The following is a 144,179-nucleotide window of genomic DNA, read 5'->3' on the forward strand; positions in this document are numbered from 1 at the left end:
TGCTTTGTTAAAAAACAAACTTTCATGGCAAGCTCCTTAAAGTATATTTGATGCAAACAACATGGCTATTTGGATGAGTGTTAGAAAGATGCTATTTTAAAGAATTGATGTGCTTACCAGATCTTCTATGTACAGGGTCCCAGGTCCTTCCATGTCACTACAATAAAACTGCAAAAGCTGAACAGCTTCACCAGCCTTTTGATTTTTGGGCTAACCAGACAACCTGAGTGCACACGAAGGCTTCTTTGGATAAAGACAACAGTTATTGCAGCAATATTCCTGACTCCTCCTCTACATTTAACAAGCTGCTGTCTTTCCAATTTACTGGAATAATCTTTCCCAGTAAAGATTAATCAGCCAGTAATTGGCATCTAATAATAGACCAAACCACAGAGGTTTCTTGCTGCTCAGGCTTGCATTCTCCTCCCCATCCCACCAAGTGTGTCAGGGAGGGGAAGTGAGCCCGTGGCTGCATGATATTCAGCTGCCAGCTGGGGTTAAACCATAACAGCATTGTATTACTATATTATTTCTGGGAACTGAATTATTAAAAAGAATCTAAAATTCAAAGAGTCAAAATTAAGGTTAGTTTTTTTGGGAGGGAGGGGGCTTGTTTGGGGTTGCTTTGTTGGGTTTTTTTGCTGGGTTTTTGGGGGTTTTTTTAGTTGTTGCTGTTGTTGTTTGGGTTTTTTTTTTGTTTTTCTTTTTGTCCAGGCATAATTAACACCCTTTTGTATACCTTTGTTGAGTGTGTTTCTATAGAAACATTAATAAATACCATAATCATATATTTCTAAAGTCAGAGAAAATATCATTGCAAAGACTTGGATAATTAAAGGACATGCTTCACATGACAGCTTGGATTGGCTTCTTAGTTGAAGGTCAGAGCTATCATCTTAAACTTCCTCCTGCATGTCCTGATCAATCTGTCAGAACTCCTGTATGTGCCCTTCAGTGCTGAACAGAAGCTGAATTTAACAGAGAGCAGGTAATCAATAGCAGTTATGTACTGTAGCAAGGTGAGAAGGCACATTATTTGTGAAGGATGTTTAAGGAAAAAGAGTGAATTATCTCCAACAACCAGCTATCTTAGGTTAAAGATCAATTAATGAAACATTGTAGTTCATCTGAAATTAAATTCTGATGGGAAAATACCTTTATTTTTTTCTATTTTATTTTTTATTGGTAATGCATTACCTGTATACTTCCTATATTTTATGTAAAGACTAAGACAATTTATCCTAAAGATTTAAAGATTTTACAGATTTTTCAAATTAAAATTAATATTGCTCTTATAAGAAAACAAAAATGACTTAATAGATGAGTACATCAATAACACAGCTGACTGCTAAAGACTTATTGTCACATAGACAAATACCTACTGTTTCAGAAATAATTTTCTTAGACAATCTTTAAATTTTTGAGTTTCCTGATTCAAGTGACCTCATAATTTACCTTACTGAGATGCAAGTGAAAAACTGGGGTACAGGTTAAAAACCTCTACAGGAAAGTAGAAGATTTTTGTGTGCCAAATGAGTCGCATTGTGGTCATACTACAAATTAGAGACATAAAGTATTGGAGTATGGTTTTGATGTTCCATGTGCATATGTAATGGACATTCTACAAACTTATTCTGTGAATTTGTGAACTGTTTTCCTTTTAATAAAAAGCCATGAAGAAGTAGTAGCTGGGTGGAAATGAGATTTGTTCAAGTTTGCAGTCAATTCCAAATTCCAGGGACAGTGCTTGAGAGGTGAACGATAAATGTTTACATAAAAAAACTGACATAATTTTGATTGGAAAAAGTGAATAGACAACGAGGGAGATGGGGAAAAAACCAATCCAAACAAAATCCCACTAAACATCCAGAGAGGGGCTCCCTCATGCCAGTGTTGTTGCAGTATTCTGTTTGCAAACCAGTAAAGATGTAATTTATTAGAAATTGAAAGCAACTGCTGTGCCTGCAAAGGCTAATGATCCAGTGCATGCATTGCCATGTCTAACTCTATTGTGACCCAAAGCCATGTTGACCAAGACATTTAATTTTTAATTCCTCTGATTTTAAGTGGACATTGGAATTCTAACTTTAACAACCATTGCAGTTAAGAAAGTAGATTTCTTCATATTTCTTCCTTGGAAAGTCTTGCAAGCCCCTTTTTATTTCTTATAACTATTACAGTTTGGAAACCCCTCACTTTTCAGATCTTAATCCTAGAATAGAACAGAAAGACCTGCTTTTATTCTTTTTTTTTTTCTTTATTCTTCCTTGCATTCCTTGCCTTTGCTTCACAAACCATCCTATGGTGATCTCAGAAGTAATCTATTTCTCGGGTTCTACTTCCTGTAATTCACATTTTGGAAACATAAACAATTTTTTTTTGTTTTCAAAGAAGTTTTAAATAAAACAATTTATCATTTTGGGCAGGGTAGTCTCAATCTCTCTGCTTTGTCAACACTGAAGAAAAATTTGCTGTGCCACTTATCCCATTTGCTGCTTTCCTTGGGCATCTCAAAAGGCTCAGTGCCATCCTGTGTGGCCAGGTTCCATTCTTTCAAAGGGAAACAAAAGGAAGGCAAAAGAGGAGAAGGACCATTTGTTACCTAACTCAAGGATTGTATCCAGGCTAAAGTTCCACTCCAAAAACTGAAATCTCAAATCCAGAGATGTCCAAGCCTATCCTTGACCACAAGCCAATTTTAACTATCATGCTAATAACACCTACAGCAATAATAAATTTTATTATAGAATCTGTACTGTATTTGTATTTTGCAACATTTAAGAGGCCAAATCAATAAATTGAAAGTTTTTTTTTATATCATTGAATGCGCTTGCAACACTACCAAAAAACCATCATAAAATTCCATGTGCTTCAGCAGAATAGTCCTTCAAAGCAGACATAATGTTAAATGCACCACATTTATGTCTTAATTACTAAGGCATACAGGGAAGATTGATAAAATATGCTTAATACACAAAGAAGAGCAGCAGCAAAACCAACCAATTAAGCCCACACTGCAACAAATAAAAACAATTTCTTAGACTTTCTCTCTAAATGAGTGTGACTGCATAAAAAGACACTGTATTTGCATGTCTTTGTTTTAGACGTATTATATGAAATCCTAGAAAGTTTTTCTGGACAGCATGCTGTTTTCTGTACATCCTATTCAGAAGTGCCTTGATGTATTGTGCTGCAATGCACAAAGATTTCAGAGCTGAAGCTGGGGCACAGAAATTGCTTAGGGATTTATGACTATACAAACAACCCTTACCTATCATCACCTCCTAGAAAGCCCTGCCCTGTGCTCTCCAGGGATTCCAGCCAGCCCTTCTCTTCAATTCAAAAAAATAAAAGACCTTATTACTACCATTCCCTAAGCATCTATCATTGTTTTGCATTGATTTAGCAAGAAAACTCCTGAAGCTATTTTATTTGGAGAGATTCCTAGGTTCCCCTGGCACTAGTAGCTGCATTTGCAGTCTGACTTAGGGAATCACTGACTATCTGGCAAAATGCTACTCTGTTGATTTAAAATCCTTGGAATGTCAAAAGTATGACAGATTTTAATACAAGTTCCAGTAAAAGAGGGATTAATATTTACCAATATAAAGGGTTTAATTAGAACTTAGAATTACATAGGTTTGACAAGTCATTGCCATTCACAGTAGAAGCTGTCAGTCACTCAATCCACGATGGTGTATTTCAGATAGAAACTATGCTATACAATAATAAAATTGAGACACAGACTTTGTGTCATTCCAGTAATAATATTAAAAAAGAAATCTCAGAACTGAACAATTCCTTATGTGAAGACAGCAGATACCAGAAGCTTTCATTTAACCCCACTACAGGACAAGGAATCTTAGCAGAACTGGTGAAACACTAAACTGTCAACCAACCTGGCAAAGACCTTTCATGTGGAAGCGATGACCAAGTAACAGCTTCTTGTATTTTCTCACTATTTAGAAGGAAAATTGTTTGCTTTTCAGTTGGGTTAAACTAAGATCTATTACATTAGCATTTGATTAGGAATGGAAATGTTGCTTACTGCTTTGAGCATTACACTTGAAAATGGTCGAGTTAAAGCCATTATGAGCAGATCTTAAAATGAAGGTACCTATGCTGGTAATTAGACACAGCTAAACTGGTGTTAAGAAACAGTCTCCCTACTTTTCTATTCATAACTTCTCTGAAATTCTATAAGATCATGAATTCTACATGAATGCATTGATCATCCCCTTCATGACAGCCACAAATGACATTTTTCACATCCTGAATTGCCGAGGTCTGTTGCTCATTTAGGTTCAAGGTGGCCCAGTCTATCCTCATTTCTTTAGCATGACTGGTGTTTCTCTTGCCTCCAGTGTTCACCACATGACTCCCCTATGGGTCACATCCATGGGTAATGGTCAGTTTAGATTTTATGAGTACTCTCGTCCTATTTGTACCACATTGTTCTTTTGTAATATACCTTTCAACTTCAATTCAATCCCAATGCTTGATTTCTAAATTCAAAATGAAGGGACAGAAAATACTGTGAAGAATTTTTTAATTTCATTCTGCTGAGATGAGAAAACTGCTCAAGTTTGGCTACCTGAAATAATTTTTTGCAGTATAAACTTCTATAGCAAATACCATTGTAGAATATATGTGTTTCTGATGCTTTATTTGGATGTATTTTCTTTTCCTTTAATTAACTTTCCCATGCTTTTAGGAGTGAGGGTTTGTGTTTCAAAATGGCAGTTTAATGGAAGCTGACACTGACTAAGCCCTGTGTGTCTCTGACACAAAGATCCTTTTGTCCTTAGACCAAATCAGAGAATGTCAGAGAACTGTTTGAGCACATGGCAACAGACATTTTTTCCTCACAGCTGCTGAAGCCTGTGAGAAGAGGCATACAGACACAGCATTCCCTGAAATACCTTAAACTGGGTTCTTTCATTGATACAAAGGCATTCAGCCTCAAAGCTGTTTGCTCTTGCAGTGCAAAATCCAAGTAGAGCAGCAATGAGATTTTATTGCTGCTTTTTCTCAGCTTTCCTTTGGTGCCTCCCTTTCTCCAGATATGTTTTGCAACAACAGATTGATCCTCACAAGTAGCATAATTGGCATGCCATGAAAAATACTATATTGCTAGAGCAGGTGGAAAAAATGTCTGTGAGTGTGTTGGCTTTGGCTGGGGTAGAGTTGTTTTCCTTGACAATGGGTAGTATACAGCTGTGCTTGTATTTGTGCTAAACACAGGGTTGATAATTTAGAGGTGGCTTTTTATTGCTGAGCAGGGCTTAGAGCCAAGGCCTTTGCTGCTTCCTATACTGCCAGGCTGGTGAGGGGACTGGGGGTGCATGGGAGGTTGAGAAGTGACACAGCTGGGACAGGTGACCCGAGCTGACCACAGGGACTTTCCAGAACATATAGTACCACACTCAGCATATAATGCTGGGGGAAGAAGGAGGAGGCAGGGACATTTGGAGTGACAGTGTATTAATTCCTTGTCTTGCTTTGCTTGTGTGCGTGGTTTTTCATCTATTAAACTGCCTCTATCTCAACCCACAGTTTTCTAACTTTTGTTCTTCAGGTTCTCTCCCAGTCTCACTGGAGGAGGATTGAGTGGCTGCACAGTGCTTGGTTGCTAAGAGGGGTTAAAGCAAGACACAGAGAAGCACACTTTTGTATCTGATTTTTTTAACAAATCCAGAAACTAGAAGTATTTCCATTATAATCCTGAAATTTTCAATTAGGACTGGAGAAACTGGGGTTTATATTCTCAGATATCAATTCTATTCTGATCCATTAATTTATTGTATATTACATACTTCCAAGGGTTATTTTATATGAAATGAATTTGATATTTCTTTTTGAAATCTTGTAGGGTGAAACCTGCTACATTTAAGAGAAATACCATGTATCATTTATTACAGCTTCATCATAGGGTGAAACCCACTACATTTAAGAGAAATACCATGTATCATTTATTACAGCTTCATCACAGACTTTGGAAAAAAAGCCTTTCACAAGAATAAGGAAGAAACACTTCAGCTGGTCATCCAGCACTCTGAATTTCTGAGTGTGAAATCTTATCCTAAATTTTTCAGACATGTTGAAACACCTTCACTACAAATTTGCCCTTGTGAAGTATCCTCATTTCATGTGCAGTACATGCCTGCATCTTCATCTACAAACAGCAACAATCTGCAGTTAATAAATAATGCAAGAGGAGCTATTCAAACACCAAAGAGCAAACACTAAAGATTGTACTTCATGTTGTTCCTGATAGTTCAGCTGTGGAGGCACCCCTTAGGACGAGATACTTTCAAGTGAGCAACATGACAAAACCACAACACTGAATATTGAAGACTATTCAAAAGTGGGAACTAGGAAGGACAGCTGGGGTACTAAAGGAAGCCGTAAATAACCTTGCACATGTACTGTGCTAGGCAGAGGAACAGATGCTATGAAGCCTACCCAGTCAATGAATATAAACACATAACCTCTTTCTCCTCACCTCCCTTTCATTTTTCAGCACCATTGCAGAGATTGCCACCTAGAGTAGACTTGAAAAAAAAAATCAAAAAAACCAAAAGGATTTTAACTTAACATCTTCTAAGTTTTGGTGATTAGCAAATAGCTAACCCATTAATGATGCTTTTGACAAGAATGGATGCCAAAAATTGTGAAACCTTGCCTGGTAGATAAATGGTACCTTTCTTAGCCATCTGTCTTACAAATGATCCTATAAATATATACAGCTATTATTTCACTCAGACACTGGAAGCTCTGCAATTGTTCATGGCCTCAGTGAAGAATAATACCTGTCATGCAGTTTCATTGCTCTGACTTTTAACAGACCTGTTTTCAGCTTGTCTCAAATACTGAACAAGTGCACATGGGGAAACACCAGAAAATAACAGGTAAGATAAAAGACCAAGGGCACTCACATTTCTCTCTATGTAGGTTTGAAACACCTCAGAACTGTCCTGAAGAAGACTGCTGCTAAAATTGCAAATGGTTCTTTACCCATTTGTGAGAAAACACTAAACAGTCTGCTGCTTTTGGCTGGTATAATTTTCTTCATAGTAGCAAGTAAGGGGCTGTGTTTTAAATCTGTGCTGGAAAGAGTGCTGATAATTGAGGGATGTTTCAGTTATTGCTGAGCAGGCCTTGTACATTGTCAAGGCCTTTTCCGCTTCTTGTACCACCCTCAAAGAGGTTGAGGTTAAACAATGAACTGGGAGGGGACGCAAGCAGGACACCTGACCCCAGCTGACCAGAGAGATAATCCTACACCCTGCAGTTTTGTGCTCAGCATATAAAGTTGGGGCAAGAAGAAGTGGGGGGAAGACACACACTGGGAGCGATGGCAGTGTCTTCCCAAGTAAGGGGCACGTTTCTCCTCTTCCCTGGGACTCTCTCAGAAGAAACCTCAGCACCAACCTCAGCACCTCCTCTGACTTGCTTACCTGGTGATGCAGAAGTCTCCAATCTGTCCCTCATCTTGCACAACCTCTCTTTAGGTTCAGGAAGACTGGCAGCATGAACAACGCTTACACTTCCTTATTCTAAAAAGTAATAGCGTGATGTTTTTGACTAGTCTCTTACAATCCTCAAAGAAATGCAGCAACCTACTGTTAAATCTAATAGCGTTCTCTTATGTTTCTTTATTCGATGTTTTCTCATAGAAACAAATAAGTGTTTCCAATGCTATTTTTCATAAAACCAGTGAAAGTTTTGGAAAGGATTCTCATTAAAATCTTAATACTTCTGACAAATAAAGGTGCTTTCTGCAGAACTCCTAGATCCAGATCATGCTAAAGCAAAGAAAGCTTTCCTATGTCTATTCTTTCTGAAATAGGAAAACACCCCAACTGGTATGGCTGCAAACCAGCAGCCATGGTTGCACATGTTGAAGAATTTATTTTCAATACAGTACGAAGCACTATCAATGTTTTCTCATTTATTTTTTACCATGTTTTCTTTTTCTTCTCTCCAGGAAAAAACACTTGACACAAATGAAAACTGTTTCCCCCTCTTTAGCACCAACAGAATTTCAACGCAAGACAGGCTTGAAGTCCTCTGCATAAGTTAGCACCTTTTAGCTACCAGAAACCTCTGAAACTGTTTGAAATATCAATTAGTATTTTTTTAGATATCTATTTTCTACACTTCTAAAGCCACCTGACTTGCCTAGTTAACGAGGTCACTTTTCTACTCTGGATACTGGGCCTGAACATTGATGATTAACATAATACTCTGCCTCCACGTAACAGACCTTTACATTCAGCTTACTTTTGTTCAGTCACAGTGAAAATAAATAGTGAAATACTTTATGGGCCATACCAACCCTGGCCAAAGCTAGCCACCACCATTAAAAAATGTTGCCACAATTTAGACTGCATGAGGTGACAGCAGACAAAAAGACAGCAACAGCTCAAATAGAAAAAGTATAAATGAAAGAGACATTAAATACCATTCAGCGCTTCCAGATGATGCACAAAACAGGCTGTAATGATCTGCTATGAAGTAGAAGCTGATGCTTTGAAATTATTAGGGAAGTTACTGTTTATATAAATTCATGTCATTACCCCAGTGACAGCTGACCACTTCCATGGGGGACTAACTTCAAAACAAGAGAAAGTCATTTTTAATCTGAGACATTGCAATCCTTTGTGAGCAGTGGGCAGCACTCCTGCTCACAACCTGAAGTAGTGTGTATCTGAACCTTCATAGATGCCACGACTTGCAGCTGAAGGACAATTTTCTCAGTCAAATATTATCCCTTCAGGAAGATACTAACATATATTTTACTTAAGAAACCTAACATACTGAATCAGCAAACATCCATGCTTGAGCTTCTTCCATGAATCAAAGATGGCAAAGCAAGCCCTATAATCTTTTCTTTAATTTATACACAGCAATAAATAAGGCTGATAAGTTATGAAAGTCGTAACATCAATTTAAAAAGTCACATGGTGAAATTGATCTAAAAGAATGTTCAAAAATGAACTGAACATTTTATCTTTCTATCCTATAAGATAAACATACAATAACAATAGAAAAGAACTGACAAACAGTTATGTGCAATCTACAGCAAAATGCTGTCCGGATCAAATTAGCTTCTGATCCACCAGAGATCTATTTCTTTTACTAAAAGGTTCATACAGGTTAGGCATTAGGGATGTATGGTATTCAACATCTATGGATAAAATGAATTCAAGAAAAACTTACCTAGTAAGCAGAGTAATTTAACAGTTGACAGTACTTGCCAACAAGAAATTTTTGAGATTACGATCACAGGGATCACATTTAAGCCTGAAAAGAAAGATGGCAGAAAAGGCAGTTCATACTGGATATGGTTCTGCTGCAATTTGAATCCAAGGGATTGCTTCTCTGTGTGTAGAAGAATTCTACCTTTATAGCTTTATTCTTATAGGGTAATTAAAATTGCTTGTGCTTTGATTAAAAAAAAAAAAATCAATAAAATTAGATAGCCAAAAGAAGATATTAACAACTTGAGAATAAGCATTTCATAGGAATGCAAAGTAAATTACCAGGATTCTTTTTAACCTACACAGCCTTTAGGTAGGGCGCTAATTTCAAGCGATAGCAATTATTTTTTGGAATTTGCTTAGACAGGAAATGCTTTAACCTAGTTTCCACTACTTCTCTTTTAATTACAGTACTCTAGAGAAAATTTTTATCACTATAGAAGAAAATAATTTTTATTCAGTTTTGCTAAGATTTAATATAATTTTACTAGAGTGAAATATAAAAACCTAACTCAAGAACAATTCATATTTCGAATAGAGAACTCAAATAATCCAAACACAGTTTTCATCACAGTAAAGTATTTAATGACAAAAATCAGGGTTTCCAGTAGTGAGTCAAGAGAGCAGGTCCCACTTTTTTTTTTCTCTCCCCAGAATGGCACAAAATAATTTCTACATCTTTGAGAACTTCCAAGGAATTGGTTACAATAGATATCAGCAAGTATTACAATTCTGGCAAATCATGGCAAAACCTACCTACCTTTAAGATCAGTTTTAAGAGCACACATTTTTGCTAATATTTCACATAATACACAACTTTTGCTAGACACAAAAGTAACCTTTTAAGACAGTTTGCAGTACAGCAGTCAAGTCTAACAATACATTAGTTTTATTCTGTTCAGAACTTTAAAAAGATAAAGAAACTAATGATATTGTTACAATTTACAAATACATTCTTTCATATGAAACATTAACCTGAATCATAGTATATGTTATGTACATGACTATCTAATAATACTAGGTTCTATACACTACAAGCTAAGTTCCAGAAGGAAACAGCAATGCTCTAAGATTTACCTTTGGATAAACATTTATACACCTTGATTTTTCTTCCTAAAAACTACCAAACCTTGTAGTTTAATGAACAGAAAGAAAAAAGTAAACAGACAAACCATTTTTCCTTCATTCAGAAGACTTAGGTTACCTAAAGTTCCCTCAGTAAATGGCTTTTGATGGTTGGATTAAAGTCCTGAGTTATGATAAAAACCATACACCTAACTAGAAGATAAGGAACAAGCCAAAATGCTGAAAAACTCAGGTGGGACTAAAACAATGTTTTAGTACACTTCAGCTCACAAGAGGTCTGGAACTTAGCAGTGCAATTATGATCATGTCCTGTCCAGCTGATATTGATGTAAACACTTGAAAATATGTCTTTTAATCTAAATTTAGACAATTATTTTGAGGTTTATCTGACCTGGGTTTTAGGTATTTCTTCTAACTATTTGCAAGTGTAGAGGACTGGCTTGATGACAGCAGCTCAGAATCTACTTCCTTCTCTCAAGAGAAAGACTTGTGAGGTTAGCAAAAGAATATAGTTTTAAAAGAATGGAAAATATGACAAGAAGATAGCTATGTGGTAAAAAATGTTCTCCCTGACTGACCTATAATCCATCTTAAAAAAAAAAAAATAGCCTAACATTTTGTATCTAGCAGAAGTTTAATTTTGGTTTGAAAAACAGAGACTTTTTCCCTGGGTAACTGCAGAAATACCCAGTCATTACAATAGCATTCAGACATTCCCAGGGCAAGCATTACTTACACATAGCTCAACAGAGTGTTCAGAACTTGTGTTAACAATGAACTTGTTCTGATTTATAACAGAAGTGGCCAAATTCCCTTTCAGTAGGTGCTAGATTTGGTAAGTGTAGGAGCTGGTGCTAAATAGAGCTAAATGATCCTCTGGTACTACACAAATGACCCATGCTCTCAACTCCCAGTGTGAAATTAAATAATAAGCTTCATACAAAACTGTTTAAATTACAGAAAAAAAGAAGCCAAACCAAAACAGATGTTAAGTTTGAATGCAATCAGCTAACTAGACAGTGTCCTTAGTTCAAATGAGAATACTTTCCTAAAGGCGAGCAAATTTTTACGAAATGGGCATTTCCATTAAATTTTCAGTTATTTCAGCTTGCAGTAAGTAAAATATTCTCAATTACTACTGTAGCTTTTATCTCTCTTACAAGCACTGCTCTGAGGATTTTAGACTGTTGTGTCATTAATAATTCAAAAATCATATTCTACAATGAATACAGTACATTCACATAATGCCAGCTTTTCTCTGGTAAGATGAGGGCAAAAATGAAGAGCAGGCATTTTCAGAAGATGAAGGCTGTACCTTCTGCAAGAATTTATCTTCTAGTTTACTGGCTTAAAAAAGAAAAAAAACAACATATTTTTCGCCTTTTTTTTTTCCTTTTCATTCTTGTAGCAGATTAGATCATCTTAAAAATGTTAAGGAAACAGCTGTGAAGGAAAAAGGTAACCTACTTATTTTTGTAAGAGAAATACGGTGCATATATTGCATATAATGAATACAGATGAAGTAGAGTCATCCTTCCAGGGATAACATATTGAAAGCTGAGACTCAAACTAGAAATTGATTCTAGTGTACCAAGACATGCTTTTCTGAAAGCCTCTACATTAAAAAAAATCAGACAACTTGCTAACAGAGAAGTCATTAAAATCAGACACATTTCTGAAGTGTTCCAAAAACTGTAGAATTTATGAAAAACAGATGTCTTGAAAATAGTGCACTCTCATCTTCCCGGGCCTTTGCATTCTCATTTTCAGGGGCCTTTAGGAACACAATCACAGGTAGAAAGAAATGCTATTTTATACCAAGATTGCTGAATTGTAGATTGTGTTTGAGGCACAGCTATGTGCGTATAGATGTAAAAATTATTTTTTTCCTCTATTTTGAAACCTCAAGCATACATTCTCTAGGTTTCAGCATACTATTCAAATAATCAGTCTGAAAGTGAAAATAGGAACATGTAAAATGCTGATATGAATGAAATTCAGATATGCACTTCTGAATGCTGGTGCACATGCAACGCTTCCTACATTAGAAGAAAATTTTTTTCTGTTTCCCAGGACAAAGCAGTTTGTCCTCCACTATAGCTACAACCCCAGATGTTTAATTCTAACATTCATTCACATTCTCCTGATGCTACATTAAATAAAGAAAATTATACCCCTTCTTTGGATTTTATTTCCACACACATGTCCACGATCAGTTCCATCTTTCTTTTTGGGCAAGAATATTACTATTTTAATCCTGATCAGCTTGTCATTTGGTCCTTTTTCAATGTCTGCTTTCACTCCTGTAACAACTGAAATACAGGTAGAAAGTACCGCAGGACTGTGTAGCAATATTAAAAAAGAGGAACAGAAGGAAGTCAGAAAAGTAGAAACGCAACACTTTTTCCTGCACAGAAACTGAAAGAATGCATCTCCACTGAACGGGAAGGAAAAAGCACACAGAAGACTGACTCTCCTGTAAAAGTTGCTGATTGTAGCCTTTTCAGCTTCTCTTGAGAAGATTTCAACTTTGGGCAGTATCTCAGCATTTGTGCTTCATGGCAAGCTGAAAAAAGAAAGAAAAATATTTAATTAAAGAGATATTGCTGAGAATGACAGCTGTATCAACCTAATGTGGCTAGTCTGGATAAGAAGAGTTTGTGAGACAAATTCTTCAAAAGATGCCTGAAATCCATTAACTTCTTTGCATAGACATATACAGTCATTCCCCTTCCTGGGACACACAGGCAAAGCCTCTCTCTGCCATGCTGAGGAGGCAGGATTTATCTGCTTTCCCAGCTCTGTTTCCCAATGTTCCATTATTTTGCTATCTGTGAGGAAGGCTAGAGCAAGACACCAGAAACAAAGACATGCTCAGAAGAATAGTAATTTTGACCCAATGATTTTGATTATTAACTACAATCAGAAATTCCAGACAAGTAATTTAAGACACCTATTCAGGAGCTCTGCCACTACAAAATGATGAAAAATAAAGGACTGATTGCCTTTCCACCTCTGTGATTACCAATTATTTCCATTTCAAATAATTCAAAAATGCACTTAACTGGGAATGAGAGGGAGAAGAAAGAGATGAAGCAAGTTAAAACCTGTATAAAATGCACAGAGAAATGGACTTTGCAAACCAAGCAGAGAGCTTAGGGTTAGGTTCTGTTTAATAAAAAAATGCTATCTGTAGGTAATAGCATGCTAACAAAGCTGAGATGAGTGAACTGTCTGGGAAATCACCTAGAAAACAGAACTGGTAGCAGCAGTTAAAATTCACTCACTTGCTAATGGTGAAATGATGACCAATAAATGGCTCAAACTAAACTGACATAAACCTTTGATACTCAAGGATATGGTTACAAATACGCTTTTAAAAGAAATTAATATTTGTAATGATATACTAGAATTGCATTTAAGCACAAAAGAATTTAAACCAACACTCTTGCTTCCTTCCCCAAACAGAATTTTTTTTTAAATGTGTCTTTTGCAGGAAGCTCTGAGAAGTTTTTATTTTATAGAATTTATAACTTTGAGATCCTGTGCAGTCACCAACAAATGGAAGGGATTTTTTAGAGGCAAAGAAGGTGAAGAAGGTGTCACAGAGAGGATTTGATACCTACCCTGAGCTAAGTTCAAGCCTTTATACAACAAAGTATAGATACATACTTTCATTCAACAAACTCTGACAGCCAAATATCTGACTTTATCCTATTGAAATCTTACCTTATGTGCAGTTTCTGCAAACTGCTGAGCACTGTTTTTCAGCTCCTCTGTCTTTTCTTCCGCACGACCTAGCCTTTCCCCACGCTCATTCAAGGCCTGACTTGCCTTCTGTACTGCACTTGTCACACTGTCTGCTGCTGAATGGAGTATGCTGTTCCCTGCAACACCAAAAGAAGTCATTAGAGTACTCAAGTATATATATGCTTTGAAATAAATACAATTAAGCTAATTTATAATGTTCTAGAGCTGGTTTGCCATCTGGACTGGCCTCACTTCACTATAATCTCTCTTAAGGTGTTTGTAGAGAACAATGAAATCTCCCCTGAGCCTCCTTGAGACTAAACAAGCCCAGCTCCCTCAGCTGTTCCTCAAAAGACAAGTTCCCTAGACCTCTCAGAGCCTTGCTGCCCTTCACTGGACACACTCCAGTACTTGAATGTCCTTTTTTCAGTGAGGGGCCCAAGACCGAATTTGGTACTCGAGGTGTGGCCTCACCAGTGCTGAGTGCAGAGCAATGGTCACTTCCCTGGTCCTGCTGGCCACACGATTGCTGATACAGCCAAGATGCCACTGGCCTTCTTGGCCACCCGGGCCCAGAGCTGGCTCACACTCAGCCTGCTCTTGACCAGCACCCCCAGGCCCCTTTCTGCTGGACAGCCACTCTTGCCCAGCCTGTAACACTGCCTGGGATTGCTGCGACCCAAGAGCAGGACCTGGCACTTGGCCGCAGTGAACCTCATGCTGCTGTCCTCAGCCCAACGACTGAGTCTGTCCAGGTCCCTCTGCAGAGCCTTCCTTCCCTCCAGAGATCAACACTCCCACCCATCTTGGTATCACCTGTAAATCTACTGAGGGTGCCCTCAATCCCCACATCCAGATCATCAATAAAGAGGTTAAACAGAACTGGCACCAAGACTGAGCCCTGGAGAACACTGCTAGCGACGGGTCACCAACTGGATTTACACCAGTAAATTCACCCCAACTCTCTGGGCCTGGACATCCACCCACATTTTTATCCACCAAGGAGTTCACCCATCCAAGCTGCAAGCAGCCAGCTGATCTAGAAGAATGCTGTGGTAGATGGTGTCAAGCACTTTACTGAGTCTAGAGAAACAACATCCACAGCTTTCCCCTTATCTACTGAACAGGTCACTTTGTCATAGAAGGACGTCAGCAGAGTTAAGCAGCACCTTCCTCTCATAAATCCATGTTGGTTGGGCTTGATCCCCTAGTTGTCCTGGCTGTCCTCATTTTTTCCACAGCATTAAAACCAAATATAATGCTCTTAAATGAATTATTCTGGTAAAGGTATGAAACAAATTCAACACAGTAAAAGTGAGCACTACAGCAAATCTGCTGTTAAACTCTGTTGTTCTTACTAGCATACAGAGACAAGTGAAAACAGACAAACACACTACTTTTATCATTTATCTGAGGAAGTGTACTTACTTCAAAAATATTCTCAGGTTGAAAAATCAAACCCAAACATTAATTTAAAGGACAACTTTGCTACTAGTTTGTTGTAGTTTAGCCCCAGCCAGCAACCAAGCACCATACAGCCCCTTGCTCACTCTCCCACCAGCAGGACCAGGGAGAGAACTAGAAAGGTAAAAATTAGAAAACTGATGGGGTGAGATAGAGACAGTTTAATAGAGAAAGCCAAAGCTAAGCACTAAAGTAAACCAAAACAAGGAATTAATTCACTCCTTCCCATGGGCAGGTAGGGGTTCAGCCATCTCCAGGAGAGCAGGCACCCATCACACAGTAACAGTTCCTCATGAAAACAAATGTGATTACCCCAAACTTCCTCCCCTTCCTCCTTCTTCCTCTCACTTTATGTAATGAGTGTGATGTCATATCATCTGGAATATCCCTTTGGTCAGTTGTCCAAGCTGTGTCTCCCCCTACCTCCTCCCATGCAGGCCCAACTTCCATGCCAGCATGGCCAGTATGAAAGCAGAAAAGGCCTTGGTTCTGTGCAAGCCCAGCTCAGCAATAACAAAAATATCTCCATATTATCAACCCCATGTGTCGTGGTTTGAGGGGAAATGGTTTTTTTTGGGATGGTGTGGTCACGCCAATCGGTGTCCAGATTTTAACCCCCTGTGTTCTCAGAGGCGTATCCATGCCCTCAGTGGACAAACCAGGTGCCAATATTAAAATCTGGACACCGATTGGCGTGACCACACCATCCCAAAAAAAAACCATTTCAAACCACGACACCATGTTCAGCACAAATCTATCATATTGCCCTGTACCAGCCACTGCGAAAAAAATTAACACAGCTGAAACTAGAATACAGTTTCATTAGTAAAAAGACGAACAAACAATCCTTTCAGACTCAGGTTTCAAATAATAATCCTTTCTTTAGAAAGGCCAAACAAACAATGAATAGTGAAGCTAAAGGCTGCCCTGAGTAGCCTGTGAAGCACAGTACAAGCTGCATGTGCAGGAATTCCTGACATAAAGAAAACTGCCTTACAGTTTTAAGCTAAAACTCAACTAGTATTAAACTATGGAGGTGAGGGAGAGACTTAAGAACCTACACAAAGTGACTCACAGCTGATGAGTCAATATGAGAAATAGCTGTAAAAGAACTTCCTGGCCTCCTAAATATCAATATTGTTATTTTTTGCACATCAGGAGTTAAAAAAAAAAAAAAGGTAGATGTGGAACTGCTACAGGTTTGGGTTTTTTTCCTATTGTTGCATTTAGAATAGGAATATAATTGCTGGCACTCTTGTTGAAGAGATTAATATCTAACAATACTGTGAGCTGGAACTTTGCAGAGACAGAAATTAATCTTTGCAAGTGATCTCCCTTCAGAAACTGAGGAGTTTGATTGTAAAACCAAACAACTTCACATCCTGCACACTTTCTTACTTTAAAACTTTTCAGTCAATTGCTATTTTGTTCATAATTTTTTTAAGGAGATTATTATTTTGGCTTCTGTTAAGGAAGCTTTTCAAATAAACACACGTACTGAGCAACACCGCACTGGAAATAGTTTTCCTTTTTTGGTGGTGTGATCTAATGGCTTTGGCCTCTTGTAGAGTGTTAGTTTTCTAGGACAAGAGTTTTAAAAGCTTCCAACACTGAATTAAATCTGTTTTTTACAAGATCACAAAGCCTCTGCTGGGTTCAAGAAAAGCAGGTTACATGGATAAACTTATAAAACTAAGCATCTTCCAAAGTCTTAAAATGTGCTGGGGAGCAGACTTTAACACATTGCTGACCTTTTGTCATGCCAATAAGAAACTACAGAACAAAAATATTTTTCATTTTCTATGCTCCTAAAAATATTCCTTATTTTCTATACTCCTAAAACTATTTGTAGATTTGTGGCCAAAGATTGCTATCTATTACTCTACATTATTTTCAGCAAAGAAGAATGAACTTGAAAGTTTGGCACAGTGACAGTAACTGTTTTTCCCTCTAGCTAACACAATATTGTGTTCTCTCCAGGTAAGATCTGCTGTATTTTCTCATGGGCAGTGACTTGCAGAGAAGTTGCTATTCTGAGACTGTTCCTAAGAACTACTTCTGGAGTATCCTTACCAATGGAATGTCAGTAAAACAATAAAAAAAAAAATCTGCTCTCATCTATGAGCAACTCAGAAACCCACATGTCAGTAGTCTATGGAATTTCATCAGTGTATTTCTAGAACATGTGTAGGTGGTTGCTGGTATGACTGACTATGCCTCATCCCTGTATTAGTATCACTGCAGGAATAGCAACACTTGCATAGGACATATTGGAAAATCATTCATATGAATAAATAATCTACAACTTGCAAAACTTTTAAGCTGTTCTTCAGGAGGTAACTACTCTGATTCAAAACATCCTGAGAGATGTTTTCCATGTTGATGGATTCCTACTGGATCATCTGTTCTCCACGTCAGTTTCAGTGTGGTGAGTGCCGCAGTGACTTCCTTTAGGATTTCAGTAAAGCTTCTCATACTGTCTTTCACAGTATCCTTCTAGAAAAATGTCCAGCACACAGCTGGATAAAAACATCATATGATGGAGGAGCAACTGGCTCATGGCTCAGGTGCAAAGGTTTACAGTGAATCAGGTGACATCAGGCTGGTGATCTGTCACTAGTGGGGTTCTGCAGGGCCCAATTTTCAACATCTTCAAAAAGGACTTGGAAGCAGAATCAGATGTATACTAAGTTTTCAGACAATACTAAATTGGGAGGAGTTGTTGACTCCCATCACGGCAGAGAGGCCCTGCAGAAAGACCTTGACAAACTAGAAGGCCATGTAATCACCAGCCATGAAATTCAACAAAGGAAAGTGCTGGATTCTGCACTTGGGATGAAGCAACCCCGGATTCATGTACAGACTGAGGAACAAGATGCTGGAGAGCAGTGCCATGGTCAATGTCAAGTTGAATTTGAGTCAGCAGTGCCCTGGCAGCCAGGAGGGCCAACCCTGTCCTGGTGGGCATCAGGCACAGCACCACCAGCCGAGCAAGGGAGGGGATTGTCCCACTCTGCTTACCTCGAGTCCTGTGTGCAGTTTTTGGCACCACAACACTCAAAGGATGTAAAGCTATTGGAGAGTGTCCAAAGAAAGACTACAAAGGTGGTGAAGGATCTAGAGGAGAAGCCATACGAGGAGTGGCTGAGGTCACCTGTCTTGTTCACCCTGAAGGAGACTGAGGGCAGAACTCACAGCACTCTACAACTTCTCCTGAGGGGAGGAGGAGGTGCAGGCACTGACTTCTTCAGTTTATTTTGGATATTAGAAAAAGGTTTTTTACCCAGAGGGTGGTTGGGCAGGCTCCCTGGGCAGTGGTCACAGCACCAGCCAGACAGAGCTCAAGCAGCATTTGGACAATGCTCTCAGGCACATGGTGTGACTCCTGGGGTGTCCTGTGCAGAGCCAGGAGCTAAACTTTGATGACCCTTGTAGGTCCCTTCCAACTCAGGATATTCTACAATTCAAGCTGTATCAAAAGGCTCTTACACCCCAAGAAGTCAGCTTTAGCACTTTTATCGTGCACAATGAAAAATACTTTTTTTAGCCACCATAACCAATACCTGAAAGATACAGGAACACTGTCATAATCAAGCAGGCAAAGAAACTAATTGGTCTCTAGAGATACCATTATTTAGATTGCATCATTTGTTTTATCACACATTCATAAAAGGTTCATCACATTCTCTATTAGCCATATCAAATATATTTCAGCTCAATGCAGAGATTTATCTTTAGATTAGTGATCAGACTCTACAGTGACTGATTTGCTAACACCAGTATTCAATTTTAATTGGACATGCATTAATAAAACATTTAGCAACTACCTACTTCTGAGAAGGAAATAAATGCAGTTAGCTTTGATTATTTGTAATTAGTATTCTTGCTGTTACTGTTCATTTTCTAATTGTTGTTTTCAGTAAATTTTTCTTAACTCAACCCCTAATCTTTGCCTTTTGTGCTTTCTGCTGGAGGGGGAGGGAAAGTGAATGCTGTCACAGTTTTGGTTAGAGCACTAGAGAGAGGAATACCATTCCTAAACCACAATGTTGCTGTAACAGACAAAATACAAGACTAATTACATCTTGCACTGATCTGATCTGAATGCTGTTTATGTTTCAAGAAAACTTCTGAAGATGTTAACAAAAATCAATGGACATTTATGAAAATTACAAAAATGCAAGAATCAGAAGAAGTTTCCAATAAAATTTTTAGAGCAACATAAATATACAGTGATACTTAACTAGTATATTTTCCAAGTCTACAATACCATTTGTGGCTTTGGGGTTTTCTTGAGTCAAAGAGTATCTTTGCACGTATCCTGACTAAATTATTTCCATAAACTTCTCTAAAAAAAGAACCAGCCCTACTTTTAGCTCAAACAGTATCATCTCCAACATATCAAATATATCTGGATAATTTCTGCTGTTTCAACTCCCATATTTAAATATATGCAAACCAGAAACACAGAAATGAAAGAAAATCAACACAGCCTGAAACACAGCAGACAATTAGCTGACAAAAAGGTGACAGCAGCAAAGGAACAGAATGACTTCTGCAGACCATAGGAAATAAAATTTAATTAAGTAAGTTGTGAAAATGAGGTCTTAAAAAAAAACCAAACAAAAAAATCCCCCCAAAACATGACAAAATAAATTACCTGAATAACCTTAAGGGTTCAACAGTTCAGTATTTTTATTGCTTAGCAAACACAGTGTATTCTCATTTCTCAGTGTGGCTTGCAAAATCTTAGATCTAGAAACAGCTGTATTACAAAAAAACCAACCCTTGTTATGGTTCTGCAAGGCACTAGAAAAATTTCTGCTGTTGGCAGTTAAGCAGGACAAGCTTTCCTGCTACAGTCATAAGAAAAAGAAGTTTTATTTCTGATGCTCGTGTCTTTTTATGTTAAGCAGTGATATAGGGGTCATCAGAGTAAAACAAAAAAGATTTTTTTCATTGATGCGGTATCTTGATAACTAAAATACCTCCTGCTCTCTTGAGATTTTCTTTTATTCAGTACTCCACAGCAACGATATCATGTAAACTATTCATACTTTTGAACAGCTCACTAATTAGAGTCAAATTTCAAGCAGTAGAATCTGAAAAATTACTTTAGCATTATCTTTGCATCATTCTATTATAGGAATTTGTCTCTGATCATTACTCTGGTTGAAATGTTGTTAATCTTGGGGTGGGGGCAAGGTATGTGGATCATGCTGTTTCTTTTACTGCATTTTCAGCAAATTTATTATTTTCAAGCAAAAATCTTCTTATAGATATATCCCAACAAATTAAAATCAGTATTAAAATACATTCCATCATGACGATTAATATTAAATGAGGGGATTGGGCTTCTAGCCCAATAAGGGACCTCTGATCTCCAGAGGGAAGATAATGGGAAAAACTCCACCTGTGAAGATCCAAATGTGAAAAAACTTTGTATGTAATAACTTTGAAAACCCTGATGCGAGAAAGTCTGATTTGTTCTCTAGAAAGGGTAATTTTCTTGGGGAGTATAAAGTCAACAATGTCCAAAAATCTTACTGTGCAGTGACATTTACCCATTATGACAGTTCTGTGTTAAAGAGGCTTACTCTGGAAAAGTTCTGGAATTCAGCAGGATCTCATATTACAGCCAAGAAGCAGAATGTGTAATTAAAACAAAGACCAGCTATGCACCATGGCAAGCTTCTGTTTGTGAATGAGCTGACAAATTTAAATATTCATCTTAAATGCTGCTTCCCTGGGGTCACAAGTGAGAGCTGTGAGAGCTGTGAACACTGAAAAAACTTGCAAACTTTGCTGATTTTGATCAGCTTATAGGTAAAATAACTGGAAATGGGACAACTCCCATGTCAATTTTTACTGACATTGATGTCATTCTATAAAGAAAAAATGTGAGGGTTTTTTTGGTTAAATCCTTCCGGCCATTTCTGCCACAAGCAAAATGCTGTACTTACTACATTTCTTCATGACCACAAGCTGAAATATTCAAACAAGTTTGATTAAAAATCTGAATATTTTCCATAGGGAATATTCAGAATGATGAAACAGATTTCATATAGAACAAGAAAATTCCCCAACCAGTGACTACTATGAAGATTTATACTTAATATTTAAAAGGAAAAAAATTTGTTTTTAATGAAAGCTTATGGTACAAATGATGGAAAAAGAATCAGTCACCACCCAACACTCACCATTGGCATAATGCTCAGCTAGTCCCTGAGCAATATCTACCTTGGAAAAGGCAGCTTCCCTACCAGTTTTATTGCTGAGCGTGCTGTTACATGGCGTGGAGCATCTCCTTGGTCAGTTGGGGTAAGCTTCCTTGTTTGTGTCCCCTCCCAGGCCATTTGCTGGGGGACAAGGCAGAAGGAAGAGACCATGAAGGTCTTGACACTGTGTAAGCACACCTCACCTAAAACACTGGTGTGTTACCAACACAGTTTTGGTCAGAAATTTAAAATACAACACTGTGTCGGCTGTTATGCAGAAAAATGAGCTCCATCCCAGCCAAAACCAAAAGAAAGCCTAACACACTTTTCCCTGTCAAGGCAGTCCAAAGTGTCAACACATCTCCTGATGCAATTTTGTTGTTTTGTTTCAAATTGAATTCACCGAAGTACTGACATTTCTTTTAGGGTGGGTAGGAGATTTAGACAGCAACACGCCCTGAAAATGAACCACAGGATTCTTCTAAACAAAGGTAGTTCCTGCAGACATTGTGTCAATACTATTGATTGAGCTTCTGCCTAAGTAGTGTTAATTATTACTGAGAAACATAATGCATTAACCTGCTACAATGGAGGCATGGAACAGAGTGTATTTGTCAACAGATTCATATTCCTTCATCAGGTAAGTGACTTTGAAAATTCTGTGTTTGCTACTCAAGCAGCCTATTCAAAATCACCAACTTCTATTACCACATACACTGAAAATAAAGTTATGGTTCATGAGTAAGAAGGAAGACTGAGTAAGAACTGGTCAAGGTCAGGATGAAATCAGTCAAGAGCAATGGCTACAAAACATCAAATGAAAAATGCAGCAGCATCTGACCTGAGAGCGACTGGCTGTGCCAGCCTTTCCTCAGGGTAATCCAGGAGCTATATGTTTACAAGCAATATTTCAGCACCATCCCAATCACCTAAGATTGGTATGACTGACATATGTTTATGCCTGAATAGTTTTGCTGCTAATTATGCACATTGCTCTCATCTGTTTCAATAAAAACCAGCTTGAACATTGCTCTTATAGACAGCATTTTACAAAAACCCAATCTCTTCTTCCATCTCCAAACTGTACTGAATCACTGAAAACAACACTTTAGAATGAAGCAAGTGACCACAGAAAGCTCAAGGGGCAATTACAGGTTTTGGTGATCTGAAAGTTTCTCCTGGTCTGTGTCAAGGTTCAGGTGACTCCCATGTATTAGCCATATTCACCAATCAAAATCATACATTTTGTTGGAAGAATGTATTATGCCATAAAAAAATAAGTTAAGAACTGCTCATTACTGCTACACAGCACTGAAGACATGAAGGCAAACCTCTTCTACTACTAAGACTGTCATGAAACTGCTCACAATAACAAACAACTTAGTTTGGAATGATACCCAAGAAACACCACAGTAATTATAAAGGATTAAGTGTAATACTAAGCATCTAACTCAGGATGCCACAGTATTTCAACATCCACATATTTAGATGGATGAAGTTTCAACCGATGGTGGCACTTGACACATCCATTAGCTGCCTCTCCTTGCTGAGCACATTTGTTTTGTTGAAATCATCATTACAAGAGCATTAAATTTCCTAGACTAACATTAAGCCAAGGCTTTCCATCACATCTGTAACACAACAGCTGATTATAAAGGTCCACAGCACGAACATGTTATTCCCCTCCTTCTTCATCCCTGTTACCTCCCTGCCAACTGTTACACATCCTTTCATGCCTATTAGTGCTGTGCTGACAGCCTTGGTCAAAAGCTCTCTTGAATAAAAGAGGGAGAGCTACTAAAAAGACTCAAAGAGAAAAAACCATCTCTCTCTGATGTCTCTTAAACACCCATGTGAAAGCCTTATTAAACAGCTTGAGATAATACATAGAAGATTATAGAAACAGTAATTCTGTGATTGAAATCCTGTAAGATTATACACTCTTACAACTTAATGAATTCCACACAAATGGAATGTTTTCTAGGTATAATTTCAATATTTAAATGATGATCCAGAAAGGACACCTAAGTGATTTGAAAGACAGAACATTTATAAAAAGTACAATCTTCACTGTATTTCCAGCTTTGAAAGCTTGAATCTGAACTTAAATCTAAACATCAACTTTTCAACTTATCTTTCAAAGATAACTTACTTCCCAACTTATATTTGATCCATAAAATCTAGAAGTCTCACAGCCTGGACAGCATGATTGACATGGACTTCCACTTTCTTTGAAAGTAAACAAAACACTTCTCTAAGTCTTTGCACCTGAATCTAGAAAGTTTATGGCCTTCAAAAAGCATTAGTTATCAAGTCTGGGAACTATTTTGATGTAAGTGGTACATATTCTGTACTTAATTTAGTCTTTACCAATCATGCAACATTAAGAGTCATTGTACTCCCAGGGGACACAATCAATGGCTCCACCTTGGTAAAAATCTTATTCTACCCTGAAAAGTAATCCAGGTTTCAGAGTAAGAAGCGATCTCAAATTTAAACTGGTTACAGTATATTCCCCTATTCCCATGTAAGCTAGGCAATTTCTTCTGACACATCTGAATCTTTTAATACCCATCAATACCAAAAGGGGCCAGAAACAGATGTAATATAAAAAGGTGGGCAAATATTGCATATTATGTTGATGGAAAGAGACTTGGAAATTCATCTAATCCGGTATTTTGTCCAAAGCATGTAAGACAGAAAAAGGAAGAAAAAACCCAAACCCAGTATATTACAATCACTTTTTAAACCTTGGTAAAACTATTCAGATTTTGACCCCATACTTTTCAGTCTTCCTGATTTGCAACATAGTAACATAGAATATTTTATATTGTAGCATGTTCTAATACAATCCTAGTTTGTAACTTCATTGCTTCTGAACATTCTCCACATAGGCACACGATTTATTTTTGTGTATCTGAAATCTTGTACTTTTAGCTCCAAAGGAGAGCAAATTTATCTCAACTCTTACATGAAGAAAAAGCAGATTTTATTCCTGATAGCAGTTAAATTATACCTATAACACTGGGAGTTAAACAGAGGCTTGCAAGTTATTTCTAACAATAACAAAGAACACCTTGTGCATCACAACATTATACTTTTAAAAAGGTCCTACCAATTACAGAGGATGTACGAGGCAAAATGATCATCCTGACTGTTCAGCATCTTCATTAGCAAGAAACAAAACAAGATAAGCCTTATTGACAACAGAGAAAAATTTCTTCCTCTGCTCTCATTAGCCATGTCAGCTCCTTAGATTTGCAAGGTACATTTTAAGATGGGGAAAAAAAAAACTGTAGAGCAATCACAGTATCCAGGTACTCAACAGCAAACTAATAGAGAGCTGAAGTTCACAGTGAATGAAGAGAAGTCTGCTATGGTCCCAGAAGGGGGATAAGGGAGTCTGAAAGACTTTAATTTGTCTAAAGTGAAAGCATATGCTACTAAAAACCTGTCCAGGCCAGCAATGATTCTCCAAAGGGGCAGCCTTAAGTCAACACTGTAGGGAACTTCAGACTCTGTAGCTTCCTGACCAAATCAATAACTAGTTTTAAAGCACCACATTAGCACCAGTCTTAAAGGAGAAGGAAGGAGGGGAAAAGGAAACAGAAAGAACAGTGTTTATATAGGTGTGCAAACTGAGGGCATGTACTGATTAGCAGAAACAGCACCTGGCCAAGGTGGTCATTTTGTATCTCTGCCAAACCTAAATAAAAGCAAACATGGAAAAAACCCATTTGACGTTAGTGGTCTGGAAGTGGAGAGAGAACAGAAAATGTTATACAGATCCATCAACTATATATTATTTTAATGAAGAAAAATATGTAATGCAATAAAGTCCACAGTGAGTGAAGGTGATGTACATCCAATCTGTTTTGCATTTTATGAGTGAGTTTAAATACTGTGAAGAGAGAGACAGAAAAACCAATAAATTACCTACTTAGAAAATTACTATCATGCCACAGTGGGCCTTCTGAAACAATCCTTTTGCAAATAATTCTGAAAAATCCAACACTTAGAACTAAGTCATCATCAAGACAACATATTCTGTTCCATTTCTTAATATTTTATATTAAACAATAATGCTAATCCTTAAATATCAAGTCATTGCAACTAAATTCTGTGAGATATTTTTCAAATGGCTTAAGTAGCCTGGAAGACATTTTCCCCTGCTACCTAGACAGATGGTCTATAGTTCTATATTTTATATTTACCTCTTCAATGCCAGAAATCTAAAGAGCTAGAAAGCTGGGTTAGGAACAAGAAATAGAAAAGCAATTCGATTTTACATTTCCAATAGTTCTGAAGTCATTATGAACATGCATAATCACCTTTCCACATCAGAGGTCAGCTAGATGAAAGGAAGTTTTATATAGGATGAAAAAACTCTGGTCTTGCTTGGTTACACACAAAGGCGACGAGAAAATAGCCTTCACCAATCAAGTAATGTTCAGCAGCACCAAACAGAACTGGCACCCATCTCATTTTAGGCAAAAACTGATGAATTCCAAAATGCTGTAAAATATATATTCAAACCTAGCCTATGTTTTATCCATACAAAAAATGCATCTGTGTAAGTATAAATACAGTGAGTATGTGTAAATTGGACTTGTACCTTCAAAATGTATCAAAACCACTAAACTAATGAAGCTAGGTGAGGTGAAACAGTGAAAGATATCTTAGTAAAAGAAATCAGGGTAAAACTGGCAGGGAACAGCTCTGCCACTATGATCATAAATTACATTCAAGATAAATTCCACCTCTGGGTAAAAAGTGCCTCAAGAAGTCCTTGAGGTGGGCTGACAGGACTGACAAACCGAGTGTGTCATAACTCAGGTGTGCTAAGACCAATCCTGAGTAAAGAAGAAAAACATCAACCTTCAGCCTACCTATCATCAACTTTCTACGGGAAAGCACAGAAAATACCAGCTACCTGCAGAGAGCATTTGAAACATGTTGCAAGCTTTTTATCAATACCATCATTAGTTTATGAGTCCAGGTGTGGGAACTCAGTACATATTTCAGATAACTGACTTTTGTTGTTAGTGGGGTTTTTTTGTTTGTTCTTTAATTTTTTGGGGGACAAATTCATTTCTATCTGAATGTGAATGTCTGCAAGAGTAGTATGTTCAAATACACACTTTTTTCAGTGCCTGCCAGGTGAGAACTGAAAGGAACAACCAACTACCAGGAATTTGACAGGAGGGAGGGCAACAATTGTCTTTTTTCTTATCCTAATTCACAGAATCATATAATGGCCTGGGTTGGAAGAAACCTTAAAGATGATCTATTTCCAAACCCCCACCATGGACAGGGATGCCACCCACTAGATCAGGATGCTCGGGACAAATTCTAGCACAAGTTTTCGTTGGTCTCCTTTGGTCAGTCTTTAACCTTGCTGTGTATGGTAAAGACCACTATATGCTTAGCAGGTCTCAAATGTGGTAAGCCAAAATGAGTAATACTGGATGGAAAAAACACTCAAATACTGTATGGAAAAAGTACTCACTACCATTCTCACATTGGCATTTTATTCTTGGAGGAAAAATAGCGATTCATTAATAACTCCTGCAGGGTGTCCTACAGAAAAGATCACAAAGATAAAGATGCCATCATTTCCAAGAATATTTTGATTAATTCAGCAGAACAATTGTTAAATATCAATATGTAGAGGTAGGACAAAGCTTAAAACCAAATGCATTTCTAATATGCATCTAAAGGTGGCAGCAAATGTTTGTTCTTTATTCTAGGGCCAGAGTTAATCCCTAAAGAGCTTCAGTCGCTGTATCTCAAGGTTCTATTCAGAAAGGAAAGTCAAATGCATCCTCAATGTCAGTTTAGTGCTATGTCACGAATCAAGCTGTTCCAATGAACACAACCTCTAAGGGATGAAATTTCTGCACACCAGCCATCTCCAACTTTGCTTTGCAAAAGCAATACAAACTGACTAACATGGCCACCAAATAACATAACACAAAGATACTCCAAATTAAACACATTCCAGTATCAGAACCTGTATGTTATAAATTTACACAAGGGGAAATAACAGTCAAAAAAAGGCCTCTAGCCCCAAAGCCTGCCTTTCTTCTCCACCATAACATCCAGAAAGCATGTAAGCTACGGAGAGGGCTCACCTAAATTCTAAACAAAAGACAAACCTGAAATATTTAGTTTTAGACACTAGTAGGAGGAATCTTGTTAGAGTCTGCCTAAACTTGAATTTTTTCTTTGTTCTCAGAATTAGCATCCACACCTCCAGTCAGTTCTCATTTTTGCTGCAAGTACTGATGTCATTAATCAAGTTACAGAAAATAGTTTAGCCTATTTAACTCTGCAAACTATAATTACAAGACACACAAATGAAAATAAGGCAAAAAATGATTCTGCAGAAGGAGAGTCAGTGGCAGAGCTCTGGTCTATAGGGAGAAGTGTGTGTGTCTGTGTCTGTGTGTGAGAGGGAAAGGAGGTAAAAGGAAGAAGGCCATGAAGAGGGTCTGGAGTTCCACAGGAACACCCTTATTTACTTAAAGCTAAGCTCCTAAGCACTTCCTGCAGAAACAGGAGCAGTGCAAGTTTCACTTTCTCCACTCTTATTGTTTAGGAAGGAATAAGGTTCAATTAGATAAGTGGGTTTGTAAACAAGCCCTTCAAGTTCTTTCATCCGTAGTTCCACTTAGGAAAAACTGTTCTTGGTGGCAATTTTTATTTTTGAAAAAATGCTTTAGCTACAAGATACACATTACACATATGATGGGCATATATATATATATAAAAAAATTACTTAAAAAATCATGTGGGTGCATGCATATATATTCTAATAATTTATTTTTTTTAAAAATTGTAGAGTATTAGAAGTTAAACTGTCAAAACATCAAAAAGAAAAAGTATTAATTTCACATGCCCAGAAAGTTCACAAGAATATCACTTTATCACTTATGCTGCCTTGGCTGAGGGGATGAAGTGACAAGCCTCATCTCGAAATCTGACTGTACTAAGATCTAAGTATGATTTGAATATACTGCTTTGATTAGTTAGCAAAGAACACCAACATGTTAGCAACAACAAAAAACCCAAGTTGTAAATTCTCAACTGGATGTAATATAGTTCAAACTATATTCTCAGGTCTATGTTCTTTGATTTGTTTAGCTACATTTGGACCTTACTTTCAGTAGTCAGGATGAATTTGAGCTTGACAACACATTTCAGCATATATTCCAGAAAATATCTCTTGGTATTTCAGGTTTTGGACTAAATGGGTTTTGATACAAACAGCTGGCTCAGTAAAGCTGACACACAGCAAGTCACTGAAATTTAGGGTCAACTATTACTTGGTTTACAGTTTGTACAGGTTCTGTCAAATTTAAACCTACCCACAGGGAGTTTATCACCCAGTGTGAGGAACAAGCTGATAGTGTGAAGAACAGCAGAAGCATTGCATCCACGAGCAGATTTATTAGTTCCTATGTCTATATGCAGCACTATGTGTGTACATACACAGACCAGACTTGTGCCCAGTCAGAATGATGTGCAAGGAATATGGAAATGGTCACCATCTGCTGTCAGAGGATTACTGAACACTCCCACTTTATCTAGGAAGTTATGAAAGGGAGAATGTGGGTGTGCTTCATGGGACATGGTAGGGTCTAGTGTGTGTTGAAAAAGTAAAAGTTAAGCATATATTTATGAACCTCAGTAGCAATTTTTTTCCACTCCGATGACGCTTGTTCAGGATAAGGTTAATACTGGGTCAGTTAAATCAGGAACTCAATTTTGGACAGGTCAAGCTTAGAAGAAGAATACAAGTTCAAAGGCAAAATATGTTGTGCTTTATTAATAACAACTTATTTGCAGGAAGGAAGGAAGTGAGAAAAATCAGCAAACAGATACCCAACATGAGACTTTACATATGAAATAGAAAAATTTTAGAGTATATCTTCACCACTAATGCAGCTCCCTCCTCACCACCACACGAAGAAGAAAACAAAGAAATTCTATTCACATGGAAAAGAGAAGAATGAGAAAAGACACAAGAAATTTTGCACATTTTTTCTTAGTTTGAGAAGACACTAAAAGAAAACTATTGATTGACAAAGTTATCTGCATCTGTTATCAGTTTCAGTAGCTAAAACAAAAGGAATGAAACGGTAACAGAAGAGTGTGAAGTGGTGCTTGGTGGAGAAATGCTGAAGCCTAGAAGTTTACTGCTAAGTTAGAATGTTCAGACCCATGATTTCAAGATGTCATTAGGCTGCAAGCTTATCTAAACACAGAATAAATCACATGCAAACAATTTCATGTCCAACTCCAAAGCATTAAGCTTTGATTCACTTACCTCCCATAATTTTAGACTGGCAGTTGATAAATTCCGGCTTCTTGTCTGTAAGGTATCGCTGACAAGTGTGATGCAAAACCTGAAAGAATGTGCATTTTTCTGAAGCTGTGTTTGCTACCCATTGGTCAAATGCATTTTCAAATAGTAAATCGAATTCTGGGGAATCCTAGAAGAAAAAAAATAGACTGTTATTATTTCTGTTTTAAAAATTATTTGGAGAAAGATATTTTTTAAAACTCACTGTGTTGCAAAAAGCAGAAAGGTCATGCAACCAATAACCATCCTGGTATTACTGCATATTTTTGAATGAAAAAGACCAAACAGGCAGGAAGGTTTTTTTACTGTTATTTTTAATGAGGAATAGTCAGCTATGACAAAAATATTAAAAAAAAATTAGATAAAAAAATTAAAAGCCAAATTCTCGTAAGAAATCATTGCTATCTTCAGATATATAGTTATTTGTGTTCTCTATATTATGCAAGCATTTGTGTCTCTCAACAAAAAATCTATGGTCACATTATGTTATAGAAAACGTAGATCTGCTCTCCATGCTCAACCAAACAAATAAGCTAAGTCCTAAGCAAACAACAAGTCCAAGTTATTGTATTTAATGCATTTTCATGAAGAGTTGGAAAGGACTCAGAATAACATGAGCAAAAGGCCACTCCCAGAACAAATCACAGTGCAGCCTAAGACCAGATGCGACTGCCAAAATAAAATGATTTTGTGCAAGAAGTCATGCTATACATTTAGTATTTGTGAAACATTGTTTTGCAATCTAATCTAGTAAATGTCGTTTACCAAGTGATAACACTGAGAATTCACAGTGAGATGAGTTTGAAGGAAACATTTCTAAGCTTAAGAGCTTGGTAGGACTTTCAATCTGTTATGTACATAGCTGCATAGCAGATGCTGTAAAAGGACCTAAAACTCTTATCCATTATCTCTTTGTCATTTCACTTGCTTTCACAGTTCCTTTACCCACAGAAAATATAATTCCACTCCTTACATTTCATAGGGCAGTGGCCAAGGGCTTCTTTTTGTACCAAGTCGTTAGGTAGTAACTAGACTTGGCACTAAGGACTTAGGTACTAACCAAGACTTGGGTAGTGACAGAATTTGGTGCACCATACTTAAGATGCTTATCAGAGCACAACTTTGAAGAAACAAGGGAGCTAGTCACAAAAATATTTTGCTATAAAAACAATACAAAATCACTTGAGCCACATTTTTAACTTCTAATTATGTTGTTTTAGTACTGGGGAATTGCATTCATAGCTCAAGGTGAGCTGCACAGCCCAAACAAAAGGAATAATTCCACAGCTATTCAAGATAGGGTTAATTTGTTTTATTTTATTTTTGGTATTTTTTAATTTAAATCAGTGTTCACTTGCCATTTGCAGATAAAGGACACTACCACATTTTCTAGCACAAGATAAGGAATGCCGAAATATCTGAGGAAAGGACTGTCCTAGGAAAAAATGCAGGATTCACAAGATTTTACAAACTTGAATCTCAGCAACCTCCTCTGTACACACTTCTACCTATTTCTCTATCTCACAGCACAGCTGCATGTCAAAGTACACCCCAAGAGGCTTAAAGCTGAAGCAAACAAGGCTCTTACTCTGCTCTTTACAAAGAAAAGAAAAAGCAGTAAGGAAAGTATGGAAAGACAAGAAGAAAAAATCCATACGGCTGAGTTTTAGCCTCCTCCCATGTTTCCCATTAAAATTTACTTCACATATTCCACTTAACTACTTTTTTTAAGAATTTGCACTTAAACCTGTATCTTGTATTTTCAGATACCCTTTGAATAGAAAGAATGCCTGGTTCCCAAATCAGTTACATAACAGCTCCATTTCCATTTTCTAGGAAACTGTTCAAACTCACCCGATTAGGGTCTATACCATTGACCTGGCGAAGCTGCTCGAGCATCCACTGCGTTCTCCTGACAAACGACGTGGAGCCTTCAAATTGCTTCACCTTTGTAATAGATGCTTGAGCTGGTTTCTTGTTTGTCACTGAACATATAGAAAAACATATAACTGAAATGGGCTTTGTGATTCCGGAACATGCTGTTTATTTCACTTATCAGTAGCTGTTTTGCTGGTGTATTTTCTACAGTGTCTCACGAAGCAAATACATGTCACTGATTCTGACAGCAGAATGCATTATCTTTCCAGGATAACATACTGAAAAGCATATTCCTTATTGCCAGAATGGTGGTATGATGCCAAACAAGCTGTTTAGTACTCAAAATTGGATATATTTTAGCCATTATCGACTTAAGTTACCAACATCCTGTAAAAAACCCCAGCACTACAACAAAGGTCTTTGCATTTCATTCTTACAATCACAGAATCACAGAATGGCCTGGATTTGAAGGGGCCTTAAAGATCATTCAGTTCCTATCTCCCTGCCATGGTCAGGGACACCTGTCACTAGACCAGGTTGCTCAGAGTTCCATCCAGTCTGTTCTAAACCACCTTTCCACCTTTCCAGGCAACCTCTCCCAGCGCCTTACCACCCTCCCAAGTAAAGACCTTTTAACCTAAATCTACTCTCCTACAGTGTGAAGCCATTTCCCTTTGTCCTATCATGACATGCTCTTGTAAAAAGTCCCTTTCCAGATTTCTTGTAGGCTCTCAGGTACTGGAAGGCTGCAATTAGGTCATTTCAAAAAACCCAATTCTCTCAGACTTTCCTCACAGGAGAGGTGCACCATCAATTACCTTACTATTCCCTTTCCCCATGCTAATTTGCTTAAGTTTCTAGTATTCAGCACTGAGTATCAATAATTTCTCTCTCATCTTCTCAATTTAGGAAAACAGAGAAGGAAAACAAACCCCAACCATATGACCATGCAAGTATATGCACCTTATTAAAAAAACCTGTTAATTTAGACTGAATTTCATATTGCTGATTGAAAAAAAACAAAGTGTTTCTCCAGTCTTTTCACAACATGGTACATGTAGGTCATGCCTGCATAACACCAGAAACATTAGTGACATTTGATTGCCAGCCAAGAGGAACAGGTATATGTACTTACTACATAGTAAATCCATTAAGTCAGACAATAGTCTGTGAAAAACACAGGTACAAGAATTAAGGAACTAAAGTTTGTTTGACACCTTCCCTTCCAAATTTTAGGTACCACAAACAACAACCATGAATAAGAATTATATTACTTATTATAAACAAAATGTATGTTAAAAACCACACAAAAGAAGACAGGTCTGATTTTGGAAAAGAATAAAAAAGGCAATACAATGCTCAAATTACTGTATCATTAAGTCAGAATCATGTTTTCAAAGAGTACTTAAGGCTAACTTTTCAACAGCAGGAAAACTGACTTCCTGCATTAGATATTTTCTCTAAACAAATATTCGTTTAATCAGTGTAACTCCATGAAAGTTCTATGAGCAGCTTTGGACATTTTCTGTAGTCAAATGTATTTTATTTACATGTCACTTATCTGTTGCTGTATGTTAAGCCGCTCCCAAACACATTTCCACCTTCTGTGAAGAAATAATTTATAATCATTGTATTGCATAATCTACTAAAGCTGGTGTGTCATCTATTTTTTTCCTACCTAAACTCTTTCCAAAAATAATTTTACCCATATGGTCCACCAAATAAGAGTATTATTGGAAAAGTTGCTTTTCTCTGCTTTTAGATGCTGGCAGTCAAAGAGAGCATCTAAAATAATTAAGACTTACACAGCAAGATTGCTTATTTTTATATATCCATTTGCCCAGATAACCAGGAAAACTAAAAGGCTTCCCACTCTGAAAAAGTATGCTGCAAGCACTTCTGCACCCAGGGATACAGTTGAACACTAAGTAAATACTGATGTAATACCTTATCATTCCATGAAGTTAAAAAGTTAATTTTGATTCTTAGGATGAAAATTTAAAAATGCACAGATCAGTGTCTTGTTGTTAAATGTACTTTGAAATACATTAGCAAAAGCAGATTAATATGAAAAGCTCTCTTCAGTATCTCAGATTGAGATGTTTTCAGTTCTGAGTGTGTCTGTGAAAGTCCAAACATCCTTATGAGAACTAAATGTGATAAACAGAAAATTCATTCCAAGGAATTTTTAGTGGGGAAAAAGAAAAAAAAGAGATATAAGCATTCCACAAGGGAGATAATTGTTTTTAAGAAGCTACCTTGGAATAGAAAGCATAGCTAGACTCAGTATATTGATCAGCCTATTGACAAGAATGTAGTAAACAAATTGCCAGAAATCTCATTGACAGTGGAAGCACTGAGAGCCAAACTGGTGCATGGTGAAGTAGGTGATTTAGAACCTTACATCAAATGGTACAGAACACAGAAGATCAATGTAGTATCAGAAAGGTAGCAGCAAAATTAGACCAGAACGACTACTGAAATGCAAAGCCTGCTATAACTAAGAAGCGAGCTTAGTATTAAAGATTCATTGTTTGCTCCATGGCCCATGCATCCAGGTGTAACAAACCAAATAAAGCAGGGGTGTCAGGAAATGTATCTATACTTACAGGGTATATAGGTTGTATTTCTACTTGAACCTACACAATAGTGAGTGCGAAACAAACTAAAACTGTACAAGTTTATGTGCCTATCTTCCCTAAATTTACACTCTGTATGTATTCAAACACTTGACAGCATTCTACTAGACCAAGTTTCACATATCTTCTACAAATCAGTACTAACTGAAGGCTATTTAATAGTGGCTCAACTTTTATAGCCTGTGGATTATTCTCTTTCCATGCAAAATGGGCAATGACCTACTACTAAATGAGCTATGTATTAAAAAGAAAAAAATGTGCCTACTATATGTAAGTCACAGATATAATTAACACTAGCAGCTCTGCAAAACAAAGGGTTTGACACCAGGAAGGACTAGATGTTTTTCTCCCTCAGAGTCTCACGGCTAACCAATCACGAAATGTATAGCCTTAAACTTTAATAAAAGGACTTTCCTATTGTTCTGAAGGCTTCCACATGACATACATTCAAGTGCTCTTGAAAACAGGGCATTATTCTTTCAAGGTGAGAATATAAAATTTTACAGATGATATTTAAACACTAAATGTCTATTCTCAGCATCTCCAGAAACTGGTTCGTTTGACATATGAAAAATCTACTTCTCCAAACTTCTTTATATAGCACTTTTAATAATCAATAAACAGCAGCTCCAAATATGCATTTGGAGCCTTTAGTGCTCTGTACTACAGTGAAAGATTTACATTACATTTCCAAACTTCATCCCCTCCCAAAAGTGCCTATTGGTGATGAATTATAAAAGCATCTTGATTAGATGATTGTTTCTGTATCATCCACCACATAACTCCAGGTGAGGCCAAGAGGGCTACTCCTTTATGGAGGAACCTACAAGGACCTTGGGTATGTTATCACCTAAGGCAGAAATTCAATCTTAAACTTAATAGTGCAATCCTCTTGGGAAAACAGCAGCTCCTCCTTTACATCTCACACTCAGGATTACTGTGCACAGCCAAACAGATCTAGTTGCATTTTACCTTTCATGTGGCAGCATTTTAGGAAACAGCTAGCATTTCTATAGCATTCAAAAAACCAGCTACTCACGAACCCACCAAACATGCCTTAAAACCATCACTTAGTCCATGACAGCTTGACAGTAATATGGCAGTCACTGTAACTACTGAGAAACCCTTTGGCAGCCGGGAAAACCATCCTCACTAGCTGCTCATTATATTGCTTAAAAAACTAGAGCACTTCCCCAGCCACTGAGTGGGAGTTATCTTGAAAACACATAAAAAGTATTTTCTAAAAGAATGAAAAAATGTGGAAGCAATTACATAGACCCAGACACATTCCCTCTCTGTGACAAATCATTTAGGTATTCTTGCTTAGATCTTACATAACCATCATCTATCTTAATAAAAGACAATATTTAAGTTATGCTTCTATTTTAAGTGGGTTTTTTGTTTGCTTTGCTTTTTTTTTACAGCTGTTAACACTGTGCCTTCAAAATAACAAGCTGTAGCAGTGTGGACAAAATACATTTATTTGGAACCCATCAATGAATGGTAGGTTCATATGGCATTTCTGCATGTCACAGATGGAAATAAGATTTCTTCTTTTTAAGCAACATACAGATATCAGTGAAGTAAGAAAATGTGAGAAATCAGCTACAGCAATTTATGGTGGACGACATTGTGAGGTTGGTGACTTTTATGTATCTTTGTCCAGTTGCTACTCAATTCTGAAATGTTGTCTCAGAGGACTAAGCACAAGTAACTTGTGGAAATGCCCCAGAAGTTTGAGAAAGAAATATTTCTTGGGTTTTCTTTCAAATGTCAAAGTAAAAAGGTTCAAAGAAAAGACATTAAGATATCTATGAGGGCTGGCCCCTATTTGCTATTCTTACCTATATAACTCCAAAGGAAAAGGAAAGAAAAGATGATCTATCTCTATTCCTTCAGCATAAGAAGGTCTTCCTTCTTTCACTAAGACAACCTTACAATTGCTTCCCCTACCCTTGCAAAATCTTTTTCTTCCCAAAGCAAGGAAATGAAGACTAGGCAGGAGAAAGGGCACTGACACATTCCCTTAACCCTTATGATAATAGAAGTCTGTATTGCTCTGTTCTGCAAGGCTAGTCCAAGCTACTACTGTTCAGGTCACATGATCCCCAAAGTATGGTCCTGGCAAGCAACTTCCAGATTTTCCCACAATCAGAAAAACCTTTCCGACAATCAGAAAAATGAAGCTGAGAATTAAGATGGAACAAACAGGTGCATTCTGACTTACTTAGGTCATGAGGAGTAAGAACCAGATATACATGAAACTGTGAATTTTAGGAAAACTGTTTCCAGTCTGCTTTACATGATGGTTGTGAGCTTTGCTACCTATCATTTCCAGCTCTGAGTTTGAGCACCAAAACTTGTAGTGTTTCATGTTTTCTCATAACAGTTTCAACTAATGCTGATTTAATGTGTAGTCTGAATTAATTCTAGAACTTTGAGCCTTCCCACTGTGATTGTCCAACTATTACCTCTTGCACACCTGCCATACTTCTTAGACCTCAATGATCTATATACTATACAAAGGGATGCTCTGAGAAGACTGGCAAAAAGAATTCACACTTATGTTGCCACTTCCAGGAATATTTTTTTTTAGGTACAGAGAAAAGAAAGGATATGTTTGCAGCAAAAGACAGCTAGCCTCACTAAAAATAAACAAAACCAGCTGAAACTGGGGCAAGTTTAAACTCCCGCTTGCTGGTCAAGTGTTGCCAGGTGTCAAAATGTTCATAAGTTGAAGCCTGACTTCTCAGAATGGCATCTCCTATTTTTGCCCATATTTCCTCTTTCCTTCATTTGACAGTGCTGCTTTCTCACCATCTGGGATCTAAGGAGCTGAAAGCAGGGACAAGCAGCACAGTCCCACCTTCTCCATTTGCCAAATAGGACATGAGGATGTAAATGGCCCTAAATACACAGCAGTGTAACCAAACATTAATTCCTTCTGTTTCTTTAGGCACAGCATAATGTTTTGACATCAAATTGGAAGAAAGAGAAGCTTTCAGATATAAAAGAGGCAAACTACTCCTAAGTCTAAACACATCCTGGTTTTCCCACAGCCCCTCCCAGTAGTTCAGACAACAATAAGCATCATCTGCCTGCTTAAATCAGCTCTATTGCATCATTGCCCATAACAAGCTGCCAGCCTCATACTTCAGGATAAAAAAGTATGAAACACCTTTCTCTTAATTAATGTATATTCATACATTGTTTGAGATGAAGTTTTATGTAGGTAATAAATCTTCTTTCTACATGCAAGTTATCTTTATCTGTTAACTAGTAAAAGAAAAATCAAGTGCTAAGAAAATTTGTTAACCTGGAAATTCAGGTTAAGATATGTATTCCCAAGATAAAGGACTAGATAAGAAAGTGTTCTGGTGACTTAAAATGGAAAAAAAAAAAAAAAGCTTTGAGTTGCAGTGAAAAAATACTTTTTTTTGTTAATGTGTATGACACCATAAAGTGTTATAAGGCTGAAGTGAGAGTCTTCCAACATGGCTGTATTAATAAAAAACTGCTGCTTTGAGGCAGAATGCCTTGCCTTTGGTTTCCTCCCCTGGAAACATTTATTTTTCACAGAACCATGTAAACAATTATCCTTAAAAACAGATTTTATGACTATTCAAACACCTGAACCCCCCATCATCCATATCCATTGCAGAAGACTCATACTTCATTTCTATCAAAATTTTAAAGCTATAAGTATCAAAATTTTTAAGTTTTAAATTAATAATTTGCTTGAGTTATTCTTCAAATACTACAGCAATATAGTTTAAATTACTGATATCAAGGCAGCTACTTTTCATAGTGGCAGTTATAAAGACAATTGTAGGTAACAGTGGCAAGAATAGCAGACTTCATTTTGTCGTCAGAGAGAAAGCTTCTGCTTAACTGCAAATATCTGCAAAGGAATCTTATTAAACACATTTTCACTTCCAGAATGATGACTGAACTTCCAGGTTTTGTTTGAATTGCCTTTTACTACTTTATATTGCAAAGCAGCCAACTTTCAAACTTTTCCCACCTCCTTTTTCCTGAACACAGTCAGCTGCATTTGAGGACTCAAAACATTTCTAGTCAAAACCAGCAGATTTATTGTGTATGTTTTTAGTTAAAACCTAGTTGAGAGGACAGCATGGTGCTCAGGCAGATCTACCAAAGCAGGGACACTGTAGGGAAGATAACAGATATTCCAGCCATGTCCCAGGGAAGAATGATAAATTTCTTACAACCCAGACACCGAAATCTTTATCAGGGACCTCTCAATTAGAATAGAGCTCTGGCTGATCCTGACCTAGAGCATTTTATTTTAGTAGTTCGCCTTGTACTGGCATGATAGAGCCTCATCTCTTAATTGGAGAATATCTGGTGATTGAGAATTTCAGTTCACTCTATTTTTCTGGTCACTTATACTTTCAATCTTCTTTGCTCTCCTTTCCTCAAAAGGAAGGCAGCATTCTACACACACTTTGCTGAACAGCAAGCATACTTTAAAATCACCTTTAAGCATGTATGCACACTGCAGAAAATCTCACTTAAATTTAGCTGAGGAATCAATGCTCAAGACACAGACCATAGTGAATATATGGGTGGGTTGTCCTTTTAACACAAAATGGTTATTTCAGCACCTGAAACTGTGAGGAACCAATTAAAATCAATACCACAAAAGTACTTGTCAACTTAAGTGGAATTTGGCATCATTCCCGTGCAAGTTAACAGATGTGCATCCTTAGCAGAGAGTACACTAGGAACTACCTCACCAGCGCGAAAACAATGTTTGAATTTGTTTGCAAGTGTCCTGAGAGGCAGGAAGAGGCTCTGGAAAATTAAAGCATGAATTTGTTACTCAGTAACTCATACAAGGAGCATGGCATTTAACAAACAGTGCTCCATTTTTAAGCTTGCTCAGGTAACTTGAGAGGCTTCAGGTTCTGAAACAAACTGGCCAACAACTTTTAAGATCCTACATTCTAAGAGAATCCTGTTGTAACAGGGTAGAGGGTTTACTGGAGCTTTTAAAATTACTTAGAAAACTGTGTTTTTCTTGATTTTGCACTTAATCAATGACCTAAAATACAGCAGATGAGACTGCCACTAAAATAAATAGCTTCCCTGAGCAGATGTAAGAAAGGACTATTACAGCCATCCAAGCCAAAATCCCCAGCTTTTGCTATACAATGGCCTCAGTCAGAACAGCAGGGGGCAAATTCCATACACTTGTAACTCAGACTGTCTGAGAGAATTCTAGAGAACCCTTCACATTCACATGTGGTATGAAAACATCTAAATCTCAATATAAGCACCTAAAAAAGTCTGTCAGCCTTCAACCACTTAAAGCTATGAAGAAATTGAAGCACACACATATGCACATCCCCAAAGCAATAAACACCCCAGAAATATATCAGTGGGGAGGTACCTAAAGGTACAGCTGAAATGTGGTATAAAGCCAAAAGAGAAAATAAATTTCAGTTTGGAAACATTTTGGAGTTTTATTTTGGGCTCCAGGTTAATATTGAAGAGTTATTCAACAAGTCTACATGGACTGAACTAATTCTGTCCATCATCTGTAAAGGCCAACAATAGAAGCTACTACTACAGATGTACATTCCAATTTTGCTCTACCAAATAACAATTATCAAAAAAACCCAATCTGAAACAAAAAACTAACATGAGGCCAGAAATAAACTCATGTCTATTAAAAGCACTACTGCTTGTTTGGTTTTTCTTTAGTTTTCAAGTACGCGAACAATAGGATTTTATCTGCCCAAGTAGATAAGTATGAATTATTTGAAAGTATGTGTTTTCCCTGACTGTATTAGACCAATTTCCTACCAGAACACAGCCAGTGAAAGTATAAATTAGTTGACAGTACACAAAGGATAAGGTAAAGGAAACTTACACTGAGGGATGTATACTTTCTGTAAAGCAATATCCATAGCGTTCCTAGACACAGTACACTAATAACAGCCATTGAGAGGGGAAAATCCAATTATTCTCTTTAGCAGATTTTGTGTATTAGTAATACATTTATATTTATAGCCAAATTAAAAACAGGTGGAAGGAAAGAAGAATTGCTCTTCAGATCCGGATTTCTGCTACATTCAAAAGGTTAAGACTAAAGATATTCTGAAGCACATAAATGCAACAGTTTGAAAGACTGTGAAAAGAGAAAAAAATGCCCAAAGAACAGGCTTGAAACATATAAAAAGTCTGGATCAGAGAGATCTATAATCTCAAATATTTAAAGTAGTTTCACTATCTAGGACACTCAGCAGTTTGAACTTGAGACACCAGACATGCCCCCTTAGCTTCCAGCCAAGCTGTGAATGTTGGTAGAAGATCTATAATGGATGGAGCTGCCTGCTGTCTTGGTGGGTGGTTCTACAGAGAACTTTGTAGTACTACAGTCAAATTTAAAAAAAGGCTCCTCCATATATCAGGAGACGAAAAATACAATGTTACAACAGTAACGCCCTAAACCATATTAGCATCTGGAGGACAGAAAATTCTCCAATCTAGGAGAAATACAGTAGAATCACTTTAAAGAGGGGAGGGGCGTGTGAAAAAAAAAAAAAAAAAAAAAAAAAAGAACAGCCATAAGAACAAACTCTGGGTATGAAGAAATGCTGAAAAATTGTCAACAATCTGAACATAGAGAGAACTGATACTACAAGCAACACTTTAATGTCTTGAAGGTTTGTTCCTACTTTTGTCACTATGTATTCATGCAAAATGCAACAAGAGGGGTCTATTTTACAGCGGATGAACTGCTCATTACATCTCCCTGTACTTAACCCTTCTAACTCCTTTTCAGACTTCCTAAAGTAGAAATTGAGATGCAGACCAGCATATGATAAGGCAAATTTGGTACCTGGGCAAGACGGTGAAAATGTGAAAAAACCCACAAAAATATTGGCAGGTTTTCTAAAACCATATATTTGAATTTATGAATTCTAAACACAAGCAGACTGAAAGACATATACAACCTGAAAAATGAAATCTGACATTGCAGCTTTTTTGCCTCATGACATTTTAGCATCTCGTGAACGACTTTTTTCAGTCCTTTGCAATGCATTGGAGGTAACAGAGTGGATCACATATACCATGCTAAATGTTTCACAAGAAACTCTGGAAACACACTTGAAATGGAAAATGCATTTGATTTCTTCCAGCCAGACACTAGAAGGCTCAAACTAGACCATATGAAAATAATTTTTCGGATTTGTTTAAAATGGAAGACCCTAAATGAGGCTACTTCTCTACTGTAATCTGTTGAGAAGGCTAGGACCTACTTGTTGCCTGAATCTTGAGAAAATGTGTAATTTGTGTTCACTTTCATGTCTTTTGTTGCACTTAACCTAAAACGGAACACATCAGGGCCACCCATTCTACAGCAGGACACAGAAACATACCAAATAAAACCATGTCCATCCAATAGTTCCAGAATTAACATGTAACATCCACCACTGAAAAGCAAAGTAAAATTCAAATACCAACTTTAATAAGTAGGACTTGACTGTGGGATTTCCTCACAAGGGAAATTACTCTGGAAAATTAAAATCAAACGCAACTTCTTTCAGAGCATAATATTGTTCCAATCTTGCCATAACTCACTGCTAAATTCTGGAAAAGATAACCAACTCATTAATGATTGAGCAGAGATACGTTTGGCAATACTTATCAGGAGCAAGTATAAAACAAAGTTAGGTTTTTTTATAATAGAACCTTTCATCTCTCACTAGATGTTTTGCATTTACCAGCATCCCAGAACTTAATTATTGTACTTGTCATTCAAAAAAAAGTAAATTCAGGACTAACAGAGATATCCAAATTCAATCTTCAGGAAAAAAATGTCCACTGGTATGTGACAGTCTTAGAAAGCATCCAGCTTGTTGACAGCAATTTAATCTGAATCTAATACTCTGCTTTTTCTGCAGAAAAGTTTATGCTTCTTGAACCAATTCCATCATGAAACTTTAAGAAGCCTGTACACAGCACCCAGACTACCAAAACATTCCTGATTTCATTACAGACTGGAATTACTTTGTCAAAACATGCTAGAGTTTCTTCAAAGCTGCCTGCTCATTTTACAATTTAGGATCCAAAAGTGAATCTGAACTCTCAAGGTCACCACCTAGTCAAACCCCTGCTCAAAGTGGCACAACCATTATCATTCAGTGAAGTTACTTAATTGCCAAAGATAATAAACCAAATGAAGAACTTCATTTTCTTATGGTGTTTAATTTCCTCTCCTCTCCAGACTTGACAGGCAGTCCTCCACCCCAGGCAGTGGATTGTTCCAGCCCAGGTGCAGGATTTCACTCTTGTCTTGGCCAAACATCAGAAGTCCCTTTCTGTGTCCCCATTCTCACATCTAGAGCCACGTTACTGAAAGTCCTACCTCCCCCCCTCGAATTTAATACCACCTGCAAACCTGAGGGACACAGCACATCTGTTATCCTAGTAATGGAAAAGGAAATGAACCAGGACTGGCTGCAGGATCAGCTTCCACACCCACCATGCCACCAGCAGCCAACCCATTATGACACTGAGCCACTGTGTGGACACAGAATCACACCTCCGAGCCCCGTGCTCCTCTCAGCCCTTCCTCCCACCTCATAGTTCCACCTCTGCTACACAAATTACCCCATCTGCCTAAAAGGACAATGAAAGCTGTGCTACACAACTCTATTCCCACCTAAGTGAGTGATATTAGGTCTACACAGGTATTCATAAATTCCTTTACAAGCATCAATTTACTGCTGTAATGCAGAACATTAATGTAATGAGCTATAGATATTTTGTCTTTTAGTGTCAGTTTTATGTAACACAATTTTTACCTGCACCAATATTTTACTTTAGCTTTACTTAATTATTGAAAGCTTAGGGTCTGACACTTAAAATCAGACCAAACATAGTGTTTAAGAGCCTAGCACTGAGTAGATTGGCAAACTAAATTTGATTTGCAATTTTCAATTTAAGTAATTTTTCCATAAGCTTATAGTGAGAGCTTGAATGAACTCTAAAAATACACAGAAATGACACACTACCCAGAAATAATTCTGTTATTCAACTTAACTGCCCTCTTGCGGTCAGCATTTACTTCTGATCAAGTTCTATATTCTTAACATTTATGTCAGTCATTTTAACTGTGCTGACCACTCTGTAAAAACTGCAAGCACTTTAAGGTAGGGGAATAAAGTAAAAGAAAAAACCTACAGTATTTCTATCAGACTATAATTTTTTTCTCTCTTCCCTCCATTCAAAATTAAACATATAAAGAAACAGAAGAATCTCCAAACACCAGGACTAACAACTGGATTTTCAACATATACAAAACAATTGCTATTTTTCTTGAATGAAATTTATTAGTATGTAACTTACATGCATTTTTGTATTGTATTTTTGCAGTTGTCTTTGTAAAAAGTGGGGTTTTGCCAGTTGGTTATGACTTCTTGGGAGGTTTTTTTTTATTCTCTGCTTCATATACCTCTAATACAGAAAATTCCCATCCTGAAAGAAAAGGTCCTCTGTCTCTTCTGAAGTTTTATGTATAGTAGAGCATTTGCTTGATTTTTCTGCCCTCTAATACACAGTATTAATATAATCTATTATTTTAAGCCTCCTAGCTTGTAAATTTGCTGCTAATAGCTTCTTCCCACTGCACAGTTACAGACAAGAATCACCATGACTGTTGGCTTGTCTGCTGCCTAGTCCATGAAGGCTGTCCCGTAATTAACCTGTTAGAGTCATCCATAAATACTCTTTGATAAAACCAGGCAAATGGTGCAGCAAAGAAGAAAATCTGTCATCTTGACTGTAAATTGCTTAGTTTAAATGGATCAATGTGTTTTTCATGGGCTAGGAACTACACTAAAATTTGCTGTTTAAGACACGAACAAAATGGCTTTAACTTGAGCTACAGTAGTAGCAATAATACCTCCACAGGTTTTTCAGTTTCCTTAAGCCATTACTCTTTGTGAATAAAATTATTTCTAAGCTTGCAAAAGTCATGAACATAAAAAACCTTTAGAGTGGTAGATACTGAGAAAAGCATTTAGCCATGTTCTCCTCAAAAAACAATAATTGGCCTTTCTAAAATAAAAAAGTCCAATATAAAATTTTACTATACAAATTTAAATGAAAACACAGTTGCATTACTGAAATTATTAATAGCTGCAGACAAAAACATGAGACTGTGTCCTGAGTAATACCTTCACAAAGCAAATCAGTATCCCTGCAACACATGCACTCATATTCAGCTATGGCAATTCAGAAAGTAAATTCTGAACACTGATCAGTAGGAACATCAAAGCACTTTCCCTAAGATATTCCATTAACAATTTCTGCTTATTCTACATGAATTAAGGACATATTTTAGAAAATACTTCAAAATTTTACTGCATCCTATGCCTCTTTGTTTTCAGTCTCCATAATAGAGCAATATTTGCAAGGGTACAAATGTATAAAGTTAATTATCGCCCCAGATTTTTATATTCTTCCAATAGGCTAAAAAAGCCTTTCCAATGACACCATGATAAAGTGAATTAACACTTCTTTCTTCACCTCCTATTAGTAATGCCATGTACTTTCACTGCAGACTAGTAATTTCCTGGTAAATCAATTAATGATACAGAAATTAAGTTGATTTAAAAAAAAGTTTACTGCCTAATGTCCTTTGAAATTAAATTTGCCATGTGATCAAACAATCAACCAAGAACTCATAAGTCTACTCATAACAATCAACTAAGAAGTCATAACATTAAGAACGTAATTTACATGTATTGACTTCTGAGCTTAAAAGCATTAAGAAAGAGAAAGGTATACTTATAGATCCACCTAGCTACTTTTTAAACTTAAAATTCAAAAACCATATGATGAGAGCTGACCAACAAAAAAGGGTGAAAACTTCCTGAAGAAAATAATTTTCCTTTAAAGTTGCAGGTTTTGTCAATTAGGTTAAGCTTCAACAACTTTGCCCAGAGATTTAAATTACAAAATTGATCCCTCAAAAGTATTCACTTTAGTGAATAACGCTTTCATAATTCCACAGAAAAAATATGTCAGGGTTGACTCATATTTAAAAAATTTAAACACTGTGAAATTGTAAGTTTCTGGTGTATACTATCAATATATTAAAAGGAAAACTGATTTAACTAAAGGTACCCTATTTTACTGAGAACTTTAGCATTTACTGAAGACAGAACACATGAAGTCCCTCTCAACACACTAGAGAATAATATGCGATCTGTTCAGCTGGTCGACAGGCTGTCAAGAGGTGTAAGTCCCAGTCCAATCCTAATTTACACACATGGCCTTTATACCCACCATCAACTGATGCAATCAATACCTATCCTTTCAAGACTGTCTATACTGAGGACTTAAGATTGGGTGCTTTATGGATTAAAGAAGCAAAAGAAGAACAAAGTTCAGCCAAAGCAAGAAGAGAAGTAACTCCAGCATCATAAACAGCTCCAGTGAATGTTGTTTAAGATTTATTAAGAACCCTCAAATTTACAAAAAATAATTCCTGGAGAACAGTGTAACAGGACAGCTAGTAAATAAATGTAAGCATTACAAGCAATCTATTTCTAGTTTTTAATACCTAAATGCCATTTAAAGAGTTGAACCAGGACTTACTTCAGAGAATAGTGACTTATGTAAAAGCCAAAGAATGGCTATTTCTAGTAAACAGGTTTTAGATGGGGTAAGGGGCAGAGGAGAGCAGTCTCTCTCGATTTAGATAAGTTTGATTATTTTTGGCCAGGATACATATTTTTGAAGTTATGCCAGAAATTAAGAAAAATGCGTATCTTATCTTGAAACACATCATATTCTATACCCTAACACTCTTTTACATTCTTTCTGAATATAGAGAACTTAACACTGAATTATCTGTGCTTCCTTTGCCCCGTGCTCCTCTCCTACCCTTGCCATGGTTAAAGAACTTACTAGGACTGCACAGCCACAATCAGAGGCTTCTTTTCTCAGTGCAACTCTATTAAGACCATTCCCATCTACATAAGAAAAAAAAGCCTTTAACCAATATTCCTGTATAATACCTTTTACACATGCAGAGACAATTATACATATTCAAGAGTGACTATTCTAGCCTGGAAGCCAGCTATACTGCTGAATCTTTTATGAACAAGGCATTATTGGTACCACAGCAACAAATCCATATAATTCCACTTAAAAAGTTCAAGCTTAGAAGCAAAACCAGAAATACTAAACCCAATAGATGAATCAAAAGGTTTGTAAAGACTGTGCTATCACCCATTTAAAAAGGAATCATTTCAACAAAATACATTATTCAGTATTAAAAAGGAAAGAAATATAAAATTGAGAGAAGATTAAATAATCATTATCTGACAAAGGCAGACTCAAGGTGGCTAAAGGAAAATGCTGAGCAGCGAAAAGAACACTGTGAAAGTCTAAAGCATGGTATGAGCTAGTGAAAGTCTCATTTCAAATCAAAGGTTATTTACTTTACTTGGTTCAGCTCTACACAGTTTCAGGAAGTGGGGCTGGGAGATCCAGGACTGCAGCCCATCTATCACTATTTCTCATTGCTTAGAGCCACACATTTGTATTACACACCACTACTGTCTGCACAGTTCAAACTCGTAACACTTCCCTTTCCTATCAGAGCACTGTGACAACGGTATGACAATCTTCCTAAGTCAAGATAAAAGGAGAACAGACAAGGAGCTTTGTCACAATCTATTTTCTCCTAATGGTTCTCTTCTGCACCATTTCCCAGCCAGCCAGGCCCAGACATCAAGAGAGAACTGGATCAGAGCTTCATGCCTCTGCCCAATGTTTCAGGAGAAAACAGCTCCAGACCACTGTCTTATTCACATGGCCTAAGGCTAATATTTTTTGTTTGTATAAATTCAGGACAATTTCATCCATGCAGTGCCAAACTGTGTCCTGCTTCAGTAATAAATAAGTGCTTTGATTTGTTCAGCCTGGAAGAACTCACTACATTGCATCAAGATCTGTTTTATTATTAAGATCTACGCTTTGTGGTTGGCTCTCTCAATACCAGGAATCAATTTTTTCTACAAATAAGCTCTAAACAATTAATCACTTTAATGTTTTGTTTCTTTCAGATAAGCATTCACCTTAAGGAGACAGAGGTAATTCAAATCAAGCCAAATGTGGTGCATGTGGAAACAGCTGGTTTCTCTGTTTTCTACCCACCAAGAAAATACAGTGCACTTCCAGACCTTTTCCTTCTAGAAAACTCAGAGAATTTATTGAATTCCTTAGAAACTAAAAAACTTAAACAGAATGGTTGCTGAAGAATTACTATTTGAGAGGGGAAAAGCATTTACTATTTTTCCATAGGGGCAATAAAAATCACAAATTAGTCCTTGCAAAGACAAACCTATTCAACAAACCTTTATTTTGCTGTCTTTTGCATACTAGCACCTTACTGAATAAGTATTTTTCAGATTAGAGGTATAAGCCAGAAATAGAATTGAAATTCAAAAAATGCTTGAAACAAAAATGCAAAAATCTGTGTACTTAAAAAAACACACAGGGTTTCTTCACACTCTAAAGACTTGCTTTCACAGCTTTGAAGAATTTACAATATGAGCATATTGTCAACAGCTGTCATAATTTCTGCAGGTCTGACCCTGTCTCCCAGTGAAGGTCATAAAATCAGCTGGATATTTCCAAATTCCAAGACTTTAGCAATAAAGTTATCATATCATGTAAGTTGCTCCGGAGTGAAATTAAGGAGAAATTTCCTAGAAACACAAGTTTTTAAAAATTATCAGCACTCAATAGCTTACTTACCTAAGTATACATTAATAGCAGCAGTTAGGCATAGCACCTTAAAAAGGGGGGGGGGGGGGGGGGCAGAGGGAGAAAAAAACCCCACAGCCCACCCTACAGGCTAATTCTCCTAATGATAAATTAAATTGTTCTAGTAATAATAATTTCCACTACCTTTTCCATCTGGTAGTTATTCCCAGTTAGTGACCCATTGCAAATACAGCTGTTTCAGCTTACACTCAGAACAGCTTTCTGCTGATAGGTAAGATGCTCTACTAAAACCAAAGTTGTTATGCTTTACCTTAAAATACATAAACAAAAGATCAAGAATAGGACCCCTCACTATAAGGGGTTTAATTCCCCATTCCATCTTTTTGCATGATAATTTGAGAACTCAAAAAAATTAATTAAAATTTTGTATAGAAATTACACCATTCCTATTTGAGTTCTTCCTTACTTGACATTTTTTCTGTCACTGCCTTGTCAAGAAGCAACAACTTGTCTTTCAAAACTTCAGTCTCTGTTAATGAAACAGTAAATGGGACATGAGAATACCTGAGAACCACTGGGACACAGTATTTAGCACCTATCATTTGATCTGCCTAACTACTGCAAGAGCTGTTTGCTCATAACGCTTGCTGCAAAATCTCCTGCGGCATCAGCAAGAGAAGCCCACTGAACCCTTCTGTACTCTGGAGCTTGAGAAAACTGAAAGGGTTTTCTTTTACATGAACTAAAATCTTAAATCCACAAGATTACCTATGAATCTAAAAAAGGTTTTGTCTGTTGGAGACAGCTATGTACAAGCAGTACATTGCAGCATCAGCTGGTTTAACAGTTCTTAAGGGAACACATCTGCATCCCAGTTCTTGGTTTCCCACAGACTGACTATCACAGCTATACAGAATATGTTACTTGATACTAAAAGAAATGAGCACTACCCTAGAAAATTTAGATGCTATAGGGACAGGTATACAAGTACTTAATAATTTGGCACTGCTAAAAGTGCAGGGGTGTGTACCTATTAGCATGTCAGGACAAAAAATTATGGTAATGAGGCCTTCAAAAGGCTCTTTAGAAGTCAATTTAGCCTTTTCAGAGATTTACTGAATGTGGTATAATTGCAAAGACTGCCAACACAAGAAGTTGAATGTGATCCAGAATATAGCTATAGAAACCACATCATGGAAAGAAAGCAAAGGCATTTGGACTAAAAGGATACAAGGACTAAAATTACAGGGGAAGGGAGCAGAGCAGCCTTATCCCATTTGCAGGTTTCCATCTTAATGTCTTGCTCTCCCGAGTAAAACTCTGCAGCACGATGCCAAGAAATACAGTAATGATGAACAGACTTTTAAAAGAAGCATGCAAGAGCTTAAAAATGCTCAAGGATTACTGGACAATATCATGGGAATAGTAAGGCCTCTAGGTTTTAATTATATTTTAAAGGGACGTCTGCTTCAGTTGTATTTTATGTGTCAAGTTATGCTGGAACATTCCCTGATAACAGGTATTGAATATGACTAGCAAAAGTATAAGAATACAACCAGGATCAGATTACTTTAAAGCAAATAATTAAAGCACAATAATTTATCTTAAGGAGAGCTGAAGTGCATAATCAGCCAAGTGATGTTTCACAGCTACAACACCCCTACACACCAGGCATTTAGAAAGGGATCTAAAAAAGTGGCAGAAACATTTCCACACTTCTGTGTTGGTCAAATTATCCAGACATAGGTTATCAATTTAATTTTAAAAAGACCTTGCAGAAAGGTCATCTGTGCATCTGCCCACCCATGGGAACACACCCATTAGTATTGTACTCCTATGAAAAAGAGTGCTATCTGATGCAATAGTTCTGCTTTAAAGAGAAGCAGTCCTTTACTGATATCCCACCATAGGATACTCACAAGCTATTTCTGCAACACATGACATGTTAATTAATTGCAATGCATATAAAAATGAATTTTTGAGACTATCAACAATGTTGATACCTAGTAAGTCTTCATTCAGTGACAAATTACAATAGTTTGAGGAAATAAACCAAGTATTTCACATAAATCTGGTAGAAATAAATGCTTTAAGACAGATATCCTCTTTACAATGGGCTAGTCATCTGTGAGGCTTAGGTGACAGAATAAGAACACTTATTTGAGTTGTGAACTGTTAATTCTGTTGCTGAGAATGCTCTGCTCCTTGTGAACATATTCTTTCATGTTATGTCTGTTCTATGTATGGCTGTTATGTCACTCAGTTCCTCTAAATGTATATCCTAGTATATATAACTGATTCATCAAGGGGAGCCTACGGAAATTACTATTTTAGTATAAGGGGAGAAGCACATTTGAAGTAAACAGTGGGGTAACACCACTTGTTGCTGCTTAGGAAAGCCCTTGCATAGTAAATCAGCCTTGTGAATTTCACTTTGTTCCTGTTTTGATTATTAACACATAATATTTTTATTTTTTACTTTTAATAAATTCATAGCTTGTTTATGAAGACACATTTGGTCTCAATAAATTCAAATACAGCTTTGGACAACTGCATGGAATAAATTTCTTCAGGATTTGTACCAGAACTAAACAAGAGCGACAGTGCAGAGGCAGCAGAGGTCATGGTCAGAAGTTTGGTACCTCTATGGCATAAATCAGGTACTGCTGTCAGGTGCCTCCTCCCATTGCCTTGGCTTTCACTCTGTCCCATGCCATGGCTTTCAGTCACAGGTGGAACCAGACTGCAGAGTGAGCAGGATGAAAAAGAACACAGGAAAAGAAAAATATTTTTCAGTTGAATCAGTTCCTGACCTGGATCAGTAATATGACTGCACAAACTGCAGTGCCATTGGAGAGGGAGAGAATGGCAACTCCCTAAAGAGCCACCAAGAAATAAAAGTAAAGAGTTATGCTCAAGTACTTGCTTTACAGATTCCTTTCAGACCTGTATTTCTTGTTCTGTTCTTTTTGTGGTTTTTTTTTCCTTTTTGTTCAGTTTTTTTTTGTTTGTTTGTTTGTTTGTTTTGTTTTGTTTTTTTTGGTAATTTTTTTCATTCTGACATCCCCTGGTACACTACTGAACTAATTCCTTGTCTTTCATGACTTGGACTGTATCAATCCCCACTAGGTTGGATAAGAGCTGACTAAATATCAGTTAAACATCAATTTGGTGGACAGACTTTTTTCTAATCTAATGTTCTGTAAATTCTGATTCAAGCTGTCATCTACCTGTTGATTTAACACTTGCTAAAAACTATTTCAAGAGTCAAAAAGTAAAAACAACCAACACTTAGCAGTTTAAGTGAGAAGCTATGAAGTTGTCACAAGTTATGCCACATTAAGTCACTTTCATAAAGAAAACAGTTTGTACTAATTGAAAACAGTTTCGTGACCCGTGTTTTTTATAATACTTTTCAAGATACTACATATGACTTGAACTCTATCTTCTGACATTTAATTATTTACCTAATAACTTTATCTGAAATTATGACAGCTTAACATATGAGATTAAAAGAAGGGGTCTATTATATCTTTCAGCAAACAGTTACATATGAAGCTATCATCAAGCAACTCAATTCCTTCATTTTTATAAATGCAATTGCAGAATAACTCTTCTTGCCTTAGGACCCTATCCACTTTCCAATTCACCAAACAATGTAGCACAATGTGATATCATTAAATAATAGCATGCAATTTTTGTTCATGTTTTATATCTTGCCTATCTTTTACTGCTAGATTAGCCAGACACCTCTCTCCTGAACAAAACCACTGACAATAGAACACTATGTACACGCTCCCATGGCAGCACTGTCAATTAGACTCGGTTGTAAGAATTACAAAAGAAAGCATGAAATGATAAATTACAAAAGAAAGCATGATAATTAAAATCTTACTTCTACCAGCACAATAAGCATCACAGGATATATTATTAAATTCACCCAATGTACCTATATTAATGCTGAGGCAGGTTCTCTGGATTATTGCTAGAGATGCTGCTGCTCAGACAGGAATGCAAACACACGGCTTTATGAAGCTGCTTAAGATACTGTGTTTCACATATGCCTGAAGGGGATCCAATAGATGCATTTAATTACAGATCAGGGTAAGAAGATAAAGCACTCTAATCTAGAAAATCAAATTAAAACACAAATACATTCACAGTTCACAGAATTTTGGAATGGTTTGGATTGTAAGAGACTATGAAGATCATCTAGTTCCATCTCCCTCTGCTATGGGCAGGCTAGATCAGGTTGCCTGAAGTCTCATCCAAGCTGGTCTTGAACACTTCCAGGGATGGGGCATCCACAACTTCTTGGGATAACCAAATCCTAACACACAATATATGAGTATACTTTTCAAAAATTCTACTTAAGTATCTGTGATCTATTGCAGATCAATTATTTTAACATTATCAAACAAGGCTATTATTTCAGGATTTTCTTTATAAACCAAGTCAGAAAGCTGAAAATAAATCTAAGACATAGACCTGCCTTGTGTTCAGCCTCAGATATGTCCTTCCCTTTTTCCAACGCGAAGTCTTCCCTACACATAAGATCAAGACTTTTATCATTTGCAGATAACTGCACACAATTTGCTGCACTAGGGGTGAGACTAGGGGTTTAAGCTACATACCAGGATCCTGAGAAACACCAGTGTGTGCTCTTTCATACCCGTTTGTCTAGAAATTTCATGTATAAACACACAAATTCTGTTTAAGAATGCCTAGAGTCCTCCTCGATACCACAAAAATCTCACTCAAGTAGTACTTCACTAAGAAAGATAAAGAGCTATCAGAGTTGCATGTACTTCTCTCAATGAAACAAGTAAACATGGATTCAAAAGCCTGGAATAACATTAGCTAGTTCAAGTCCCTGCAGTAGAAACATACTGATACTTGGCTGAGTTGTTCTCCATCCCTGCTTGTAGCTGTTTGAGAAAAATCACCTACTTCAAGTTCCTGTAATTCCTTACCCTTCCACATACACAGTTCAGATCAACTCCTGGGTTGAACAAGTCTCAGAAAGGGTTGTATCTTGAGAAGTTATAAAATGTACAGTATTACAGGCAGTGTTTTGCAGGAGGGGTAACTCTTCTATTTTTAAGATTTTCCATGAGCAAGCAAGAAATTCTGATACCCTAAGTATTTCAGAGAATGAGATTTTTTTTTAACACTTGTTTTCAAATCAGAATCTTATACTGTACATACTACCATTGCTCTCAGATTAATATCTCTTTCAGGGATTTCCTTTACCAATATAGTATACTAATCAGTTAGCTTTAACAGGAATCCCAGACTTTACTAACTCATTCTTTGATCCTATGAAGGCCAGCCTTAAATTTAATTTAAGAGACTATACAGCAAATTTATAGTGGATTCTTGCTGTATTAATGATTATGAACTTCAGAACTGAACACAAAATGAAGAACAATACTATACGAACTGCATCTGTATATTCCAGACTGCAGTAGATTTCTCTTGCCATTGTTATTAAACTTGTGTTTATTTATCCTTCTGTAATGAATACATAATGAAAAGGATTCAGTAACATAAGCAGCAGCTGCATCCTGAAAGGTTACACAAATGCTACCCACAGAGACCCTATAGAATATGTAATACAAACAAGATACAGCCAAGACTGATGATCACATGAATGACCCTGCAGAGTTAAAAAACCCCCAGCAATGCATAAGCAGAAAACCATTAAATTTTATTACTGCATTATGACAATGCTAATCCATAGACTGAGGTTTAACAGAGTGTAATCAATTGTACATCACTCATTCACCAGTACAACCCAAAAGATGGGGAAGACAACAAAGTAATTTTGAAACATTCTCTGCATTTCAAAGCAACAAAACAATCCCAAAGGTGCACATATGAAAAGGGTTAACTTGTGACATCACTCTGCATTTCCTTTGAAAGTACATCCAGTTCTTTAGAGATGTCCATAAGAAACACCTTTTCCTGCTCATATATTATATGACCCCTTCCAGATTCTAAGCCTTAAAAGCACATGGTTTGCATCTATTGATAAACATCAGTTTAGTACATCACCCTCCTTATATAGGTTTCAGTTTGCTTTTTCAATTCATTACTGTCTACACTGAAAGGAATGCAAGCTCATTTATTACTGCTACTGCTTCTACTTTTCACTCTTTCCATACTGTATTATATTGGTGAAGAAACTCCTGCAGATCCTCTTGGCATTTGAAATATCCGGAAATCGTATCTTGACGCCTTGTTAAATCACATTTCGGATGTTCTGCAGCCATAATAATTTCCAGTGAATAATACTGTTTGTGGCATATTATTCAGTGAATAATATTCTAATTTACACTGGTTAGTCCCTTAATCCAGATTCCATTTCAATACAATGACTACCAAAAGCTAAAATACCCAATCTATGAACATGGGCCCTATGAACATGTGCTTAGAACCCTCAGAGGTTCTTGTAAGATATCTTTTTGTACTCACTATCCAATAAGATAAAACTAAATTCTGTACAAATTACAGCCACACCAGTCTCAAAGAATTAACCTGAAAAGTTAGACAAGAATTTTTAGATTTATACTGGAAACATCAGAAGTGAGCAGTCTACCCCTTTTCTTTACAGTACTAATTGCCCTTTATGAAAGCTTATAGTCACTTAGCAACTTGGTGGTAACTGCCTTTGTTTCAAGAATATTGATAACTAGATTATGAAACTACTGATCCAGTAAAAATAACATCTTAAAATAAAGGACATGTCAGTCAAGTTACTCCTATTCTAGGAAGTTCTATGTGTACTCTGAGTCAGACTGCTTTGACAGATAAAGCACATTAATCATGAAATAGCTTGACAAAATTGCATTTTCCTATATTAAATTTTCAGAATTTTCTGAATATCAATTCCATCCAGATTTTGAGATGTTTGTAATATGCTTAAAGTGGAACAAACCCCAGTGTTTTAAAAAACATTTCTACAGTTAGGAAAACAATTTTAGTATCAGCCCTCAAACTGATGCATTCCTGTTATGATTTAAATTAAATTGTCTGCTTAGGTAGCACTTTAAAGCTGAAAGAATTTTCATTTCTTCTATTCCATTTTCTATATATACACAGATGTTTGACAAAATGTGTTATTAACATGTCACACTATAAGAGAAAGTATTTTATGTGAAAAAATGAAGTCACCATATTACTGATTTTTTATCTGTATTCTTTTGCAAGAAATGCTGTGAGAAAACTTATAACAAATAGAGGAACTATGTCTAAAGCTAATTTTAAAACATATGAAGATGTATGTGTTGAATTCAATTTGTACCCCTCTCTTCCATGTTTACTCAAGCATCAACACATGGACAATATAATAGACTATTTGATATATGTGACAGTATTTGTGGAGGACAAAAAAAGCTGAAGAGGCTGCGAATTCTCTTATCATTGAGATTAACAGGCGAAAAAGAATGAAGCATGAATGATAAAGCCAAAAAGCTTTCCTAGAGGGAAGGAGTAATACATCTGAACAGGTGGAAAGGAAGCCAGAGCACAATCACAGAAGTTGACAGCTGAATGTCATACCTTTAAAAGAACGCAACACAGTTGTTTCCTGTACTCCATCCTACAAATGTGTGCTAATGGACATTGTCCTAACTCATTAACTGACAAAACTACAGCTCTACAAGGATGCACTAGTATTATTTCTTCGTATTATTTCTTCACTATTTTGTGAGCTTCTTACTTTTTTCAACTAGTTTTAAAACCTAGCTCTATGGCCAAAAGAAACACAACCATTTTTTGGGAACAGTTTCTCTACCCTTCAGTTATGTGCAGAAGCTTCCTGCACAGAGCTGACAAGCAACTCCTAGGACTGTTTTAATCAAATATTATACAAATCAACTGATACGTTTTGATCTCCTATTAGACAATCAGTAATACAGCAAGGAGTTCACAAAACCTGCCAGAAACATCCAACATCCAACTGAAGTGCAGACAAAGTGATCAGGGAAAATAAGAAATAGGAATTATGTACTCCAAGTGATTCCTCCTGAACCTGGAATGAAGCCAAGTGATAGGATATCAAATTTTCACGGAAATGGCATAGCGGAAGCCTGGGTTTACAGCTGCAGCAGGATTCTAGAAAGAAAAGGAAAAACAAAGAAAAACAAAAATATGGTCCAAAAGAGCAGATGAGGTATTGAAAATTAAGAGCTTTACTGCAAGATGGAAAAGCCAGAAAGTGGATTCTTTAAAAAGAGCAGGAAGATAAAAGAGAGTGGAATAATCACATGAGGTTAACAATCAGCAACATTACTAGTGTTAGGAACAGAAGAAGTGACATAAGCAGAGGAGGATTAGTGCTATGTTTTCTTTCAAGAAAGGATAGATTCTTGCACAGAGCTGGACAGCTGGAGATTGAGTTAAGCAGACACAGCGCCAAGTGGACAATGGCTTGTTACTAGTGAATATTCACATTCAGGAAGGAAGTGCGCAAAATTAAAACAAGAATTAACTTGAAGTGAAACAACTATGGTTAGTGACTGAAACTTCTCCAAGAAGCAATAGCCATGGCTAAATAATGCGATTCATTAATCATAAAGAAAAAGGCATATTTTAGAAGTGGAAGTAACAAACAGAAACCTTGCCAAAGTAAAACTTCCACAAATCAGAAGCCTAGAAGAAGTTGTCCACAACTGATTTGTTTTAGAATAGTAGCTACTCACAGAAAGATGGAATTTCAAATATTTTTCCCATCTTCTAAAGGCATTACAGATATGCAAAAAGGGGAAAGACATCATGAAACCACATTGATTGCCCTAAATTATGCAGGTGTTTTTTAAAGAGAGAAAAAAGCAAATGGAAGAAGAGAAATACTGTTTGAACAGGTCCTCATCAAGCAGACCTGAGAACCATATAAAGTTCTTTAAAGAAGTGACTGAGCTGAAAAGTGAAAAAACATGGGTTATGGATAAACACTTAAAATAGAAAAAGCAGAGCAGTGTATAGTCACAGATACGTGTAATTTTTACAACATTTTCTACTCATCACTGAATTTTCAGCCCAAAGCAGTAGTACACCTCTGGTCATTCAAGTCTTTGAGACTGTGCTACCTACCTAAATGAATGGTTAAAACTGTTCTTGACACCATTTCTACTTGTTTAGGCTGCTGCTCTGGATAATTCCAGCAGACAGTCTGAACAACACCAGTGCCTCACTACACACTATTTTTTAAAATACATTATTTAACAAAAAAAGACTGGATCAGATGATTATTTTAAGGCTCCTTTCAACCCGGGCTGTTCTGCCATTCTCTGATTAGTGTAACATAAGGACTGAAAAATGATTAAACAAGGAAACATTTTTTATCATATTTAAAAGGCAATTAGAGCCTTTAATGAAATTAATTTCTCATCACATGGATCACAAACCCTCACAACCATGACATACTTTAGTCCTCACAGTATCTAAGTATAGACAGAAAGGCCTAACTTGCAAAATGGCAAACTCATGCTCCAACACATCATTAGAGGCATGAGAAGTATGTGGTTCAACCAGCTGGTGTAGGCGAACACGCTGATTCTTTCTGTTCTGCTCTTCCCCTCCTCACCCTTCTCCCTGGCAGGAACAAAAGCTATTTGACCTAAACACAAAAATATTTTATTAGGATACATCAGGTTCTAGCTGGAACACAAAACCCCCTCACTTTTAGTTAAAAATTATATGAACACAGATCACAGAACATATCACTGGAGGTGTGAAAAAATGACTGGACGTGGTACTTAGTGCTACAATTTAACTGACAAGGTGATGACTGGTCAAAGTTGGACTCAATAACCTTAGAGATCTTTTCCAACCTAAATGATTAGGTGATTCACAATACTTCCAAAGTACAACACAAAATCCAAAGGCAAACTTGTTTACTATTTATCTCTGGGTGGTCAGGGGAAAACAGGAGACAAAAGAAGAACATATTTTGAAATTAAAAAAAAAAAATAGGAGTCCAAATGAACAAAATATGAATTGCTTTTATCAGTCAATCCACAGAGTGGTTTATGAGTTTAGGCTCTTCCTAATGCCACTGTAAAAACCCTCCCTTTCCTAGTTCCTAAGAAATTTCAAAGCATCTCCTCAACCCATTTTCTGTTTCCCATACTTAAAGACAATTTTTGTTTTGTTTCCCGACTATCTTTCATTACAGATTGAACACTGGGCAAAAATGCAGCATTCCCTGAAATGGTACAGCTGAAGGATTGTTGGCATATTTGTATGCCAAACTTATGCGTGCTAAACCTAAGAAAACTATTCTTAAAAGAACTCATGATAAGTGAGTACAAAAATAAAGGAGAACAGAAATTATTCCAGAACTTTTAAGCATTCTTTACCTAGATGTTGTTTACTTTTTAAGCAAATTCAACAAATTTCAGCTGCCTAAAATCTCAGATAGTATTCTAGACAACTTTAGATATTCCCAAACACTTAAACAGTCAAATTTTCTTTAGCAATCTGTCATTAATGCAAGCGAATAAATATAATGTCTGGAGGTTTAAAGCTTTTGTTTACTTCAGCTTCCAATTTTTTGCCTCACTCAGAAAAAGCATACTTTGTGTAACTGCTTTAAATACATGTCGAAAACACTTCTCTTGCTAGAAGTAAGAGAATGTTCTTTTAACATTCTATTCCCTTCCACGTCATTGATCCAGTCACAGAAAGCTGCTCTTGCCATTACTATGTGTGTTCCACACTATCTGTGTTCCACAGAGTGACATGAGGCACAGGTTTAAGAAAACTAACACAGCAGGGGCTGCTATCATATTACCCAGGAAAAGCATTTACCAGTTATTTCATCCAGCAAGACGTTTATGTTGCAGCTTCCCTTCCAGCTGAGCCTGTCCTCTCAAGACAGGTCTAAGAAGACAATATGAAAAGAGAATTAAATGCTTAAAGTAATTTTCCAATAACTAGTTAGAATTAGGGGCTAAAAATGCCCAAGGAACTTCACTGCCTGACAAGTCTGTTCTGCAATGCTATAAAGTTTTCTCAGACTCAGCTCCTAAAAATTTCACCCAAATGAAGTTTTGTTTAAAACAGTAACATTAGAGAATTTGTAGGGTTTTAACTTTGTCATTCCCTGAGGCTACTGAGAGTTACTGTGTGCTGCTGAGCTCTAATGAACAGAAAAGCAGCTGACTGGGTGTGCCAGACTTTCTCTATGAAGTTGTTCCAGCTAAACAGTTACTACAGATTGTTTTAACTTGGACTAATGGGTAGGCTCCTCCCTGATACGAGGCCAACAAAACTTTGCATAGTTTATATTCTCTCAGCCTCCCCACCCTTCATATGTTGTTTTTTCCTTCTTGTTAGGATATGCATAATCAGAGTACAAAAGCAAGTTACTAAAAATCTAAACGTAAGTAGGCTGGAGGAAAAGCAATGTCTGATGTAAATGCAGAGCACTTGTTCACAGTAGCACATAGACATGCATACATGAAAATATGAGCTTGTTTTTATTGCAACTCTGAAACATTCAGATATTATAACAGTGAGGGATGATCAGACAGATTTAGTTCATTGACTAATTCCCCCCACTGTGTTTTTCAGGTGTCTTGCTACTTGATTGGTATAGGAGCTCCTCTGGCAGCAGTTTCCAAAAACTGGGGGATACAGGCTAAACACACCACAAAATCAGTCATTTCTGATCTGTTCTTTTTCAATTTTTCTTGCTTTAAAAGGATTATTTACAGATTAAAGTCCCAAACAGAAAATATTTAGACATCAGAACTGCATTATTCATCTTTCTTTTTGTCAAGGCAACAATAAAATCTACCTAATGATAGAGAAGCTTGATGCAATATTCTAATCAGCTTAGCAGTTTCTCTGTTAAGTACTTCTTACGTGCTGCTCCGCGCTGAAAATTACTCCATAGTACAGTATCTGAAGGCCAGATGTATGGAGAAAATTTACAGGCTTTGACTCATACAGCTTGCAGTACTGTAAAAGGATAAGATTTTAATCTGATGTTTACCTACTAAAAGAGTCTAACACAGTAAACATTGGTCAAGGAGAAAGAGAACTTAAGATTTTGTTCACAAGATGATATTACTTCTAAGAGCAGAACTATACAGCTATCAATGGAAATGCTTTCTGAAATGCAACATCAAGGGAACATTCCAGATGTTTTCTGCCCAGTATGATTCAAGTTCAACAATCCATAATGCAGTGAGTCAGGGTATTATACATACTACACTCCAGCACTACCAAAACTTCTAAGAAAACTGTTCAGAATGAATCCTATTGCAAAGCAAAACACAGGAGTTTTAACTCTTATGGTACTACAAGAATAACTGCTGCCAAAACTAGCAATTAGGGGATACTCACACAGGTCTTATGTGCATGGTTGCTGTACTCCAACTCGAAAGGACAGCTACCATGGAAATTTGTTCAGTAGAGCCTTACTTTACAGCTCTGCATTTTTATCACATACAAGATAGCAACAAATCCTGCCAAAAGCCTCACTTGGACAAAGAACGAACAAACTGTTTCCAAAGACATCATGACATTCAAACATTTTAACCTGGCATTAAACTTGATGCAAGCATCTGCCACATTCTGGGCAAAACGTGGCACTGAAATATGTCATCACCACTGAAGTAAGGTGCTGCCAGCTCTTGAGGTATGCAAACCTACCCAGCACAAGTAATTATGATAAATGGATAAAGCTCTACAGAGCCCCCATTCTCTTCTGAACACGGAGGGGAGTGAGAGGTCTGCAACATAACTACTTTTTGTAGTAATTTTCACTGTAATTTTTGCATACCTCCATGAAAAACACCATGAAGTCCAACTAATAATCTCATCAAGCTTCCTTTATGATAAATGAGGCAACAAGCAGCTCCCAGGGTACACTTCCAGTCTACAGTTTTACAACCAATTTGTTTTGTGCATAAAGAAGAGGCTGACCCCCACCTTGTTACAACCTCCTTTCAGGCAGCCGTAGAGAGCCGTAACATCTTCCCTGAGTATCCTTTTCTCCAGGTTAAATGACCCAAATTCCCTCAGCTGCTTCTCAAAGGAATTACCCTCTAGAACCATCACCAGCTTGGTTACCCCTCTCTGGACATGCTCCAGCACCTCAATGTCTTCCTTGCAGTGACAGGCCCAGAACTGAATGCTGGACTTCAGGTGCAGTCTCAAAAATGCTGAGTACAAAGGGACTGCTCTGGTCCTGTTGCCCACACCATTGCTGATACAGATCTGGATGCCATTGGCCTTCTTGGCCACCTGGGCACACACTGAAACATGTTTATCCAGCTGTTGACCAGCACTCCTAAATCCTTTTCCACCTGACATCTTCCCAGCTGCTCTGTCTCCAGCCTGCAGTGCTGCCTCGGGTTCTTGTGCTCCAAGTACAGGATCTGGAACTTGACTTTGTTGAATCTCATACCACTGGCCTTGGCCCACTGATCCAGCCTGCCCAGATCCCTCTGCAGAGCCTTCCTGCCCTCCAGATGATCAACACTCCTGCCCATCTTGGTGTAGTCTGTAATCTGCCAGAGGATGTACTTGATCTCCTCATCCAGATGATAAATGAAGGTATTAATCAGGACTGGGTGCAACACTGAGCTCTGGGGAACAATACTGATGCACAGTAAACTGTTAAGCTTTATAAATCTGCTACAATTCCATTCTGAAGGATTTTGGGGGAAAAAAAAGTGCTAAACAGCAGACATATAACAGCACACCTTCAGCTTGCCATTTAGAAAATATTTCCTGCATGTGAATAAGATCAAGTAGGGTATTGGGAGGATGGATAGGAACACATACATTCCTCCTCCACCTTAAAAAGAGAAAAAAAAGCAAACCAAAACACACCAATCTTAAGACTAAATGCTTTCAAATACATAATTCTGTAGCATTGCTGTAAAAAGATGTCCTCCTACACAGAATTCTTGTGGAAAAGGACTGGTTATATTATGTTGGACAACTCAGAATCAGAAGGGATCAGAGCATCGAGACATATTAAGCATACAATCAATAAATGCTTCCTACCCTCCAAAGTAGTTCATAATTTTCTATTTCAATATAGAAAATTATGGGAGAAAGATCAATAATGAAGAAGAGAAGGTTAATCTGGCTTCCACTCAAAATGCACCAGTTCTGTTTTTCAAAGATCCTTAAGAAAAGATTTTGAAATCTCTTTTAAAAAATGGAATTTGAAATTTATTATTATTATGAGCAACTGATATTTGACCTTATAAAGCTCCTTATGGGAACCCTGGAGTTAAAATACCAGAAGTACCTAACAAAGACAAAGTATGTTCCAAAAAAGGAAGGAAGAGTCTTGGTTAAGAACTATATTCAGTATCAAAATAATTCATAATAAGTAGATGAAGGCAATTATGTTTTGTTAATATTAGCACTAGAAGCTATATGCTGTATATGTACATTTAATATATATTTATTTAGACACACATAATACAGTACATGAATGTAACCATACTGTGCAACAATTTGAAAAACATCAATGCTTTCCATTATCCAACTTATGGCCAGTAAATATAGGTCACTGAGCACATGGCAAGAGGAGCTAGACATAATTTGCCCTACAAATTCCTGAACTATTAAACCTTCACTTTAAAGAAGCCATTACCAAGATGAGATAGTGAAGAAAGAAGCTTGTTTGGTTTGTTTCTCTGTTCTGAAAAAAGGAATTTGAATTTTCACAACAAAACACAATACAAAACTTGTATTGGACTCTGTTCAGTCCTTGCTGAACATCCCACTCTGTGCCCAGATGTTCATCCATGATCCAGTCTGGGTCCATGGGGCTGGACAAAGCACCACAGCTGGCTGCAGCTGTCTGTAAACACCTGTCCAGGTCCGAGCTGGCAGAAGACTGGACCACCATTTGGCTGGTGTGCTCTTCCGGGCTGACCAAATCTCTTATGTCAGTCATAACCTTTTTTGTATAAATAATCAAATATTCAATAGAGTCTGACAGTGGGTCAGATTGAAACTGAATATGATGAACAGTGACGTAACATTCTCACAAAATGTAAACAGAGGGGAAAACACCACCCATTGGCAAGTAGGCCAATAACCTATATTTCTGAAGTGACAGTTTAAGTATTTTATACTTAATTCAAAATTCTAAATAAGGCTAAGAACTATTTTAAACAATTATGTTTCAATTACATAAGACAATGGTGACAAAATGAAAACTTAGACCTGATCCAATAACTCTCACTAGGTCTGCTAGTGTGGAGGAGGTGATAAACATCCACTTTCAGCTTTGGATTTCTTGTCTTTTCTCTGTGTTAAATCCTCTTTTACATTACAAAAATCCCAGTGTTCATTTTCTCTGTTCTGCCTACAGCCACACCACCTCTGTGTTCCCATCTGTCTACTCCTTTCTTGTTCTTCTTCAGCTGAATAACTCCTTAAAGATCTGTCTTGGTTCTGTTTGCCAGTTTGACTTGGCTAGCTTCAACACTAGGCTAGAAAGCTGCAGGAAACCCAGCTGCTTGGTTACCACCAGGCTATCAAGCAGTCTTGCTACAGCTTTCTTAGCTTAATGTGTGTCCAGTTTCAGATTACAGGCTTTAGCTAAACCTCTTTCAAGCATTAATGTTTACTTCTAACCATCTAAGTATTCAATATTGTACAATCAAAAAACCCAGTACATACTTCAAATACCAATACTAAAGAAGACTCTTCCTTACTCTCCCATCTCACTCTGCTCAATATTTGATTCTTTTAATGGTTCACTGTCCCTTCTCTGAGGCTAAGGGCATTCTCCCTGCTCAGCACCTCTATCCACACTTCCAGAAATTCAAATAAACAACCATGATAAAATGTCTTTTCAACACCAAAATTCAGTTCAACACTGAAAGGAAAACATTTAACTCTGGTTATAACAATTTGTGCAATTTCTCTGTTTCAAAGTGAGCAGTAAATAGAAGTAGCTGTCACAGTGGCTGATGTTTCATTTTCTGTACCACATCTTGGATGAAACTACAACTAGACATGATGTTTTATATTTATATCCCCTAAGGATATAAGGACTCAGTTTCTATTCTTTCAACTGACAGATTCTGTTCTAAAGAGTAAACTATCAAATTCCTTTTGCAAAGGCCGAACTGAATTAGTCCAAGAAAACTATGAACACAGAGATATTCCAGTCACTTTGTTTACCTAATACATAGCAAACCTGGGACAAGAGTCAAAGGCTAATAAAGGCATTTCCAGGGAAGAGGTTCCAACACTCAGCACCAAAGCACATGAAATGTTGCCTGAAATGTAAATACAAATTCAGAGCTAGCCATCATTGTGACTGCTTCACTGTACATATTACATCAAAAAAGGAAGGTAATCAAGTATATTCTGCTGTCCCAAGATAAAATCCATCTTGGATTGTTTGGGGCACAGCTAAATTGCCATGACCACATTAACTTAGCCTTACTAAACAGAAACTTTTTCTGTAACAATGTGCTGCAACTAAAACCATTATTGCTTCACAGCCATTAGGAATAGGCAAAAATCACAGTTTATCCTCATCACAATTTCTTTTAAACAGTGGCAGAAACACTTGCTGCCCAATGCGTGGTTTTGTGCCTTTGATGATTCCCGACTACATAACTAACTGCACTTGACCCTACTGAATTGCATAATCTTGCTGAGCAGGCTGCTTGGAATGCGACATCAAACACAGCCAGGCAATCCTCTCCCTAGTCACTTAGTTGCCTACTGATATTACCAGTCATACTGTACTCTCATTATATAAACTAGAAATGTATATGAGAAAACCTGGTCTCAGATCTGTGCAAAACACCATGAACAGTGAGCCACATGTGAGGGTTCTTGCAATATCAATTTGCAGCTTTTGAGTGTCTGCCACAAAGTAATTTTATTTAGATCCTGAACGCTTCTCCTTATCATAAGTGGCAAACTCTGCTTAAGTCAGGACATCCACTATTTCTTCCCTACTTATAATATGCTGTGGCAATAGAACAGTAAATGCATTTAAGACCATTCACTGTCTTAAAATCCATGTTGACTGATACATATGAATATGGGGCAGGGGAGTGGAAGAAGGGCTATCAATATATTGAATAAAAGAAATATCAAGACCAAAAAAAATCCACCTATAGAATATTTAGCCTACAAAAAACTGTAAGCATAAAGAACATCTCTAACCTTTAATAATGAACATGGGTATCAGACACCTGGGTATCCCAAAACTTACTGCACAGACCTAGAACACGATTGCTCTTTACAAGACAACTTAGAAAAAAACTAGACTGACATTTGAAAAATATGACTTCCAAAAGAATTTGCTTTGCTTAAAAACATTATTGATTTGAACATTTCTTAAAGAGTTGAGAGGCCTAGATTAGTTTCCTCTACACCTTGAGAAGACTGAAGCACACAATTCTTAGATCAACACAGAGTATTAAAACCACAAGTCTATGGAACAGCCATGGGGAATCAATTTTTAAATCCTTCCTTGAAGCTCTCTATGTGGGGAGAATGGCTGAGGTCACTTGGCTTGCTCAGCCTAGAAAATAAGAGACCGAGGGAAGGCCTCACTGTGGTCCACAGCTTCCTGAAGAAGAGGAAGCAGAGGGTCACACATTGATCTCTACACTCTCATGACCACTGATAGGACCTGAGGAAATAGCATGAAACTCTGTAAGGGAAGGCTTTGGCTGGGTATCAGAAAAAGGTTCTTTATTCAGAGGGTGTTCAAGCCCTTGAACAGGCCCCCCAGTGAATTGGTCACAGCACCAAGCCTGGCACAGTTCACAAAGCATTTGGAAACGCTTTCAGACACATGGTGCCATTTTTGGGTTTACCAAAATGCAGGGCCAGGAGCTGGCCTTGATGATCCTTGTGGGTCACTTCCAACTTGGGATATTTTATGATCCTACAATGACAAGCAAAATACTCAGCTGTAAATGAAAGGTCTTCTGTTTTGTCTCATTGACCTAAGTATGCGAGTGCAATTCCTCTGCAGCTTGTATTTTAACAGAAGTATTTGTACATATGTATCTGAATAGCATCTCATCCAATAACATTCAGTAACATTTTTGGGCAGATATGTGATGTGCTAGAACAGTAGTAGAGTCACTGAGTTTTACCTCCTATGCTTTGAAAGTTCTAACATTATTTAAAAAAATAACACCACAATTTGAAAGAGTCATGAAACTCTCATTTAGTCCAAAAATAATGGTACTTTTCTGAGAGTCATAGCACATTTCTTCTGGCCACTAGCTGTACTTTCAGCAAGATGCACACACTCAAAGGGAGCAACTGATATGCCTAAAAACATAAGTGACTAAATGACCCTAAATACCAAAGGTATTCACACATGCTCAGCTGGCAGTCATTGAAACACGGCATAAAAATTACATTGTACATCACTTTAAAGTCCTGAAAAGTTCATCCTTCTAAGAAATATCTTAATCTAACTAAGGAAAGACTGTCACCAAATATTCTATTTATTCATACTGTGCAGCTGGGCTGTGAGAACACCCAGGGGTTTTAAACAATGAAACCACCTGTTAAATTTATTATAATATATAAATATAAATAGCCTAGATCACATGGTTCCTCAAGACAAAAGGTATAAGTGCTATAAGTATCTCATTACACTATGAAGATAGGAATCACCCAGCTCCTTATGGCTACAGACAACAGCCAATCAGTTAATCAAAGATAAACCTAAACAAATAAATGGATGTCAAAAGTCATTAAACTTACCTGACAGGCATATGTACGTTAAATATTCACCCTGACCCCCTGTAGCTAGAAAAGGAATCTTTTTTTTTGTTCTTCTTTTCACTTGAACAGCTCCCAGCATCCTTTCATCATGTGGGGCAAAAATCTCTTTGCTGATTGCAGATTTGGCATTCATTGTAGATCAAAGGTATAGCAGACTGGTGCTCTCTAAAAATAAAATCATAAATATAAAACAATATTAGAAACCCTTAAGTTATATCAAAGTCCACAATATTAGAAACTATTAAGTTATATCAAAGTCCACTTACTCAGGCATTAAAAACTCTGACCTTCAAAGAAAATTTTTAATGTCTCAAAGAATTTAGAAAATAATTTCATATTTGTAAAGGCAGAATTTTCTAAGTATTTAAGTGTGTTCACTGAAATTGTTCTCCACACTTCTTAAATTTGTTTATACAAGCTAGCTTATTTTGGGCAGAAGTACTAGCACTTCAGTATGTTGCAAATTCTCCTCAGAAAAACACCCTGTTTAACTTCATGCAGCATAAAATCTTCATTAATTCCCCCTCTGATAACTGAGGGAAACTAAGATCTGAGTCCCACATACACAGGGAAAGCTCTGCAAGGGCTCAGGGAAGGAATGGTTGTGCTGGCACACAAGAAGTCCTGTTCACAGAGGACAGAGGCAGCTGCAGACTTGGTGAGAGCGTTCTTCAGGAGCACTGCTCCTGGTGACATCACTTGATTGCATAGCTCTTGCAACTCTGCAGCTTTAGCATCTCATCCCCTCAACTCAGGAATTACTGACTGGGCAACTGCACAGGAAACAATGTCAATGTCAGAGACACCATCGGGGTCAATGCAGACAAAACCACACCTCTCCTTTTGGGTTGTGTAATTCTGACCCAGGTCAGTTCCTCAATGTGTTTCATAACAAAACAGCACAGTTGACTTAGGAGAGACATTTGTCTCAGGAGATACATACACATTCATAGAGGAAAAAATTATTGTAGAGAACAGGGAGGGAGGAGGGAAGCTGCTTAGTCATGCACATCCCAAAAAACAAACTTCACCGCAGCTTGCAGAAGAGCCTAACTAAAGGAGGGAGAACTGAAAGGGGACATTAACAGGTTCTTTGTGTGAACTGTCACTCCAGTTAGCTCTGCACTGAGGTCTTGCAACACATACACAGGCCCCCATTCATGGAAACTGCTGAATGACACCTTTGATCGTTCCAATGTAACGACACTCCAATGCATATACATTAATTTACGCATTTCTGTATTAGTAAGACTTTCAAGCTGACAGATCTTTTTGACATCCTTAGCTTTCTTAGTACTGATTATACTCAGGCCTGAAATACCTGATAATTCTGTCTGTGGGATCATTTGATATTTGCCATAATTTAAAATAAAGTAAATAAACTACAGCCAAATGAGATTATAAAACCAAAAGGGTCATGGGTTCATTATTTTTCTGTGAGCATACTACCAGCAAGGTAATTGCCTCAACACTTTCAGTCTCAATGGCTTGTTGTCACTATTTACAACATTCCCTTATCTTAAAAAAAAAACAACCAACCAACCAAAAAAAAAAACTACACATGAGACAGCACAACTTAGTCTAAACTGAATTCACCACTTGCTAATTTTGGGATGCAAACAGAATCCTATGCCAAAAAAATTTGTAACAGCATACCTCAGTTAATCAACACAGAGGTGTGTGAATTCTGACACATTTTAGCATCAGGTCATTTTACATGAACCTTTAAAAAAGTGAACTGGATTTAAAAATGGTCTCTATCAAAAGAAAAATCCAGACCAATTTCAAGGGATCAAAGAATGCATAGCTCCTGACAAGCTGTGTTCTCACAAGTCCCAACATCTCAGATACCTATAACAATGAATATAGGTACATGAAAACAGAATCAAAAGAATAAACTTACAAGGTAGTTACTTAGAAAAAAGTTGTGAAAGAAAATGTGTTGTTTTCACATTCATCACATACTTCTCTCTTCTTCTGTGCTATAGAAAGATTTGCAAACTACATCATAACAGCATTTGAACTGTTGGGACACTGCAACTAGCTTTTGGGTTAATTATTTTTTTCTTTTTTTTTAATTCAAGGCTACTGTTAACAACAATGGATTTAAACACACAGACCTCCTCCTGACTGAGCTAGAGACTGATAATTTTTTCAAAACCCAGATCTTCCTGTGCCTAAAGAATTTTCCATGAATAGCTTTTTGGGAAAACACACAGAAGTGCTGTCCGGTTAAAAGACACTCAAGTGACATTCAACTGAAAAAGTGCTTTACAGATTACAATGATTTGATGCTGTTAATTCTGCAACTGAGTTGTTGAATAGATGTTTTCAGACATTTTCTTAATGGTCACAGACTGTAAAATAAAATATTATTTCAAAGATTACTCAGGGATGTAAAGGCTTCCTGGATTAAGAGAGGATGCAAGTTACAGTACCACAAAATGTTTTTCTTAGCTACAGTATCACAAAATGTTAGCGGTTTACTGCTGCATGCTGCTACTGGCTTTGACACTAAGCTGGTTTGTATACAATTACCAGAAGCTGTACATAGACACAGTAGATACCTGGACTGTGACTGGAACTTCCAATCAAAGTGTGGACTCCTGGCTTCAGAGATTGTGATCCTTCTGTTCCCAGAACTTGGGCTCACAACAGCTTCAGAAGCCATATTCAAACAATTCTAACACAGAGTGTACTTGACTCAACTGCCAAACCTGATGTGAAAACTGACACTAACACAAACCTCTGAAGCCCGTTTATTTAAAGAAGAGAATAACTAACTGTGCCTGTGCACAAACAGACTTCTGAGATTGAGATGTCAATATAGTTTAGATGAAGTTTTTTTTCATAGGTCAAAAAATCAGCAGCTGAATTCAAATGAGCAACCTTCTCCTATGCGCTAGTAGATGTATGCAGAAGACCTCTGTTTAAATAAGTAAAGCCTTCCAATGCTCCCTGTTTTCACAAGTGGAGATAATACAATCTCTGGCAGTTTTACTTAATAAATAAATAAATATATACACTTCCTCAAGGAACATGAATAAGTGTCATTTTTTCCCATTCTCCAACAAAATCCCTCTTGTCATTAAAAAAAAAAAAAAAAAAAAAAACCAACAAACCCAAAGCCCTGTCTGTACATGCACAACTTCACGTTACATATGCATATTTCTTTCCACAATTATGTTTTCTCTTGGCACACATTCCAGGATAAATTCAAACCATCAGCAGTTTCCACTCAAGGCCTGTATGAACTCATGCACTGGAACACAAACTTTTTCCTCCCATTTGTACTCAAATACAACATAAAATCCTTAAAGAAACTTTGTTGGAGGATCTCTGAGCACTCTCAGACAGTGCATTGCTCCTTGCAACGTTAAACCCTCTGAGGCAAGGGGGATTTAAAGGTTCCAGTAAACCTAAGAGTTCAGAAAGAGAGACCACATTTCCTACCTCACATGCTTTGTCCCACATATTTACTTCCACTCAAATTATTATTCTGATGCTTTTGGCTAAACAAAAACCCCCTTTTTCTTCTGCAATTTTTCACTCCATCTACTATAGCATTATGGAACAGGATGTCAGCATTTACACTGTGCCCCCAGCACACAGAAGAAACAGAGAGGAAAGATTCCTGTGTGGATTTGAAAAAGTGCCTGCAATGCGCTGCTCATTTGCATCTTCTCACATCTTTCTCTACTAGAGTTCTTCTCCATTATATTTCTATCACTAAAAGCTCCCTCTGTGAAAAACTGACTATTCTTCTAGAAGTATGTGAGAGGACAACAATTAAAGGCAATTTCTTAAAAAGAAGATTAAATAAAACCAAGATAATCAAGCTGAATCCTTAATGCATCCCACATGCTCAATAACAAAAAAAAAAAAAAAAAAAAAAACTGGACAGTTTTCTAGTCAGCCAGAATCTCAGACTGTTTTCAGGCATACAGCCAGCAAATAGCTAATTTATCTTTACACCCACATGTTTCATAGGACTCTATGCAAATAAGGGAAAAAAGGGGATTTACAGTATCTTTGTTGAGGGTATAGGTATGAAGAAAGGAAACTAATCCTCAGCATTCAGAATTCAAATAGGAGTAAATTATAACACAAAGCAAGAGCTGGAAAAAGACATTAAGGTTTCCAAAAAAAGGGAAAAATGTTCAGTATGCTAAACCTGGCTATTTTCAAGGATCTTTAGTTTAATCACAAACATGGATGTGCTCACAGGACAGGCTAACCACTGAAATGCTGCCTGCAGTGTGAAATCATCTGAGCAACCAACTATTCTTGGAATAGTAACTCTAGCAAGCACTCAAATCTGCTTTTAATAAAGCCACTACCCCGAAAGATGACATCTACTTAAGGAAATCATTGCAAGACACTGTTGCCAAAAGAACAGCTTTGCTATTGTGATAGTTGCCTGGTATTTACTTGCTGGAAGTGTTTAAACTACTTCGAATATTACAGGTCATCAAAATCTTGTATTTGCTGTCATCTCAAACAAATAGCAAGTACAATTCTGCAAAAAGCAAGAAAACCCATTTAAAACCCAAGGCAACTAATTTATAAATTTTTAAAGAGCAAATATTAAAATATACAAGTTTTAAAGTTGGTTTGCAATACATTTATTAGGCGTAACTTTATCCTAGAGGAACAACACCAAGTTTAATTAGCTCTGCAAACAGGGATCAAATGTGTAGATCAACCTTATTCTGAAACAGTCAAGGTAATATCTTTGAAATGCTTGAACATAAAAAATAAATCAGATCATCTTCTGTCATCCTATTTTCAAATTTAACTTTGCTTTAAAGATATTAATTTAAATTAGGACAATAGTAGCAGCCACCGCAGCAGCCAGAAAAGTTCCATTAATTCCTATTAACATGGGTTTATGACTTTTAGAAGTAATTACTGAAAAAACCTCAATTATTCTCCAGAGTTATTTGTAGGCTGTCACATTTCCAATTTATTTTTCCAAATAACTTCTCAGCTAAGACTGGTTCATTTGAGTAATGTATTAATTCTAAAATATAAAAATTATGAAATTGGATCTGTATTTGTAGCAGTTCAAACTAGAAACAAGAAATATGTTTTCATTTACATATGTAATTACAAAATAAACTGCCCAATCAAACTGAACAGGACATAAGCAGACTTCAGAGAGCAGCAGCTCCTAATCACAAAACTTGAATCTTACATGCTAAAGCAGTAACTTCTTTCTGTCTTATATTGCAGCCCACCAAGACCAACACATGGCAGAATTTACTGTAAATTTGAAATACAAGCCTTAACTTTGTTTTTAATCAAGACATTGTTTGATTAGGGGAATTTAGCAGCACTGTTTACTGAAACCTTCAAGAAACCTTGTTTGAATCACTGAATTTCTCAAAAGCTCCTAGAATAAGCAAAAGAAACATGAAAGACTATACTGGCTACCATACTGCGTCGCCTGAGAACAAGTGATGGTTTTGGTCAAGGAAAAAAATAGGAGAGGAGAAATGCAAAGTAATAGGATCTTACAGTCAGACAGAAGCAGTAAATACCTCAGTGCTAGACACATTTCTTCACCTGAGGCAGGCAGCCTGAGGCCCTGGGCATTTCCTACAACTTTTCATCACAAGGGAAGGTGATTTGAATTCTGTGCAAGTTGTATGGATCTACAGATTTGAAAAGATAGAGAGCTCTGAATGGAATATGTATTTAAAAAGAGACAGTAAAAGAAAGGAAGGTACTTTTGATTTTATTTCATCTGTAAAACAATCTTAAAAAAAAAAAAAAACACCTAGAAGTTTGGTACGCCTTCCTCCATCACCCAGCAAAAAACCTAAACATCTCCTTACAAAGACAGATTATCAGGGACATCACAGAAATCCCATAAATGGGCAAATGAGAACCAGTCCCACTTGCATGGGGAAGACAGAGAGCAGCTGCTTTCATTTTTGCACTCTGCTCTGCTGGGTGAAATACATACACAGAGCATGATGGTAAGTAATACCTGTACTTCCTCAAGGCACAGGCAGCAAAAGCAGAAGATGCAGTATCACTTTGTTCTTTTGAGACTCTGCCCCTAAACTGTCTCCAAATGGTACAGAAAATTAAGTAGGGGGTAACGTAAGGCACCAGAAATGTATAGAGGGATGGGTTACTGTATATTTCAGGTCATATTTCATGTTCTGAAAAGAAAACAGCAATTCCAGATCTAGGAGCTAAAGTCCTAGTAAACAGTATCATAGATCCCAGCTCACAAAAACGATATAATACCGAAACGAACGGAAACTACTGCAATCTGGGCAAATTCAATTCAAATGTAAGACATAACATTTCTGTACTGTGATTCTGTGAGTGAATTGCTGCAGACTGTTAGTAGATTAAACAGGTGTGCAAGAAAACAAATATATATTCAAGAACTGCAGCAAATTAAAATTAATTTTTGCTTATGTTTTCACAGCATTCTGGATCAAGACTATATTCATAAGAATTAATAAAATAATAATGCAAGAATCAATGGACACTGACTATTTCAGTATTTTCTTAACTGCCAAAAGCAGCAGTGTTCCTTAAATGTGCCCGGCCCGGGAACCAGTAGAAAAGCTGGAGGTGTTTCTGCGAGTTGCCCCAGGGAGGCAAAGCCATCTCTGTAGAGGTGGTACAGCCCTCTCCAGATCTTTCTGAGTGAAGAGCAACAGCTAGAGACCCACTCATATTCTCCCTGTAAGAATACCACAATATGAAAGTCATTATTATTTCAGGAATGTAAGAATTTGAAAATAAAGATGGACAACACCACATTAAACAGCACCATCCAATCTACAAAACTGTTTACCAAAAGTCAGTCAAGAACTTCTTGGAAAGACTGTGCTGGACTCATCCTTTTTTAACAGGAACATTTTGAATCACACAGATTCACCAGGAAATTTAGGAACTACCAGATGTTATAACAAAGCCACAGAGAGACCAGATTTGCCTTTGTAGAAATTTGCCCTCTGGATACTGGGACATTGACAACAGTAAGAACTACTACTTTTGCATACCAACATTGAAAATCATAGTCTTAAGAGGTTAGCTTAATTCTTAGGACCTTTCAGAAGCGCTTAGATCTAAAGACCATTTATTATACCCAGCCTTATACTTTCATTTGTGGGAGGGACTGTCACAGTTTCTTATGCCATTCCTCACAGATTTCTTCTTCCAAACACCTCACCTCTCTAGACCTTTTCCCATTATCCTACATCTGTTCTGAAAAGCAATCTTCAAGTCTCAACTCACAGCTTCACAAATGGCACCAGAGTCAACTGAAAGAACTATTTGTCTAGTCTTTGGAACAGGCTCCCCAAGTAAGTGGTCACCTCACCAAGCCCATCAGAGTTCAGGGAGCATCTGGACAATGCACTTACCATATGGTTTAGTTTCAGGTAGCCCTGTGAGAAGCAAGGACTTGAACTTAGAGACCCTTATGGGCCCCTACCAACTCAAGATCTACAGACTACTATAAGGAGAGAATACTCCTTATACAGCTACTGCCATAAATAGTCAGCAAAACAAGTGCTTCACTTCAACATCTACCATGTTCTTCAATCTTTTTGTGGGAAAGAAAGAAAAAAAAAGCCATTTGACATCTGAATAACTAATTATACCAACTTAACAGGCGATTTTTGTATTTACTGCTTTAAGCTATTTCTCCTACTGTACAATAATTTTACAGTCCAATTCTGTCTTTTAACACTTGCAGTTCTCTAGAGATTGATACTCACCAAAAGTCAGGAGGTACATTCTGTGTGCCATCACTTTGGACAGTTAAAATTGTTTGAGACATAACACAGCTTCCTTTCACTCTTCCAGTAAGGACTAGAAAGACACTAACTCAGAATACACTTCTAAATAATTTGTGTTTCTACATCTCATGCTACTTTCATGTGAACCTAATTTCCTTCATCAATCCAACGTGACTAATATCATATGAGACAGCATCGAGGCACCATTAAAGCAGCTCCAACTTATTCACATACTTTATCACAAACCCAAATCAACTGGTCTGAAGTTGCATGTGAGCTATTATTGCTTGCTCAATTATTTGTCCATATTTTGGCAAAGAAAAATGACTAAAAATATGAAATTAAAGGCTACTGGTGAGAAGGAGCAGCCATGTTCCTTAAGGAAAGGGAAACTAGTTGAAAGGACTGTAGTTTAGAACATGCACAGTTTCTTTCAGTAGTTTGTGTTGTTTCTCATTTAACTTATGACCACCTTGAGCACTTGTACTGGCAGAAATTATTGATTTAATTTTGTACTTCTCTTCCTTACGACAGCATAAATGCTTCTGTGGTAGTGCAGTGAACTAGACGAGAATTAATCCAGTTTTAAGCTATCTTGAAAAAAATAGTGATTACTTTTGCTTTTACTCAGCTCAAGCTCCCTGATATAGTGCACTCCACAGCTGTGTGTCAGCACATAGGAATGAAGTGCAGGTGGTAAGATTAGGGCTCCCATGGGCCCCCAGCAGTTTTAGTTTACAATGATCATGAAATTGTGCTTTAAAGAGAGAACCCAAAATGTCACGTATTTTCATCAAATATTGAAATCACTGACTGAAGACATGGCATGGAGCCAATCTAGACAAAATGTTTCAAAATCAAAACTTGCTACAAAGAACCAAACTTACTAAGAAGTGCTGAAACAGGAGCTCATTTGGGGCTTTTCCTTGGTAAGAAAAAATGGGGCTCATGATAGTATAAAATTTCTCGGTACACTGACTCCGTTATTGGCTGGCTTAAACAGAGAGGTAGCAAAAAGTCAGGTTAAAGTCTGCCTGAGTTACACAGCTATCAGAACTGTTGCCTATAGGAATGTAAAAAGAAAATGATGCAATGCTATTACTGCAGTATAGCACCCAAAACTACAACACACTAACTCACATCACCTCCTCTGCCAAGACATCTCACAGGAACCAGATTCTGGTTAAGTACTGATAATTGAAAAAACACATTAAATAGATTCATAGTGTATGGGTTGCCAGAGAGACAGGTTATTCCTACAGCATCAGCTGAGGGTGTTTTAAAGAATGAAAATATAAACCCCCACACAAAACTGTTTGAACTGACAGCTGGCACATAGTACTCTTACCACTTGTTTTCTCCAACTAGTATAATTCAGTATACTCTGAAACCAGGTTTTACAAATCCTCACAGTTACATTTCCATTCCTCCTCACATAACTGACATTGGTACAAGTTGCAGTCATCCATTAAATATCACAAAAGAGAAGGAGGGAACAAAGTCAGGCTTCTCAGGCTAAATATTTTCAATTTTCTAAACTGCAACCTGCAACACCCACACCAGAAAAAAAAAAGAAGAAATTCCTTTATATTACTTTAATGCTGGGGAAAAGTACAAAATCATAGTAATACATTGCGACAAGACAATAACACATAACATCAAGGTATTAGAGCATTTTGTTTTATCCATCTGTGGTGAATCAACATTCCTCAGTAAATATAAATAGTGCCTTTTTTCAATCACTCCAAATGTCTAAGAAGAATAACTTACTAGCAAAATGCATAATGCTTTTAAGAATGAAATATATGTGGTTCTGGGAGTATTAAAATCTCTATAAGAGCAGACACACCTCTATGAACTACTACATGAATGTTTTTCTTGAGGGAAAACAAGCACTATGTAAAAGTAGTAAACCATCTGTTGGCAGTATGCTGATACTTTGCAGCAGTTAAATAAACAGTTTCTTTTTGGCAAATAACACAACCTGAACACATTTCTGACATGCTGCATACTTCTTTCCAAGAATCTTCCAGTAGTAACAAGCATCACTTACTTCAGAATGGGTGAGTTCAACAAAGCTTGCAAAATTGCAGAGCGTTCTGCAAACTTAAGAAATTACAAACAAAAATAAAATGGTCTGATCCAGTGTTTTGTTCAAAGGATGTTATCACCTCAGAAGTTATTAAAAATGTCATCCATGGCTTCTAGCCCCCACTATATTTGATAGCTTAGCTCTGGTCTCCTGACAGAATCCATTTAAGAAAACTATGACTGCAAACAGACCTTGTACATTGAAATTTACAGGGTTTTGTGGGGGTTTTTATTTTTGGTTGGTTGGGTTTTTTTGAGGACTGACCTGTTCAATTTCAGAGAAAGCTGAAAAAAACCTAGAAAGGAAACAACTGGCTTTTCTCCTCTTCTCTCAAGTAAATCCTCCTTAATTATTTTCATCGTAATTTGCAATCAGTGATCAGTGGCAGAATTATTTTATTTTAATAGCTAGAAAGTTTCCATCAAACATGGTAATGCAGAAATTTTGTCAAGTGATAACCTCTTGGGAAGAAGACAATCTTCTTTCAAAATAAAAATATACATAAAATACCACTGTCCCCTCTGCACTCCTTGCAGGAAACAAGTAGGAACTTCTTGAGGTAGGGGAAGATTTCATCAGGTTTGTGGATGCAGACAAACCATTAAGTTTTAGATTAGTATCTCTTACAGATCAGTGTGGTATTAATCAATGTATGGAATACCTATAAAACACACAGCAAAATTTTCCAGTTCTACATTAAATTCTGAGAACAACAGTATAACAGCACAGTGAAGGATGAAAGAATTATGGTAACCTAGATAGCCCAAGCAAACAAAAAACATCCTTCTCTATTTCTATTATGTCTTTTTATAGTCTGCCAAGGAAGAGACTGGAATGCCTTTATTTGAAGTGAAAACATTAGGGGAATCACGTCTGTTTTGCATGCCTGAAACTAAGACAATACATGAGGGTGTGAGAAGGTGGACGAAGGAGTAACACCTACATTTGTTAAGAAGCATCCTGTCCAGGGGGTGGGGATGCAGCAAGACAATACAACACAAACCCCCTGTATCATTCACTTAGGAATGGTTCCATGCTTATTGCACACAGAACTTAAGACTTCCAGGCACCAGGCATCTACCAATTTCACATGTCAAAGAGGTTTAAAAAAAACAAAACAAAAACCAAACAACAAACAAAAAACATGACAAAATATACAATGTACGTCTTCCTTCAGACAAATCCCAGAAGACACCAGCTCAATGTATCAGACACCCTTCCAACTTAAATGTCAACCACCACTTTGAAATGAATAATTAATGCTGTCTCTAAAGAGCAGGCACAGATATGGACCCTGAAATAATATAATCTCTCCATATATCTTCACAAGCTTATGAAAAGGTAATTTTAGCACCAAATGCACACTTGATTGATAAATACACATTTTAAATTTGAGTGGCATCTTCAATTTTCTCCTATCAGATTAGTGTATATATAGTAACTGACAAGGTGCACAGCAACAAATCCTCTGCAACAATTCTGTGCCAAAATCAACTTCATACAACCCACATCATAATTTACATGGCCACACCCCTAGATAAAATGGCATCCAACCAAAAGAAGAAGAACATATTCCATACAGAATTATGATTTTTATTTCACAAATACATCCTGCACCAACAACAGGAAGAGATATATTCCATCTTTAACTAAGACATCTGAATACAAAGTAAGGGAAAGTAAGGGAAAACAGCTGACAGCCACACAGTCCTGGCTGTGGTGTGCAGCCTAGAAAACCAATCCATGTAGACACAGATGTATTTATCTCAAATCACTCTTTTTCTACCATAAACAGCCTTATGAAAATCCTCCTCCTATGCAAAACCTAACCACCACTACACAATAGTAGTAACTCATACATTTGCTCAAGGACAGAAATTTCCAGTTACAGACAGGAATACTGTTTCACAGAGAAATAAATCTAGTCCTGTCCTCAACCAAAAGAAGCTTTTCAGTAGTGGCTTATGCCAGATAAACTGTGGGATGTTACCAAATAAAGGGGTCAACATCCTTCATCTCCCAGTATTTTCCTGATTCATTAAAACACTCAACCTATACTAAAATTTGCAGCTGCACATTAGTATCAAAACAGCAAGACTTTGGGAGGAATATGCACTACTCTTGGCAGTAATCTACAGTTCACTGGGTTAATTCATTCTTCAAACTTTACCCTCATCTCTGCACATTCCTTTAGAACCAAGCCCTAAAATTACATTCTTAAAATTTATTATTTTTGAATCCTGAACCCATTTCAGAGACAATGATATGTCCTGCTACAATGAACTTCTAGACTCCCCTGCAGTTTTTATCTTTTTCTTTCTTTGCTCAACAGGACTCACAACCTCTACTAATCCTAACACCATACTTTATTAAAAGCTATTAAACTACTTTCCTGCTGCAATCCAACAATCAACGTAAATAGTTAAAAGCAATTCCATAATTCAGTAATTAACTGCTTACATACAGCACCCAGAAAATTTTGTAAGTACATCTTATGCTAAATCAAGTGGTGTTTTTGCTATAGTTTTCTCCTTTCATATATTTTGCAGACATAGTAACAACACCACCCATAAAATTCATAAAAGATATCAGCAGCATTATCTCCAGACTTGTAACTCCTCAAAATCACCCATCTAGAAATCATCACCATTAAAAGAGAATGGTTAATCTAATAACATGAATGATTCAATCAAGCTTCACTTTACCCTTTACTTTTCATTTCACACAGTCAGGAGGTAAATAAATTTGACTTTATAACCTGATACTTGGCAAAGAAGCTTAAGAACTTACACAGGTGGCTTTAAATAAACAATACACATTTACAACTTCCAACACCTAAAATATGCTTGCATGTTTAAGGTATATAGGAACTTATTAAAACAAACAGTGTACTCTGAGAAACTGATATTAAAGCTTATTTCTGTGGCTTGTTGATCCACATTGAAAACAGCACTTTGCGAACATTAACTACGTAATAAACAAAAAGCTCACTACATCTGCCTTAAAGCACTAGCTAAACAGATAGGCACCATGAGCACAGATACAGGGATGGTAAGATGCAGGCAAAACAAATATATGTTTGTAAAAACAGTATGGGTACAGTCAAGAAACTTCAGAGCAATCTCAGCTTCCAGTGAAGAAGAGATGGGACACAGAGAATATCTATTGAAACAGCAGTAAAAATCAAGTATACCTCCAAGCACAAGATTTAGAAGCATTTGGCAAGTGACACAGTAATAAATCACTTTACCAAAAGAGATTAACAAAGACGTCTCCACATTCCAGACAAAAGGGTAAAAGTTCTTTTACCCACATAACATAACCATCTCCTAGCAGAGAACCCAAACTCTACCAGAAGAGACAAACTAATAACATAAATAAGTTATTTATTATAACTTGTGAAATAACAGAAATAACTTAGGTTATGATAAAAAGGGGAGGGACAAAGCCCCACTTTGGAAAATGCTATGATGACATCAGAAGAGAAGTACATTACACTGGGAGTATATATCTTGTCATTTTGTTCAGCCTCCACAAGTCTCCTCTCAAGCAATGAGGAAGATGTTTCTTTTACTGCAGAAACTCCTGTGCTAGTGGAAGCCAAGCCTCTCTACTCAGAAGCACTGAAGGTGGTCCTCAAAGGCCATACTATGGAGTGTGAGTGTGTGCGGTGGAATCCAGGACTGGGCTTTAGCATATTGGACTACAGCTATGCCAGGGGCTGTGGCTAGATAAGGGAATGACAGAAAGACATGGGAAGCAGTTCACTCTTGTGCCCTAATAGCCTTGCCCAGGATAAAAGGAACTGTTCATGCTCCAAAAGTCTTAGGATAAGTCTTCTTCCTCAACTTCTATGCATCGAAGACATATTAACATATATAAAATAAACTTTGAAAATTAAAATTCCCATAGAAAATCCCACTCTAAAGAGGAAATAAAACTATGCAAGGGCCTGTTACTAATAAATGGAGCACAGGAGCCCACTGCTTGATGAGACTGTCAGATAGAGAATCTCAGAGTGAGAATACATGCAAGACACATGGAGACAGTGCCGCTGACTACCACAGTAAAAAAATATCTCAAATATCTGCTGCAGGATCCAGCAGCTAAGGTACAAATAGTAGATTCTTTTAAGAGCCTGAGACTGGATCAGTTTCTATACAAATCAAATTTATAGAATTGTATAAAGTGTCAGGAAGGAAAGATCATGTGCAAAGTGATTGTGCTAACATGACTGCATGCATTTCTGCCAACAAAATTACTGACTGTTCTCACCTTAAGAACTACAGCACCAAATCTAGAGAATACAGATATAATAGCCTTGCTAGACAGTATTAAAAAACCTGCTACAACTCCTATAAAAGTTAGAAGGAATTAACTGAGTCAATTCAATTTGACTGAGCAGCAAAGCACTGAGTCACCTCAATTTTTTCTTTTAAGTAAATCATAAGTAATTCAGCTAGATAAATAAACTAACATTTCATAAATAAAACCTCAGAAAAGGCAAGTGCAGAAGAAAACAGCTTCATTTGCAATGTCTATTTTCCATCTCCTAGTGCCATAATACCGCTTTTCAAGTATTTTACAGTTAAAATCTTATTTTCTTTGAAACATTTCTGTTTCTGAAACTTTTAGTCAGTCAACTCAATGTTTTTCCCTCAATAATGGTATTTACCATTTGGCCTATAAGTTTAGGCCAAGACTGAATGGGCAACAACACACTGCTCCTTACCACTCCTGACATTCTTCATTCTTTCTTATCACATTCAGGTTGTTAACTTTTACTAGTATAGAAAGTCTTGTCCAAGTCTCTGTAATGCTTTTACTGGAGAATAAAAGGAAACTGCTCTCCTGCAGGACATTTCCCAATATCATAAAGGCATAAAAGTAGGCGGCCATGTGCAAGTGCAAAAGGAGGGTAAGTTTTACTAAGTTCACAATATATTTTTTTCTTCCTGGAAAACACAGTGAAAATCCTTAAGTCTTCTGGTGATCTCATTGCGCTGAGACCAGCACAGTTCCCAAACCCATGACTCATTCCAATCCCAGCAAAAAAAAAAAAGCTAGAGAGACAGATGTTTTGTTTATGAATTAATTCCTTCAGTATGTCCTGCTCATAATAAAAAATAATCAGGCTTTACTTTGTATGCAAAAGATAAAGCAGTACAGTCATAGTCCTGCATTACTCTTTCCTAAAGGGCTCCTCTCCAGCTCCCCCCAGGTGCCCATGACCCCACCAAGCCAGTCCCACCTGTGAGCCCACATCCCAGCCCGGCTCAAGCCATCCCTACAGCCCTGTGAGACCACAGTTCTGCTCAGCAGGCCTGATCCAGCACCCCCCACTGCTGGTGGGCTGATACCCCAGCCTGGGCTTGAACTCATCCCCAGGGAGGTGTCCGTGCCCCAGGCTGAGGCCACCCAACAGCCCGGAGCCCAGGGAGCCCTCACCACTCCTGGTGCCACAACCAAAGGGAACCTCCAGCTCACAGGGCACCTGGGCAGGTTTAACCAACGTGAGAAACAAAAGATCAACTTAAAACCACCAGCAGCTGTTTGCACAGGGAACACCAGCAACAGCTTGAGTAAACACACTAAGCAGCAAACAGGATCCAAAGCCTGTGCTTACTCAAGCCTTCTGCAGTTACTCCAAGTTCATAAGGACAGAGGAAGGGAAAACAAAGGAATCAAGCAAACAAAACTTATTTTTACTTGCTTTTAGAAGGTTTTAAGTAATGGATGGCAGATAACGAGAGAGACTACGGCAGAAGGTACCAGCAAAGGAGAGGCAAAGCAGTGAGAGTAGAGAAGCACAAGGAAGGAAAGTCAGAACACCTAATCATTGCCTGCACACAGTAATGCAGCAGCAGTAGCCAGCTGGAGCTATTTCTTCTTCAAATAAAAGATAATTATGCAAGAGACTGCCCAGCTCAGCAGTGGGAAAGAAGACCACGTGCATCTGAAAAGCTATACCACTGAATCAAAAACTTTCTGCTTATATGTGGTTAGCAAGGGCATCAAGGACTTCAAAACTGCAGATGGAGATCTTCAGAAGGAGGGCTGCAAAACTTTGGCAGAATGACAGCAGCAGCCTTATTTAACAATGACCTAAAAAGGCTGTAGCATCTCCCTCAGTCACCACACCTCCTGTAGGCAAGACCCAATGCACAGGGCCAAAGTAACTAAAGACGTTCTTCGAAACACCAGCATCGTAAGGACATACATAATCCTGCTGACAAGCTCTGAGCTGAGACTTAGTGGAAAAGAAAAATTATACAAGCAATTCTAGTCTAATAAGAGCACATTAAAAATTGCTTCAGTGACACTGGCAAGAAACCCAAATTTGACAGGAGGCAAAGGAGCTGCCAAGCCTTGCCAGTTTTTCCATTTTAAGTCAAGATAAAAAGATAACCACTTCAACAACAGTATGACAATTAGAGAGACAAACACACCCTTTATGTGTCAATAAAAATTCCTGGTTATTCAAATACAACAGTTTATGCATAATAGTGCTCAAACTACAACTCATCAACATTTATCAACATCCTGGGAGCATAATCCCATTCTAGTAAGATGATAAATAGAGCAGGCCAAAAATGAAAATTATGCACAAAATGGTCTTGCTCACAGTTAGGAATGGTTCCTGTTCCATATGGGCCACCAGTAGGCAATCATCTGAATTTAGGAAAGTCTGCAAACTTGAAATTAAAACAGAAAATAAATCCTAGAACCTATCAAGCAACATCTGAACAGAAAGGAAAATAAAGTTCAAATAGTTAGCATTGCTATTGTGTAAACATAACAGTGGAATTAACACTTAAAATCAGATTTTTGAGCAATTTGTGCAGTGGTTCAAAAAACATAAAAGCAGTTTCACAGATACTAGAACATGTAACTATCAGGAAGACACTAGGCTACAAGTCCCAATAGTTTAATTCTATCTTTCAAAATGCTGGGTATATAAAAAATAAGACTGCAACTTCTCCCTGAACAGTTATGAGAAATTTTGAGGTAATATTTCAAAATAAACCTTGCTGAATTTCAAAGGCTTATTTTCCAAAGGACTGCTCCCTGTTTGGTCAGTGAATATATAAAATGACAAGCACAACTGCCCATTTGTAAACAAGCACTCTTATACCCACTTATAGATAAAACAGATTCTTTACAGCATTCTTGGTTGCATACGGAAGCGACGTTTTGAGATTCAAAGCAGAAAATATCAATAAAACCTAAATAAACGACTACCAATGACAGGCATAATTTCAGTTAAGACTTACTCATAGTAGAACACCAAAAACAATGGATCAACTTATTTCTGGTGACAGGAGAATGAGGAAGTTTTTGTTCAGAAAGAAGTTTAACTCTACGGAAACTCAGAAAATAGATTTCAAAAGTACTTCAAAAGATCCATTCCCTACTGGGGGTAACTCAAACATACATTATTTAGAACTGATACTTCTCTAAGCAGCTAACACCAACTCAAGGTAACCTCCTGTGGGGAAACAGAAAAGGTAAGATGATTTTCAGAAAGTTGGGAAAGCAGGCCTTAGAAACAGAAAGAACAGAGAATTAGCTGCAGATGCAGCTAGCATTAGGTATATAGTAGTATAAAGGTATTTTTTTTTTCCCCAGGACATGAAATCAGGAAGTGTCATTGCTACATCTGTCTAAACCAAAGGAAACCCCCTTTAAGCATACAAAATATAAATAAATTGAACAATTGCTTGGCCTGTTTTAATTTACTTTAATCTAATTTACTACTAATGTCATTTATACAATTTATACCTCAGCTGCATCTGCATAATACTTCAAACTCGCAAAACCTGCCAGGGAGCATAAATGCATTAAAAAGTAGTAATGAAACTAGTAATCTGACATTTCAAAATCAGAAACTACTGTCCCTGTCTTGATGGATAAAGTTAGTTTGAACAGCATTAGAGGAATTACAGATTTAAATCTTTGAAATTGACATTTAAAACTGAAAAAAATAAGAGCTTTCCATTTAGCACATCATAATTCTGTCATTTAGCATTTGACAGATCAAACCCACTACATATCTGTCCATTCAAAGGATGAGCACTTACTTGGACATTTTGGTTGCAGAATATACAGCTCATATTTGACAGACAGACATGTCCTGTTTGCGCCATGCTTAATTACAGTGCTCTGCCAAGCATTCCTCTCTCCCTTGAGCATTCCTTGTTACACACCAGGTTCATGCCTGTGCTTGTGACACATAAGCATGAGGTAACTGCAGGGCTTATGCAGAAGATAATGGTATGCAACAGACTCATAAATCACGTGTACGCATGCTGGGATGGCTCAGCACTTTTGCAGAAAACCACGGATAGTACAATGGGCAAAGGATAAATAGTGATCCTGACAAGCGCTTTAAGATGGAGTCCTTGTCACCTGCTGAAGAGATCCCACAGACACATTAAAGGCACTGCAAGGGGTTTGATATAATCGACAAAGAATTTGAAAAATTCACATCTATTTAAAAGTGGATTTGAAAACTGTCACTTATACTCAAGTTGTCATTTTCACTCAAATAAAAATCCACAATGACAGCTATCAAGCATTCCCAAAGGAGAAGGAAACTAGAAACATAGAGCATATTCATAAAAAGAGGTTAGGTGAAGAAATTAAACCAGTCAAGTCTTTAGTGACAGTTGAAATCAAATGAACAACCTGATTCCAACTCCTATTGAGTTTTCCCTTACAGTTATTAATTTTTTCGACTACAAATTACAAGTCTTCAGGCAGAAAGCTTAATTGCTTGCTTTGTATCAAGCAAGTTCCAGACAGAAACAGACAGTTTTTCTTCTTTTCCAAAATTAGGTTTTGACTGAACAGAATTTCTGGGATGATGAAACATGCTTACCAAGCACTGCCAAAAGAGAAATTCCATGTAACTTCCTTTGGGTTTCCTTTGAATTACTGCACCTGTGAATTAGTTACCTTGAAGAACAGCAAATGATATTAACTACAGGGCATCCTTAAACACTACAAAAAAGCAAGGTGCCAGTTACCACCTTCTAGCACAATCATACAAAACAAAGAGGTTATCAATGAGCAGAGAGCACAGCTCTTCCTTCAAGCCAGAGCAGCAAAAGATATTATCAACTTCACTGACAAATTCTTACATTTTAGGTGGTCTAATAATAGAAAATGCTCCAAAATACAAAATAAAAAAACCCAATTGAATGGTCAATCCTAAAGTAATGAACGGTAATACTGTGCCAAGTACATAAACGGATGCAAACTGAAAGTATACTGAAATAAAACACTAGATTTGAAAACTCACATTCATAAATTGTATCCTGCTGTCCCACGTAAGGTTCCCTCTTCCCATTTTAGTTCAGAGACAACAGTCCACATACTATAACAGAGGGGTTAACTTGGGTTTATCTCCAGTATACCCACTATATTAATAACGAACAGGGGAAAAAAAAGGAAAAGAAAAGAAGCAAACCCATATGCAGAGGTCAGATTTCCAAGCCATTCTCACCTGAGTACAAGGACAGTATCACAGGGAAAGGTTCCCTTTCTCTTCCTGCTCTATTTCAAAATGACCTGTCTTTGATTACTTTCATCAACTTGTTTCGCTAAATTGGAAATATCTATGAACACTGCTGTGCCCATTGGTGGAAAATGGTAGGCAAAACAATCTTCTTTGGTCACTCTGAATCTTGAGCATGAAAATAATGCAGAAAGGAGCATCCAGAAGAGCATCCATTTCTATTTCTGTAAAATGATGTACAGCATCTGCACTAGCAGTGAAGTCTAGAATTTAGAACAGCTCACAGAAATAATATGTATTAGGCAGCCATCACTGGCATTATGCAAGCTTCAGTGTGACATCAATGTTCTTCTTTTAAAACTCAAACCACTGAACAGGATTGATACCTACTGACTTGTGGATTAAAAGAAACTGCTTGCAATGAAGCATGTGGTTGGCTTAAGAAATTGCATTTTTAGAAAACCATTTTCTGGCAGTCTCACTGTTGCACATATTAACCGAAGATCTCAGAAATCATATTCTAAAAGAGGAATTTCCACCTCCACCTTAGAAAGGAAAAGAAAAACCATCCCAACTAACTTTATCAATATAGACATAATTCTAGTGTCTGGCAGGAACAGTCTGTCTCTTACTGCAATCTTTCCTCTCATTATGCAGTTTCAGAAAAAAAGGTTTGTCTCTATGCTAAATCAGTCCCAATAGCCTTTAAAATTATTATGATAATCCAGGCACATGATTATTTTTTCACCACAGTACTACATTCTGTTCAACACCTCTACTTCAACTCCATCAAGCTGTAACTCCTGTCCTGTGCTTACTGTTTTGATATAGTTTTGAGGAATGCCTTGAGCAATTCAAATCTGCAAATTTCATACCACAACCTGAATACACAGAAGTGATAATGAACTTAGCTAGTTACAGGAGATGAAATAATTTCCCAATTTATGGACTTCCAGTATGTATTTTTTTGGAGGGGAAGGAGTGGGCAGTACTATGCAGGTGATACAGAAGAAAAAGATTTAGGAGCAAAGTGTTGGATCTGAACGCCATACCCATGGAATATAACCAGTTCTGATCCACATAAGTCTGCTTTTATTAGCTTTTTGAGTGTGTTTCCCAAAGAAGACATAAAAAGAAATTACCTACTACCACTTTTTACATAAACTTATTTTCAGTAAGTGCTTACACTACTTTGCATCTGATCTTTGAGCCTGTGTCCTCTAGTTCACATATACTGGTAGACTATATTTTAGAGTATTTCAGTTTTGTTTGAAGAACAATGTTTTTATGAGAGAGATCTAGGACAGTTTTACAGCTTTAGTAAAATGCCCTCATTGTTATTCAAGAACACGCTTTCAATGACAATAGGAATAATGTCATGTTTCTTACCTTTATTTAAGGAGAGGCAGAAACCTACAATACTGCAATCACACATGACAGAAATTGGTGGTACAATCCCAATATAATTTCAAAATGTGAATAGAGGGGTGTAGGTGAAAGGGAGAACAACATTCCCAACTTGCTTCAAGTTACCCAAGTTTCATGGACAAATGTGAGTCTACGTATTTCAGGGCTTTTAAATCTACACTGAACAGTCTACTTGAAATTACCATGTTATTCTGGCTATTTCTGCTGTAATTGACAATGAAAGAAGATGAATTTCATCTTCCCTTCAAGCCCATATAATCTTTTTTCATTTACAATTTGTTAACACCCCAAAGTCTTGAGCCCTATTCCCAGGCTACACTAGTGCCGGGACAGAAAACTACATAATGTTTTCATACAGTGCTTTCAAACCCAGTCAGCGTGGCCTCTGAAGCTCCCACAAGAAGGCTACCTCATTCTCTCTTCCCTTGTGCTGCAAAGATGATGCTAACTGCGCTTCACACAGAGAAAGAACTAGGTCCTTCAAACATCACCAGGTTTTCTTTGCCTTCTGTTATGAGAACTCACCCTTCCCAGGATGTTATCTCCCAAAAGTCAGGAGGGTAGTACAGCTGTATTCACACTGAGGAGATGTGTTTTCAATGTACCAGTACATTTGGTGACTTTTAAGTTTACTCTCAGACCCACCAGTTTTCCTAAAATAATATGTTTGCTCAGCATTCAAATGTGTGCAGTATTCCTTCTAGCTTTTGCAGATCTATTAACTGCTTCAAGGTATCTGACACCCAGTAAGTCCAAGGTGCAAACACCAGAGGAAAGGCATAAATAGAAACTCAAATTGCAGCTCACCTTATCAACAAAAGTTCCTGCTCTTCTACAATCAAAGCAAGATAGCCTTGTTAAATAAACTATGTAAATCAGATTCAAGATCAAATGCAAATGTTTACTGTCTTTTGTCTTTCCTGCTATAAAACAGAACCATTTACCGCTCTGATGCCTTTTCACAACTGTAATAAGAATGATTCAGATCTAGTACTTCCTTGTACACAGCTCTGGCTTTACCAGAAACACAATTCCCTCCTCTATTTATTCCTGAAAGGAATCAAAAATAGCTTTACTCAGGGGGTGTAAGCCCTATTACAATACAGTAGCAAGGCTAGAGAAGTGTGAGAAAGTACACTGAAGTCAGAAAGAAAATATTTTTAAGCAAATTTGCATCAACTAGGACCTTGTCCTAGAATTCTTAAAATCTTATCCAGATTATTATTATTAATACACTTCTGTGATCAGTACTCTTTACTGAAATATGCATGGCATTCTACACGTTGTTAAGTATCAAGGTTTTGTACATTTTTGCTGGCAGCTTAACACTTTTCTTTGAAATCTTCTCCTTTCAATATTAAGCTTTCACACTAATCAGGCTATAACCAGAGTAGACAACCTGATGCCTGATCTTTTTAACCACCCATACCTGTGTGAAATTTGGTGAAGGAATGGAACAGAAGATAAAAGAAAGGCAACCCAAGTATGTAACATCAGAACAATGAGAAAGAAACTTAGGAAATAAGAAGACAATAAAAGGAAGGGAATCTTCTAATTTTTATATAAAGATAAATGTGCAACAGTGACAGGACAGACTTAAAAGAAAGATAGAATTTCTTCCTCCAAGAGGAAGAAAATCAGTAAGTGTCAACCACTCAGCAGAGACCCAGAATCCTGTGAGGCACACAAGTATCTTTAAAATTAATGATGGTCTGTGCTCATTATGTTCAACAACTGGAGAAATCCCTGAGAGAGATCTTCAGGGCAGGTAGGTAAAGCCTCACAGATAATTACTTATGAGCTCTTTCAGTAGCTTCCCCATTATGCAAGAATTCAGCCATGCATTTTATCTTAGATGTTATCAGTAATAAAACACAGTATAAACAAAAGACAAAAGCAAAAAAACCCCAAATGAACCAAAAATTTCCCATGCCCCACAGAGATAAGGCAGACGTGTTTGATTCTGCACACATCCACTTTGCAAATAACATTTTCATCCTTACCCAGTAAGTATCAGCCATCATGCTACCATCACAACAGTTTCTCAGGGTTGCATATGTAAGTTTCAGAAACTCAAAGGTCTGAATCCAAGCCTTGGTAGATATAAGAAATACTAAAAAGTTGTTTGGGGTTTTTAAATAGTGAGTTTACATACAATAAAGATGTACAGCATACATTTCAGGGGTGATGCTGAGTCAGAATATGAACTAACAGCCTTTATTGAGCCTGACAAGTACAGTGAGGCCACCAATGAAACACAGTGTATCCAGACAGGAAGGGAAGCTTCAAAAAAGAGACCTACAAAGCAAGATCCTTATTAGGGTGTTAGTGCACCCTAAATGGAATTTACATGCGCTTTCTTCTGGTCATTCATCACAAAGGTAGCTGAACTTAGTCTTCCACAAGTTCATATACTTTCAAGAGTCCAATAGAACTAATCACTTTTTAAAAAGTGGGATATTATCAGGATTGCAGTAATTACAAATTTTTACCATTCCTGTCTACATGTTAGAGAGTTTTCAAAAATGAAAAGAAGAGTCAATTACGTTTTTAAAGTAAATATCCCAAATACTTTGGTCAGGAAGAAAAGGAGAGAAGGGGAAGCTTTGGGTTTTGGTTTTTTCTTCAAAAAAGTATTCACATTACTCCATTTGCTGAAAAAAGAAAGAAGCATTTCATTTGCAAAGTACACATGTGTTATGGACTACAAGATCTATTAGTATTTTAGAACCTTCTGTCTGTCCAAGAAAATTTCATACAGAAAGGTTTGCAAGGACAGGCAACTCTAAAAACCATGATCTATCATAAAGGAGCCATGAATGTAGGCACATAGCACATGGTACAAATATTGTTCTTACAACTTCTTAAAAGGCTTTCATCTAGCTTTTACAAGGATACTAATTTCTCAAAAGCTACATCATTATAAGAGCTGCTTCTAAATCCTCATGAGAAAGATTCTGAAATTAAGAAAGAGAGTGTTAAGTGCATTGTGGGCTTTTATCTACTATGCCTACTGATGTTTCAGTCTTTCTTCAAAGAGCAATCTTTTGTACGGCCATCTGCACAGCAAGTAAAGAAAGCAAGAGATGTTTTCCCAAATAAAGACATCACAAAACTGTGGGTATAGCTCTAAAAGCCAGATGCATACTTGGAATTCTTTGCAACTCATTAGTTTTAGTTGCTCGCTCAGCTTGACAATTCTAGCACCATTTATACTTGAGAGACTATTTTATTACTGTAGGAAAGAACAATTTCATAGGACCCCCAAGAGAACTGAGAGATCTCCATCTGGAATCAAGCAAGGATCTACTTCTAATAAACCTTAAAAAATTTTTTTTGCCTCAGATGTCCATTCCGGCCAAAGACCAAAACAAAAAAACCAAAATATTGTGGTTATGCAGAGACGCAAATTCACCTCTTAAAAAGCAAAGATCTCAGGTACACATAAATATGTAATTAATTTACAAATTATGTATACTAAATATAACCTTTACCAATAATTTTAAAGAAACACAAGAGAAAATTCAAAGTATTTTTTATATATATATATATATTGCCCATACTCAAAATGCTCAGACATTTTAGAACAATGAAAAATGCCAACCAGAAGTGGAAGCAGCCCTTCAGTGTCCTGCACCTTGTGATACAGATAATCCTACACTGAAATCAATTGCATTCAATGAAAGATTAAAAGATAACAGATGTATTACTCTTGCCTTTGAATGTACATTACTCACATTTTAAGCTTAATTAAATACAGAATCCTCTGCACATAATAAAGTATATTAGACTTGCCAGCACCATACTGAGGCAAACAACCACCCACAACTTCAAATTTGTCTTTTTCTTTTCAGTGACCCTTCAGCACTGGCAAAGCATTGGCTTCTTTTGTTCCACAACAGAATAAGAAGCAACCATTTAATTAAATATCTAACATAATTCCAGGTCCTTCCTCATTCTATCTACATTTCTTCAGGCTTTTCACATTTTAAGATGTTCAGAAACAAGTTATCCAGCCCTGCTAATTTAAAAGCATTTATTCATAACAGCTATTATTTACTCAATTTGTGTGGAATACTTCACACCCTGTCACAGAGTGTAATAACATATCTGGAAAGATCCAGAACATTCCACAGTGGCATTTGTAGAACACTTACCTTTCATCCCTTATCATCAATAACTTGGTTGTTTCATTTAAAGTATGCAACTCAGAAGAAACATTGTGAAAGGGGAGTAGAAATGAAAGTAGAGGGAAATGGAAACTACAAAGTGAGTCACACAACTGCAGAACTATGGAATGGCTTGGGCTGGAAGAGACCTTAAAGATTATCCGATTCCAGCACACATGGCTGGCTCATGTCCAGCCTCTCAGCCAGCAGCACCCCCAAGTCCTTCTGGGCAGGGCTGCTCTGGGTCTGTTCATGCCCAGCCTGTGCTGACACCAGGGGCTGCCCCAGCCTAGTGCAGCACCTTGCACATGGTCTTGTTAAAACTCCTAAAGTTCCCATGAGCACAGTTCCTGAGCTTGTTCAGGTCCCTCTGGATGGCATCCCATCCTTCAGGTGTGACAGCCACACAGCTCAGCTTGGTGTCACCTGCAAACTTGCTGAGGGTGCACTCAATCCCTCTGTCTATATCAATGAAGAAGATACTAAATAACACCATTTACAGATCACTAAGGAACACCACTTGTCACTGATGTCCCTTGTCCCTGAGCTGTTGACTATACCCTCTGGATGTGACCACCCAAACAATATCTTATCCATTTAACAGTCCACCCAGCAAATCCTTCTCTCTCCAATTTAAAGAGTAGGACGTTGTGGAGGACCATGTCAAAGGTCCAGATAAATGACACCTGTAGCTTCCCTTGTCCACTGAAGGAGTCACTCCAACGTAGAAGGCCACTTGATCAGGCAGGACCTGCCCTGGGTGAAGTCGTACTGGCTGTCTCAAGTCACCTTCCTGTCCTCAATGCGCCCTAGCACGGCTCCTAGGAGCATCCATTCCATGACCTTCTCAGGCACAGAGGTGAGGTTGGCAAGTTGGCAGCTTCCAGGATCCTCCTTTCTATCGTTTTTCAAGATGGGCACAATCCTCCCCCTTTTCCAGCTACCTGGGTCACATCTTACTCTTCCCAAAGTTACCTTGTTTCTAAGATAAATAATCATACTTTTCTAGTTTAAATGAGGAAGTAAGAACATGAAGAAAGGTGAGAACTCACCTATAAATAGACGAAATCAATCTCTAGTCAACATTCTCTGACTAAAGATGCCAAAGTTAATGTTTAAACTGACACATGACAGGGAAATATGCACCTATAAAGGCCCTTAAGAAGTCCCTGGGGACTACTAAATGAGGTTTGAAAGAGAAGAGCCTCATGATTAAAATAATGTACAAAAGTTGCTAAGATAAAAAACAGTGAGAAATAAGGAAGAAACAGACAAAATTATAAAGGCAGAAAACAAAGTGACATTAGAAGGAGATTAGACACAGCTGAGACCATGTTACAGAAATAATCCTTGTCCATGGAAGACTGCTGAACCAGTGCTACTAGTTCATTAATCAGATAAATACCTCCCATAGCTCCCACACCTCAGAAGACAACTCATTGCACCTCTCTGTGTTTCAGTGGTACTGAACTCTCATTTCCTCTCATCTCAGACATGTTTCTAGGGGAATTGCTGCATTTCCTGGGAGTCCTCCGATATCTCTTCTCTATTTTCAGGAAATTTTATTCAGCAAAACATACTACAATACATTAGATCACAGTCTGGATTCCAGCTTTCTCATTCCTATTATCCCCTCCCCAGCACAGCTCACTGAGTGAAATGAAAAGCATTTTCCACTTACTGCAAGCTAAATTATGTGTTTACCCCTCTACCAGAAGGGGTAAACTATTACTTTTAGTCATAACAGACATCAATTGTCAACCTCACCTCATGCCACCCTTTTGAAAATGGAGGGAGGAGAAATTTTAAATGAAAAGGTAAAAATAAGCATGAGCACTCATGTCAAAGCCGGGAACATCCTGAAGTTCAGATAAACCTGTGCTGCAAGAGCATGAAATAAATCCACATAGTGGGGGGAACACAGAGAAAAACAACCTGGGATTTACTGCTTTGTCACCAGCAGGAAGTGAGAAAATGCTCACAGCCACCAAACCAGCTCCCTACGAAACATCCAGACACTACACCTTCACAAGGGTGGCTTCTATTGCTCCACCTGTGAAAATTCATTTCCTTCTGTGCAGAGACATGCACAGACTATGTGTGGGGTACATGCACAAACTATGTCAGACACAGAGGAAGACACAACAGATGCACAACGAAAGAGACAGAAAAACAGTCCATATACATCACTGCCTGTTTTACCCTAGAAACCTAAGTAACAGGTTTGTTACAAACTGGAAAGGGAAGATGTTTGTGTTACACATTGGGCAAGATTCTCCATGGGATGAATTCCCAAATTTTTAAGAGGCCTTTAAATGCACACTGAGTTGATTACAAATTTCTTACTGAATTGCTTAGAAGATAAAGACTGATACACTGATAATATAAAAAAAGAGAACTAGAAAGATGTATTATTATCACAGTTTTACTACGGATATCACCTTGAACAACTCATTTAAGATTACTTCTTCCTGCAGAAAATGAGGGGGTCACCACACCCAGCTCATGAATGTATGGGAGAGTCTGGCATCTGCTGAGCACTTACGGGACCATCAGGTCAGTGTTACAGGACTGCACAAATGCATTCTTCAGCTTATTCACTGCTCAGAGAGAGCTGTAAGGAAGCCTCACTTAGCACCCAAAGTGGTACCTAGGTTACTGTCAAAGACAATCCATTCCTGCACTTTCCACTGTAACCAAATGGAATAGAAAAAACAAAAACAAAACTGCAAATTTAGCTTTTGAATAAATAACAACTACTTTCACACACAAAACCAGTCAGAATTCTCAAGTTAAGATTTGAAGACACCAGCTATTACTGTCTGAAACAAGAAACTAATCACAAGCTATGTCAACATCTTGACTATATCCTGCTTTACAGGTTTCCATAGGGGACAAACATGAAATAAACAAGTGTCTGATACTACTGGAGGATTCTCAGTTTTCTTTACCCTAACATCCAGAAAACTAAACCAGCTCCCTAATAAACTAGTGGAGAGGAACAGAAAGCAGAGTTGCAAACATGGTCTTATCACCCCCTTAAGAGGAATGCAGAAGCACTGTTATTGCACTCCAAGGACAACAGGATCAAGCCTTGCCTCAGCCCAGACCGGCCCACTTTGACAAATAAGCAATCTTTTCTACAAGAATAAATTAGAAGATTTATACAGAAGTAACTAGGAGTAGAACTGGACCCACAGGCATCTGGAACCATCATAAGCCCTTATACTCCCACTCCAAAACACTGCTGTATCTTTCATAATAACCACCACTGAAAAAAAAAGAAGGGCAGTTTAATGCACTGTTGTTTTACATGACATGACTAAATCCAGTATATTTCTTAGCTTACAGAGCTTATCTTTGAAGTTTTCTTTTTAGGAGGTTTAAATACATAATGTTTACCCCCCAAAAAATTAAAAGTTACTGAAGTCTAATATTTTTTAATTGCATACTTCTTGTCCCCTAAAACGAAACATTGTCTAGCAACCAAACAGAACCTGAAACTAGTCTTCTATGTAATTCTTACAAGGATCTGAAGGTGCCCTATACATGGCTCCTATCTACTAAATTCCTTTATCGAGGTATAGGCACACTGGTTCCTTAATCCTTTAAAGGCCGTCACATTAGCCTTTGGTCAGATAAGGGCTCTGAGTTAAAATATCATACTGGACACAAGGAATTTTCAGACACTAAATGCCATATTTCAGATCCCATAAAATCATTAAAGTAAGTTAGAGGTCCTAAGTCCTAGCTTCCTCCTGAAAAATTTCACAGATAATCAATTAGCTTACCTTCCCAAAGCTTTCTCAAGAGACACCCCCACTCATCTGATTTCCTGGGCTGGGGACAAGAGCCATCCACATTTCAGTATGACCTTGGCAAACTGGGGCAAGCAAGGACAGTGGTGTGTCAAGATGTGTAAATGAGGTGTAACCCAACAGACACAGCTACCTTCAGCTAACACAGCAGTGACAAAATTGTATTGCCTTACTCCCAACTCACATAAAAGCTATTTCTGTTCATGCTTTTTAATACTGCTTACTGAAGTAATGTCATTACTATTTTGTGAAACACTCCAGTGCTGTGATTCAGGCCCCCAAGGCTTTCAACTCCTTCCACTGACTTGACAGGAAATGTGGACACCTCAGGTCAGAAGACAATCAGGTGCCTAAGCAGACAGCATTAACTCACAAGTCAATGCAGAACTGACATAAAAGACTCTTGGTTTAAGCCCAGACTCAATCACAAACACAGTCTGCGTCTAAGTGCAGGTTAATTAACAACTCTGCAAGGTACAACTGATCACCTATGGCAAATCCTTAGTCTTGCATTTGGATATTTAAACAATAGATTATATTCTGCAACTGTGTCTCAGCATCTATGAAACACATTACCTAGTCCTATAGTTACATACTAAAGGAACATCTGAAGCCTTACTAAATACATAGGAAACAGAAATATTAAAGCAACTCTGAGGGACAAAGCTTGCCTGCCTGCTGCGTTCAAATCCCAGTGAAGTCAGCTGCAGCCTTTAGCTTCCACAGGAGTTAAATCAGAATCTTCAAAACAAACATTTCCATCCTGAATTTTAGTATGTATATTTCAGGCCCTGGTAAACTGAAAGTGATCCAAATACCCCAACTTAGAGCAAACGCAGTCTGATGTCATAGTCAAACTAGTCAATTGCCCAGAAAAAAAACATTAAAACATGTAAATATTCAGTCTTGGTTACATTTTTCAAATAGAGATCATACGTTACCAATGATGTGGGAAGCATCCAGCACCTCATATGCTGTTGAATCATTCTTTCTCCTCTGACAGTCACTTCTGAATAGCTGCAAATGCACACAGGCTACAGTAAAACCAATGTTTTAAATAAACAATACATTAATTTTCTTAAGTTGTGAGTTTTACTAAAATCAGTCAAGAATAATGCTTTGTCAAATAACATATTAAAAGTGTGTTTATACTGAAACTGAAATTCTGCACTGCACTGATCAAGACAAAAATTAATAGCTTGGGCACAATGTAAGATGATTCTTAAAAGGTCCCCATTTACGGTTCAAAAATATGTAAATTAGGAAAATTTCAGTTCCAGTAACCAAGAACTCCATTCCATCTGTGAATGTGCCTCTGACTTCACTCAGCTGTCTGCTTACAACACAAAGTCTTCTTTGTTTGATATCCCCTCCATACTAGCGAGCCTCTATATTTACAAGCCGCAACTTCCTTTCTATATCTCCCAAAACAAATCACAGAGCATCCTGAGTTGGAATGGACCCTCAAAGATCATGAAGTAAAACTCCTGGCCTTGCACAGACAAGCCCAAGAATCACAGCATGGGCCTGAGACAACTGTCCAAAAAAAGCTAAGCTTAACACAGCTCTTTTCCTAAAGAGAGTAGTATAATAAAACTGTAAAAAGGAACTTCCAGAGGTCTCATCCAAACTCAGCTGTTCTATGGTTCTCTGATCTTCAGGGTTTTTGTTTTTTAAAGTCAGACTGCTTCTTTAAGGCAAACCCTTCAGCATAGATCTAGATTTTAAAATGACAAAACCAAGCTGTAAATTTGGAGTTTAAGCACCCACCTTTAAATCTTTCCTTAAGACACTAAGGGTAGCTGAATACAAGTTTTTTTGTTGGCCCTTTCCTGTGGAAAGACACCAGACCCTCTGAATCTTGTAACTTTCATGCAATGAAAAACGTGGCAAAGGCCCGGGTGCAGAGCCCACCTGCAGTGGATGCCTACCAGCAAGGAACTGATGGCCAGCAGGAAGCCAGAAAGAAGCCCCTTTACATTGTTACACATGAGCAGAGCACATCTCTGAGCACCCATCCTTTCTCCATGCTGCCTAAAAGCCTAAGGCCCCAGTAAGGCGTCCAACAGACTTACAAGTGTTTGCTGTTAGAGGGTAGAGTTGATTGTTAACCTACACTGAACAAACTGCCACTTCAAAAAACTATCTGCCATGTTTATATTAAAGTCACAGAGGTGCTAACAGACTAGTCACTAACCTCTGGGTATATCAAAGCACTTGGACACTTTATTACACTGTCAGGAACCTGCCAAACAAGCTCAAGGAAATAAATGAACTAACAGCAACTCAGTCTGTGTAATTCCAATCTGTCAATAACAGATCATATTCTTTCCTTCTTTCTTTCCATATATGATTAACAATGTTGAACTGAGCATTGTGTCACTTTAAATGAATACAGAAAGTTGATATGCTCAGATAATGGCCCATTAAAGGCAAACAATTCAAGAGGAAGCTCATGAACATCCTAGATTTCTTATTAGTTACCAAGAGGGAGCTTTCCAAGTGTATACTGCATATGGCCAGTTGTTTGCTCTTCCCCTCCTCCTAAATACACTAGCAAGTGGAAAGGTAGGAAAAATATTAGATTACATCTCAATTTTGCACCTCAACAACCCTGAAGAAAATCTGTAAGCAAAGTTAAGGAATTACTATTTTGGCTCTCCAAGCAAGTCTTTTCAAGTTACAAAGAGTGTTTTCTAAAACAGCCTGCAAACATAGCACAGAATGGCTTGTGAAAAGGAGACCTAAAACCAAAATGTGTAAATAAGAAACTTGTTGACCAGCACAGTTATCAAGAAGATATTTTAAGTACTTATATTTTGCAGATGAATTGCAGGCAACCACCAAATTTTACAAAAGCTACATTTCCAGTTTTATCTTATGGTGATGAATCACAAAAAAGGAATTGTTTCCACAGCAGCAGAATCGTAATAATTTAACTATGGCTTAGTTTAAATCAAGTGGAGTATGTTAATTTCTTATATTGAAATCTACTGCAAAACAAGTTTATTATTTATCACTGTTACACGGTTAATTGTTCGGTTTTACGCACAGACAAGAAAAACTCAATCTACCCAGAAATCTGTCTTCCTAAGTCTCTCCATCCTAAGTGTTTCATACAGATACACATAATCTTGGGGTTTGCCCTATTATTAATGGATCTGTCTGCAATTATACAGCATGTTTCACACTACTTAGAAACTTCACATATATAAAAAGCATGTGCAATCTCTAAGAAGAGATAATGAAGTGAAAGTGTCTGAAATTTAAAACCACACAAGACAGTAAAGGCAGAAGAAAAAAAAAAAACAAAAAAACTCCTGAAGCTGGCACCATTCTCATGTCTACAGCAAGACCAGAACCAAGCTTAAAGGACAAAAAAACCTTAAGTTCAGCTTTTAGTGCTGGACTTTAACCCGCAGTTTATGACTGTAAAACCTTCAGTAACTTCTATTCATAGGCACTGGTAAGAATTCTGTGCCACTGAGCAACCTTGAACTCCCACAATGCTCCTGGTTTTACTAAGGAAATCAAAATGCTACAGAACAGAAGTGTCTGGATTTTCTTCCCTTGGTGCTGTTGACAGTAGATTAGCACTGTTATCTACATATAAAAGTCTGAAACTGACAACACACACATAGAGAAACCTGGGTCTTCCAAGCATCAGCAATCCAATACAAGTGCTATCTTGTAAAGAACACAGGAACATTACAGTCCAAACTGCTCCCAGACCTGCAGCACTTCAGCACAGCAGGAATCATTTCCCAAAACTATCTGCAAAGAAAAATTATGAAAGGGAAAGTAGGAATATGTAATATATGAAGCTCACTTACAGTCGTGCAATCCAATTTACAAAGGAATCTTTTATACTTATGACAAAGAAGCCCCACACCACTGTCTGTGTCAAAAACCTCAGGTGAAGAGGATGTCTGCCAAGCTTAAGATGGAACAAAAGGCAGTTTAATGTTCAACTATGAGGTCTAGAGCACCACAATGAATAACACATGCCAAAAGTCAACTGAGCCTCCAACAAATGTATACTGGAAAAGAAAATGGACTACTGGGAAAAGGTTTTTCAGGATGGAAGAGGATACTGGCAATTTTGAAAGAGTTCTAATACAATGATTTTGTTAAATGGGCTGATATCTTTTTGGCCCTCAGTTACCCAGTGAATATATTTCATGAGTTATTTCTGCTATATATAGCTTCAGAAATGCACTTGCTTTTGAAAAATCATCATTCCTTTCCGTGATAGCAGATTACCCAGAGGAGGGAAAAAAAGTAGAAAGAGGCAATGTCCTTCCTCCCACTTCCCTAAAACCACTTTCTCTCTGCACACCACAGCCTAAATGTTCTATGACATCATTTAGGCAGAAAAACCAATAGTCCCTTCTCTTGTTAACATAGTTTTTGATTTGAATTATTATTACTATTTTCCTCTCCTCTTCTCCAAGCTTAAGAAATTTGTTGGAGATAAGATTAAAGATCTGTGTAACCAAGGAATGTAAACAATTCCTACACAACAAGGAACTGTAAACAATCACACAATGTTTATTAGCACTGAGAAAATACTAGATACATCCTAGTTTGCATGTCCTGACTCAGAACAAGAAACAGGCAAACCAAAAGCCTAAATTTAAACACGCTTCTATACAGTTAAACCAGCACTATCTGCTGCAGTCGTATGCAAAAGTGTATTAATGGATTCAGTGGCATGTCTGGATACAATATAAATTAATGTCAAGGCTTTTTAATTAATTCATTTTTCAAATCCCCAGCATCACCAGATCGCCAACCCAGGACTAGGAAAATTAAGTGCTCCCTTGAAGGACTTGATTTTTCTCTGCACACGTTAGCTATGGCATTCCTGCTTGGTTAAAAACAGAAGAGAAGTTTGTCTTACCACCACATTATTCGAACACCTGTGATTAAAACACTTTAGTACAACCGTGGCAATGTTAGCTTACCAGCTGGACACTGGAAATAGACATTAAGTTACAAGGAAAGAACAAAAAAAGAACAAATGCACTATTACTTAGACAGCATGCTTCTCCCCAAAGGAAACTAACAGCTACTATTTTGCAGAGCTGGCATTTCATAGAATTTCATTCATAATAAAACAGAAGACATCCCATAGAGTCTTATAAGCTGTATTTTTTAAAAAAGGTATTTTTAAGTTTTCTAAAATATATGCTTTAATCTAATCACAACACCACAAACACAACAAGTACCTATTGATGAATTCATCTTAAGAAGTGAACTTCTAGCAAAAGTAGCCTTAAATAGTACAAAGAAAAAATGTTCAACTAGGAGGAAAAAAAAAACCCTTCATACTGAGGACTTGATAAATGGCTTATATTATCTTCACTGTCTAAACATCCCACATCCACACAGGACTGAAGTGATCCAAACACAAATCTCAAAAAAAACAAAAAGTACTTCTCTTTGACCCTTCTATAGCTCATAACACCATGTTATCATCACACTTCCCTGACTTTACATGTTCCTATCCAGACCATGTCTAGGAGACACTCAGAAACTTGAGAATTAATGAAATAGAGATGAGAAATCAACATGTGCAAGTTAACAGAAATCTCAGTCACCACAGCAAACATCCTTACTTAAGGGTAAGATACCCCTTACTTTCCCATTGCACAATTCTTCCCATTGCACAGCCCTTTTTTTTTTCCACCTGGAAATTCCTTCACCTGAGGAAGCTATCACAAAATGGTGACTGGGCTAACTTCCAAAACGGTGCTTTCACTCTACACTCAAAATGTTACAGTACATTTTATTTTCACTTTTTTACCTTAGTGCATTTTTAAAGGTGCCATGCAACTTTTAAGGCATAGTCCTGAAGAAAATCAAGAGTAATAGAAGGGAAATTAGGGTGGCATGACTTCAATGTAACTGCATTTCCCCAAGCAGAAAGGCCTTAAACATTTCACTGAAAGTGACTTTTTCAAGTATTTACCAAGCAGACTAACATCAATCAGATGGGGAACATTCTTCCTAGGGGCAAGAAGCTGTAAATTCCGATTCACAGAGCATGGGGAAAAAAAAAGCCCAACTCCCCATTATGATTACTTGCACACAAACTACCACATGTATTCTGTGTTCATTATGTTTTGAGTTCTTAGGGCCTTATTAAAACAACTTACTAGAATTACAGAAAAAATCAGGTGTAAAGTGTGCTTGGAAACCACAGACGTGAAAAAGAAACCCTTGAGTTGCTAACGCAATGCATCACCAGCAAGATACAACTTCCCTGCCCTCTGCTTACTCCTCCCTTACAAGAGATGACATGTTACAGACCTCCCCTACAGTTAGTCACTGCAGCACTGATTAGATGTCACAATCAAAAGAAAATCAAGATACCTTATCGTCATCTTCCAGTATTTTAGGCTGGAAAAGGTCCTGTCTGCCTCAGTAACGTTAACCAGAGTTGCCAGATGATCCCCATCACATGAGCAACAACTCCTAAAACTCTTAAGAGAGGTGTCATGGCTCTGTGGAGCCCGTTCAGGCAATGAAAGCAGTATCACTAGCAATGAAAAGTATCAAGCAATGTAAAGCAGTATCACTAGCTCTGACTCACAAAAGGAAAACAGCCAAGTTGAAGACATCCTAAAAGACAGCTTATATTCAGAGAAAGATAGAGGGATTTGCAAAGTGATGCAATTCCTTACACATAAGCTCCTCTGTTTGACAGGGGGCAAAATATGATGAAAAAGAAGTAACACATTTCTCTAAATAATGGTAAATATTTCCATGAACTTCAGATTTCATCAGCTGTGGATTATCCATCACAAGTGGATAATGACGACAGCTATTGTAGATTTACTTTTCTATTAGCAAAGCTGGCTCAAACAGAAAGCGGGGAAGGTGGCGGTGGTCGTTCCACTGGACTATCAAGGTTACCCTTGAAACATCGTGTTGGAAGGGGAGCAGTACATCAGCTTAACGTTTACTGGCCGGTTCTGTGCTGCTCTTCACCACCCGCAGAACCTCCCGAGGACGGTCGACAGTGACCGACCACCGCCGGGCTGCACCAGCGGCTCCAGGCAGCGCAGACCTCGGGGCCGGTGTCGGAGCAAAGCCTCATGTGCCGGGGCTGCAGAGCCGGGCCCTCCCGCTCCCACAGCCTCCGACGGCGAGGGCTGAAGGGCTGCGCTGCTGGACGGACCGCCTGCCTCGCCCCAGCCGCGCCGCAGACGGCGCTCAGCGGAGCTCCGCGGCCCCGGCCGCCCCCGCCCGCGGGAACGGCCGCCTCCCCCCGGGGTGCACACCCGGCTGCCTCGGCCCGGCACCCCCGGCGCGCCCAGGAGGTCCCGGCGCCGTGCCGGGGCGGAGGACGCCGCCGCGGAGTTGATCACTAACTCGCTGGCCCGCTCCCTCCGAGAGCTCCGCCCGCGGGCGCCGCGCAGCCGGCAGCCCCAACGGGGCGAGGGAGCCGATGAGCACATTGGCCCCGCGCACCCCACGGCCACCGCGTCCCGCAGCGTGGCGTCTGCCGCCCCCACACCCACCTTTCCGCAGGCTCGGCCGGACTCCTCTCTCTCCCCTCCCCGCCGCAGCGCCGCGTGCGGTGCGCGGAGACCCGCGCGGAGCGGAGCCCGGTGCGCTCCCCCGCCCTGCCCTGCCGTGCCCCGCGGCGGCGGCCGCGCTGCCAGCGCCGAGGCGTGAGGGCGGCCCCACGTGCGCCGGCTGCGCCAATCGGGGCCGCCCGCGGGCCGCCCACCGCCCCCGCCGCCACCGTCCCGGGCCGCCCGCGAACCGGCGGCGCGGCGCGGCGCGGCGGGCGGGATGGATGCCGGGGAGAATCGGTGGCAGCGCGGGCAGGAAGCTGGCTTGGGAGGCAGGAGGAAATAAGCGCGTAGGAGCGGAGTTTGTGATCGCTGAAGGGAGGGAACTCCAAACGCTGTTGCTCGGGGGCTGCGCGCCGCTTCCGCGCCCGCGGGGCCGCCGTGGAGCTGCCGTGGAGCCGGGCTGGCGGCGGCGCCGCTCCGCGAGAGCGCTCCGCCGGACAGGCGTGCGCCCGCCGCGGCCGGGAAGCCTCCCGCGGGCCGGGTTCCGCCGCGGCCGGAGTCCCGCCGGAGCCGCTGGGGCAGGCGGAGGCGCCCGGCGCCGGGATGAAGAGTTTAGACGGGCAAACCTCCAAAATTAACGTATAAAGCGCCCTTTCAGCTCTCTGACGAGTTTTGCAGCGCTAAACGTGCTGGGAACAGAAACACGTTCTCACCCTGGCACAGAAAGCCCGTGGGGCGGGAGTCGGGTTCGGCTCTTCCCAGCGGCCCGCGGAGATCCTGGGATCGGTCAGGTGTGCGATCGCTGCTCAGGCCCCCAGAGACGTTCCTGAAAGGCATTGTCTCCTGCTAAAGCATTGCACAAGTAACAGAGGGCTGTTCCTCCACACTCAGAGGATAAGGCTGGAAACAAATTCTGCTATTGTATTTTCTGCATTGGGTGACGTGTCCAGATCCTGGGCCACACACATTGCTGTGTTTCTGCTGTGGCGATGCTGGGGATGTAATACTTGGAAATAATGAGCTGATTAGTTAGAAAATAAACATTCATAACACAGCAAAATATTTTTGTACTTTATTTTACAATGTTTAACTCTGAGCTTTTGTATGATTGTCAATGCGAATTGTAGTTGGTACAACTTCCGTTAGTGAATAGAAATGTGACTGTTTCCTCAGGGGGTGTGTGTTTTGATCCTGTCATTTAATCTAATGGTTGTTGATGCTTCATAGTGGCAGTTCCCTACAGCCTCGGTTTTTCAGACCATTACACTCAGATGTATTGCTGTTTCTTTAGATCTCTCTTACAAATGCAGTGAAATCCATTCAGTGACTCATATTAATTCCAATAAATTTTGCATGGATATCATGGAAATAGGTCAATCTACTTTTGTTATAGGCAACAGCCTCCTACAAATGACTTCCTATCTTATATATTAGAAGTTCAACCCCCAGTGGGCTTCAGCTGCCCCACTGTATTAAAAGCAACTTTTCAAAAGATAGATCTCTTTTTTTCTGTGAGTATGATTGCTAGTAGAGTTCAGTGTCTCCAGCATCCGGGAACTTCAGGCCAGACGCACATGAACAGAAGCCATGAACAGAAAACAGGGAAGACAGGCCACAGTTAGGAAAGGCAAAGTTGGAAACAAGGTTTTTTTGTTTTTTTTTTTCTGATGAATCTGAGCATTGAGACCTTCAAAGAGTTCCGCATGACCTTTTTTTAGAAAGATAAACTTGGGAACATCCAGATAAGTGATGCATTTTTATCTACTATCTAAATCCTGAGTTATTTAAAATGTTATTTTCTAATTTTTCTGCAGCCATACAGACCAGGAATGCTGAAGTTATGATGGGTATTTAATTGCCTGATTACAGAATCCAAGAGAAAAGCTGAATATGCCTTCGTGAACTCTAATAATGACACTTTTCAGCCCTTCAGTCTTTCACCCCCTTTTTCTTCCCTTTTCAGTGTATTTTGGCAAGCTTCAGGTGTTGGGAATTTTTTTGTTTAGTTGGGGTTTTTTTGGTTTTGTTTTTTATTTTTTCCTCTTTGTTTTTTTTTTTCTTTCCCTTTTGTAGGTTCTTGTGGGGAATGTGTTTTAGGAAAGAGTAGAAATTGAAGTCCAGTTTTTATTCTTGCAGCTACTCAGAATTTTCAAATTTGTCTAATTTTTGCTTCCATTGTCTATTGAACTGGTAGTATTTAATTTGGGTTACTGGATTGGTGCTGCTAGAAATGCTAAATTGTATTGATGGTCTTGAGTTTATATTTAAGCATATAGCCTGTCATTTCCAGTGACATGTACACTTGTAAAATGTCTTCTTCAGTGTCCTTGGGTTTGTCAGGCTGAGTGGCATGCTTGGGCTCAGCCATTGTTCTCCTCCTACGGCTGGAAAAATTTATTAGTTAGACAGATTTAGTATACAGAAACTGTCCAGCAGATTTCAACCTTCGTGCCAAACAGGTGTAGGAAAGCAAGTGGGTTTCCACATGAAAGTAGCCACAAACAACATAAAAAAAATGTGTCAGCCAACCATGTAAAATTATTTGAGTGCCTAAGGGGTCCAGTTAGATGAATGAATTTGAAAGGTTAATGCCCACTGCAGTATTCTAGTATTCCAGAGCTTACCATGTTCATAGTAGAACAGGACATGTTTGTGTCTCTCCTACCCCAATTCATAGTCTGTTGTCTGAGTACAAACAAACCTCACCTCTAACATAAACATTCCTTGCAGCAATCTCTGGCCAGGAGGCAGAGCTTAAACCGAGGGAGTCATAGTGTTTTAAATAATTTTAAATTATTGTACCAAAGCACATCTCTAAGAAGCATAGTGTTTGCAGGAGGGAGATCTGAGAAACAAAGTCAGAGCTTGCCTGTATGTCCTGTAATCCTGTGGGATCAGGAGAGAGGTCCAGACTCAAAAAATGTTCCCTTTTCATCAGTTCCACTGGAATAGAGATATTCGTGGTTATCTGTGTGTAAGACTCATGTGAGTATTCAAAAGCAAACCTTAGCCTTGGCTCCAGGAACACATAAGGCTAATGAAATGGTTTGTGTGCAACATACTTAAAATTACATTTAGATAATAAACTGTTTCTGAGAAACATGACCTCAGAATTAAGACTAAAGAAGTGGTTTTTGGACCTGGAGAGCAGAAGTCTGTTACAGTTATGCAATTGAGCTACCAGAATGTCACTGATAAGCAGCTTGATAGAGGACTAACAAGCAGGATATCTACAATTCCTCACAGCACTAACAATAACACCTAAAGTCTTATGTAGGAAATAATTTTTAAGCATATTATTTAAAGATATGTAGCATAAACTGAATGTGCAAGGCTGCTAATGACAAGTGCTAGACCTCATGCTTAGTGCATAGCCAAAGTCATTAAGCAATTTAAGTGCTTTACAGTTGCAAGACAGAGAAAATGGATCATAGGAAAGTGTGTGATACAATTTCCTGATGAGCTATATAGAGAGGGGGGCTGTGTCTTGGATTTTAGGATTTCTCAGGCTCCAGTGCTGTAGGAGCCAGCACTGGGTTCTGAGTCACCTGCATACACTGCCCCCCTAGCTAATTCTTCTAGTCCTCAGGTCATAAAACCCGTCATGGCAAATCCACCAAGTCTGTAGCTAGAAGGAAAGAGAGTCAGGGACTGGGTGGTGGCAGGGGCAGTCTCTAGGGCAGCCAGTGTTCCTGTAGCCTGGCGGTAAAGCAGCCAGTCTCTGAGTCAGGAGGTGGGCCCTTTGAAGAGCTGATGGCAGGAGGGGAAAACCCTTGTGCAGCGTAGATAAAAGCAGAAGCTACTCATCTGTGATGAATGCATACGTCCTGCAGAACTACAGCACATCCCCAGTGTGCTATCCGAAAGACCACCACTGTTTTTCTTTTTGCTTCAGAATGAATAGGTTGTATTGCTTCTTCCAATGATGGAAGAATGCATCCATATGTACAAAAGTAAGTGGAGAGATTTGCTTCTGTATTTTTGTGAAAGGTACAAATAAAATTTTAACATAAAAGGATACTTCCCATGATCCTTGCTGAGTCGTATTTTCTTGTAAAGTCCTCAGTATTAGCAAGTGTTGCTTAACAAAAAGAAATTTAATACAACCCAATCCAGAGAATTAATATGATTTACTACTGTTTTCAAAAAAAAAAGCATTATGTATCTATGCACTGCAAAATGGATGTTTATATTAATAGATACAGAGTTTTTGGTGATAGTAGGGTCCTTTGACAAATTGCTTCTGGCCCTTTCTTACCCATGCAGGGAGTATTCAGGAATTCTGCACTTCTTTCAGCAGCAGAATGCATTAGCAGGTAGCAAAGGAGGCATTCCTTCTCTCTTATCTTCAGGACCGTTCCTTTCCCATATAAAAACATCTCTCCTCAAACACCTTCCTGAAAGTATTCCTTCCATGCAGCTGAAAGAACAGCCAGAAGGATTGACCATAGGAAACAAGACAGGCTGAGCAAAATACCACATCAGGATATGGGATATTCCTCAGCAGGATCTATGGGACATGTAAAGCAAAGGAGGTTCATTGTGGGCCTCTCAGCTTATGGCACCATAAAGCAAGAGCAGGAAGTTTCACTACTCCAATATGTCAGTAAAAGCAGCATGTGGAGAATGCTGTTCTACATTCAAAAGGTGGTTTTATCTTTCTTTAAGACAGACAAAATGAGGCAAGAAAAAAATATTTCACCATCTTTCTGTTCACTCTTTATTCACGGACATCTGATGTTTATTAATTTCCTGTTTACACTAAAAGCAATATCTCTAACTGCAAACTCAGATCTCCTCTAAGCCTGCCAACTGAAAATTAAAATGTTTAATTAAGTAGGAGCACTGTCCAAAATAAATAACCCTAATTCAAATTAATTAAGATAATATCAAGATATACAGAGACATAGATAGATATGTGTGTATCTATATGTGGAAAATCCAAATCCCTAATTACTGGGATACATTAAAATTGTCCTAGTTCCAGCAATGAAGGTGCTGGATCATATTGTCAGAACATGCTTGGACCAGTTTAAAAATAACTATGTGAAAATGAGATGACTAATTGCCTTCATTGACCAGTGATAGCTCAGAAGACTTGCAGGCACAGCAAGGCAGAGCAGGGTGAAGGGGCACAAGCAAGCCTCACACATGGAAATCACAAGGAAATGTTTGTGATATTTTCCTAAATTTTTTTTTAGTACATGCACTTTTCTGAAAAGACATACAGTATGTTAGGCAGCAGTGGGAGCTTTTAAGGGATTTGATTTTTCCATTCTTATAGGACTGGAAAGACCCTGTCATTTTATTAGATCTGGTTGGCTGAGTCACTAATTACAGGTTTCTTTTGACCAGTAGATAAAATCTGTGCATAATGTTTATGATTATCAGGGGAGTGACGTCATGTGCTGCCTGGCCTAGCACAGTATATGGCCTAACCACAGAAATTCTGCTGTGATTTGTAATAGGGTATGGGGAATGCAACATAAAATTATATATCATTTGCACAGCATGCCTTACTATTTATCATCACTTAATGGTTAGTATCATAGCCATGTGGACAGTGGTGTTAAATATCATGGATCTGAGTATGACATCCAAGGACTGTAGAAAGGTTATATATATGCTTTCATGACAGTAAATTTAAAAATTTTTACATTTTGCTATTTGCTTTGGAGTCAAGAGTTCATAGAAAGTTAACAGCAATTATTTGAAAAAATACCCTTCATGGTAAAGGGGAGCAAATAGCACTGCGTAATTTACTGTGATGCCTGTACAAAGCACTTGTGTATAGTTTTATCAGCTCCATAGTATTCTTTCCTAAATTATGTCCCAGACTAGATAAATCAAATGAAACACGTTTATTTTTCTATTCAACTTGCAGCTGTGAATAAAAAAAGAGAAAAATCTAATTGCTTTGGAAAAGTTTTGTTCTTCTAGAAAACCATTACTTTGTGTTATTTCAGTGATTATGAACCCTAATTTTGTTTAATGTGTAAACCATTATATGGTTTATATTTGAAATATAAAATGGACATGAAATATATTTTCTTCAAGCATAAACCTTTGAGAAGCTTTGAGCTCTTGCCAGGCTTTATTCTCTCCACCTCAGATTTGTTGTTCTAATGAGTTTACTTCCTGTAACCAGTCTGAATAAAACACAAGAAGGCAGATACAAAAAATTGTTCCAGAAATAATTTTGCATCATTGCTCTTTGAGTTGTGTTGACAAATTTTTTCTAATACAGATTTGTAACATTAAAATAGATTTCCTGGGGTTTTATCTTTGATTTTCTACAACTGACCTTATGTCTGTCTTTTTGAGGGCATATTAAAGTGAAAATAGGTTCAAAGTTGTCACAAACTTAATATATGAAAGAGTGTTAAATTCAGGGGTAGATTTGGGTCTGCTTGTGGTAAAATCAGCCACAGGCTCTGTTAAGGCATTTAACCCTAAAAGATGTTCTCTGTTTGCCAGTTCCAGAGGTTATACTGAAATTTGATGGCCTAATTTGTATGGACAGGTTGCTTGGATAGGGGTTTATGAAAGTAGGAGAATGTCGGAGAATGTTTTTTAGAATAGTAAGGATTATTATGTAGAAACCCACTTACAATCTGAAAGCTGTAAGATACATTACCCAATTATCAACAGCAAATTAAGTCTTGTCTTCAGAGGCAGAAAGAGTCAAATCAGAGGTCTTAAGAAGGAAATTAATAAGTTATTTAATAAACTTTTTTAATATTAAATATGTATGTATATCCTACATATGCATATATTTCTGTGGGGATACTATTTAAGATTGTCACCATTCTGAAATAACCACAATTCTTGAAGTTCTTAAGTACAAGTGCCCTGAGACTTTCTGCAACAGAGGTGAAAAAGCCACTTGCAGGGAGGCCTAAGCAGTGCAAAGCGAGTGCTTTCTCTTTGTGTGCCACCAACCTAGAGGAGCAATAGGGACTGCTCAATTCTTGCTTCAGAGTGAAGAGCCTTGGAGTTCAGTCAGCTCCATCTCCAACTATAAAAAGGTTCCACTGCATAGAAAAAGAAAGCAGCAAGTGTGAATACTTAATACCTTTTGAGTTTCACTTTGTGTTTCAGATAATCCATTTTCAGCCCACATGTAACATAGAACTCAGCCTCTTTAACCATTAAAAAGTCAGTTTGGTGAAATGGCTTGGTGTACTCTGACAAATAATTAAATGCCCAATGGATAGTTTTGCACTAATAATTAGCTGATTAATGGCACCATTTCCTCTGGGGACAAATAAAACCATGTTTGTCAAAATAAACAGCTATGCATGTGTGCAGACACACATTCACATGCACAGAAAGGTAAAGCAATAGATGTTCAGTCTGTTTATTTCTTTCAAAGATGGAGTCTGATCAATACTGTGGGTTTGACCCTAAATCACTTACCAAATAATACAACTGATAACACCATCAGGTTTCTTTTAATACTAAAAATGTTGATTCAGTATCTGTAGCCAATATACAGACATAATCAATTTGGGGAGAGGTTACTGTATTGACAGTACTGCATTTGAGGGATTTGAGCACATGTAATGGACAGGTACTTTAAAAATTTATAGTCTTGATGATTTAAAAAAAGAACACTTTTCCTTAGTGTTAGAAAAGTTTAATTGCACACCCATATGGCCAGTAATGTTAACTCCCCAAGAAGGATCATAAACTCTCCAAATACTTGAAGTTTGCTCTTCTTGATATTCAGGTAATTTTAAAGTGTGGTTTGTTCTGAAGAGCTTTCATTCTCTGTGTAATAGTAACAATAGACTAATTTCCTTTCATTAACTTATTGGTGTAAACATTCCTTAGCATAAGTTAGGAAGAACCTCTTTGCACTTTAAACTTTGTCTTGATTAGGCTTTATGTTTAACATTTCTAATAATGACCTAATTTTTAAAAAAATGGATTCTAAAATATATCTCTTCTCTCACTTTTACTTTATGCAAACTAAGAGAAGAAAAAAAATAGTAAAATATCCTCTGTCTATAAAATAAATAGATAATTTAATATGAAAATCAGACAAACTCTTGAATAAATTCAGTTCTCAAAGCACATTGAGTACTGTTACCAGAAATATTTCCTGTGAGGCATTTAAACTAATTATAAACAAAATATTAGAATTGCCTTTTGTTTGATAATTTGCTAACAATTTCTCCTGTTACTTAACAGAAATAATGGTGAAAACATTTAATGGATAAAATCTAGAATTTGTTTCCTACAAAATAATCCCTCGCACCTCCCCAAACACCAAGATCTAGTAGCATAACTCTAACTTGTACCTAACACTTCATTTTGTTATCTATTCTGCTTTTGAGTCATACTATAATACAAGATAACTGAGAGGAGAAAATCTGTGTAGAAAATAAGAGCACTTGAGAAAAATTTACTGTGTATAGAATTAATTTATTTTCCATTGTTAGGCCATTTTGTTGTCATCTGGCACAGTGTCATGTGTTTTGCTTCATTGCCATACTATTTTTAACTTGCATATCTCTGGCAAACAGGATAAATTCTTTCTTTTATGGGCACTTTAGTGTCTAAATAAGCAGCTCTAAAATGAGCTTTCATTACACCCATCCTATCTAAGTGAAAAAAAGTGAAAAATGTGTGGATATTTGTTGTATTTTTTTGCTTTTGTACCTAAAGGTAAACTTTTGTTTTTCGAGGTGAAAGTAAAATAAATGAAATATCCATGTTGTGCAACTTCTGCTTCCTAAGGCTTGATTCCTTTTAAAGGGAAGTGAAGAAAGTAGTCAGGCTAAAAATACCTAAAATAAAAAGGGCAGTTGAGGAAGAGAAAACTGAAATTATACAGTCTTGTTAATGTCCAAATGCTGGTTTTTAATGTTCTGTGAATGAGAATGTTACTGCAGTTAACTTGTGTTTTTCCATTGCATATCAATGTTGATAATCAGGATGTGCTGGCCCAACTGTGAAATGTGTTCTTGGACTTTGCTCTGTTCTTGTAGCTCCCTAATGTCAGTGGAGTTACTTCTTGTTTCCTCTTGCAATCTTCTCAAACTTATTTTCTCCATTTTGCTCTCATGAAAGCAAATACCTTGCTTGTGTACCAGTTAAACATCTTTCTAAGACTGGAAAAACATTTTTTTTCAGCTGTTGTTTTTCATATATATGTATATATATATGTATATATAGGATTTTAAAACCCCCAACACTCTTCTACTGCTTACAGTCAGTAAACGAAATTCACAAGTCAATTTTCTTTTAAGCTGCAATCTTTTGTTTGCATGTGTTTAATATTCTCCTGTGCAACAGTGCAGATACAAGTACTTAAAATGGTAAAGCCTTCTCCCCAAGATAACCGAGTACACTGCAGCAATACCTAGAATGATATACAGAGAACTGCACTGTGTCCTTTCAGAGGTTAATGCAGTTTAAACTAAATAAATTGAAAACGTCATGGATCCCTTGACAGGTTTCAGAACACATTTGGTTTCAAAATACTGCTCTGTGATTTTGTTCTCAGGTGTTAATACTGAGAACTCTGAGTCAGGGAACTTTAGCTAGAAGGAGTGTTTAACATAACAAAAAACCTAAATTAAACTAGGGAAAAACTTTTACGAGAGAAAGGATTCTGTGAGTACCTAGGGCCATACATTCATGCTGATTTAAAAGGGATCCCTATGCCCTCAGTTTACTTAGCAGTGCAGGTTAGAATAGGAGTAGGTAGGAGTGCAGAAAAGCTCATACTAAGGCATTTACATCTGCATGCTCTGTGGGCATGTGGGAGCCATTCCAGATTGCCTGGTGTTTTTCCTCTGCTTATCTGCATGGCACACTGAGGAGGCTTTTGGCAGCTGGTTCCTAGGCTCTCCTGTTTCTTAGCTCTGCCCTGCAACAATAGCTCCTGATAAAGAAACGTCACTATCAGGACACCATTACCTTTCAGCCCAGTGATTTCTAGCGTGCCCTTTAGAAACCTTTCTGGTCTGCAACCTGAGAGCAGCTGGGCTTTGGGAATGGAGCTGTGCAGCCGCAGAACAGCTCCCAGCTCTCCAAAAACTGCAGAGTAGTAGGCAGGGAGCAGAGCTGGCAGTGCAGCTGATGCATCTGACTGCCAGATGTCTCTCTCAGAAACACCCAGACACCAGCACCAAGTAGTGTCTGGAGCCTGGGGACAACACTGCCTGAGCGCTGTAGTGTGGCCATCAGTGAAGGGGCAGCCCCCAGAGGAGAGAGTCGATGCCCAGGCACATAAATCTGTGCCGAGCACCCCCTTTAACTGAGGAGGTAGACAGCTGACATTTCTGGCAATCAGAAAGCCTACTGTTGAGTATCATCTGACAAGGTAATTCAGGAGGTGGCATTCACCAGTTCAAAAGCTCTCGCCCATCATCTTTGTGAGTGACAGATACAGAAGGGATCATCTTTGTGCTTTCTCACCCCAGTTGTATCTGGGTTACAAACATGATGCTGCCTGTCATGTCTGTTCCTTTTAATTCTCAACTCTTCACCAATCAGCAGCCAGAAGAAGAATCGCTTACTCAAAACCTAACAATTTACTCAGACTATAACTGGTCTAACCCAGATGTTCTGGTGTTTTTTATAGATGCCCCAAGCTCTCATGAAGGAATTCTTTTAAAGAGCTAGTCATTCTGACAGTCCAAAGAAAAGCAACATTAAAATCGATCAATATTTATTGCACTTTCTATTTTGAAGATGTTAGTTAAGGTGACTCAGTAAATTTTTCTATAACTCTATAATAAAATAAAATTTTTATTTAATATTTATTCAGATTTCATGACAAGTAAAGAGATTTTCAATGCATAAGGATTGGTTAAAAAAATCCAAGATGTCCTACAGCTCTGAGACTGTAATTAGATTTTTCAAAAATCACAACTTATCAACTAATTGCTGAAAATTCAAAGCGAGCTGAACAAAGAGTCTGTTTTGAATTGACCTTTTAGCTATTAAATATTAGAATGAGCTTGTTCCCTAAAGTCAAAATTATTGAAGTACTTTACATAAATAGTACAGATACCAATGTCAATACTTTTGGATAATAGCTAGAAGAAATAAGAAAAAGAAACCAAACTACCCTATTGAGTTTTATGTCATTTTTATTTACAGATCTTTGGAAACAGAACATAGCAACAAAGGACCATAAGCATATTTTCTTAAAATTATGCTGCCACTTTAGGGTGTGCACAAAATATTTAAAATAGACAGAGTGAAGAGTCTGCAGATATCAAGGTAGGTAGTTACTTTTGGGTAAAAATCCCACATAAGAAGCACATAATATTGAAAAACACTGAAAACTACTCCCAAAAATATATTTTTAGCAATGTCATTTCAAGGGGAAACAATGTAAAATACAAACAAAGAATTCATGTTTTTAACAGCAGGGAATTGACATTTTGTGTTACAACAAGTTGTCTAGGACAAAAATTATATATAGACAATAAATATTATTATGTAATGTGATTTTTAATTTTAAAAGCATCTAAAAATCATATTTAAATTTATGCTTCTGCTTCTTAAGATGCCACATTGCCAGCACTTGCTTCTCATGGGGGGGGATAAATAATTCAATTAGAACCCAATTTTGCTGACTGGGCTGAAAAAAAAACCCTTCATGATATTAGATCATATATGAAAACTCTTTCTCGGATATTTAAAATATGGTGTGTTTAATGTGCCCTAAGGGTTTTTTTTCCAAAATGTAGAAATCTGCAAATAAGATGCAATTGCCTTAAAAACACACTGTGTCTATAATAATGTACACTCGCCTGATCAAATGGAGGATGGGACACAAACTCAGACTCAGTCTCCAGGGTGAAAAAAGTCTAACAAGAGAATCTTTTACATGATACTAAAATCACAAAACAAAAAGTTAAAATTCCATACTCGGATAATGAAGAGCATTTTGAATCAGAAGTGTATTTTAAAACATCTTTGCAGGCTATTGTGTCTGACACAAAAGTAATTTCAGTATGTGGTCATACTTTGAAAATGTTTCTTATGTTTTCCTAGATGATGATAGGGGACTATGGGTGTTTATTTTTATTTCCAGAAGGAAGTATAGATGCTGGTCTTTCAGGTAGCTGAACTCCACATTATAGACTCAGGTTTCTGAAGGAGTGAGCACGGTTATGTTAGATATTCCATTAGGTAGGTAGGAAAGGCTGAGAATTTAAGTATAGGAAAAGAGGAAAGGAAGGACCTTCATTTTCTATTCTTGGTCTCAGATAATCTGCTCATTTTTTGTGTTTGTCCTAGTGAGAATGGATAGTGAGCTCTTCACAAGCTTCTTGCTCTCTTGCCATTGTGGAAGGTACATTTGAAATAAATGTCCAAGTGTCTGTACCTGAAACAGAGGTGCTTTGAGTGCTTCAGCTCCTTAGGCCAGCTGAGTCATCACACGTATGACTTACTGCTTGGGAATTTTTCAGTTATGCATTTTTCCATAGTCCCTTCCATGTGAAATTCCTCTCCATATTCTTTCAGAACATCCCCACACACTCTGCTGCATTTGGAGAAAAATCTGGATGAATTCTTTCCTTAGGGAATTGCTGCCAAATTCAGAATTGTGTTTTGGCCAGTCTGAAAGTGGGGAAAAGAGAAGAGAGATCTTGAGAAAAATATGAAAAGTCTTGTGGGATTGACAAGGGGACAGAGAAACAACAGCAAGTTCTCTAGAACATATTCTGGCACCAGCCTAGGCAACATCTTCATCAAACATTATAGTCCTTGGATGCATTTTTATCTGCAGTCTACATAGAGCAGATTGCTATTGTGCACAGTTCCAGTTTTAGTGAAAGCTGGAGAAAAAAAGTATGGTGGTGATCGAGGCATCTCTGGTGACTGCCTAAAAACTTACTACATGCCAAATATTCCCATGTAGGTGTAGGATGGAGGCATTCATATCCTGAGACCTGTCAGATGCTAGATACCAGAAACAGGGGCTTTGCTTCAACAGGGAGAGGACTGTTTTTCGTTCAGCTCCTGTGTGGCTTTTCTGGTGTTTGTAAGGACACCTGGGACTAAAATGGAAAGAGGAGAGCGGGTCATGAGGAGGTCATGATCTTTTGGGGATGCTTCTGCAGAAAGCAGGTATTGCTGTTAGATGGATGCTACTAACACTGGGGAGATGGACTGATAAACACATTTGAGCCTTGGATAGTTTGGTAGAGTAAGACACAGCTATGGAAGAAAAAAATTACCACTGATTTCACTGAAACAAATTTCCTCTTAATGCTCCAGGCTATGAACTCGTGGACATTCAGCAATCTCTTCACCACTCTCCCAAACACCCTGAGTGTTTATAGAATGGCATGGGTGGAGAGTCTGTTCACAGCAATTATCTCTGCTTCAGCAACTAGAGCCACAATTCCTCACACTCACTCTAAGTGCTATAATTATCTCTCAATACTTGGTGACTAATTCAAAGCCAAGCACTGTTAGAGGCTGCCCAAGTAATATTTTAAGTATATTTTTAGAATGCATGCTTTTTGGTCAGAAACAAAATAAATGAGGATCTGGTAGTTCTTACTACCTAACTAATACACACCCTGGAAACAAATGCTGTAGAATTTGATTCTATCTTAAGTCAATTAAAAAAGCTGTATTCTGGCAATACAAGCTGCATTTTCTATAATCAGTAAGGGCACTTTGCATTTCAGTCATATATTAATCTGAAGAATTCAGAAGTATGTTACTAATAAATCTCTACCCAGAGCCTTTGTGAGAATAGACAATATGTCTTTTCCTTAAAGAGCTTAGATTAAGGCATAAAGATAAAAAATGGGAAGAGAAATTAGAATTCTTTGACTCAATAACTAAATAATCCTTTTTTTCTGCATACTTTGCGGGCATTAGAGTGTGAAATACTAGCCTAAAAGGTAGTTTTTCTTTCTAAATCGAACTAAAGCAAAAATAACATCTTGTAAGAAAAGCCTGAAGAATTTATGGTGGACAAGACAGCATAGCAGGTCACAAATATACTTCCTTATATACAGTTTATAAAAGCATCAGTGTAACACTTTCCTGAGGCAGAGACAAGACCTTTATTTTCCCAGCATATATATATATTTTTTTTCCCCAGAGGACATCTAGGAGTCTGATATCCCTCAGTGAATACAAAGGAGCCAGAATGCAGACTGCAGGCATGCAGCCTTTAGCAGTTTACACTCCACTGAGAGCAAAATCATGAATCTCATATTCCTTGAGAGCACTTGCTCTACTCTGACCCATATGCAGGCCTTCTGTGGTCAGAAGAAATTATATCCAGATTTTGAAGTCCTGACAATAACCCATTTCAGACTATAGAAATAGCTCTTTACATATCAGTTTTTTCTGGGTGCTTTGACATTGCTTGATGGATTCACAGCTTCTGGGGCTGCTCTTTCAGGAGAAAGTACAGTCATCTTGACTGAGTCTCTACTGTAAAGGCTGGAGGGTAAAGCACTGTAAGTGAAAAATAAACACAAGTGTTTTCCTGTATTAAAAGACAATAGGGGAAGATAACTTTTGGAAGATGGTTCCACTTATAGCTGATAAACATAAAATGTTTCTTTTAAACCTCCAGCTTTACTGGTCTTCCAGAATCCAAAAGAGAAAGGATAATATAAATACCCTGGTTCTTGTACTCTTCTGCATGCACTCTCAGCCACTGCAGGGATTAGATAAGCATTTGTTCTGACCTTATGGAATATTCCTTTTATTTCAATTTTCAGCTCTTGCATGAAAAGTCAAGAGAGACATAAAATAAGAACACTCACAATAAGAAAATGCAAAACTAATAAATTATTTCAAGAATAATGGTGTTCAAAACTTGGGAAAATAACAAAAAAATTAAAAAGAACATTAGATTTATTTTTTAAATGTAATGGTGTAATACAAAAGTGAGAGGATAACAGAAAGGAAATTTTTTTTCTTAATATCTTGAACTAATTCTATAAACATATATTGTTGTGCGGAATGAAGTTGCTTAGTTCTTATCATCATGTTCTGAACATATTCAATTTTCTTTCTATAAAATTATGATCCATGTCTGGATCACAATTTTTATGAAAGAATTTCTGTGAGTTACTCGTAGTTTTAGTCTTTAAATACTCTAAAGTACTGGAGTGCTCAAGACAGTGACAGACAGCTATTCATTTTACCCAGCATTTGTTTCACCTCTCTGTGCTCTGGAGGGGCTTACAAGCCAGCTAAGGCTCTGTCATGACACTGTAATCTGGAAGTGTGTATAATATGTTTATATTTATATTTAATAGTTTATATTTCATCTCAACCTGCTGCTGCCAGTAGTATTTCATAGCTGCTTAGCTTGGATTTGCAGAGACCAGTCAGATATATACACATACTTATATATACACACACTGCTAAATAAAACTTGTATTTCAGTCTTATATTTCATTATCACACGTTATTTGGTTTTCCCCCTGCTCTTTCCTTACCTTTTGGGGAAACATAGAAATTCAGTGGTTTTTAGTACAAACCTTAGCTTTTAAGCTTTCAAGCTGACTTCTTTTCCATTGCCTGCAATATTTGCAAATGTCCAAAATGATTCCATATAAATGGATGTATGGAAGTATGGCAAGCATGATTTCATATAAACTAACTGCTGTATTTATTTAAGTCTGGCTCATTTCCAATAAGCAGCACAGTCAGATATGAAGCAAGCAAGCAAATAAGTAGTGACCTGAAGCTAGAGAGCTCCCTGGTGAGACACCTGTGCAGTGTTGTTTAATACACATATCTGGAAAATTACAGCCTCATGCTTACAAGGTCACAAAGGAATTCAGCATATTAAGTTGTGTAAAATTTTAAGAAACACCTAATAGCACAAGTCTTTATGCAAAGTAATCTGTTCATGGACAAGAATCTCAGCTGGCATTCATTTGACATATTTGCAATTGCAGATTATCTGGGTGTCAGTTTCAAGCATTTTTGAATGATTAACCCCTCAGATACTGTTATACTCAGGAAGGGTATAATTTACAACCCAAATTTGTCCAATATTAATTTTCTCAATAATTTCTAGACAGATTTTTGTAATTTCACAAGCATGAAAATTTTTCTTTGCAATTCATTTCTCTTCTTCACCTGTCAGATTTACAAACTCCATCTGGAATCTGAAAAAAGCAATCTGTTCATTCCTTCCCCTCCCCTTTCTAATGAGGACTTTGCAGACAGAGCTAAGCTGACAGTGTGGATGATGTAGAAGGAAAGCTGCAGACCAGCTCAGCTCATTCTTCCATAGCTGTATTGATACTATAGCACAGAAGTGGAAAGGAAATTCTTTGTCATTAATGGAAGTACATGTGACTCCACAGCATCCAAGGGTGTAGGTTAGAGTGACAGGACAATAACATTATGGCGTTGGCTTTCCTGACCATAAGCTCTGCAGATTGGTTTAATATTGAATCCCATTTCATCACATTCTCAGGATGCTGACAAGTAATGAATCACGAATGAATTTATTTCTTTATCTGCATCAAGAAGAAAACATCCTTGTACAGCTTCAACAACAGCACAAGGAACACCACTGTAGGAGACTACAATGTCTTTCTTCCTGGAAAAGGATAGCCTTTTTCATTGCCCATAGGGCATTGTTAGACCTGCGTGCCCATTGTTAGACTCAATCTGATTATGGAGTTCTCCTGTGAGTAGAAATACACATTCTGCACCTAACTGTGAAAAAACCCCAACAACAACAACAAAAGATCTGATGTATGAATCCATAAAATAAATAGGAAAGAAAGGACGTCTGTCATCCTAAATGACAAGCTCATGCAGCTAGCTTTTTCTGGGAAAGTGCCAGTTACCTCCCACATACGTGACTGCAGTTCTAACATCAAAAAAACAGACATTAAAATCATGTAAATATAACCAACTTTCTGAGATACAACAAGTATTAAACAGTTTCACATTCATTCATTTGAAAGCATATTGGAAAAATAAATCCAATCTGCACTGACATCTGTTATTTTACAGTTTTTCAGTTAATGTAATACAGCTAGAAAGTGGATTATTTTCCCTTTCTGAAAGCTGTAAATATTTTTTTCTTTATGAGAGAAAAGAAAATAATTTGCTTGGGTGAGTTAAGAGGTATTCAGGGCCTACTGTCTTCACTGTGTTTGGCATATACTTGTGGGCAGAATGAACACAACAGACCATATAACAAATGTCTGACGATGAGAAAAACAATTAAGAAAAGATATTCATAATGAAATTCTGCAGTCTGTAATTCCATTGTGTGAACAGGAGTTATTTACATACTATAAACACACAGAGAGGCAGGTAAGAGACATAATTGGAATTGCAAAAGGATATTACTTGACTCATATCAGTGAATAATAATAAAAGTGTTAAAATACATTTTATTTTTCCATTTGCTTGACATATGCGCTCATGGACGGGGAAGGAATTCATATAACTTCATTAAATGACAGCTGTTCCCTGTTCCAATATGCCACACAAGCACTTAAACTCAACAGGGAGAACAGTGCCACCTTCTGAACCACCACGGGATGAACCACACATAATGGGTGGTTTTGTAAAAAAAAAAACAAAAAATAAATGAATGTAATTTTTTTCTCATGATCTACCAATACTTGTCTATAATTGGAAGTTTTTACCACTTCAAGTTGAGAAATATTACTATTAAAATTACTTCATATAGGAAAAAAGCTTTTTTTTCTAGGAACATGGATACATAAAAGAACCAAAACAAAACAAAACAAAAACCATCACCAACAAAAAAACACCCAGAACAACCAACCAAACAAAAAACCACAACACCAAAAAATCCTCCTGGTAAAACAGAAAAGAACAATATCAAACAATATCAACATGTTTTGTTTTTCCAGCACCAGAAGATTTTTTTTATTATGTATTTTTGCTAATTTTTTTCTTTTTTTTCTGGGGAAAAAGTACATTTGTATATTTAGCTATTTTTTTTAATAGCCCCACACCCTCAAAATGTTTTTTATAGATTTTCATTTTTAAGCCTATTTTCTTCATCTACTTTGTATACAGAAGAGAAGAGGCCTAAAATAGAAATTTTGGAAAATTTGGCTACTCTCTAAAACTGCTTCTTTATATTTTTAACTTTGTCACTAATATATAATGCATGCATCACAGGTATGTGAACTAGAAAGACTCTGAAACCCATTGCATTTTGTCCTCTAATATCATATAAATTCCCTTTATCACGGATATAAACAGCTTTCAGTTATATGTAATTCAATCTCTTCTCTGAACAAGGATTCATGGAGTATTAGCTAACTTCTCATAGCTATTAAGCTGTAATTTAGTAATGAATCAATTGTAAATTTCTGGTGCTTGATAATAGTTCTCTGCAGATTTCTTCCATAGTATTTAGCCTATTACACAGACAAAAATACTTCATAAAAAGGACATTTTAAGAAATTATTTGCCATTAGTTTCAGTACAATAGATTAAAAGACCTTCAAGTTCTAAAGATATTTCCTTTGGTTTTATTTAATGTCTAGAAAGTCAGCCCTCTTGGGGGGATTAAACTTGATTTGTTCAGATAAAAAATGATTCTAATGTTCCATATAATTTAAGGGCTTAATTCACCCCTTGGACAGCTTTGTCATACTACAAATGACCTTCTTCAGCTCACAGCTTATTATGATAGGTATTAAGAGAGCATAAAAACCAAAGGAAACAAGTATTTGCAAATTCTCATGCTAGATATTTATTATAAATGAACATTTTTATTTAATCATTTGGATTCCGTTATCCAAGGAAATAGTTTTACTTCAGAAATATTCAAATAAAATCTGACTTGTTACAGAAATTAATAACATAATTCATAAATATTTATAGTTTAATTCCAAGAGACATTATAAATTTAAATGGAGTCAGCACAATTTTAAAAATAGTTTTATAACTAATCTACCTTCCTCATATACACAGAAATGTCCTTCATCTAGTGTAATATAAAGCTCATATTTTGAAATCTTTTTCTTATAACTCATATTTTTACTGATTAGAAAAGTCAAGCCTTATTTTCTCAAGTTACAGCTCATCTATCACTGTAAGATCAGCCCAAAGTTACCTGTGTTTAGCAAAAGCCTTTGACAAACAGCTAGAATTCTGCAAATATGCACAATTCTTCCATTTTGACCCCCATTTTTTTTTAAATGCAAAAAGTTTGGTCAGTTCAAGGAATACTGTAATTTCACTTACTGTTCTCTAACTGCCAGGGGAACAAGTTTTCATTATTCTCACCAAAAAATAAATGCAAGCCTTGGTATAAAATTTCAAGGCCCTCAGTTTTTAGGGTTTTTTTTGTGAGAGAAGGCTGACCTAGCAAAGGGCCATACATCCAATTTCCTCTCCTCTCTGTGCATTCAACCACCTCTTTATGTGATCACCACAGGCAGGATGGGCACAGCTGTCAGGCTGGTGCTCCCAGGGCTGGCTCCTGCAGGGAGGCTGTGTGGCTGAGGAGTGGGGTCTGCTGGGAGCAGGAGAAAGATCTGGGTTCATCCAGCCTGGAGAAGAGAAAGCCTCTGAGGAGACCCTACTGCTGCCTACAGATACCTGATGGGATGAGAGAGAAGAAGCAGCCAGGCTCTTCTTGGTGGGACACAGCAGTGGGAAGAGAGGCAGCAGGCACAGGCTAGAACAGGAATAGCTCCATTTAGATATAAAGAATCCTTTTTACCAAGAGGATCAGGTTGGCCCCAGTTGCTGCAGACTCCCCAGACTGCAGATATTCAAGGCTGCACCCAGCCTGAAGAAACCTGGTAAAATGAGACCTGCTCTGAGAAGGGGGTTGGGATAAATGCTGATGGAGGTGCCTTTCAACTAAAGGCTGATTTGGTGTGAGAAATGGCCAAATGACAGTAGTTAGAAGAATGAGGTGAATGGTTCCTTCCCTCCCTGGAAAGCAAACATCTGGATGAACAGGTTAATTGTTCTGGTATCAGTGTCAGTACTCATTCCAACAGCTACTCTTTGCTCATAAAAAATACAAGCATTTATCAACCCCAGAAGAACTAAAATATACACGAACCAGAAAAAAATATACATGAACACAGTAAAACTTCATGAAGCTATCCTTATTTCTTTTTATTAAGATGTGATTAATAGAAAAATCATTAGGGCTTTAATTTTCCACAATATGAAATGAAAATCCTTTGATAGATTGGAAACTGCATTTGCAAACCCTAGATACTCTGTCTGTTGTTTGCTTTTTTTTTTTTTAATTGCAAGCACCAGATTTCCTGTTTAGTACATTGAAAACTAGTCCTGCTCTGCTTAACACATCTATTCCCCAGCACTTTTATTCTCTATGTATTTAAGCTTCAAACCAGTAAAATTTATATTGCAGCTGATACAGCTGTCTCTAAGACCAGTGGATAGTTAACCTCCAGAACTCCTGGGGGGCCAAGCTGCAGCTGTCCTTGAGTCAGTGTTACAGCACAGGACACAAAACCACTCCTCACCCACTCCCTTGCAGACCTACATACTGTGCATACTCAGTTGCAGGCATGAGAAACTTGAAATAGGACAGTGGTAAAACATGGTGCTTTACTGCCAAAAGGGGCAGATATCATTCTCTCTCCCAGCTTCATACATTATGAGAGAACAAGCTGCACAGGGAGAAAGAAGTTCACCACCCTTCTTAAAAGGGGCTACAATGCATTTTTACCTCTAAGTATATGCATGGACAGTATTTTATATGAGGAGGCCTTGTGCTTCAGGGAGAAGGTAATTCTATTGTTAGCCTAAGCCTGAAAGATATTGAAAGGAGGCTCCAACAGTATGGAAGCATTTTGTATTGTCAAGTATTTGGAAAATGGCTTTATGTCTCTTAAAACACAGCCTCTATAAAAAGCAGAATAGTATGTCCTCTGTGACTTCTTATGAATAGGAAACTGAAGCCAAGGTGTTATTTGAAATTCTCTTTTAAATTCTCCTAAAATTTCTCAGCCATTCTACCAGTAGTAAAAAATAGACTTAAAGAAGTACTTCAGCTCCAGTAAGCACAACAGCAAAGAGCATTCCTCATACAGCAGAATGAACTATGAGTCCAGACTAACCCACATCTCAGTGTAAATGACCTAAGATAACACCTCACTCCTTTCTCTATATGACCAGGTGTTGATCCTAAGATGGGAGTATCACTGAATAGATGAAAATCATGGAATACAGGCTAAAGTATGAGAAGGAAACCTGTAACAGAGCAGAAAAGAAATCTAACTGTAAGAAAAAAGTAAGATTGTTGTAGGTTATTCATTGTGATCTTTACTAGATATTTGTCTGATTTACTTGCCAATATAATCCTGCAACAAATAAATGCTGCTAATAAAATCTCAAACTGTCATTTTAGAAAATATTTTAACCAGCACAGTAAGCTTATACCACAACCTGATTCTGGCACTTCTCACAAGGAAATGTCTCAGCAGCCATTTCAGCAATTACAGGTCACCACTTCCACCAGAGAAATCCTTCTCACTCCTTACCTGTATGCTCCCTGCTCTCAAGGCTCAGATGTGTCCAAAATTTGTTCATGTGTCAAAGTAGTGAATTGGAGGCAGGATCTGATCTGACAGAAAATTATTCCTTTGCCTCTTCTCCTTCTTTCCATTTTTATCTGTGCAGCTCTCTTGCTGCACAGTGTATAAGCACACCCAGTCCTTTGTGCTGGTATAAGGATGGGAGGAAAGAGAACAGGAACATGTTTTGGATGGTGGTAAGGAATGCTTATTCCAGTACCTGTGCCAGCTTACGTTTGCTGAAGGTGCTTATTCAACAACCTAGCTGACTCTCCAGTAAATTTGATGTAAAATTTAACTAGTGCTTTGAATCTATTCTTATATACATTTTCAGCAATGTTTTGGTCAAAAAACTTAAGAATTATATAAGTCACTAAACTGACTAAAAATTATTGATATATTGAAACTACATATATAGCATGTGTTTTAATATACGATGAAAATATATGATGCATAATTTGCATAGGAGAAAATGTATGATGCAAAATTTGCCATATTTTGCAATAACAACAAATTTCTTTGAAATTCTAGGGGTTTTAATGTCTTCTTTGAAAAAAAAAAAAAATTGCTTTCTGACATTACCTGCTGAACCTCCTCAAAGAATAACTGTTCCAGAGATAAATCTCTTACTCCTCTTTTCAAGACTCCAACCTTCTCCATTTCTGTTCTGTCAGCATCATTATTTCAGAGAGTTATTATTTCAGAGTCCTGAATAGTTATTCAAGTTTCAGAAGTGCTCTTTTCTATGTAATATCTTAAATCAGATTAAATAATAATTTCTACCACAAACAGAAACCAACCAAACAAAATTTTAAAAAAGACAAAACAGCTGTACTGTGGAAGCTTGCACCTAGCATTGCCAGTTCCTAAAGTTTTCTAAAGCTGCTGAATTGTCTTACAAAACAGTTTGGGTTCCACATGGGGCTTTATTTTGTTTATTTTTTTTAACTTACCTTTTATCATTTGTACTCCAATTTTTCCCTTAATTAATGAGGACAAGATCCTTACTTTTTATACCATGAAACCTGAGGCTCCAAGATAGCACAGATGCTAAGTGCTAGAGAGTTAAAAAATCCAAAATCAACTAGGTAGTGTCAATATCAAGGCAAATCACAAAACTGTGGCTTTATTAACATATAGCTGTTATTATAGCCAGGAAAAAAAAAAACCTATAAAATTGTTGGTTACCAGGAAAATGCATACAGAATTTCAGATACCATCTGTGTGTGGCTCAATAGTTCTGCTTTCTTGGAAGCTCTATTTACAGTGCTGCAAATGGTGTCTATTTACTGTAGTAACAGTTATGTGCTTGAATTTCAAAGTTCACATTAATTTAAGAAACTCTTTAAAGTTTCATCAAATCTGGGAAAATATCACCCTGGAATGGGGGAAAAAATGGATGTATTCCTTAGATGGGAGCACCGATTATCTTATAGCATAACCTATCACAGAGAGAAATGAGGTTCAGGAAGTTTTTGGACAATGCTTTCAGGCTCATGGTGGGATTCTTCAGGCTCTTCTGTGCAGGGCCAGGAGCTGGACTTGATGTTCCTTGTAGGTCCCTTCCACATAAGCTTATCCTAAGAATTTGTGATTCTACCAAGGTCATGTGATAGAGACTAAGTTTCTAGAAGTCATGTAGGAAACAAAGTAAGTTATTAGCATTATAGAAGAAGGATTCTTTCTTTAAACTGAGTTGCTTTAAATTTTCCAGAGCTCATATGCAGAGTGAAGCTGTGAAGTTGAACCTAGACTAGTGGGGAGAAGCAGTATGTTGTAATATTTTTCTTTGTTTCTTACTATTTGAAATATTCTGATGGACAATAAATTAAATTAATTTTCCCCAAGTCAGTCATTGGGAAGTGATGCCCCTGTCTTTATCTCATTGCAATCTTTCTTATTTTCTCCTCATCCTGCTGAGTAGGAAGAGGGAATGAACAGCCAAGTGGGAGTTTGGCCTTTAGCCAAAGTTAACTCATCATATGAAAACCAGTTGAACATAGTTTGCAACTTTTCTAACAGTTCTGCTTGTGGAGACCATCTGACTCATCACAGCTCCTTACAAAACCTTTGAACAAATGCATCAGAGCATTAGAAAAAAGGCTCCAGGTTGCTGCACAACGACATTAAAATTTTCCCTGGAGTATTTATTGACACACTAAATATGTTGGTTAATAAACTCCAGTTAGAACTAAAAATAAAGATTCAAAGATTGTTATCCTGAAATTTGCATCAGTGTACATTTCACAGAGAATTTCTTTTGTAGACATGTACAATGGAAAGCTGAGATTTATGCATATGTATATTATGGTGATCATTTGCTCATGGTGTTATTGCACATACTTTTTGATACATTCGTCCTTCATGTACAAATAACATTTTTAGTTTAGAGACCTAGGTTCTGTGCTGTGCAGAAACTGCTTGAAGAGCAAGCTGAGTCAAAGAAAATTATATTCTGTTTTTGTTTCTCAGCATAGACAATTTTTGAGAAAGAATTTTTCTGTAGGCATGGAATACTAAAGCTGATCTGAGCTATCAGAGGAAAATGTTTATTTTTTGCTTGATCAGATAGTTTGGAACTGTGGTTGCCGCATGCAAACAAATTTGCATGAGATTATATTTGAAAATAATTATTAAAATCTGCGTACTTACTTTTTAAAAAGCATTTTATTAGCTGCAGATATCTATGACCAATAGGGAAGGATTGATTTGCTTTTCAGAACTAGAAGTGAAGAATAAAAATGATATTTACATTTCTAGAGAAAATGCATTTGTCTAGGAATCAAAGTAGGTGGTTTTCACTTTCTTTTGTACTAGGCATAGGAAAGCATGTTGCAAAACTTAGGACTGGACATACCTGTTGTATGACACTGGCCAAGTCACTTCATGTCACTTCTGTGCTCCACTACACAGTGGCATAAAAAATGTTTTGACATTTATTTCCAAAAGGACATGTATGAATTAATAGCTGTTATTAAAAACCTATTTTGTGTGAAAATTGAACTGAAGATAAACTACAGATCTGTAAGCAGATAGTGAAAGATCTACCTTGTTCCTTAACAGAATTCCTGTTTATTTGCATAATTTAAATAAGGCATGGAACATACCTACAAAAAGCAATCAGGGAAACGTTTTGTCCTGCATGTTGGATGTATGCTGCATGATCAATTCTCCTCCAAGCCTCATAGTGAGCAATGAGACACTGAATTGTCTGAATTGTCTAGCAATGAACCCATAGACACCTTGTGAGTAAAAGACCAAAGGAAAACCACTGCACTTAGAGATTTGCAAGAGCAACCCACCTTATGCAGGTGTTAGAGTGCAGGGGCAGACTGTGGGCTCTAGGGACAGCTGCATCCCACCCATCACCTTTACAGGTACAGCTTCCCACTGAGCATGGTTAGGGGAGGAATTAGTCGACATGGATGGGATATGAGCTGTTGGTCACATTTTTACACACATAACTACACCCAAAGTCTAATCACAAGCTCTCATGCACCTGAAGAAATTGCTGCATGAGAATCTGGGAAGTGTCACAGCTGGCCAGCAGCAGCTTCAGGTAATAGAACTCATTAGGATGATAAAGGTTTCATCAAAGTTCAAAAGAGTTCTTTGATTTTTCCTAAAATATTTATTCCACTGATTATTTAACTAATTTAACTAACTATCCTGATTTAACTATTACTATTTGTTCATAGACTTTATGAAAATGAGAGACTGAATACAGAATTCTGTATGAACTGCATTAGTAAACAAGCATCTTTCTTTGTGGCCCAACTGCAGCAGTTTAATTTTAATACCTAAAATATTGCTGCATTCTTGTCTGTAAAAGCAGATGTAGCAGCTACTGCCAAACTGGGTGTTCCCTGATGTGAGGTGTGACTGTAGGTCTGGTAACTCAGCAGGAAACAGCTTGAGGAAATAGGAGTAATTTATAAAGTAATTTATTTTTTTTCTTGCACAGTGGATCTCTAAAAGAAATAATTTAATCTGTACCAGTTAATCCTGTTTATTGACTCACAAGAAAATTATGCTTTATTTCCTGCAAGTTTGGTTCAGTTACGTACTAGAAGTAGTCTAGTGTGAGAAACTCCACTTCTTTGGTGTTGACTTTTGAAGAAAGTACTATTGTAGAAAATCTATTATGTTAAGTAAAACATTTCCAGTCTGAGTCACTTTTCTTGAAAGCAGAGACATATTATTATCCAATAAAATTATTTTTAATATTCAGCAACATCCTAAAAGCAATGCACAGGAAAGTCATTATGTTCCATGCTTTTAAAAGCTCATTGAAATAAGACATTAATGTTTTCAACCTCTAAAATTAACTTTTGCAATCAAGTCAAGCAAATCCATTTATGGTCATTAGTTTCACTTAGCACCATTAAAATTTGGGGAATGCTGAATGTATTTAACATATGAGGTGTGTAGTGAAGCTATTGGTACTACTTTTTTGGTAGTACCAATAAAGAAAAAGGAAGTCTGTGCTCTGGGACAGTGTCCAAAAATGGATTTTAGATAAATCTCTACTTAAAGTAATGTACAAGGAATGGAAAGAAAATCTGTTGTCTGAATTGCCACTTAAAACTACTGCTGAGAGTGAGGCTTTTGCTAACAGTGCAGCTTCTCAATGTAAGATCTCCAGAAAGAGATCAGGTCTGTATTTTTCTGACAAAGAATAATGCAAAGTTATGTTTTGTGTCTCCAACTGATTGCCTCTCTCATTTTTCCAAACTCTTACATTCAAGGATGCCTTGTAAATCCATAAGTTCCACTGCAAGGAAATCTTTAACAACATTTGCAATTTCTCAAATTCTGTATTTTTCTCACACTATTTTCTAATTTTCTTTATCCACAGAAGTCCTTCCTTCTGATATAAATGAAAATAATGTGTTTACTGTGGAAACATTAAGTTTATTTGATCAGATAAGGATCTGGTCCTTGAACATGGGTGACTGCAGATTTGAGAAGCACAGGCAGCATTTTGAGGACAGTAGATTTCTGTTGTGGGGCCTGTCACTTTGGCAGGTTTTCATGCACTGCCAGCAAAACAGGACTGTGGCTTCTCTGTAGTGTTTCTAAGAAAAAACAACAAAAAGTCAGAGCTCAGAAGGTGCCTAAAATGACATTTAAAGGTTTAGCTGTTTAAACACTCAGGCTGCCATCATGCTTGTTCTTGCCTACAGATCCTGAGGATAAATTTACCAGTTTTTTAGTTTTTTACTACAGAACACTTTAGAGTGAAAGAGAATATTTCCTCACCTCAGAGCTGAAAAAGACTCACAGAAAGGTAAAAACTTAATGCCTATTATATCCATCTGTCTCCCAGAACATTTTCTTCACTTCTTATGCCAAAATATAACTCCAGACACAAGCAAAATCACAAAGTCACTCACATTTTCCTCCCTGTCTCTCCCACTCTGTAGATTTACTTTTCCTTAATTTTGACTTGATAGGATATTTGGGAAGAGTGGAATTGAATTTTTGTGTTAAATTTAAACTAACAAATTGATTGTGTTAATCATTTGAAATTACATCTAGCAATTTTCAAAAAGCCTAAGGAGGTCAAAGTTTTAACTACGGAATTTTACTGGGGAAAAATGGCACATCGGGGAAGATAAATTTGATATTTAAACACTTGCAGTATGCAAGGTTGACTTTAAGGAGAAATGTTTCACAGATCTTCTAAATAACAAAATTATGTGAAGCTACAGGTCCTTCTATTGAAAATTTATTTGAACCACTAATTGTTCTTTTACCTTTAGAACTGCTAATAATTCCCAGAATATACGTTCCCAAGTAGAGAAACACAGATTATAGAATTTGTACCATATGAACATTCTGGAAGCAAAGAATCATCAGATTTTGAATCAACCTTGGCTTATATTTCAGTGAGTGAGACTTTTGAAGATGGAAAACAGGCAAGATTTCTCTTGAAGCATGTTCTTGTTAAAATAGTATGGATACCGTATAAGTGTTTGAACAAACATGATATGCCTCCTAACTTGAAGAAAACTCAGGTGTTGGTAAATAATACCCTCTTCTATTCTTTTTATCTTCCCTTAGTGTTGTACTCACAGGAGATGAAAGTATAAGATTCATGAAGTCTCAGAAAGTGTAAGATTCCTGTCTTATAGAAACATTAAATGTGGAGAAGAAACAGGCACCGCGTCCATATGTCTGAAAACTGAAAGTGAAACTGACGTTTAGGAACATTTGCAGGATGAAAGCTTTCATAATGTTTGATTCTCGGCATGCTCCTGTGTGCTTGGCAATGTGTTGCCATTTTATTAAAACTTTTTTAAAATCACAAGGGTTTTTAATGTCAGATGAAGTAAGTTTGCAACTTACAGACACACTGCAGTGCCAGCCCAAGCCCTGATAATATTCAGCGGGACTTGTGTGGTGGTTTAGGAATGATATTGACAATTTAACACTCCTGCTAGGCACCTCTCATTCCCCTCTTCCTCCACCCCTTCCTTGGGCTGGAGAGGAGAACTGGAGGCACAAAGAACAAAGATCACAGGTTGAGATTAGGACAATTTGCTGAAACCACAAGGAGATAAGAAAACAAAGAGTAACAGCAACAGTACTAATGAGAGAAGGGGCATGATGCATTGTTCACAGGGGTCTTAGGATGAGGGAAGAGACGAGAATCTTGACTCCATGTTCAGAAGGCTTGGTTTATTATTTTATGATATATATTATGTTAAAAACTATACTAAGAGAATAGAAGAAAGGATTTCATCAGAAGGCTAAGCTAAGAATAGAAAAGGAATGAATAACAAAGGTTTGTCTCTGACTGAGACAGTCTGGACACGTGGACTGTGATTGGTCATTAATTAGAAACAACCAGATGAGACCAATCACAGATCCATCTGTTGCATTCCACAGCACCAGATAAGAATTGTTTACAGTTTGTTCTTGAGGCCTCTCAGCTTCTCAGGAGGGAAAAATCCTAAGGAAAGGACTTTTCATAGAACATGTCGGTGACAGGGGCAGAAAGGAAGGATTTACGCAATAATCCCCCTACAATAAACAACACCAACTCCCTCCTCTATATTTTCTTGACTGGAAGGAATCCCTTCTCCCTGGAAGAGACACTCTTCCCCCCATCCCTGGCAAAGATGTGAGGTGGTATAAAATAACCTCCATCTCCTGGCCATGCCCTCTCCCAGATACTGCAAAAATTAACCTGCCCTATCCAGGACCAGGACAATTTGTGTCTGAATTACTTAAGGACATATATTCTCTTAGTCACTTTTAAAAATAGTAACAAAATTATAGAATAACATAAGTTGAAGAAGACTTATAAGATCATTGAGTCCAGCCATAAGGCTGGCACCACCATGTTCACCACTAAACCATGTCCCTAAGAGCCATATTGATTTAATGGTCTACAAAAGCATCAATTTACATCTTAGGTCTTAAAAGCGCTTTCACATACTTTCATATTTAGAAGGATGGAGCCATATTCTACCCAAGAACACTAGCACCACAGTATTAACTGGTATGAATGAATTTACTGGTATCATGTCTGCCTTTGAATTGCAATAAATCTCACTTTGGTGACTGCAGGATTGTGAGGTATTTTCTGTTAATTGGAACTGAAAACATATGGCATGTTTCTGACATTTTCTGAGACACTCTTTTGCATGGAATGTGACATAAGTGATATTCTGAATTATTAGGTGGAATTCTGAGAAGTTTTTATGTTTCTTTATTTCAGTCCATTTTATTAAAAATTAAATCAAAATACAATCATCCATACAAATTCACAACCAAGAAAGTTTTTTCAAACCCCAAAAGTTTATTAAAATTTTGTTGCCTAGTCTTAAAAACCTTAGGAACGTAAATGTTGAAATTCCCACTATCCTGCTGAGATACTTTTGATACTTAATGGAAATAGATCATCCTTTGCCTAAAGGAATACAGATGAGAAGTTTGACTCTGGTCAAGTGTTTTAGATAAGATTTAGATATGTAAACTAAAGGGCGGTTGGGATACTGGTAAGATCACCTCGAGCTGAGAGGCTGCAGCTGAAAATTTGACTTTACAAGGGGAAAGCCAGATACCCCTGAAGTGAAAATCACATTATGAAAAGCCAACGTCCATAAAGGAGACAGTGGAGTTTCACAAGTTTATTTGAATAAAGGGAGAGAGTCCACTGGGGCACACACCCACGGGGTTTTCTCTCTCGACGTTTTAGAGGGCGCAGCCTCCTTTTATCCCAAACTCCTGACCACAAGTTGCCCTCTTCCTTTCCCCATTGCTGAGGCACTAGGAAGGTTCAGCCTTCCTGAACCGCCTACCACATATTCCCCTCTTATTCCCCCCTTGGACCTGTCATTTTACCCTGAAGTTCAGAAACTCAAGCTTGTGCAGAACCTTGTCATTTTCAGGAGCGAAGCACACTTCGTTGTGCATTATTTATTGACCTGTTAGAGGCATTAATTCTTTCAGAAGCAATTAAATACTTGCAAATATAAGGAGACAGTGTCGGTACAGAGTCATTAGTGATTAACTCTCACCATTAAGTGAAAGCTCAGCACTATCCCAGCAAGTACCTCATTAAGATACATCTGCTTGTTTGACGTTTCCCAAAGCATAAGGAAACAAAGTAGTAGAAAATAATAAAATAGCATTAGAATGTGCATACTTTTGTGGCAGCCCACAGCAAAGATTACAGCTAATTTTCACTGAACTGCTTCACAGAACTAATTATTAGCACATCAGCTAATACTTAGTCTGAGAATAGGTTCTTAATGCCAGTGGCTATTTTGTGTTGCTGGGAAAAAAATAGACAGTGTAAGGCAACAGTGTGAGATGTGGAGACATAGAAGTGTATGTTAAAAAGGCTTACTTAAATGTTCTTCCCTCGACCTTGTCTTTTTCATGATGCACCCTTCTGTCAACACATCAATTTTCAGTCCCAGCACTGTCACCTATTTCATGGGAATTTTCTTACAGAGTTGAGGAAATGTAATAATCTAAAACTCGTTACTACAGTACCATTTCATCTTGGAGAAGGATTGATCCCATTGGGATTTGGCTTTTGTTCTGTCTGTTTCTGGTGCTGTGAGTTCCAATATTGCCTCACTCCTTACTTGAGTTCACGTAGAGGGCTCTCTGTGCCTGGCTGCACTGCGAGCCCAGAGTAGCTGTCAAGCCTGGATGTTCATGCTTTGGACCTCAGTGATTGTGGTCCCTCACATTAACAAATCCTTCTCCCAGTGATGATAAAAGTTCAGTCACTTAATTGTTCATAATCACCCTGTGTCCTCCCACAGTTTCCTCCCACCATCTGATTGATTCAGGAGACCTCTCTTACTCTTCTTACCTTAATGCATTGGGAATCCACACCAAAATTTCCAGTAGACAGCTTTCCACTCGCATTTGGAGGGACAAGTAAGAGCAAATTAAGAGCTGGCAAGAATGAAGAGATTCCAGCATTTTCACACCAGGTTGAAGGGATTGTTTCAATCTCAGTAGCTGAATTATGAACAGCACAGCAATGTACTTCAAAGTCCTTACAGTGAGACAAACTTGAGAAGCTTGTTACTACTTGAAGTTCAGGCAAAACTAAGGCTGAAAGATCATAGCCAGCAGCAGCAGTTCTTCATGCTCTTTTGTTGTGTGTTTTGTTTTGTTTCAGCAAGACCATCTAATACAAAGTTATGACAATTTAAAGATATAGGGGTGTGGCCATTAATTCTTTCTCCCATTTTGATCTTATAATTTTTACTATAGATGTTCTAGAAGCCTCCCATAGATCAACATCAAATCTCATAAAGAGACAAGCTTATGAAAAATTAAAAGTCTTTAAAAAAAGAAGTATATTCAATACTCTGTGGATAGTAATAGCATAATTTTTATTTCCTCCATGAACTTCAGTTGAAAGAGAAAATTAAAAGAGTCATTATGTCCCATTAGTTATTGGTTTGTGAAGAATTAATTATGTAGTTTAGACGGAATGGTATTTTGAATTCATTTTTTTATCCTGTGGTACCCTAAAAAAGTAAATTATAGGGATCTTTTGATATTTGATACTAAAAAAGTTACAATCTTACAGTAGGCTCTACACATTTCCAGAAGCTTACTCTTTCAAACTGTGGACCAACATTTGTGGTGTTGACTACAGCGAACATATACTTCAAATGCATGAACTTGGTTTTTTTTTTCTATCTGACAGGATTAATTACTAAAAAATAACTCCTGGGAAAATGTGTTTTGTGAATATTCTGATCTGCTCACAGAATGAGTGGCATATGCTTATAAAAGAAAGTTCTTGGCTACATTTGTGGCTTTTTTCTTCTCAAATATCTGCACTTCATTTTAAAAGCATCTGTAAGCTTTTGCTTTTATAAATTATATTTACTCCAAGGTTCAGAAGATTAAAATTTGGAGTATCACTCAGAACAGGTATTAGTATTATCAGCTGGTAAAATAACAGAGCATGAAACTGGTTAGTACAAAGCAGCAAAGTTAATGAAAACAGAATTATCGTCAATACTTTTTCTCCTGATAAACGAACAGCACAGGCCACAAGAGGAAAATGTAGTCTGACACTACAGAGTTTAATCATGTGGACTGCACCTCTGCTGAGATAATATATAGGACACAGAAGTTTATGGAAAACTGACATTCTTGTACTGCGAGACAAAAGACATTTTTTTCCTTAAGGGAAAATACCCCAGCTGCTTAGCATCAGAGAGGTCAAGCTGGCTACAGAACAGGAGATTTGAGCATGTGGGACCAAGTCTTCCTCGGGGGGGTTTAACAAAACCTCCAACTTTGATGCAAAATACCCTCTTCTAGAAAATGCATCAAAATTCTCCACAGGAGAGAAAAGACAATATGAAAAATATTAAGTCTTCTGTAAAGATCAGAATATTATTTCTGATCATTTTGAAGTAGAAATTGAGACGGGATTGTCAATAATTATATGTAGGCTTGAGAAAGCCTATAATTTTCCTGAAATTGCCTGCCTTGCATAAATACTTTGCAAAGTGTTGTTGACCAGGAAAATAAATTTTGACTCTTTCCAATCAATATTAACTATTTATTTTAAATTCATAGAGGAAAAGAAATCAATGTCTTTTTATCTAAAAAAGGAAAAATCTAAAAACAAAGCTGATTTTCAAACATAGTTTTGGAAGTTCCAGAGGACAAGGGACCAAATTAGATGTCAGAGGCCATTTCTTTGTTAAGGTGGAGAATATAACTTAGGTATAGTTTTAGGAAGAGAAGCCCTTTATAGAGAAAAGTTCTGCAGGGAACTGTAGGAGATTTATGCATTCAGAAGTGTCTGTTGTCTTCCATGTTTGTTAGTTGGTTGAATAATACATATTCTTCTCTTTACAAATTCAGACTCTTTAAAGGATACAGACTTCTGTACTCATTGTGACAGCAGTACTATTACCACAGCTCATCATTGTTGGCCCCTGCTTATTTTTGTTGCTGAGGAGCTCAACAGAAAATTTTGTAGTGGGCACATGTATTCATATTTGTGTGTATCATGCACGAGGCTTAAGAGAAGAATATACAAAACAAGAACAATATGGGTTATTCATCATAAAGACAAAAGTTAAAGATAAGAGTATTTAGCTCCTATCAGAAAACAAAAGAAATAAAGGCAACTACTTTTTGTCAGGGACCTTGTAACCCTCTGCTGCAGACTTGTTTCATGCTCACCCTTAGCATGAAAACACCACATCCTTTTCTACAACTTTAAGAAGACCCAGAAAATTCTCTGCTGAGGGTTGCTTCACATGTGCATGGGTGCACAACAGCCCTGTAAGGAATTTAAGAGTTGGCTTAAAAAAAAAAGAGTCACACTTGTTGTTGGGAAGGGTGAAAGTTTGACAAGAAAGTCTCACAGATATGTATGCTTAGGAGAAAGATTTTTGAATGTAGAACCTGAAGAAGAATAGGGATGCAAGCAAGTTTTGGTCTAGAAGAAAAGAATTGCTGAGCCAGTCTTACTGGATAATCAAGGAGGCAAAGGGTATTTTAGATAGAAGGGGGTTTTATGACTTAGAGCAAAGGATAAACCCACCTCAAACAAGAAGATGTTTTTGCCAAGATAGCACAGGCAAACAAGTCAGCTGATGTTGCAAGTAGAAAAAAGGTCTCAGAATTTTTTACTACAAGAAAACTGCAAAACAACTTCTAGCTTAGACTGTAATGTACTGACTTTTAGTGATTGGAGAATAGTAACATGAATATGGTAATTATAGTAGTTATGAAAGGCTATATATAATAGTTAAGGTATAGATTGGTTGTACTGTATTAAGATGCTCAGCAAAGAAAAGCATATAATGCAATGTAACCAAAACCAAAGGGTCTTCAGGCCTGCCTGCAGCTGGAGCTGACAGCTGTAGGCACAGGCTCTGTCACCCACAACCCTGGACTGCTGTAACCTCGTGGATGGAATAAACTGCATTTTGGAAAGCTGCCTGGAGTCCTGCATCCCTCATCTAGGCTCTTACAACTTGTTACTTAATATTTCTTATATCCACTGCAGGTCACTGAGCTCAAAATGGCAAAATGCAAAGGAGTTGCAATGTGGATGGAGACCATTCTCCAGAGCAGGAATTGTGCCTGCCATGATGCAGTGCCTGTGCTCACACACTAACATCAAACAAATGCTGTGGGGAGATATTCTCTACTACAGCGGTAGTGAGAATCTGGCACAGGTTGGCCAGAGAAGCTGTGGGTCTCCAGTCCCTGGCTGTGTTAGAGAACAGGATGGATAAGGCCTTGAGCAGCCCATTCTGGTGGAAGGTGTCCCTGCTTACAGCAGGGGGACTGGAACTAGATGATCTTTAAGGTTCCTTCTAACCCAGTCCGGTCTATGACTCCAGGATTCTGTGATGTGATGTTCTGTGGCAGAAGAACTGGAGTATTCCTGGATTTCTGTCTACCTGGTTCCCCTGAGATAAGGTTGGTTGGGATTTCTTACACCTATTGTCTTAAAGATTTAATATGGAGATACCATGATGATTTCTTTGGCACTTCCTGGAAAAAGAATTCTGTGGTGCTGTAGAAAGTTTAAACAAAGGCATGGGAAAGAAAAGCAGAAAAATTTTCACTATTAGTAGCAAGAACTGTATTGTTATCATGCATTTATTAAATTAGGAGAATATATTAGTTCTCATATGAAATGTAACTGGTAGAGAGACTGCTGTCCCTTTCAAAGATGTAAAATGAAGATCCTATAAAGGGCCTCAGAGAACTCTCTGGAAATGACAGTTATGACCCAGGTAACCTACATTTCAGCTTAAATGCTTTCTGTTTCAAAAGCTTATATGTATATGCATATAGGGGTTATACAAATTATCAGTATGCAAAGAATAGTATGCAAGATATTGATTTGATTCAGTATTACACAAAATTCCCAGTGAATGATCAAAATGGGCAGTATTTTGCACTCCGTGTTCAGGAATGGGAGATTCATTGGTTTGTGCAATCAGAGGACAGTGAAATTTAATATTCCATCCCTTGCTTTTGTACTGGCAGTGGAACTTCATTAAGAGTGACTGTGATGCAAAAATCATAAGGGTAATTTCAAGAAAAGCAGGAAGAACTCAAGGCAGAAATTCCAAAACCTACACATTAAATTACAAAGTCAGTGTGGATGTGGAGAAGTGATTAAATAAGAATTTTTAAGGAAACCTAGTAGTATATTTTCAGGCTGCTTGTTCAGTTCTATTGACTTTATTTTCTCTCTAAATCAAGTAAGGAATAACTCCCCTGTATAAAAAAATTACTTCTAGGAAAGAGTCAAGAAAGAAACATATGAGAAATGTTCCCTCACAGCAGGGATTGCATTTGCTGCTGCTGTAGTTTCACTCCTTGGACTAAAGGGTTAGTAGGCATTGTTATTTTTCTGCTGCTGTTGCTGTTTCTCAAATTAGGCTGACAGCTCTGTTTCCACAGTCTACATCTTTTCATGCTGTGAAGCTCTGTGAAATGGTCCAAAAAGTGCCTATGCAGTGGGTCAAAAATTATGTATATTCATTTAATCCTAAAACATGAATGAAATCAAATGTCAACTTTATTTCTACACTCCAGAAAAGACACTGAAGACAAGTAAGTAAGAAAAACCACTACTGAGTTGAAAAATATTGGGATAAAACATTTTTTTCAATTTGGCAGTCTTTAATAACAAAGACTTCTAGCAAGAGCTCAAAAAATTACTTTAAAGCATTCTAATAAGCTGTTGTCTGCTTTCCCTTTTGAAAACCTATTCTGTGACTTGGACAACACTCATAGAAGGCAAAGGTACATTATTCTGTGCAGTTTCTGCAATCTGGTGTCTGAAAGGATCAGCTTTAGAACTGTGTTACCATTAGCTTTCAGCAACCACTCTTGTTTTCAAAGAGCCCCTTTCTTTCGTGGCTGTTTCCATAGCAAGGGTACAGTACTCAGAGTACCACATGAATTGGTAGTCTGTAAATAGTTCCTAGACATTTCTCAAAACTAGATAATTATTAGGCAGTTTAAGGCAATGCCCATCATGCTGACATGGTGATTGTCTTTCTCACCCTTGCTGCTCTGATTTTCCTCTTTTGCTCAAGACTGAAAACCTGATCAGAACGGAGCCAGCACTGATGATGTGGTTATGCAGTGTCTGGCACACTTGTGACAGATGCTCACACCAAGCTATTTCTCCTCCACACTGATCATGAGGTGATGAATTCTCAAATGGATAAAACCCCTAGAGACTCAGGATTTTCATCATATTCTAGACAGTATCTATAGTAGGTTCTAGATCAACACTTGCTGATTGTCTTCAGCTCCTTGATGGCAATCACAACCCTGCTTTAAACATGAAATCATTCTTTCTTGACTGTTTTCTCAGACCTGATGGACAAGCAGGGGAAACTTCTATGATCTTTTAAAACACTTGTTCCATTCTCTCCTGTCACCAAGCTCATTCAAATTCACTTCAGTATTATTTGGGTGCAACCATTGCTGCACAGAAACTGTAATTTATTTCCAGATATCTTGACTCATTAGTGTAATCTGAAAATAGCCCTGATGAAGTGCAATAGCTGGAACTGTACTGACATTGGCCCTCTACTTCCCTCTCCTGTTCAGTTATGAGAATCTCAGTGGATTTGTTTTTCCATTTTCCCAATGACTTCTTTTTTCCAATGTACAAGTCATTTACAGAATGTGAAAACATCTTATTTACCATCAGGGGAATATTGAATAAAACATGGTCCATAACATATTTCAGGCAGATCTGTTTCATTACAATGTTTCTTTTCAGTGGAATATAAATTTCAAGATGACAGAATTAAATATGAGCTAAAATGATATGTTCTTCTTAAAAGACAATTTATGAAGCTCTTCCTTGCTGAAAAGTAAATATAAAAAAAAATATGGGCTCAAATTTCCATCTAGGATATTCAAATACTTTGTAATATTATCTCTAGTTCTATCTGGTATGAATTAAGGCTTGCACATGAAAGGAAGCTTGTATCTTCTTATGTCCATGGTGATTATGGAAGGATAGATGGTTGGGCTTGACTTCAGAATAAGGCATTGGCTTCTGAGGTTTCCAGAGCTGCAGTTGCTTCCTTGATTTGGAGTATCAACAAGCCCTTTGTCTTTTTCTGGTTTTTTTTTTTTTGTTGTTGTTGTTCATCTAGAATTTTTCTTCTCCATGTAGCCCTGCTGTAGACTGAACAGACATGCAGATCAAATTCTCTTCTGCCCTGTCCAAAAAACAGATGCAGAAGTATCCTATGGGAAAAAAAAATCTGTGTATTTAATTATAGGAAAATAAAATCTGAAGATGCAACCAGAGAGAGTTTGTAATTTAATATCTGCAAAACCTGATAGTTTCATTTATGTGTTGACTACTAGTGAATATGATGTCAGGTCAAATGCTAATGTAATGCCAGGAGCAAAGGTGATGGGTTATTAACATGGGGGTTCTTGTAGCTTCTTGGCTTCACATTAATTCTACTTCTCATTGTGGTAGAATAATGAAGTCCAAACACTTCAATTTCTTGTAAAAATTACATAAAGAAAGTCAAACAACATAATTGAAATAGATTTCAAATTTGCTAAACCAAATAATTTGGATAAATGTAGTAGAAATGTTCACAAAATCAGTTATTTCTACCTGAAAGATTTAGATATTGTCAAATTAACAGGCTTTAATGGAAATATTGAAGAATGTTGATATGAAATATTTAAATCAGCTGCGTTACAGAACTTGTAAAAAAATCTATAAGCTCATTCTCTGTAAGATTTGTTGCATCTTAGTGATGAAAATATGTTATAATTGTCTTCCAATTTTGCTCCTGATTAGGAGCAGAACTCCAGTATTATTAAGAATGTTCAGCTATTTCTGTTATCTTTAGGATTAATTAATTGTCTGGAGTTATGGCAGTGGTTTCATTGCTTGCTTGCTTAGTGCATAGCCAGGAGAGCATGGAGAAAGTGTAAGGATATAGTAATTGCAACTAGCAGCTCCCCAGATAATTCTCCTGCATTTCTCCAGCACTTTACAGCTCAGACATTTAAAAGATGGGAGTTAATTCTTTATATCTACTAGTCCTTGAAATTATTTTTTCTTCCATGAATGCAATCTTTGGCTTTTTTTGATTCTTTTAAACTTTTAACATCTGCATTTGCTTGTGACAACTGAATTAAAAATTTTCTAATTAAAATTTTCTAATCTCTGATCTTCTTTTACTTCTTTACTGCATTTCTGTTCTCACATTGTTTCTGTATGTATGCTTCATGACAATTTTTTTTTGTTTTTTCTCTTTCATTTTTCTTCATCATACTTAGACAAGTTTTTTCCCTTGTCCTTTTCAGCACACATCTGTAAGACATACTTAAGTTTTTTTACTACTTTTTTTCTCTAGACCTCTTATTTTCCCTGCTGTTATAAGTTTAATTTCTCCAATAATTAGCACATATGTGATGCTTTATAACTGTTTAAATATCTATTTACTTATCTGGAAGAGTGGAAAAATTAAATAAATCCAGAAAAGTAATAGGGGTTAGAACTGTAGACTCGTGGTTCTGATCCAGTCATTATTGATTTTTGTCATGTCTGCAGAGATGTCCCTCTCTGCAACCAGAGATATTACCAGCTTTTGAGACTAGGGGTTAGCTGGTAGGCAGGCAGCTGTGTAAGAGCTGACACAAGGCTTGTCCTGAGTCCTGTTAATGGCAATTGAGTCACCAAATGCAATGTATTGTCCTGTATTTTACTCATATTTTGAAGAATCAGCCACACAGAAGGCTGGAACTTGTGACTACAGGGATTCAAGACCTGTGAAAAGTCTCTGAATTTGGAAAACCTTTCATTATGATTGGTCCATTAGACCTACAGTCAGTTTTCATTAAAAATTGTGTTGCACAGGTATTGAATGTGCACTAGAAACATAAGAAAAAAAAAAAGAAAAATTATGTTGAGACTTTGTGGTTGCCTGTTTCCCAAAGAAACACATTATTGATCTAGAGCAATTCCTGAATCAATGTAAATGTCTTTAATGCTTTAATAGGTGGTGAAAGGGCATTGATATTTTCCCTAGCTAATCTTGGAACAGCAGTAAGATAAGTTTTCAGTAACATACAAGCCATTTTGTTAAAATTAAAGATTAAAGTATTCAGTGAAAAATATTTTTTTAGACAGTATGAGTTTAAAATGTTTATACTGTAATGAGTTTGTATCACACTATATCTATAAGTATCAGTAACCTCCAGTGTATTTGGTTCAAGAAGATGGTATAAAATTTTAGTAATTCAGTTTGGTGCTTCCTGAACAAGTCTTGGGGTTCAGAGTTTTATTCTAATTTTTTTTTTTTCAACAGAGAAAAATGTGAATTTTCAACAGCTGCTTTAAGGCAGCATGGACAACACTTTTGACAGGAAATAGGAAACTAAATTAGAGGTGGCAGTTTAAATTGTAAGTACATTTAATCAAACGAGTATAGCACAAAACATCTGCCCCACTGGGAAGCAGTGTTCCTTTGTATTTGTCATCATATCATCTGTCATTTGTCAGTCATTAAGTGTTATCAGTGCAACCTTCCACTTTCAACCTAAAGTGATTAGTCTCAAAAATTTGATAGCAGCAGCAAAAACTACCACTTTATTGTTCCCAAATAATTGTGAATATGTTCAACTAGGCAAAAGTTCTTGTTTTGAAATCCCATGGTGATTCCTCAGAGTACAAGAGCTTAAAGATAACTTCCACAGCTGACATGACTGAAATTTTTAGGGCAGCTTGCTCTCTGAGTGCTTTTGGTCACAAGGACAGTCTTTGAGATTTTGAAGGCTCTATACTGCCATTACACAAGGTTAAATATACTTAAAAGGAATAAGATTTTCCCTATTGTCAATTCTTAAATGAATAAAAAATGTCACGTTCATCTCCACAAACCTGTTCCTCAGATGTACCATTAAGGAGCAGTCCTTGAAGTGTACTTTCAGACAAGTCTGGCTGAGTTTCTATTCATATGTAGATAACTATTAATAATACTCATGCTGCTGTATTATTATCAACTCATTATCAGCATTGAAGCTTTTAGACTGTTTTGCAATTGTAAAGGATACTAATAAGCCATTGGCTTTCACTCAGGAGCTTCTCACATAGCATGATTTCTTTTTAATTTAGGTCACACCAACTCACTTTTAAATTTCAACAAACCTAGCTATAGTTAGGAATAGTGATCAAAGTACTACTGAACCTTATGCTAGACAATTCATCATCTTCTGTCAGTTCTGATTTATCCAGGCATGACCAACATTTTATACCCTTCATGTTCACACATTGCCCCTGTGTGCCCTCTGTTCCCTTTGGTGGATGGTCAGTGCCCCTGGGCACTCCATGGCTCATTGCTGTCAGTGCTGCTCACCTGCTGCTCACAGCTGTGCCCATGGGGATGAGGCTCCCCCAGCCCCACTCCCAATTACCACAAACTGTGTGCCTACAACATTCTGCCCTTACCCTTGACTTCCAACATCTTTAAAATGTCACAGTGCAACTGCAAGATTGTCTGCAGAGACCACAGGCCAGGTGCTGGGGAAGTGGATCACACAGATTTTTTTCCAGAAGTGGATCTACAGAGATGAC

General features: G+C 37.5%; 1 protein-coding gene across 6 annotated transcripts; it reads right to left on the reverse strand.

The window, feature by feature from the left end:
- Nucleotides 1-9,828: 9,828 nt before the first annotated feature.
- On the reverse strand, nt 9,829-104,408 carry STXBP6 (syntaxin binding protein 6). 6 transcript variants are annotated; one of them, XM_059849831.1, is made up of 7 exons: nt 103,539-103,682; nt 96,951-97,026; nt 67,190-67,375; nt 32,007-32,137; nt 30,117-30,282; nt 14,082-14,239; nt 9,829-12,918 (listed from the first exon to the last, which is right to left on the reverse strand). In XM_059849831.1, exons 3-7 carry the CDS (start codon nt 67,341-67,343, stop codon nt 12,895-12,897), a joined length of 633 nt encoding a protein of 210 aa, XP_059705814.1. In that variant the 5' UTR covers nt 67,344-67,375; nt 96,951-97,026; nt 103,539-103,682; the 3' UTR covers nt 9,829-12,894. The 6 variants fall into 6 exon arrangements, with proteins under 6 accessions (XP_059705814.1, XP_059705817.1, XP_059705813.1 ...); XM_059849834.1 differs by lacking the exons at nt 96,951-97,026; nt 103,539-103,682 and adding an exon at nt 104,252-104,408; XM_059849830.1 differs by lacking the exon at nt 96,951-97,026 and having other exon boundaries at nt 103,539-103,688.
- Between the last annotated feature and the right edge of the window lie 39,771 nt (nt 104,409-144,179).

Source organism: Haemorhous mexicanus, chromosome 6 (assembly GCF_027477595.1).
Source record: "Haemorhous mexicanus isolate bHaeMex1 chromosome 6, bHaeMex1.pri, whole genome shotgun sequence".
Classification (NCBI taxonomy): domain Eukaryota; kingdom Metazoa; phylum Chordata; class Aves; order Passeriformes; family Fringillidae; genus Haemorhous; species Haemorhous mexicanus.

Excerpts from the sequence above, each read along its gene's own strand:
- STXBP6 (XM_059849834.1), bottom strand. The coding sequence starts at position 67,343 with ATGAATGCCAAATCTGCAATCAGCAAAGAGATTTTTGCCCCACATGAT. Across the intron at positions 32,138-67,189 it reads AACGTACATATGCCTGTCAG|TGACAAACAAGAAACCAGCT; the intron begins GTAAGTTTAATG and ends CTATATGTTCAG. Across the intron at positions 14,240-30,116 it reads CCAGTCTAAAATTATGGGAG|GGAACAGCATACTCCATTCA; the intron begins GTAAGTGAATCA and ends TTGGTGTTGCAG.